General features: G+C 32.7%; 2 protein-coding genes and 1 non-coding gene across 8 annotated transcripts; 2 read left to right on the top strand and 1 right to left on the bottom strand.

Annotated features, from left to right (window-relative positions):
- The first annotated feature begins 4,954 nt into the window (after nucleotides 1-4,954).
- DEF8 (differentially expressed in FDCP 8 homolog) lies at nucleotides 4,955-31,099 on the top strand. 5 transcript variants are annotated; one of them, XM_067283290.1, is made up of 12 exons: nucleotides 4,955-5,097; nucleotides 14,996-15,191; nucleotides 23,209-23,288; nucleotides 23,382-23,531; nucleotides 26,604-26,748; nucleotides 27,729-27,793; nucleotides 27,872-27,971; nucleotides 28,069-28,196; nucleotides 29,768-29,881; nucleotides 29,951-30,172; nucleotides 30,242-30,351; nucleotides 30,433-31,099. In XM_067283290.1, exons 2-12 carry the CDS (start codon nucleotides 15,068-15,070, stop codon nucleotides 30,509-30,511), a joined length of 1,317 nt encoding a protein of 438 aa, XP_067139391.1. In that variant the 5' UTR covers nucleotides 4,955-5,097; nucleotides 14,996-15,067; the 3' UTR covers nucleotides 30,512-31,099. The 5 variants fall into 5 exon arrangements, with proteins under 5 accessions (XP_067139391.1, XP_067139373.1, XP_067139409.1 ...); XM_067283272.1 differs by having other exon boundaries at nucleotides 23,206-23,288; XM_067283280.1 differs by having other exon boundaries at nucleotides 4,963-5,091; nucleotides 23,206-23,288.
- A 4,403-nt stretch (nucleotides 31,100-35,502) lies between these two features.
- LOC136985849 (enhancer of mRNA-decapping protein 4-like) lies at nucleotides 35,503-82,686 on the bottom strand. Of its 2 annotated transcripts, XM_067283222.1 has the most exons (24): nucleotides 82,445-82,686; nucleotides 61,435-61,540; nucleotides 61,025-61,124; nucleotides 56,505-56,610; nucleotides 51,631-51,823; nucleotides 51,271-51,541; nucleotides 50,723-50,835; nucleotides 50,559-50,642; nucleotides 50,388-50,483; nucleotides 50,213-50,309; nucleotides 49,645-49,816; nucleotides 49,463-49,553; nucleotides 47,182-47,276; nucleotides 45,229-45,708; nucleotides 44,891-45,104; nucleotides 44,700-44,810; nucleotides 43,700-43,917; nucleotides 43,478-43,633; nucleotides 43,290-43,405; nucleotides 43,052-43,217; nucleotides 41,853-42,036; nucleotides 41,553-41,754; nucleotides 36,271-36,434; nucleotides 35,503-36,197 (listed from the first exon to the last, which is right to left on the bottom strand). In XM_067283222.1, exons 1-24 carry the CDS (start codon nucleotides 82,533-82,535, stop codon nucleotides 36,017-36,019), a joined length of 3,807 nt encoding a protein of 1,268 aa, XP_067139323.1. In that variant the 5' UTR covers nucleotides 82,536-82,686; the 3' UTR covers nucleotides 35,503-36,016. The 2 variants fall into 2 exon arrangements, with proteins under 2 accessions (XP_067139323.1, XP_067139329.1); XM_067283228.1 differs by lacking the exon at nucleotides 45,229-45,708.
- A 20,909-nt stretch (nucleotides 82,687-103,595) lies between these two features.
- Nucleotides 103,596-103,667, top strand: TRNAH-GUG (transfer RNA histidin (anticodon GUG)). Its single transcript has one exon. It is a non-coding gene; the product is annotated as a tRNA-His (tRNA).
- The last annotated feature ends 18,072 nt before the right edge of the window (nucleotides 103,668-121,739 follow it).

The raw sequence follows: 121,739 nt of genomic DNA, 5'->3' as shown, positions 1-121,739 counted from the left end.
GGGACCGACATATCCGGACGGACCACCCCCCGAAAAATTCCTGGGGATTATTCGACCCGTCCGGATTCGATCCCGGGTCCCCAGGGCGGCAGACTGCTAACCTTTACCGCTCGGCATTTCGCGCATATCGTATAATTGCTGGAAACGTGTTGTGACTTATACAAATTCTAAAACGATAATTTCGACTCGTTTCAAAAATATTTTCGTTTAGGAAATATTAATATATTCGATGATGCGGTTTTTAATTAATTATAACAGTAACGTTCATTAAATACATTCAATTTTAGACGGCCGGATGGCTGGCTTTTGCTCTGAGAGATCCGGAATCGAATCCAGGCGGGTCGAAAAATTCCCAGGAATTTTTCGGAGGTAGTCCGTCTGGATATGTCGGCCCCATCCCTCATCACTCGGCCGCCCCATTGTGGGCCTGGCCTAACCCATAATGGGCTTGCTAAAACAGGCCCTCTTAGTGCCCGCAGGGCGGAAAGAGTTAATAAAATACATTCAATTCACAGATTAAGTTTTTCGTAAATTAGCAAGTAGAATGGCCATATTCAAAGGAGGAACGTTTAAAAAAATTATACAGTATATATATAATATTCCTCCTTTATGAGGTTTAACTATTCGGAATTCAGGAGTAAATCGTCACACTCATGACTTTCCATTACTGTTTTAGAAAGGAAAGCTTGCTTTGTCACTAAACATAACATTTCATCAGTAATTGGGTGCATTCTTCTATTCTTCTGCACAACTCAGCGCGACCTGCATTCCTCTAAAAATTCCTGCGGAACGCGCATTTGTGTGACATTTAATACCTCGCTACAACGCAATGACAGTAAATAATCGCCAGCGAAAGTCCCCGAAACGCTAGCATTGCTAGCGGGATATTCAGAAGGCAAGCGCGTGTCACGGACACATCTGAACATCGATGTTTGGCTGGGTATATTCGGCGCTTTCTCCTCAGGTGACTGCGCTAAACACCAAACATCCCGCTAGCAAACGCACCGAAATCTCACCTCGATTAGCTTTCGACTTCTGAATCGTATGATTTCAACAATGGAATTCGAACAATAAAATTCAACAATACCATTCATTGTCGCGTTGTATTAAAATCTGAAAAATTTCTAAAAGTTTTCGTAATTTTTTTCAAATAAAAATATTTGTTGACTAATTACACTAAAGTGTGTTTAAGAAACAAAAATTAGTATTAATATTTTATATTTTATTATTCTTTTATATATATTATATTATGTTTTTATATATATATATTTATTATTTACTTGTTATTTACTATTATTTTTATGTGCGATATTTTATTTGTACGATTTTTTTAATGCGAATTTTTAATTTGTGCGGTATAGTTGGCGACTAGTCTCGTGCGATTCGTCATGTCTTACGTTGACTTATTATAGCTAAATAAACTTATTATAGCATAAATGCACTTAGTATAGTAATATTATTGCATGAATATGCGAAAAATGAAATTATTTACTTTTTAAGTCAACAAAACACCACCTGGACAAAAATATGTAAAACAGACGATAGACCAGACGATGCAGTCAAGTGCTGACATCTGTTGTCAATAAATTCTATTTCGTACGGTTTTGAGTTATTTTCTATGTGAGACTTTTTTTATGCGGTCCCTGTCGACCGCATAAAAAAATTATTTTTTTAATTGTGTTGCGAAAACTATTATTTACAGCCATTCGTGAAGTTTCGTGAAACAAAAATTAGTATTAATATTTTATATTTTATTATTCTTTTATATATATTATATTATGTTTTTATATATATATATTTATTATTTATTTTGTTATTTACTATTATTTTTATTATATTATATTTTATTCTTTTATATTCTTTTATATTCTATTGATTTGTGTCACCGCTCTCTTCGGGAGTGGTTGCTCGTGAATAAAATACCAAAAAGGGTTCAATCGTTTGGCATTTGCTAATTTTGCTTTACCAGTAATCGAAATGTTTCTTCCTCTCCAGATGTAAGAAGACTTTCTCACCTTGTCGATGTTTTTGTTCCATTGCTCCTTGCTATTCTTACCTATCTGGATTCCCGAGCTTTTGATATTAGTCTTGGACCAGTTAAATCCTAGTAGTGTGATGGGAGATTTTCCTAGGTTCCAACCCAAAGTCCTTTGCATTTTTGTGGATTCATTTCCGTACCGGAGATATTTTTAAATTTTTCAAAAACTAAGCTCACCATTTTAATACTGCTTATGTCAGTGAGGAACAGCGTTATGTCATCCGCATAAGCAATATATTTGATCTCGCTGTCAGGATTGTTTGGGAGGCGGTATCCTTTGATGTTACCGTCGGCTGTAATGTGGCAAAAAAGAGGTTTCATGCAAATAATAAAAAGAAGCATGAATAATAGACAGCCCTGGCGTACAGAGCTGTACAGGTTATATTTCTCTGTAAGTTTTCTGTTTACCACTATTTGGCTGGTGGCGTTTTCGTAACATAAGTTTATCCATTTGGGACAGTTTTCTCTAATGTTGATGTGGTTTAAATCCGACCATAGGTAGTCGTGCCCAATGCTATCAAAGGCTTTATGGATAGACCAGGTGGAAGTAATTCATACCACCTCCACCACCTCCGTTATAATTACACGTTATCCATCGAGCAGGAATCGTCTCGACTCGTTCCGATCTAACTCCTGCTCTATTTCATTTCTCTCTTCACTTTGCGCTAGTTCGATCTGCTTCTATCCGTCGAAAAATATTCGTAACCTCCGTTTCGAGTTTGCAACGAAACTCTCCGAGCTGCGTCGTTGTCGGCTTCCGTTATAAATAAAGGACTCGTTGACGTGCGAACGGCTACGACGAAACAAAACTCTGGTTTACTGCGAAAGTCGTACGCACTGACCGAAACACCTGTTCTGAAGACTGCACTGCGTTGGTGCGTGTGTAAAAGAATAGCTTCCAGTTCAACTGATGAGGGATTTATCGTTAACGTTGAAATGCAAACAAAAATAAAAACAGTGTAGTGAACTCTGTTTACGACGTTCGGAATCTGCAAAATAAAACGACTGGCTCGTGTGGGGTCGAACCCACGGCCTTCGCGCGATCAGTACAACACACTAACCGACTGAGCTAATGACGCATATGCCAAGCGATTTTTCAATAATATTCTGGAGACAAGATCGACATTCCGCTATGATCACGCGACCACGAAAACAGATAACCGAACAATCTACTTTAATTATTTAGTATTTCCACGAAACTTTTATGCTACTCAATTGCCGAAATGAGCTGATTTCAAGAAGCACGTATTGCAGAAAATTCAAATACTTGTCGCTCGAATCGGCAAACTGCAAATGCACCCTGCGATATCTCGCTTCCATTACTCTCCACTTGAGTGACATTTAATACTTCGCTTCAACGCAATGACTGTAAATAATCGCCAGCGAAAGTCTCCGAAACGCTAGCATTGATAGCGGGATATTCAGAAGGCAAGCGCGTGTCACGGACACATCTGAACATCGATGTTTGGCTGGATATATTCGGCGCTTTCTCCTCAGGTGACTGCGCTAAACACCAAACATCCCGCTAGCAAACGCACCGAAATCTCACCTCGATTAGCTTTCGACTTCTGAATCGTATGATTTCAACAATGGAATTCGAACAATAAAATTCAACAATACCATTCATTGTCGCGTTATATGAAAATCTGAAAAATTTCTAAAAGTTTTCGTAATTTTTTTCAAATAAAAATATTTGTTGACTAATTACACTAAATTGTGTTTAAGAAACAAAGAAAATATTAATATTTAATAATCATACTATAATATAAAATTAAATTATATTTTAAGATAAGTAAAACCAAATGAAAATTGTATCTTACTTGTAGTGATAAATTGTTATTAATATGAACCGCAAATTAAGATAAGATTTATGAGACTGGTATTTATATCATAAAACATATATTTATAGTTTAAACATAAAGCTACACTCACTAAATTAAAGATCCCCACTCGAAAGATCGCTCAAGGATTGTGTTGCATTTTTTTATTTTTCAAATCCAAGTCAGTTTCATGTGTGATCTTTTATTCAATAGATTTCCATTTATTGAATATTTTAATTCCTATTTTCTAATTTGTTTCGAGGCTTTTTAATTTTTTCTCTATGCGCAAAGTATTAATCTTTTATGAACTCAAAGTAGTGTCTACTAATTAAAGTTTTGGAATAGTTTTTCCTGTTTTTTGTTTTGTTGGAAAGTTAATTTTCATACAATATTGTTTACCTGGCCGAACTCATAATGGGATTACTTAAAACGCATTTTTAGTGCCCAAGCCTTGTGGGCGCAGACTTTTAAAAAATATTTAATTTACAGTTATCACGAGTTAACAATGTAACAGCGATTGTACGCTGTATGAACGTATTTAAACAGCATTGTAATTGATACTAGCGAAAGACGGATACAATATTGTAAACCTAATTAAGATCTTAGGGTGCGACTATGCAGACGTGAATTTAGTACCGAGCGAGAGGTTGCGAGCGATATAATTTTCGCAAAAGCTCATGCGAGAAGCGAAAAATCTCGCTGGCGAGAGCGAATTTCTGGTTCTCTCACATATCTGACAAGGTTTGATATTTATCACGTCTCGCCTGTTCTCGCCACATATTATCGCTCGCTCGGAAAATTTGCTCGCTCGCGTCATCAAAGTCGCATCTTGATATCGAATTCGAACCCGGATTCTCTCTCTTGTCGATCGACATCTGAACGCTCAATCATTTCGCAAACTCTTTTCAATATTTTATCTATATAAGAATTTTACGTTTATTTACGCAATTATTATATTATTAATATTAGAAAATAATAATTTAAAATCGCAATTTAAATTAAATCTTCAATCAAATTAAAAAAAAAAAAATTTACAAGAAGTTTTGAACTAAAATTAAAAAGCGCCACGCATCGACGATTTTAAAAAACTGTAAGCCTTTTTAATTTTCTGATGTAAACACAGGAGTTGAAACGAGTGAATAATGCTGATTAAAGTAACATTTAAAATTCGAATTATTACATATTAGACGAATATAAAATATTTAGAAATCAAAAATTATTCATTATTAAAAGGTAAATGTTTTATATAAATTATAATAATTTAAATATATATATAAAACTCTCACGTGCTGTAATAAATACGCAGTTTAAATGACTAAAATTAAAATTATACAGTTGATTTCTTCGAAAATTAAAATGTATTTGTTTACTTCAAATATTACATTTTGAATGAGAATAGATACAGTAAAATTGTTCGTCAGAAAATATAATTTTAATGTATTTATTAGTTAAATAGAGCAGAACAAATTATATAACATATTTTACTGATTAATCTTCATATTAAATGTGAATTGAATGTATAAAATATCAATACTATCTCTTAGGTGGATGTTGCCTTTAAGTCAATATTTGTATATTGATATATATACAATTTGGTAAGATGTGAACTGTTAATGATGGATTTGCCTGCTCCCTGTATGTAGAGTATGGCTCCTTTGACTTGTTTGCTCTTTGGTATGGTCTACGGTTGCGGTAAGGTCTCGATAATCTCGTTTGGAGATGTAATTGTACCGATATACACGATTAATTAATGTAATATCTTTCTTACTTATTCTGGCAACGTTTATTCTGAATTACGAGTGTTTTTGGCTGTATTTAGAGACCTCCTTCGTGTAAAAAGCCGTTCTGTTTATCGGACGTTCAAAAAATGAAGGAAACAAAAAGTTTCGATTTTTTAATTAACTTAATGTAATTGTACCTATACGGTTTCTAAAAGTAACTCGCACTTTCGTTTTAAACAATAGATCTACGTACTGCTCTTCAGAACAGGATCCCCTTCTTTTTATTATTTAAGAATTACAACTAAAAACTTTGTTATATTATTTCATTTGAAAGTTAGAGGTTAATTCAAATATTTTGATTGACTTTTCCAAATATTGCCTGTATCCATTTTTGGATCAAGTGTAGAACAAAGAATTTTTCATTCTATGTTTGATCTGAAGATAGATACGGGCAATATCTAAAAATGTTTATGAAAATATTTGAACCAACCTCTATAAAGGTAATATAACGAAGTTGTTTAGTTGTAATTTTTTCAATAAAATGTAAAAGAAATATTCAATAAAGATAACATTATAGAACATTAAGATGATTTTTTTTTTCCTCTTCTAATCAAGAACTTTAAAGTACTCACTGTGCATTATAATATTTTGATAAATAAACTTATAATGTACAGGATATAATATATGTTATTTTTCTAGTTGTTATAGAATATAACATAGAGAAAGTATGGTAATTAGTCAATTAACATCTCAGGCATTTCTTGACATTTTGACATTCGAGGCATCCAAAAATGTAAAGAAGAAAAACCTTAAGCCGTGGTTACACCTTACAACTTCCAGCCGTTCAGGCAACTGCAACTGATGGCTGTTCTTGTTAAAGGTTAAGGGTGGATGAAGATTGTGGGATTGCGAATATCTGTGGGGTTGAAGTTTGCAGGTGTGGGTGTTTGATTACCACAAAAATGAGGAGGCGAGCAAAAAGAATCACAATTAAAACTAACTTTATGTACAAAAATTATATACAATGTCAATATCTACACAAAGTTGGCACATACATGGCACATAGCGGTTCACATAGAGTCCTTCAGTGAGAACACAAAGCGTTGAACAAATTCAACTGGCTGGAAAAAAAAACTATTAGCTTTGTGATGTTATAAACAGGCAACTGATCCACTCATCAGAATATTATAACTTACTTCACAATTCTTCACTCGGATGGGAACGGATTCTAAAATTAGGAATTTCCTAACACAAAGGTAAGGAAAGCCGGTTCACTCCAATACACACAGTACTCGTGACAGACACCTTTTCCCCAACAACACCAGGAACCAGAATGAGACGTTGCCGGTCCCTCACACCCGATATATCCCCCGCTGCCAACACAGTGCTGCCATACAAATAATGCCCAAAAATAGCAAATAAAAATATATATATATATATATATATATATATAAAAGGAATATTTTACAATTTTAAATACATTGTGCATACAGGAATAAGAAAGATGACAACTTACAATATTGATATTGTACAATGCGAACGGAACATAGATGAGAGAATAAAAAAAATAACATAAGGCAAACCGACAATATACAAGGACGATGACACAAGATAAAGGTGATCACGTGCCGTATCTCTATTGGGTCCACAATTAATGAAAATTTTACTTGTTATTGGCATTTACAATTGTTTTTAAAAACTCATCTCTACTCTCAAAATTAAGCCATTTGCTATTTTATAATAATTACCAATATAAAAATTATTTTTTATTAATAAAATTTCACAACAGATAGTGCCACACACAATTTTCATAATTCAAGGAAATTATTCTTAACCTTCTGTTGTTTAAATTTTATATTGTAGTATAATTGAGAATTATTAGGTTTCCTTTCTGGTTTCTGTAACTTCTTGTTTGAGTACCAGAAAAGTTTAGCAAGACCCTTTATCAGCTTTTTTTTTTAATTGTATTTAATGGACTTACAACAGTATCATACACTCCCTTCCGATAATTTGTCTGTTAAAACAGGTTTACTATTTCTATATATTTTTATATAGAAATAGTTTGTGGTTTTTTTTAATATAGTCAAACTTCAGTTTACGGATAGAATTTTGAACTCATATTTGCTCCAGTTGCCAAACAAGCTACTTAGCAAGTGCCGACCACAGATTAGAGACATACAGACCGGTCAATGGCTCAATCAATTGGCGGCAGGACTACCGATTCAGAGCCAGTAGTGCCCAGATTGTCTGCATTATTAGACGTCACGAGGTGAATCATCGATGACATTGCTGGTTAAAATAGATTTCAATGCACATGTTGGAAAGATACTACTCCCATTTTTCAGTATGCATCCAAGAATTTGTCTTTAAAGGTGCTTCAGTCAAATTTAATGACAAAAATTTATTATACAAACAGTAATACAGTATTACATTATATCAGGGCTTTGGAGCAGAGCTGGAGCATGGAGCAGGTGGAGCAAAGGATTTTTATTTGGAGCAGGAGTGGAACCGGAGCACAGAAATTTGTAGCGCTCCGCTGCTCCGATATGCATATTTTTTAATATTTGAGCCTGTGAAAATGGAAGTGGCATAAGTCATAAAATTTAAAAATTGAGTTAAGTCCATGTTTGAAATCCTCTGACATAGTTCTGTTTTGTTTAGAATGAAAGTGGCTTTAGTCATTAGTACAGAAATTCACCACTAGGAGCAGCACTAATATTCATTTCTCACATTTGATTTTTCAGTAACAATTTTAACAAACCATTAAATATTAAATTAAATTAAAGTTATTTTGCATTGTTAAGTTTACAACACTGATATTATTTAACATATGGCAAACTTGTCAAACAAGTACTAAGTATTTGTGTACATAATGCAGCAAACATGATATGTGCTATAAATAAACTTGGCAATCATGAGAATATTTCCCAGGACAAAGATGATGAAAAAACTGAAGACATCGAAGAAATGAATGTATACATTTCACAACAGTGGGTTAAGGATCCTTCCCTAATGGTGTAATGATAATATGAAAATTCAGCTAATGAGGTGTGGGATTCACACTCTTCAACTGACCATTTGGAATGGATTAAAGAATGAACAAATAATAAAAATATTAGGGAAAATTTGACAGGTTGTGGTAAAATTACGAATGCCAACAATTCGTAATGTTTTGCTGAAAATGTATGGTAAAACTCAATTCCTAGATACAGTAACAAGATAAGGTTCTACATATGCCATGCTTGATCATCATTTTTTTTCCAAAGACTACTGCGACCAAGTAGCTGCTGCCAGGACAAAAGACCTGGAACTTAACAAAGCAGAATGGGATGAAGTAAAAGATATCAGAGCTGTTTTAGAAAAAGCAAATATTTTGACAATTGCCCTTCAAACTGCCAATCTTACTCCAGGGATGTTGACTCAGGAATTCTGTCTTCCATGAGAAAGTGGAAAGAAAAGCTTATTCAAAACACACATTTTCTTGCTGGAGTGTATGTTGATTCTGGGTATAGAAACTTATTAAGTGAAGCAGAAAAACTAAAAGTGAGGGAAGGTCTTTCAGACATCCACCGGCGAATCAAAAGGCTAATACTAATTGATTTGGCTGAAAAGCCAGCAATTGTTGAGTCATCACACTCAACCTGTAATATAATATAGATTTGGAAGACAATGATTTTGAAAAAGAATTGGATAGATGAGAAAACAGTCATTGAATTTCCACTATACATAGTAAAGATGACAACGAAATAGACAAACATATTGAGAAAGTCTATAATGCAATAGAGGATGTGGGGAAATTAAAGGTAAATGTATTCGAAGCCATTGACCATTATCAAAAGCACATCAGAAAAGCATGCAAGCATGCCAACTTCTTAAGCAAGTGTTGAGCATCTATTTTCAGGATTAAGATTAATTTTAACTGATAATAGGCAGTCAATGAAGGACGATTTGCTGTCCGCCATTTTATTTATTAAAATCAACGAATAAATTTTAGGTTGTGTTAATTTTTTTAGTAATAAATAAATTAGTTGTAAATAAACAAGTTTTTTTTTATATGTACTTATATATCAAAGAAAATATTAATGTAATTTCTGTAAGAATATTTTAACCGGAGTATGGAGCAGAGCTGGAGCAAATACTTTGATGCCGGAGTGGAGCTGGAGCGGAGCAACTCAAAAAAATGGTTGCTCCAAAGCCCTGTATTATATACAATATTAGATTGCATTTATAAGCATTTTTAGCATGAAATGTAGCTAAAAAGTAAAAACAAAAAGGCTTTGTTTTGAGTGTAGGGAACAGATTTATCCATTTTATATTGTTTGTTATGAGAAAATTTGTTTCGGTTATAGAACAACTTTTAGGAACAAATTATGTTCAAAAATCAAGGTTTGACTGTACAGTTTTCTTCTCCGTATGTTGAACTAAACAGAAACAAATATTGGGTTTATGTAGATATTGCATAGCCTATTCAATCTTAGTTTTACATAGTCTTGTCTTTGAATTAAATATTATAATTGGTTTTCCTTCACTAATTTTTAAAAGCTATTCATTAGCTTTGACGGTTTTAAAATTACTTAGGTTTGGTAATAAACAAATTATTTTTCTTCATATAGATTATGAAAGCTTTAATGTCAAATTGTTATATATTAATAACTACCTATTTTATGACACACAAGATACAACTTTCGTGCTAAAAATTGCCCTTTATCATATACGAAGTTGCAGCCTCCCGTAGGCTAACAAATTCCGCAAGTGGCCTTCAGTAGGCTACAGGTAACTTCTACCTAGTCAATTTTTGAATAAAAATGCTATTGTTTAATTAAAGATTATTATTATTTGATAGCCAAGCAGCAATTGTGCATATTTGTTGAATATGTTAATGGTAAATTTTAATTATACAGATAAACTTTGATTAACACAATTAATTAATCCCTCGATGTTACGAAACCATGTTAATCAAATACGGTATCTATGTTAAGTAAAGATGGCTGTTAAAGCCACGTTAATTAAAACTTCTGCCACATATATAAAGGAAATGTCGCAATTAATTTCATGCATTAATCAAATCCCACGTTAAGAAAGGGATACCTCTTTTAGCTCTCTCTTTATCCCTGCTAAATAAAAGTGTGCATTCTAATTTAATTTTTAGAAATGAAAATACAGTAAAAAAAATTTGGGGTTGATTCCAAAGGGATGGCTTAAATACAGTAAGTATTTTTCCCTAAATATTATATGCTGAATTGGAGGTGTGCCGACGCGCCGTAAAATATGGTAAATAACAACTTAATAACAAATTGAGTAGTAAGATAATCTGTATATTTATCACAGAAAAGCAGTTGAAAAGAATATAATAATGTCAAGTAGATAAGTCATTTCTGTATATAGATGTATGAGCTGGACTTGAATGGTTGCTTACTATATTGAACCTCAATCAATTTAGAGAAATTTAAAGAAAACTTTAAAATAGATAATAAATTCAATGATAAAAATAATAGTAGATCAAAGGGTAAATATACAACTTGTTAATTTATTCAATTTAGACAATAGTTTGAGAAAATTATCTTTTTCATTTTTACTTTTCCAGCTCTGTTATATATAATGGGAAAGTATGGCAGTCAATCAAAAAATGACTCTCCAAGATTTTTACCCAGAACTTTTGGACTTGGGAGACCTTAAAACATCGAGAAATGCAAAAAAATTCGGGTTTTTTCTTTGGGGGCACAATTTTGTTCACCCTGTCTGAAGCTTAATAACTCTAGTGCTTTTTGTTGAAAATTTCTGAAATTTTGCAGGGAGGTTTGTTAATTGGGGGATTGATGCTATTAAATTTTTAAATGTCGAGGGGTTGGCAAGATGGTGTGTCGTGTGTCGTATCTCCAGTAGAGTCGGACTTAATGAAGATTTTACTCGTTATTAGCATTTACAATTTTTTGTAAAGCCCTCGTCCCTACCCTCAAAATTAAGCTTTTTGTTATTTTATAATAATTAAGAATATATAAAAAGATTTTACTAATAAAATATCATAACAGATAGTGCCCCACACACACACACAGTTTTAAACATTGTTGTGAAAGTTAAGCAACTCATTGCTTGATTTTTAATAATAATGTTTGTTATTTTCATAGAGTAAAATTTATTATTAAGTTATGCTCTAATAATAAAAACATAGAAAAAAATTATTATAAAGTAATTAAAATGTAGTGTTTTTTTCAATTAAAAACACATTACATTTTAATTACTTTAATTACTATGAGCACTAAGTTTCGACTCTATGGAGGACTTATCACACACTACTTTCATTGTCAAAGTAAATATAAAGTAGAAATAAAACTATTTTTGTTTTTATAATTTAGTTATTTCTACAGTTTTACTTATTTTACCCAAGGATTTAATAATTTAGTCATTCCAGCAGTCTCTAATATTTTAGGACTGGAGAGGGACATTAAGCCCAAAATGCATACCTTTTTAAACCATAGAAAATAAGCCTTTTTTTCCACTCAAAGAGTTCCTGTGTGATTTGTTCTCAACAGCAACCTTGTGCTAATTCTGAAGGAAATACAACTAATTGAGAGAACAGTAGGCAGTCAAGTACTAGTAAATAAATATTTAATTAAAATATTTTATAATTTATTGATTATATTTATGAGTAAAATTGAAAAAGGTTAATGGAAACAAGTAAAAAAAATTGAGCCGGTGTGGGAAAATTCAAATCTCCTCTATTCAAATCCTTTCTGCTTGACGCTTGGTTATTGTAAACATCGAAAACATGTTACACTTTTTAGTATATATTATATGTTGTAATGTTTAAATCCATTTTACAAAGAAATGAAAGCTCATCTACATTTAGTAATCTAGGATTTTATTATACTTGCCAAACTTATTATCTATTGTGTAGTTTTGGAAAAACACTTGGGTTTCTTCTACATATACAAAGGCTATTAGAATCATTTGCTAGTCTTACATTATATATTAGTCTTTTAGGGTCAAAACTGAAAAGAAGAAATTCTGTAAATTGTTTTGAAAGAAATAAATGTATGATGCTCTAAATCAGTGGTTTTCAACCTTTTTGTACCTGCACCCCCTTTAAAAAAAAAATTGTTGTGCCCCTTTAATTTTTCTAACAATCTAATTTCATAAATACTCAACTGATATTATAATTTATTTAATGGGCTACAAAATAATATACAATATTATGTAAAAATATACATAAAAAAATAATTATTTATTATAAGAAATAATAATTTTAAATGTAATAAAAACAAATTTACGAGAAAGTAAAAAATGCGCTAGTAGTGAAAAAAATCGTATATTAACCTCGCCCAGGATGTTATTTTATAGTTTCGGACGTTTATAACCCTGGCACTACGCGCTCGTGCCGATAAACTTCCTCAACAATAAAATAACATTTCCTGGTTAATAATGTACTATTATAACAGTTATGAAATTTACCTCAATATTAATTTAGAAGTTACCAAAGCGAAGTGTTTCATTTTATATATCAACGTGGTTATCGCAAGCACTACTAACGAACTAATTCTGTTCATAGACAACAGAAAAAAAAACAGATACTTCTGTTTACTGAAGTTTGGCGCGAGTAAGCACGAGAATACCCGGGATGTTCCGAGTGCTTGTCTTTTGTTTCCTCGCCCCGCCGGCGCTCGGCTCTAAACGCGAAAGCGAGATGTTTTCGTTCCAGCAAGAGTATGGATGGATGTTTTAGCATTTGTACCCGAAAAATTTGTGGCGAGGATTGTGGATTACGTATACCTATTTTGCTGATTCATTTTTTTGACACCTATTCGACTTTTTTGGTTTGTATTCAAAAATGATATTTTGGAAACAGCTGTATGCCCCCCTTGCAACAGTCTTGCGCCTCCCTAGGGGGGCACGCCCCACATGTTGGAAACCACTGCTCTAAATTGTGTTTTATTCTTGAAGTCAAAATATTTAAAAATTTAAACATTTTAAGCTTTCTAGAGGTCAACACGAGAAAATAACCTAAATTAACAAAGGGTACAAAGCTTTTGGAATGGTTTATTCTCTTATTCTCTTGTACCTGTAGCACAAATTATGAATAAATGAAATACAGGTATCCTTTGCTTAATGGGAGATTTGATTAACGTGTGAAATTAATTGCGGCAATCCCTTTATACACATGACTGAAGTTTTAATTAACGTGGCTTTACCAGCTGTCTTTACTTAATTTGATTGACGCGATTTTGATATACACAGTATACATAGCATCGAGGGATTAATTAACTGTTTTAACGAAGGAATACCTGTATTTGTTGTTCTAAATGACTTTTTATAAAGCTGAAATTGGCTGAGTATGGTTAATATTTGAGTAATAGATTTTTACAAAAAACAAAAACTGTTTATAGGTCAAAAATAAATAAACATAGGAATAAAATTACAAAGATACAAATAAAAATGTAATGTAATAGTGAATATAAATTCTTGTAATATCTTGTCATTTTTATTTGATGAAAATTAAATAACTTAATTTGCAAATGAACAATGGATAACTAACGGTTATTGGCCCAGGTTCAAATATAGGTTAAATCTTCAGAAATTTCATGGGCGATTTGGTTTATCTTAGCCCATCCGATCTGATAGAATGCACTGGACAGAGTTAAGAAAGAAAAACTGGTGATAATGATATCAGAAACGTATGCTGTACATAGAAGCATGATAGTTATTACAGCTGTTTTAATGCAATTTCTAATGAATCCACAAGTTAAATAATTTTGTTTTATAATACTAATTTTAAAATTTCAACTATTTTCTTAAATTTGAAAAAGAAATAATATATGTATTAATTTTTTAATTTAGTTTTTCTTGATTTTATTAATAATACCATATTACAATGATACACACTAAGGGCCAGAATATATAGACAGATATCTTTCACGTGGAATTATTTCAGCACAGAATATGACAATACATGGTTCAAAACGAGAGAAAACACACAGCCTTTGCATGGAGAAATTTTCATGCTGAATCCATCTCCAGGGGAAGCATGTAAACTGGTCTAGTCCTTTAACTTCTGCAAAATAAATATCCATCTGTATGCACTGGTGCAGAATTCTGTGCTTAATTTTACGTATGAAAATATCTGGCCATGTGTTCTGGCTCAAATATGTACTTAAAAGAACAAAAAATGTTTTAATGACATCTAAATAAACATAACTATAACAGTGTTATTCAAATTATCTTTTTATTTAAGATACGCTATGAATTTTGTTTCTCCGAAGAATGTTTGTGTATGTGAATGTCGAGTGACTTGCCCGAAACTATTTATACACTAATTTTATGTTTATTTAGATCCATTAAAGCATTTTTTGATTATTTATAATATTTTTATATAAAAAACATTATTCTATTTCAACGTAACCAGTCAATTTTCTTATTAATAGACAGAATTTTTCCGAGAATGATTTAACGATTGAGATAATTCCTGTTGTTGTTCCAATTATGATCATGATACAATGTACAAAGAAACATTAGAGAAAAAACCAATAAATCTTCAAATTAATGAAATTCCGTCAGATATAACAAATCTAAAATCAGATGCTTGCCTGATTACTCCATCAGAAAATAATTTAAATTTTGGTAAGATATTTTATATTTTCTAATTTTATTTTATAACATTTATGAATGATCTAAATATTAATGCATACAGGAAATCTTTACCCATCGCAGGCTTGTGTGGTGCAGTGTATGTGTTCGAATTATTCGTGTTCAAATATTTGTGTATTGCATTTTAACAATATACAAAAGCAGAGAATGTACTGAGTGCTGAGCGCTGAGTGTAAGAACTTTATTTTGGTGTTAAAATCATACAAATACCAAGGACTGAAGAGAGAGTATTCTTTTGCAGTCACAATCTTTGTAAATTAATGGGTTAATGGCTAAGGTGGTTAAGGTAATCATTACTGGAGGACATGGATCAACTTTGAATGAGAAATTTTTAGTTTTTCCTGCATATGTTAGACTTGGTCACTTGCCATCCAGCCAACCTAATTGTGGACTTGGCCAAATGCATGATTGGCATGGAAGAAAGTGCCTGTAGGGCAGAAAGAGTCAAAAATAAAAAAAAAAAACAAAATCTTTGTTACTCGTACTGATATTTAAAACATGCAATGGTTTACTGTTATAAATTATTTTCTTATTTTTATTGTATATAACTACTTTTACGAAAGAATCTGTACAAAATTGAAATGTTTAATACTGAAAGAAATATATTTTCTAATGTTACTAGGATGATTTTTTTCCCTATATATAATCTTATTGTACCATAAAACATTAAATTGTACTCAACTTACTTGTTAACTTTTCAAATTTGGTATAATCAAAGAATACAAACTTGCAGCAGCTAAAGATTTTCTGTATTTGGCTTAGCTGAGATATATTTTTACTTTAATATTACACATATCAACAATAACAGAAAATAAAAAATATATATAGTAGAATCTGCTTATTGTAATCACAGATATTATCATAAATCATTTAATGTCATTAATTGGTTGTCGTCGTTAGCATAGGCGAGTTCCAAATTGATTACAATATACAAATTCTACTGAATATGTAAGTATACAGTACTCAGTTAACACAGTAGATACATTCCTTAAAAGTAAAACATTAAATTAAAATCTTTATCCCATAAGAATACATGCTTTAATGGTTGGATATACATCTAGACCTCAATTTACAAGTATACATTTCAGATTCCTTTGACTATTGTTATTTGTTCAAGTCACAAGCCTGTATCATTGTGCAAACGATATTGGGTAGAAATATAAACTTTATCATCTATGGGGTGAATCATTAACTCTGTCATATGTTTACCCGTAGTGATGATGATAGAGGCTCAAATCAGTTAACAGTGATTATTCCAAAAGGTCAAAGTGAATTTAAGTAAACACTACAGCAAACAGTTCAAGACCGGTCCGGACAGGTTAGAAACTAAAGTATGGGAGTTGATTTCAAGTCATACATACTAATGACCTTTCCTGGAAGTGCATTATACTAAATAAATGGTAGGTACTACAAAATCTATGCGTAATTAAAATGAAAATGTATTGACTAAGTCTCGTAACTGAGGACAACCTATATTTTCTGACGAATACGCTTATTTTTGTTTTTCTGATATTGTTGATTTATATTATAGATAAGTAATATTTTTCTGATGAATTTAATTTTTCAGTTTTATTAAAAAATAAAACAAAAATATTTTATTTTCAGTTTTAGATTTAGATATCTCATTAAGGGGTTTGATTTTTAGATACTTGAAACATCTGAATATATTAATAACATATTTTTAACTGATTTTTTTGTTTATCGTTACGTTAGTAAAGTTGTGTGTTATTGTAAATCTGAAATTGGCAAATTATTTTGCCAAAAAAGTTCGGTGTTTAGTGCCGAATTTTTAAAAGATTAAATTAAAAAGGTACTGAGATAGTGTTTTACTTTCTCTCTTCTAAAAATTCATATTTCGATTGGAAGAATGAGCAGTTAAAAGTAATAAATCATTAAATGTAAACTAGATAAACTGAAGGTAAGTTTAATGTCATAATAATAATCTACATATAAAATTAATATACAATTAAGTAATTTTATATAAAATTAAATTTAATTCTGATTCCGAGAGAACATTCTAGCCCAAGTGTAACATTGCAAATGTTAAATCTGTAACAATTTTACCTTCTCTGTTCCTAGAATGAGTAAATAAAAAAATGTTTCCTTTATATCTCTGGAAATTAATCACCGAGGAAATATAATATCCTTGATGATACATTTCCTCATCCTTATTGTAATATCCTTTATTTTAACTTTTTTATAAATATACTTGAATATACAATAAAAAATTCATCTGGAGTTTATTGTACGCAGACAGCTTACATATTGTTGATAATTCCAGATCGTGTAAGACTATTTTTTGCTTTTGGAAGAAATAAAACTGCTTAATAGGTTTGTGAAGGTTATATGGAGATAAGAAATGTGCTTTACATAATAAATATAATAAACATCCCGAAGCCCAATGCATCGATACTAAACCAAACGATCACCGTAATTAGTCGGACTATTATTTTGCTATTACTAATAATTAGATATTAAGTATTTGGTATTAGAGGTAGATGTTATGCACCCTCTCTTATCTAATTTAATCATGAATGGTTATATCTAGATTTAAATATGCTCGGAAACGAAGAATTGACAAAGGTCTGGGTGGAGTTACTGGCAGCACACCGCGTGATAAGTGGTGGTTATGGGTTCAAATCCCACTCCAGGCTAGTTCTTAATTATTTAATAAATTATTAATTTAGGTAAGAGATGGTGCTGAATGTCTACCTCTAGTACCAAATTACTTAATATCTAATTATTAGTAATGGCAAAATAATAGCCCAATTAATTAAGGCGATCGTTTGGTTTAGCACAATAATATATTTAATTTATAATTTATTACTTTTTAGGGTTTGTCAGTTTTGCAAAACCGGTTTTTTGAAGAAATTTATGTAACTGGGGTTTCCCAACTAAAACGGTTTTTGAGCCTAGACTTAAACATATAAATTAATTAATTATTTGAATTAAAACATCAACATTTTACCATAAAATGGGAATATTGTTAAATACTAAGTTTCATGAAACTAACTACAAAAACAAAAAATCCCCCTATGCGTAAAAAGTGTCCAATTCTCCCTACAATAGGGAGAAATCTTTCAACTAAGGAAAAACGATAGAAAGATTTGTACACTTAAAATAATGTCATGTTTTAGCTTTGAATGACATCGGTGCTTCTCGCATGTGGAACAAAGCAGAGTATTGTAAAATTGTAGAGCTCCTTAAAGTTTAAGGACCGATATGTTTAGTAGTTGATGTTAGCAGTAGTTGACAAGATGCAAAATTGGTCGTCTTATTTATTAAGGCATATTTGAATTTCTGTTAGGTGAATTGAAAAATTTGAAAACTGAAATTAGTTCCAAGTTGTTACATGCTGTAGAGCAGGGGTGGCCAACTTTTGTGCACATAAGATCTACTTTTTATCGTAAAAATGTGTTGCGATCGACTTGTTGTCATAGGCATAGTCTAAGTGGGGAGGGGGAGTGTGAAATACATACTATGTTTATACACTGTGTTTCAGTACGAAGTGCACTCACTGCTTATGAGTCGAGTCATAACTGCATGCATACAGTTGCGTTTGGTTACAAATATAATACATTAAGTCAAGACATCGCTAGCGATCGACCAAAATTGGTTTGGCGATCGACTTGTTGGCCACCCCTGCTGTAGAGGTACGAATTCAAGAGAGAAGACGAATGGGATTAGTAACACTTCTTTATTTACAAAATCCACAAAACGTCTGGACAAAGTCGTCTAGCGTATTTCTTCCACTAGCTGCAAAATCTGATATTGTTAAGTTATCTGGACAAATATTATCGAGATTATATCCAAATTATTCTATAGAAGATGACTGCGATGACAATTTCTGCCAGTTTAGCGTGCAAATAAGGACACAGTTGAACAATAGATCTATAGACGTTCTTTGCATTCTAAAATCATATTTTCTTAGGAAAAATAAGAAATAAAATAATATTTTGTAGGCATTCATTGTTATTCATTTTTCTCTATGGTCTTCTATGGAGTAAATTTTATAGTTTAATGTGACATACGAGCCAACTACTCGATCCAATAATGGTGTAAGAACTTTACCTATACCTACTGCCGCTATCTTTATTCTCTGTGTCACTCTTTATGTTCTCGTCATTTTTATTTTTTCGACTTTAGGTGTCTAACAAGAAGATACCTAAAGTCGAAAGGAATGTGCAACAATCTCTGTAGTTCCGGTTTTTCTTGCGGATGCGGATGCTGCAATAAATGCACTAGACTCTGTGACTGTCAGATGATGTCGTGCGACAACTGTTTGGATGTCTGCTGCCCGAGAAAGAAACTTCGCATGATCGACATCTGTTTCTGTTTAAATCCCGAAGGAATTTGTGATAATCTAGCGTTTCCTTTGTTTTCTTTTTTGTTTTCTGTAGATGTTGGTCAATTTTTTTTTTTTGTTATACAGTATTTTTGAAATTTTATAAATATTAAATAAATTAAAAAGTTTTAAAATAAGTTGTAAACATTCCTTATTTTCATTTTTTGGGGGGGGGTTAATGCATGTCATTGGGGTATTTTGTACTTTTATTTTTAACATTTTATTTTTAATTTTAATTATTTGGCAATTATAAAAATTATGTAAGTGTTAATTAGAAAAAATAAGTAATTAAAAAGTTGAAGAAGCAATAGCATATTTGCATAGTAAATCATATGCTGTTTCATTTTGTTAATGTGCTGTACTGTAAGGGACACGAGGGCCATACAAAGTTGGTCAGGGAAAGTCAGAATTTGAAACAAAAATTTGAATAGGAACCCTGTATATTCCCCTGATTGGAGTCGGGGAGACAGATAAATTGGGTGTTGTAGAATTTAATTGTCACATTCCAGTCATAGATTGTGGGAAGAGAGAGGGAGTGACACTGATTGAAGTTTTCAGTCACCCAACATCAATCGGGTGAGGGGAAAAAGCTTCCTCGGAGGGGAGGTGCCAGGACTATATGAATGCAGCTGTATCCTCACCGAAAGGGAAGAAAAACATATTTTCTGTGATTTATGGAACAATCATTCAAGAAGTGTAACCCTACCCTCAGAGAGAGAAGTCTATATTGGGCAGATAGAAGGTGGTCAACACCCCCAAGGCCTGAATTGTGTCCCTAGCAACAGTTTGGGGGCCAATGGGATGCAGGAGACTAACAGTTTGGACAACCAGAAGTCAAAATTTCGGGATAAAATTGTATAAAAGCTAGGTTTTTCAAGGACATGGAGTGGTTGACATTGAAAGATTGTTTTCCCAAGATTGTAATCATCATTGTGGTTTTCATTGTGGAAGTATTCTCTCCCTTTCTTCTGTATCTTGTGATCAGCATGTGATCCAACTTTACCAATGTTAAAGTTCAGTCCAAGAATGCTACCTGTGGCTGAGAGACAAGATCTCACTGACAGAGATTACTGGACATCTCTTCATGTGCATTGTTCACCCGTTCCAATGCTTTCTCATCATCTTTCTCAGACTTCTGTTTGACACCATCTTCTCAGACATCTACATTATATATCCCTATTATAAGCATGACTGTATTGTTCATTAAACATGAATATTACTGTCAATTCATGTCAGTATGAATCTCTATGTCCAGTACTACTAGTCCCCCCATGCAATTTAACTTCTTGTATCATCCTGACAGAACTTGAGAAGGGAAATGTTCCTGTCTTTCACTGAAAGATAGACAGACCATCATCAAGGACATATCCTTGATGATTGTCTACCCTCACCACTGTAAGGATATGTCCTTACAGTGGTGAGGGTAGGGAACGTTACAGAGGAATGCCAGATTAGTGAGAGTGCCAGATTACCAAGAGCATAGAGGCCTAAAACCTGCTTAAGGCAGTGAATAACGTGTCCTGTCGCTCTTTATTACTAATTATTTTTTGAACCAGGTGGGAAAAGAATACTTTATGCAGAAATGAAAACTGAGTAAACAGGGTGTAACTAAAATTTTACAATATAATACAATTATAAATCACAAATTTTCATTACATATTTTGCTAGCAAATTTTATTCAATTGCTTGACTAAATTGGCTCACCACTGACTGAATGTAAAAAACCACTGAACACCGGTAGTTGGTCATAGGTTCGCACTTCACCAGTGGGCTGGCTATGTGAAGTTTTCTTCACATCAGTAACACCTAAATAGTATCCATTTTCCCATAAAAGCCTCCTGGGAGGCATTCCCCTTCAGCATATCGTCCACATATTGCATTAACATATACAAACAAACTCAGAACTAATCAGCAGAACTGAAGGCTATTGTAGACTTTTCATCTTGTGGATATTTTTGAAGACCAAAAAAGAGACCAAGTTATTTTCTTTGCAGATAAAATACTGAAATTTTAAAAATTGCACATATAATGACGTTTTATATCTTCATTTTATGAGATCAGAGATTATTGTTCACAGACCTACAAAAACAAATGATTAAATGGCATAAAACAGCCTTGTTGCTGGATACATTTCTCTGCCATGCTCAGTCAACCCGTTATTAGAACTTAACTGAATTTATTTTTATTTTTAATACTCTGAATATCAATAATTATATTAATTGTTTCCATTGACAAAAGTGATAGCTCAACCCTCCCCTGTTGTATCTGGAATGCAGTCTTTGCACATTTATAAGATAAATGAATGCCAATTATCATACTTCAGTAAGACTTAAAACAGGATGCAGATTAGTGGATTCTGTTGTTAATATTAGAGATAAAAAGCATTCGTATCTATTTATAAAACGAATCTTGGCTTTTCTGTAAAAATAGAAGTGCAAGTTGGATTATGATAAGCCGAATTCCTTAAGTGAATGTCATATTTTCTTGCAAGAAATGATATCAAAGATTTTAGAAAAAGGAACTTGAGGAATTGGTAGTTTTTCCAAATGTGTTACTACATCCTGTTTCTATTTGTACGAAGTGTTTCGAAGTGATGCTTGAAGTTTTCATTGATTGAATTCAACTGAGACCAGATATTTGGATCTTTGGATCCTTACACATTCTCTGAGGAAAAGGGGTGAGTGCATGAAGTGTTACAATTTTGTACTCTGTGATAAATCTACGTGTGCTCGTTGATTGTGGCGAACGATGAGAAGACTTTCTGTCTTACTGACAACTGCTCACCCATTGCCAGAGAAATATGTTTTTCTGTTGCCTGGTCACGTGTCTCCTGCAAAAATTACCTGGTGTGCCATGGCCTTTAGACAAACGTACATGATATAGTCTACAACTCATAAGTTATATGTAACAATTGTAATGCAATGATTAATTAGTGTTTATGTATCTAAACAGAGAAAGTACAGGTGGCTATGACCAGTTTTTCAGTTCCATTATAATCTTGTGGGACCTTTGTCATATATGCAGTCCGTTGTTAATTGGAATATCATTAAGCAGCTCATATCTGTGTATAAAATTTAAAATGGCCAAGTGTAGTTATTTGTAAATCTTTGACTTTTTCTACTTGATATATTTATTTACAGAGTAGATACATCCTTCAATTTAATGTCTATATTCTGATTCAATGTACTTGTCTTTGCCAGTTTCAGAGGATTATCAATGCGAGATAATTTTTCCTTCTTTCATTACTAGGAAAAATAACTATCCTGATTTATATTTGGCAGAATGGAAGTGCAAACTTTTGCATTCCACTTGAATGAGTAGCATCACTAGCATTTCCCTAAATAACAAAAGAAGGAAGGGCAATAATGATTATCCTATATTGTAGGGAAATCCTCCAGAATTGATGATGAGACACGGTTCAGAATATAGATATTAATTCAAAGGATTGTAGTTCTATTTATATACATTACAAAGATTAATTTTTTGTGAGTTAATACACATTTTTTATGAGAATTTATAGTCTGTATAATGTTTTTTATTAAAGCAATGCACGTAGAATTTTTATTACTTTAATAAATACTTATTTTGCACAGTTTTACTATGTTGTTATTAAAAAAATTTAAATTTTTTTCCTCTTTTAAGCAGATTCTTCCTGTCCTGATGAATTAAACAAGCGTATTGATGAAGAACTTGGTTTATCTGAGGACCATTTCTCTCGACCTGAAGTAATCCGTTTAAGATTACCTATGAAAAATTTAACGACAAAATTCTAAAATATTCTTGTATTTTTTTAACTTTTTGAATATTTCTACAAATAGGGATATTTTGGTTTTTCCAATGTTGAAGAATTGGAAATAATAATAGAAACATGTGAGAAAATGATAAAAGAATCTACGGAGAATTCAGAGTGGCGTAAAAATTTAGTAATGAAATTAGTGCAATTGAGATTAAAATTAGAGGATTATAAGGTTGGTTCTCTTAAAATTTATTAGTTTCTTGATTCTTAATTGTGTTTTGTTATAAGGAGGTGGTCCATAATTTGGTTAATCAAGAATATTTTATAATTAATTTATGATACTAATTAGCGTAATGGCTTAAATCAGTTCGGAACTCCATATTACTTTCTACAATTTAATCACTCCAGTTCCATGCAAATTAATATACTTGTTTCATTATGTTTTGTGAAGTACGGTAAAGCTTCGATTTAACGGAGTAATCTGGCCAAAAGGGCATCCGTTAAAGTCGAAAGTCTGTTATATAATAAAGTAGGTTTTCCAAATGTACATATTAATTTTAAAAAATTGACAAATTAGTTAGTTTGTCTGTTTTTATTTGCATAGATGTATTTGTGTAATTAAAATAAAATATGCATGAAAAGTTTTCTATACGTACTGTTGCTTATGTACTCATAATAGTTAAGAGACTGTACAAAAGAAATATATGATCTAAATCAAAATACACTTCAGTTGTTTTAATGTTTAGTTAAATACAACTGAAGTGTTACAATGTTCTTCTCTTTCTGCGTGCCACATCAGAAATCCTGATATCGGCAAGCACCTGGCACAGGTTAATAAGTGGCTAGTAAGGTGCCAAGGTGTATCCCGGGGGAAGTTACAAACAGAGTGGTTCTCGTTGCCTTCTCTGGTGCGTGATGTTACGCGAGGGAAAATGCCTTCTGGGAGGTCTTGTAAGGGAAACTGGCCCCTGTTCAGGTGTTATAAATGTGGAGAAAACCCGGAAAACTCAACGTGGCCAGCCCGTCCGAGTGCAGCGCGAACCTGCAACCAAACTTCCAGTGTTTAGTGACAGAACCACTCGGCCACTGGTCGAGCACAATGTTCTTAAAAAGAAACAAAATTCAAATTTGATAAAAATGCAAAAAAAAAATTTCCACTTTTTCATCTTTGGAAAATGATATATCAAGACACTCTTGCTGTGGCACGAAGTTAAGAGTGATGACTCTTGGATTTGGAAAAAATAATCTGTTAATTTAGTTACATATAAAAAGCATTTTAAAATTAACAGGATGTTAATTTTCACGAATGACATTCGGACTGGAAATTGCATCAGCTAAATTGAGGGCCATTAAATCGAGATTTTACCGTAATTGTGACTTGTGCAAGGCAGTGCACGAGTTTTGCGGTGTAATATGGGTTGGACTTACGAAACATAAACTTAGTTTAGATCAATAGCAACTAGTAAAATTTAAAACTGAAATAAACTATTGAAAGCTAAGTAAAGAGATTAAAGAATTAAATAAAATGAAAGAAATTCATTATTAACGGAATTAATCTCGTACTATTCCTATGTTATCCATCTAAAAATTTTTAAAATACTTTGTTTGTGTGTGTGGCTTCATCATAATTACATTTCAAAATTGATTACCATTGTTATTTTTTATTTTGAGAACGGCGAGATCAATCTGAAAAGATGAAATTAAAAGTGTAGGAAATTATGTCGAATATATCTTCTTTGAATTTCCTTGTTATTCAATGAGGAAATTCAAAACATTGCAATTTCTGTATATACTGAAAGGAAAAGACCTGTAATCACTGACTTTAAATGAAACTAAGATAGACAGGCGTAAGTGGTAAGGCGGCAACCTACTGCTCTTGGGACCCAGAATTGAATCTGGATGGGTTGAAAAATCCGGGAATTTTTCAGCAGTGTGTCTGGATATGTTGGATCCTGTCCCTTGCCACCCGGTTGCTCCGTTCTGGCCTCAGACAAACCCATAATGGTCTTGCTAAAAAACCCTCTTAGTGTCCACACGGCAGAAAAAGCTTTAAAAAAAAAACCGATAATCCTTAAAGTGGATCAGCTTTTGTTTTCACAAAATAATTTTTAATATTTACCAGAGTTATTGTTTGACAAAGAAACAGCTGCATTATCTTTAGAGTAAGATGATGATAATACTGTCATTGTCTTGTAAATGATTTTCAGATGTTATTGGTTTGAGACATTGTTATTCCTCTAGATTTTAATGAAATAATAATATAACAGAAATGAACTGAACCTTAGCATGGGTAATATATGCTTTTTAACACAAACATCTTATTTTTTTTACTTTTCCGGCTCTCTTATATATAACAGAGGGAAAGTATTTCGGTGATTGGTCCAAAACTGACCCCCCCCAAGTTCTTTACATTTTTGGACTCGGGTCCTTGAAATGTTGAGAAATGCAAAAGTATCGGTGCTTTTTTTGTATGTGGAGGGCCACAGATTTGTTCGCCCTTTGTGCAGCTTAATAACTCTTGTGCTTTTTGTCAAAAATTTCTGAAATTTTTCGGGAAGGTTTGTGTATTAGGGGAATTGATGCTATTAAATTTTGGTTGTTAAAGGTTGATGGATTTTAGTGCCTGGATATCCTGACTAATAAGCAATGGGACTATTTTTAACGATTAATTTTTAGAATCCTCACTCGTTTCGTAATAATTGAGTTATAAATTTTCTATTCGTCATTTATTTCTCTATATGCACTTTAAAAATATCTTTTGTAACTTAATTTGCCAGCCAGATGGCCGAGGCACTTACGACATTGGCCGACCTTTATGGAGGAACTCGGAATTAAATTCGAGTGGTCGAAAAACCTCTGGAATTTTCTGGGATGTGGTCCAGATATAAAGGGGTCTATTGTGGGCCAGGTTGAACCCACAATGGACATTTAATAATTTAAGTTACAAAACCCTGCCTTTGTAAATAAATAAGGAAATCGCTGCTTGTTTCAAGAAGCACCTAAGCTATATGATGCGATAAAGCTGCATATTCTAAGCTGGTAAATGCAAGATTTTAAGCCAAAGACGGTCGGATCTTGATCGAATGTGTTTTTCTTTAGCTGAATAAATGTCGGCTTTCTTTATTTTTATTTGCTGTTTAAAAGCTAATCATTTCCAGAAGTCAAGTGATTTAAAATTTTAATTCAGAAATCGTCATTAGATTTTAATCTATATAACTTTAATTACATTACAAATCTATAAATATAATTTTTTTAAATACTACTGAATACATATTATCACAGAAGGAATTTTTTATTACTACAGGATAAACCTAATGAAGAAATTTCCAATGATAAAGTTGTGCTAGGTCATCAGTTTGAAGTAAAACAATTAGAGAGACCTCAACAATATTGTGAAAAGTGCTGTCAGCCTATACTTTGTCCATTGTACAGTTGGTATTGTTGTAAAGGTAAGGTCATTTTTTAAAATTGGAAATAAAAATAGTTTGATACCAAATTTACGAAGGTCGGACGGCCAAAGCAGGTAAGGAAATCACTGGAAATCTCTGATCAAATCTGAACAGTGGACTCTGGGAATTTTTCACAAGTGATCTGTCACAGGTATGTTGGATCCTGTCATTTGGCCAGTCCAATTGCGGGCCTGGAAACAAAGCCCTCTTAGAACCCACAGTGCAGAAAGAGTTAAACAAAAAAAATAAAAAAGATACAATCTACAAAAAGTAAATTGTATGGATTACATTGAAACAAACAGATAAGCTTTATTTTATGACAATGTAAAATTTTAAATGAAAGAAATAAGAGATGATGATTTTTTAAACAGAATAAACAATAGTAATTATAATAATTCTATTAAATTTTTGAATGCATTGGACTAGTTAACGAGATTAAGCAGTTCCTTTCAAACACTGCTTGGATATGATTTAGAGGTATGGTAAGAGGTATTAATGCTGTTAATTAATCTCTCGATCTACCACGTATATCAAAATCATGTTGATCAAATACAGAGGTACCTTGGTACTTGACCGAACAACTGCCACCCGCTAAATAAACGAAAATAACAAATTCGCTAATACCTTATTTCCGAGAAAAACAATATCTACGGTATGTAAAGACAACTGTTAAAGACACGTTAATTAAAACTTTTGCCATGTATAAAAAGAGATTGTCACAATTAATTTTGCAAGTTAATCAGATCCTGCATCAAGCAATGGATACTTGTACAGTAATTTAAATAAACAGTAACGAAGATAGCAATCTTCAACAACAACAGTTAGTTTATAAATGAAGTAATAAATGCCAGGTTGATACCTTAACTGCCTTGGCAATTTTGTATCAAATTCTTTTAATATATAAATCAAAAAACTAAAATTATCTCATAAAAATAATAATAATAAATACTTTATGTAGTAATATATTTTTTAAATTTCAGAATGCGGATTCAAATGCCATACCAAGTGCCTTAATACTATAATTAGAGTTTGTGCCAAAACAAAAGTAAGAATTTACTTTTAACGTAATATTAAATGTTTGTTGTTGTTTTTTCATAAATGTTTATTCCACGAACCAACATAGGTTTTGGAGAAACCCGTTTATATATTAGACATATGCCCAGAAGTAGGATTGTCGGCACAAAACTATCGATGTGCGGAATGTAGGCGTAAAATAATTACAAGTATGTCCCGTGCCGATTATCGAATCGTTCTTTTCAATTGCTTAAGGAAAAATTATTTTATTGTTGCTATAATGAATGTCACTAATTTAAATTCTAGAAGAAGGTTCTATGCTACCCAGGAAATGCGACTACAATGGTTTATTTTACTGCAGTTATTGTCATTGGAATAGTAGAATAGTCATACCGGCAAGGGTTATTCATAACTGGGATTTTGAACCTAGAAAGGTAAGATTTTACCTCCTTTTCTGCAGAAGTCATTTTTCAAAATATCTTTTAAAAAACAAGTAAAACAGCAAAGCCGTATTTGGGACAAGACTGTCTCGGAGACTCACTACTAAGCGGAATCACTTTGATGCTCAAGCGGGTCTTGTTCTCATTCTCATTCTCCAATCTTCTTTGGTATCGCTGGTTTTGAATGTGATCATTCAAACTTCGCCGGTCACGTCCATGATGCATTTTTGGTGAAATTAACCTATCCAATGTCGAAATTTCTCTCCATTGCGTCAGCTCGGGTTGAATTTTTGTTGATGCATAACGAAAATTTCCTATTTTTGAAAAAACTAATCGTGGCTATTGTATCGTCCAAAATTATTTTTTTTTTATTTTGCACAAATAATATACAGTTTAACCCGATTATAACATCATCAGATGTAACGACAACCCTAATATAACGTCTTTAGCGGCATGGCTAAAATCTGTACGCGGCACATTTCGCTGCTTGTCAGAATTGGTCTGGATTGCATCCTACCTTGTCCACATTGACCTCGACCACATGTTCCGCCGGTAAAAATTAACTGAGAAACTGATCCAGGTGAATAATTTACTTCATTTGGATCAGCTATGCGATATTTACAATAGTGTCGAGATATAATACAAATCCAAGATTGGCACGGCTGTCGACTCAAAAGGTTAACTAACGTGAAGTGAAAAGCTATCTCTCCTCGTTGGAGTTCAGGAGCAAAGTGAAGTCAGAGGGTGAAGGTCACACGGTGGTGCCCTCTACCCTACACATCAAATTTTTATCAGTTCCATGATTTTACTATACTAGATAATGTTACAAAAACCCACTTGTAACAAGATAAAACCATTGTAACGTCATATTTGAAGCACTCCCAAATTTACAAAATTAGATTACAAATTTTATTTAACATAGAAGATACTATGTGTTCAGTCCTAAGGTCAGAGTTCACTTCTTAGAATGACTGTGCGTGGTACTATCCCCACCTGACTTTGGTGGGGTGAGGTGCCTGTTTTGCCTGTTTATAGAAGAGGGTCGCCATTTTGTATTTTATTTTGACTCGGTTCTCGGTCCCCTGACTACCTACAAGTTTGGATTTTTTATGCGCAAATGATTTGGGCACCTAATACTCTTGACATGTACTCCTTCATACCTCTAAGCTGGTGACAAAAACTGAAGTACGATTTTATAAACAAGACATAGTCTTGTCAATAAACCAAACTTTAAATTTACCTCAGCCACATTTGTATTTTTTTGCACAAAATATTGTGGCCAAAGCTCACACAAAGCACCATTTATGATAGAAATAGGCTTCGTGTTTGTTCTGTATATACAAATTCTTTGTGGCCCACATCACATATCTATGACATAAGTGCAATTTGGGATGCCAGTCAAAAAGTTTGAACACCGCTGTTCTACTAAAGAACAGCAGCAGTGAAGTTTGTAGTCGTGTGAAACTTTGCCTACAGTAATATGTCTTGTCTTTGTTTTGATATGCAGGCTGCTCTATTATAATACTTAAAATAGTAACTATATAATTTCCAAATCATATTTACAGGTTTGCAGGGCTTCGTTACAGTTTCTAAAACTAATGGTAACAAAACCAGTCTTAAATGTCGAAGCACTTAATTCTATGCTTTTTCCATTTGTAACAGAACTATGTATGGTAAAGGTGAGTAGAGAATTTTTATTTTTGACTTTAGGCCAGGCAAGATTTTAGAAAATTTTATTATATATTCAGAAATTACGTGAAGAAATCTTAATGATGAAACAGTACTTCCTAACGTGTCACGCCGCTCAGGAAAGTAGGTTACTTCTAATCCTGCAGGATCGACAGCACTTCGTAGAGAGTCCCGACATGTATTCTATGCAAGATTTAATTGATATCAAATCTGGGTATCTTCTTAAATACCTACATAAAATCCAAGACAGATTTATTCAGCACATAACAAAAGAATGTCAGGTAAATAAATTCCTCGCATTGTTAATTTACGTCGCAAATAAACATTTAAAATAACGACCTCGTATTTAGGGCTGTCGAGGAAAGGGATTCATCTGCGAGCTCTGTAAATCCGACAATATCGTATTCCCGTTCGAATCGCATTCGACGTCGTGTCCAAAATGTTCTGCAGTCTTTCACAAGTTAGTTAGAACTTAGCAATTTAATTTAAAAGTTTAATTGTTTTATATACTAATGTAAAATTAACTTATTTTTTTTAATAGAGAATGTTTCTATAAAAGAATGGGGCATTGTCCAAGGTGTGCCAGACGCACAAAGGCTGCAGAAAAATCATTAACGTGATATAAATCATGGTTTAGATTTGTGTAAACAGTATACATATATACATAATCTAGCTGATTATTTTTAAGCTTATTTTATTCTCTTGATAATCTACTTTAAGAAAAATTAAATGCAATTTTATATTTTACAACGTTTTAACATATTTATGTATTGTAGGTGCTCATAACATATTAAAACATAATTCTTTTTCTACAAGTTAATATATTAAAATAGAAATTTCTATTTACTTTAGACTAATTTATGAAAGCTCGTTTTAAGTTGTCTGCATTCGTAGGCAGAAAAAATATTGTAAATTCAAATACTTTAAAGCAGTGGTATTCAATCTATGGGTCGCACTGTTAAAATGTTTGAATACCATTGCTTTAAAGAAAATTGAAACTATTATAATAGGCTGTAAAAATGGGCAGCCAAAACGAAAATCGAATCGAGGAACAAATCTATGTTTATATTTTTATCACCGTCAAACTCATGATTTCAAATGCTCGTCCTAACCAGAAACTTGTAAATATAAAATGGTTTGAGTTTTGAAAACTTATTTAGAATGTTAATTACAAATTTATGAAAATAAACATCCCGATCAAACTAAAATGTTTCTTGGAATTATTATTCACGGAGAGAGATTTCTTTTTGAAGTATGTCGGTCGGTAACTTCGCACATTAGTAATGAAAGTTTTTAACCGGCAACTACTATCTTTCTTTTGGCCCCGTGGGTACCAAGAGATCTTTTTTTAGCAAGCCTTAATATTGTACAAGATCTGGAAGATTTTGCAACGTTAATTTCCTTTCCGTCGTCACGTCAAATTTTCCTCCGAAGTCAAAAAGCTTTGTTGTATCACTTATTTCAATCTAAGAACGAGAAGTTGTACCCAACAGTGGACATATTAATTAAGAACCAAATTTTGTTTTGGCAGCTTTCTATTAGCAAATCTTATCAATGCAGCTAGCTTCTCTCGCAGGTTTAGAACATCAATGGACGAAGCCGGGTATACCCAAATGTCTGGACAAAAGAAAAAAACTGACGATTCTGTCATCCGTATGTTCAGGTTTTCCAATACTCGGCTTAACACTCACTATACAAAGAAATTGCTCTCGCCGACAAGAATTGTCTTTCCTTTTTTTTGTTCCACGATAGACTAGAGGAACTATCGGTGATATAAAATCCACCATTATCGCCAATCAAGTGCAACGTTTTTGAAGCTAAAATTAAAAAACTTATGTAAAAAGTGAATGGAGATACTTTGCGATAGTGCTTACTTTACCGAATAATCTACCTTTTCTCAATACCATTCTAAAAAGTGATGTTTAGAAATGAATAAATCTTGTGCCGAAGGAAAACAATGCATTTGTGATTAACAAGTGCAGGCTGTTTTTGGAGCAGTGCATCTTGACATCTACAGTGATCACTTGCTGGGGAAAGCTCATAATAAACAATTCCAGCCATAGTCCACCAGGCACGCAAGACAATTTTCTGTCGACGGATGTTGGGCTTTGGCACGTGGTAGAGATTTGTTAGACAATAACCAATGATGTGTAACAAGCAAACCAGGAGCTCTTGGAACTTGTTATTGGCACTCAGTTCGCATGGAATCCATTTACTCGGTTTCTGGGCTTTTCCTAGGCGATACAATGGTTTTGCCCTCAAACTGAGCCTTTTTGCAAGCTCCTGGAAGATTTGTCTTCAATCTAATTTGATGGCTGTCCATTGACTGATGCTCTGTCTTCCCTCTCAAGGTGCATCTTCAAGAGCCTTGTCAAGCAGCACAAATTTTTTGAACCACTTTTGGGCCATGTGTTTGCTTACTGTGCTTTTTCTAAATGCTCTATGTATCTTGTGGACTGCTCGCACTGCATTAGTGCCCAGTTTAAACTCAGAGTAGCTAACTTCTTGGCCATCTATCTGCAGGTAACGTTGAAAAACCACACACTTTTTTGGTCACCCGATATGATCATTAATTAATGGTAGGATTCAACGTTGTTTTATATAAAACCGATTGCATGGCGCAACAAATCGAACGTTCACTATTCCAATAAGGAAACAATTCAATAATTTTAGTATCCAAAAACAGGAACGGTATATCAATAAATTATCTAATTATTATATTTTTTTAGGTTTCAAAGAAGAATGACATCTCCAAAAAGTGCTTATAGTTTTCAGAATGTAAGCCCAAAGTTTATTTGTTGCAGAAGCATTTATTAATTGCAAGTTTGCTTTTCCACAAATAATAACGACCAATAAAATTTGTATTTAGAGAACACCTAATCACTTTACACGAAGATCTAACAAAAGTGTCTCAGAAAATATATTACATTGTTACCAAAATTCAAATGACACATGCTTTGTTTAGACACAACTGGTGTACATCCTCATATACAGTATATATTTGTTTGTTTGTTCACTATACACTTCTAGGCTGTTCAACCAATTGCTATGAAACTCGGCAGTTACGTTTTTCAAATACTTCTAACTTACAGATCTGTAGATCAGGTTGTACTGTACATTCCACTCCAAATTATCGATTGGATTTCTATCTACATCCGATTGTTGGTTTTACTCATAGCACCATCTATTGGGAAATATTTAACAAAATCTTACATTTATCGAAATAGATGTGCCATTACTGTGAGAAGTAGCACATAGCACTTGCCTGCATGGAGCATAGTAGTGTTTTGCCCACGTACATACTACATCATACTCTTCGTGTTAGATATATGATTGACTCGACTCTATTGCTAACTCCATTTGGAGGAAATTTTGAATTGAAGTAACATTACTTTGAATCTAAAGTGGAAGTTCATGTATAGTTAATTGGCCCTAAGCTTTCCACATCTGGTCTCAACTTTCATCTATCTAATTCCTTTCTCAAGATTGAATGGACAACAGTCAGAATTCATAGGTCTAGTTTTTCAAATTGCAATCCAATAATCTATATATATAATTGAGACGAGTTGATGATGATGATAATCAGCGCAGAGCCCAAACGGTTAAGAGTTGAAAGTTGAAATTTGGTACATAGTTAGGGTAAGTCACGAGAATGCACACTAAGAAGGGATTTTTCAAAATTCCTCCCCACGGGGGAGAGGGACAGGAATAAGGCTTAACACTTCCATTGTTGATGGAAGTGTTACGTAACAATGGAATTGTTAAGAGAAAGCGACGTGCAAGACGCAGATGCAATTTTTTGTTTTTGCAGGAAATCGAACATATTTTTAGACCATCTAAAAATTCTCTAATTAGTCTGGAAACAGGGGATCCCAATTCTTGCATTCTGTGAAAACGGGTAAGGTTGACTATAATGTAATAATCTTAATCTTCACTATTGTTAATTTTGCCCGAGCAACGCCGGGCCCACCCGCTAGTTTTTCTATAAATGTGATATTTACAAGAGGATACTTCCCACATTTTTTAAATTTTGGAAACAGATTATACAATCTCTATCATACAAAAAAAAAAAAATCTTATTTAAATAAAAGAATTATTCTAGCATTTTTACAAGTTTAACATCTGAAAGACTCTATATAAAAGTTAGCGCATGTGGGGCCATCACAACCTGTCCAATACGGATCACTTTTTTAAAATATTAATACTAGACCGGTATTAATTAGTAGTCGTGGACCATTCTCTCTTCTGGGAGGAAGCAGTCGTTGCTGCAACAGACCAGCGGTACGGTGGCATTCGAATAGGAAAATTATATGATAAGACATATTTTATGCTTGCTGGTTACCTTTAAGTGGTTATGTGGGTGCCATGTTTCAATGTTTGGTCCATTTTTTGCCAAATTTGATTTGTTGGCAGATTTCCATTCACAGCCAAATATCGAACGGTACAGTTTGTTAGAGCTAACATAGGATTTAAAAATATACCATATTAAATTTTTGTCTACCTTGACCATTGAATTTGTGCCATTTCGTACCACCCGAGTATTGCGATAAACTGACAATGGTAGGCTGAAATATTAAAACAAAAACCACATAAACCATTTGATATAACTAGGAAGGTTATCTTACGTAAAGGTTTATCACACCGATTGACCAATCTAACAAATTTTAAATTAAAAATTCTTTATTCCTCTACTGTACACAATTTAAAGAATTTTAAAACATGTTAGACTGTTTACTTGGTACAATAAACCATTACGTAAGTTAACCTTTGTAGTTATATTGCAGTATTTTATTTATATAATATAACAAGGATTATAAGTACGAAATAATCTAATGTTTGCAGTTATTTTTTGCCAGGGCAACGTCGGGCTCGTCTGCTAGTTTATAATAAATGTGGCAAACAAATTTAATAATTTTGCATTTGAACAAAGTATTTTATTCCGTGTAGCATGTCCCGCGGTAAATTGCGGTACGTCGCGACGTGATCCAAAATATCAACCGGAGTGTGTGAAGACTCTCGTGGCAGGTTACGATACTATTTGCTCGTCTGCAAGGGGACAAAAATGTTGTACTATTGAACTTTATTGTGCAGCCTGTGGGAAAGGGCAATTAGTCAACTGTTTATTTTTGAAAAAAAAAATTCTACCACACACTTATTTATGTCAGGGGATCAAAAATTAATTTAATAGAGATCTAGAGCCACACACTATATTTTGTTGTGTGGCAATCCAGCCAGATTCAAAAGGTTCAAGTTTGAATTGGAAAACTTGAATTTTTGCACAGCTTATCCCAATTGTGGGCCCGGTTAAACTAGAAAAAAAAAGTGTCTTCAGAGCCCACAAAAGATGGAATTTTTTCTTGTCTTAGAATATAAAATGAAATCAAGTAAAGTAACAAAGATGGCCCCATTATAAATATATAGTCAAACCTGCAATGGTGGGAGAAAACGACCGTTAATAATGCCCCGGGATTGGGAAGACTTGGAAGCGGAAACCGTTAAAAACAAATTTGTTGCTCTTTTAAAATAATAAGTTTATTGAGATTGCTTCAGATCGAAGTAATACCATAAAATAATCCAATTTTATCGAATAAAATATATTCAAATACAAACATTTCGTATTATGTAAAATTGTTTTTTTTTCTTTTTTATTATTATTTATGATTTAAGATTTTTAAACAACACACTTGTATAAAATGTATCTCCCCCAATTAATTTTCTACAATACAAAGAACGTACATCACTTTCAAAATATCTCTGGGAAGTCTGGGATCCTATTGTTGACCGTTACAAATCTCGAGACAAAGAAATATACTTGTACATACTTGCCTGATTTAAATTCGTAATAAATGAATATATATACATATATTTAAATATATATTTTAATATATATATACATATATTCGGATAGTTTAAGATGAAGTTTGATTTAATTCTTTCTTAAAATTTTCCACTGATGAAAAAAACTGATACATTTCTTCGAGGTTTTAAATAAGTCAAAAAAATTATCTTCCGCTGAAGACGACAGACGTCAACTTCTTTGGCATTTCCTATAATTTAAAGTGACGCTGATATGCAGTTGGCTTTTCTGCCTCATAAATATTGTAAATTTGGCTAAAATAATCGCGTTAACGATTTAAGAGCGATTGAGTGGCTAGTAAGAGTATTTTGTGTCTACTGAATCGATTCGAAGGATTGTTTTGGATGAAAGTCGTTAGTTTTTGATGAAGGCTTCCTAGTATCGAAGGAAGATGTTGTTGCGTTCTCGTGTCTTTCGTGTCCAGATTCATCACAGCTTCTTCTAAATATCTGAAATTTTGCATACTTCATTGTAAAAAAAAATACATCCTCAATACGTGACGTAACTGCAAAGTATACTTACTTCAATTTCAGTTCGGTGTGTGTGGAGATGTCGCCGGATAACTGTTGAATGAGCGATAGCAGAACTGGCTGTTGGAGTGGGCACGGAATCTGGCTAAATATTTGATTAGGATTTGCCGTCTCGCACGTAAATATCACAAGATTTAAGTCGGCCGCTGTCAGAGCCTGATTTTAAAAATAAACTATCAATTAATTTTAATATGTAATTTTGTCAAGAAAAATACATTCATATCACTAGTTATCAGAATGGCTAAACTTTAATGAGATTCTATGAATAAAAATGCAAAAATTATTATATTCTAATATAGATAAAAGTTTACATCTTACACCTTTTTGAAACTTTTAATCTAAGTTTCTGTTTACTGAAATGAAACTTAAAATAAGAAAGAATGGTACGTCATCTTGTTATGTGAGTAGAAACACAAATGCACCGAGAATATCACGTGGAATGACATGACATTTATAACTTGAAACTAGGCACCCCGGATGCAACTTAGTAGAGATGCTGCAAGAAGGATGTTCATCTTGCACAACTCATTGTCGTAATGAAGTTGCATCCTCCACAATTTGTAATTTTGAAAATAAGAGAAAATGCTTGTTTGGGACAAAGTATTACATTTACTCATAGCAATCAGAAACTAGATTTTATTGATCCAAACAAATTAAAAACATGGTTGAACCTGTTAATCTCAAATTTCACGGAAACGAGAAAAAACAATACCAGATAGACGAGTTGAGATATACAGGTTCTTACCGCCAATCAAACCTATTACTGTACTGTGAATGGTATTTCCTTAATACAATAGTAAGTACACTACATACTTGTATTAGATATAAATAAAACATTTGACATAACAGAAATAGTCTGTAAATAGTGTCTGATGCCCGACTCCCTTCAACCGACGAGATGCAAGCCAAAAGTGTAGCAAATTGGAGAAAAGCAGTATTAACTGCAACTAGGTACTGTATTGCAAAAGATGTTCCTCGACCGAAATTTGTTATCAAAATGTAGTTGCCGAGCTTTGAATTTGTAACTGAAGCCTTCAGTCCATAATTTAAGATAAACATGGAAAATATATTAAATCTAGGCTGAAAATGCAGAGGAAAAATAAAATTTCAATATAAAGAGGTTTTTGAAATTAACATGTTTGAGATTATCAGGGTAGCATTGAATCTATCTTTTTCTATCCTTATAGTTTGAACAGACAATTTAATTATTTGTATTTGAATTGCTATTTGTTTAAAATCTTTTAACTTAACAAGTTAATTAAATTTTGCTCTATTTTTCTGTAGAAGACTGCAGCTATAAGTGTATATTTCCTCATTACATCCTTGGCAACTGTCAAAAATACTTCCAGTTAGGTACTTCCAATTCATTAAAACCAAGAAAATATTAAAGAATCTATACAAAAGTTAATTTATAAATTTAAAGTAATTAACACATCCAGCTAATATACAATGACTTTCCACGAGAGCAGTCAATTCTTATATCATAATTTAAAAGATTAATATAGACGAGTGTGTGTGTATGTTTTTTCATTAAGGGTCGATTTACACACAACAGTGGTGTGCTGGCACAGTGCAGTAAGCATCGTTAAATATCACACAAAGCCAATCAGAATTTCACGCATGACACTTGTATGATTGACAGAATACAGATCTCATGTCGTAGATGAAATTCGGATTTGCTATGTGTGATATTTATCGATGTTTATGCATCAAACAGTCACTGTTGTGTGTAAATCGACCCTAAGCATTCTATTTTTAATTACCAACAGGGATAATTACAAGTTCTACAATGTCAAAGAAATGATCCTTGTACTGGACTTTGTAACTTTTGTTTCGTAATCAGAATTTCAACAATAGCTTGTATAAAACTTGTGTATTACAAACTTCAAATTCGGTAATTACAACAATGAAATTGATTACTAGTACAATTTATAAAAATCTCAAACAATTAACCTGATTAGGAAAAAGAAACAAGAAGAAAAACCTTTAATCATAGACTTATGGTAGCTTTCGGTATGAATTTTTGATAACTGCCTCCGTAACAAAATTCCTGTTACCAACAATAAAACACAAAGTAATACAAAAGCTAAAAGGTAGGAAAATCTTGGAATAAATGATGTTTGGCAGACTGAAGGTCTCAGTTCAAACTTTAAAAAACAATTGATATATAATACTTAATCTAGTAACAAGCAATTAATCATATTTTAAATTTATTTAGCTTAAAATACTGTATATGCTCTCCACCTCAAATTAGTAGTGGCTTGTCCCTGTACATCATACTTTTCCTTTGACAATAGAGTCGTGGAGGTCATCTAACACCTTTTGGGGGAAAATTTTTGAATTGAAATAACGTGATAATAGCAGTGGAAATTTGTACATAGTTAATCGGGGTCTCCTGCCCAAGGTTTCCATATCTGTTCTCGAGATTAAAGAAAGATGGATGGATGACAGTGGGAATTTATAGGTCTACATTTTTTCAAATTGCAGCCCAACAAAGGGATGTATATGATATTCCAATTTTACAAATTAAATGATTGTATAAGAAAAAAATATGTAGTCAATAATTTAAACTCAAATTATATATAATGTAAATACTTGGTATAATAGAGAACCTTGACTAAATAACAGATACATTAATTCTAAAAAAGGGAAACAATGCTAAAACGTATGACCTGAGTTTCCCCTATTGCTTTCCCTGCGACCTTTTATTCTCCTGTTCTAATATACTAACGAATGGCCAAATCGGGCAGTCATCGCCAGTTCTTCCATTGAGATAATTGTATCTGTGCATCTCCTTTTTATTTATGGATTGATCACACCTTCATCATCCTTAGAACCTCCACGACAAGTCATTTATCAACTCGCAAACCTTTGTAAACTCTCTCTTGCACTCAAGGTTAGTAAAATTCCAAACTGACCCGCTAGAGTTATCAGATAAATCCTACAAACAAATTATTTAACTTGAATCCGAGTGCTTTTCTTCCACCACACTGTATCTTGGACCTATTCCATCCCAAATGTGACCACCTACGTGTGCAAACCAATGATAAGCCATCATGGCTTGTGTGTTAATAAGAGAAAGCACAGTGTGTCATCCTGACCCTGGGATACTGACAAGAATCAAGGAAGTGTTTTTGGGTGAATCAGTAAACATTCCATGGGGATTGTCTAATCTTTTCCACCTGTTCCATTAATGATGCATTAAGTTTGAGAAGGAAAGTGTCAATTTCTGATGAGAGGTGTCTACGTCTTTATATTTAAGGAGTGAATGAATACAATTTTTAAAATATAAATAAATGGTATCAAATTTTTGTTGTAAAGTATATTTAGACCAAATAAGAAAAGACCAATGTATGGAATATAATTGTTTTGAAGCATCTTTCCATTGGAAATCCTCCGTTGTGGAATTAAAAGAAAGTTATTGGATATTTTAACTGGGTTGAGAAATGAGCGGAATGGTTGGATTTAAAACCATTAATTGGGTAAACGGAGGTGTAAATGTTAAGGCAAAAAACTAGATTGAGGAAAGATTTTCCACATGCTGGAAAAGTCAAAAATTCTTTGAAATGAAAAAAAGTAATAAATTTCATTTAGAAAAAAAATTGTTCAAAATACTCTGATTGAGAATAAGCTGGCTATTGATTTGTGAGGTTAAAATCGCCTAAAGGTATAATTTTGTGAACAAAGTTTCTAAAATAATCTTTGTAAATGTAAGAATACTGTATTGTGGGAGTGATGGAAGGTATATAGTTAAGAAACTGAATGAATAACTAGGAATAATGTCACGAAAAAGAAAGGTTTTAATCCAAAGAGATCTTACATTTTGCATAAATATCTTTAAACTAGCATGACAGCAATATTTAAGTGAAATAATAATTTTGTTTAAAAATTATAACAATAAAAATAATATAAAATTTCAATCAAAATCAATCAATCACTTAAAATTCCATGGCTTGGTTGCCACAGCAAGTCAGCTGACCAGCAGAAGTGGAAGTCCGACTTGCTGAATTGGTTTGACCATGGTTATATTTTACAATGTTAACTTGCATATTAAACATACAAAAAAAATTAAATATTTCATAACCAGTGATTCAATTAATATCTGGTTGCAAAATACAGTACAATATTACTTAATATTTTAATCATATTTAAACCCTCAATTAGTGGGATTCAATTTCATTTGTTATGCATATTCTGGAGGTGTTTAGATAGCAGCCAAGGTTTAAAATAACTCAACTCTCAAAATTCAAAATAATTGGAAAATAAACAAACTCAATTTAAATATCTAAATATAACTATATATAAAATTCTCCCCTGCTACCTCACAATACTGTAAGGCAGAGACTCCACTAGCGTAAAAATGGGAGTAAAACCCCTTGCCATAAAAACTTTTAATCACGTGACTTATGTGTTTGCGCTTGGATTGTGGTGGAGGTCCTGCTAGCGAAGTTTTTACGGCGACGGCACTGTCGAAGTTACACCTGTACGGTTGTATATGTGATAGAATATAATCATTGTCTTTATATCGATATATAAGAGTTTTTTCTGTGCTATAATTACAAATGTAGTAATAATAATATCTTTACTTTCATATATTAACTTTTATTATTGTATGATTAAGATAATACAGTAATTATGAACTTAGCATTTTTATTATATACTCCTCTAAATTGAAGGATTTTCCTTTGGCCATCCATTATTATAATTGGGATACCTCTTGTCGTAGATACATGAATACTTTCGGATGTTTTCGATAACTCTTTCCAGATCTATTCTAGAGTAGCCACGAGAGAACATACACAAAAGCTCATTTTCCGCCATTTTCGCACTGTGTCACAATGACCTAGATTTCACTGACTTGCGATTGGGGGATGGTACTGTTTTACGGCCATATTTGCGTCAAAAGTTGAACACTGCTCAACTTGCTTTTACGCTGATTTTACAACCTGCTCAGGCATAAAATAGCATGGTCACATGATTAAAAGCTTTTATGGCGAGGGATTTTATGCCCATTTTTACGTTAGTGGAGTCTCGGCCTATTTCTAATGAATTTGACCGGAAATCAAAAGCCAAATAATAAAAATTTAATATATAATTTCATTGTCTAATACCCGTGTTATGACTATTATACATGGTTTAATTTGTTGGTTATGCTCAAAATAGTTTAGCTACATCATATATGATTAATGCGAAAAAATTATTAATTTATAAATAAAATTTTGTAGTAAGAATCAAATGATTGTTTTAATTTTCTATTATATAGAGAATACTTACCTGCTGGAATGCTGCATTTATCTGTCCTTGTTGCAATAACTGCCGAATTTGCTGTTGTTGGATTTGCGGATCGATCATCTGTGGTATGGGAGAAACCATATTGGACTGTAATGCTCTAACAGAGAGCTGATGTTCGGCTATTGCCGCTTTCACTTCTTCTTGAATCACAGTTTTTAACTTGCTTAGCATCTCTTCTTGCTGCCTATGTTAAATAACAAGTAATCGGAAAGCTATGAATAACAAGTTTTAAATTTTCAGAAATGTATGAATCGTATATAAAAATTAAATGATATGGTTTACTTTTCGTTTCTTTCGAGATGTTGTAACATTTGCTTGTGCACCATTGTTAAAGAATTTCTAACCATCTGTTCTACAGAAGACTGAAAATGGGACAACTGCTCATGTACTTGTCCCAGTGTCTTTTCTGTATTACTCTGAGCTTGTTGTCTATGCCTTTCCAGATTTTTTTCCACATGTTGTAAATCTGTCACAAAGAAATTATAACACAAAACAATGCTAATTAATAACTTATACAATGTGCCTTATTACTATTTTATTGTTACAGGATTACAAGCCTTACAAGATTTAATATAAATCTATATTATCAGAAAACTAGCAGATAGGCCCGGTGTTGCTTGGGCAAAAGTAACATTAGCGAAGATTAAGATTATTACGTTGTAGTCAACCTTACCCGTTTTCACAGAATGCAAGAGTTGAGTCTGGAAACAGATTGGCCCCGTTTTCAGACTAATTAGAGAATTTTTAGATGGTTTAAAAATATGTTCGATTTCCCGCATAAACAAAAAAAAACTGCATCTGCGTCTTGCACGTCGCTTTCTCTTAACAATTCCATTGTTGATGGAAGTGTTAAGCCTTAATCCTGTCCCTCTCCCCTGTGGAAAGGTATTTTGAAAAATCCCTTCTTAGTGTGCGTTCTCGTGACGTAACCTAACTGTGTAACAAATTTCAACTTTCAACTCCTAACTGTTTGGGCTCTACGCTGATTATTATTGTTATTGTTATTATCAACTCATCTCCTGAGACTCGAGTATTGAGGTTAGAACTAGACTAAAGTGGTTGATACTGACCCCCAGGGATCAAAAATTAATTAGAAGTCGATTAAAATGGTTCATAAATTATTGGTCCAATTGGTTATGTATGCAATAGTTCAGGATGTTGCAAATTTACAACATCCTAAACTGTCATTTACATAACCAATTGAGTTAATAATTTTTAATGAATCATTTTTGATAGACATCTAATTTATTCATTTATGATTTATTTATTTATTTTAAATTGATTATACAGTAGCATTCATTTGGAACATATGACTACTGCCTCATTACAACAAACTCCTTTAAAAACTAACAAATAATATAAACCACAACAAGAAAGAATACAATAAAAACGTTGCCTGCTTCCATAAAGAGAATAAAATAAAAGCCTTGTTTGTGCTCACAGAAAAGTTTAAAAAGATATTTATTATTAATTGAACTTACATTCTTCTGTTCCGCGTTGAAAGCTTTCATTTAGCTGGTAGAAAAGGTTTTGACAAGCTTTCTCAAAAGCGGGTACGGTCGTTGTTTGAAAAACATCCCGACACGTCATCTGTATGTGCGGTTGTACCAACGAAACAACACTCTGTCCTAAACTTTCACTAAATATCTGAAAATGCATTTTTTGTGTTACTTTCAAAAATTATTATTTGTAATTTTATTAATTTTTCTTGATATGTACCTTATTTTTTGCTAATTTTCCTATACTTTCTCTTATAATGTTATCACTAGATACTAATTTTTGAGAAACCTCTTGTTGTAACTGATCCTTTAATATATCTAGGAACTTCGATACATCTAAAAAGATAATTCATTAAAAAATTAATGAAATGAAAGAATGCAAACAAACAAACAAACTGACTAACTTACGAGGCAAAACTGAATTTTTTATCTCATTTTTGATTGTTTTATCTAGTTTATTTGTAATGGCAACTGTTACAGTCTGCGATAAGGCAGCCGCCTGTTTCTCCAGAAGCAAATGATCCATTTTCCCCTTTCTAGCAAACAAGGGCTCTAATTTTCTAACTATTGTATAGATTAAGGTAAATAACTCAATATAGAATTAAAGCAGAAAAAGTAAAGAAAGGATACAGCCTTCTTCGCTTTGCACAGCTACAATATGTTCTATGTTGGCACTGAGTTTATCTTCTAATTTATCAACTTGTTGTAGTAAGCATTGTAATGTTTTATCCTGTTGATGAAATTCTTTAATTTCCTGCTTTACTTCTTGAAGCTGATGCCTCTGACTATGGATCAACTCTAATAGAATATTCATGTTTTCTTGTAAATTCTTAACCGATCCTTCTAATCTAACAATAAAGAAAGAAAAATAATAATAATCAAAAGATATATTAATAATTTTCATAATTCACTGTTAATAATCTTTAATTAATACATTTTTATCATTATTAAACAGTTCAAATTATGTTAAGAGCTTGTTCTCAAGCCCATAAAGTATGTAAAAATTAGTATAGCCAAAAAATGTTGATATTCATATTCTCTATTTTTACAATGGCAAAACTTATTGTTATGTGACTTTTTCAGAATCACATCATGGAAAATAAATACTTTGCAGTCATTTTTCATATTTTCAAATTTAAAATAAGCCTTAAAGTTTATGTACTTTCTCTATATTCACTATCACTGTATATAAGATACATTCTATGCAAATTTAAAAACTACAGTGGACCCCCGATATAACGCGCATGTCGGGCGGGAAACAACACCCGTGTTATAAGGTGAACTGTGTTATACTGAGCGGCGTGGTTTAACGCGGTTCACCTCTTTACAATAATGTCAAGCTTTTCTTTCACACTGTAAACTTTTCTTTTACTCATCATGCATACAATAATTAAACACTATTCAAAATACATGCAGGAACTCAATACATACACAATTACTCAATACGCAGTAACAATAAAATGCGCTACTCACTAACGCCGCACGGACCTGTATAAACGTGTTTGAGCTTATCGCGTTGCAAACATTGCCTGCGGTATAGTGAGCAGCGCTATAATGAAGGTCCACTGTACTTGATAAGCTGATTAATATCACATTACTGACAGAATTATTTAATGAATTATAAACTTACTTGTGTAAAACATAATCCATTTTGTTGCTAAGCTGATTGGATGGAAAGGATTCTTTTATAGATTCAAGGGCACAAGAATGTTGATTATTTGTATTCTCATGTATATCACCTCTAAAACATTATAAGAATTAAATTTAGAAAATCATCGTAAATAAAAAAAAAATTAAAAATCGGAAGATTATAAGTTATACCTTTCGTCAGTGCCTATAACACGATATTCTTTAGTTGGGTCGGGAGCCTGTGGCCATCCATTTGCTCTGTATTCATTATGTCTGTGTGACAAATCATTGGTAGAAGCTATATCTAAAGAGGAGCCATGATTGCAAATATCTTTTCCATCTTCTGATACTATATTATTTTCCATATCATGCTGCTGTTCTTCCAATCCCGGTTCTTCTTGCTCCCCTAACAAAACACATTTATATAAATTAATAAATCATTTTCAAATTTCTCTATTTGAAGCCTATAGATTTTATAGAATTTTTAGCAAATAATCAACTGGTAGTAATATTTTGATTATTTTCCTCACCACTGTTTAATAATTTCGATGGTGCCATTATTTCTGCCACCTCTCGGCTTGGGGAACTGGTAGAACTATGCTGGGAAGATTTTCTGCGGGGAAGGATGGACGAATCGGGCAAAGGTTCGGAAGTCTCGGTTTCTGCCACTTCGTTATCGTCGCGTTTATCTATGGGAGATTTTGGTGGAGAGGACACATGATTAACATCTTCCATTTGTTTTAAGGGAAGGGAAAGTGGGGAATGGGAATATGTGGACACCGGTGGAATAGTTCCGGCTGCTGGGGGAGAAGTAAAATCATCGGGAGTCAATAATACTTCTCCACATCCTTTATAAGACTGTAAATGAGAAGTCAAAGGAGATCTTATAGAGGGACTGATAACGGTGGATGAAGATGCTGCAGAATCTAAAAGCATAGTTACACTTTCTTCATTTTGTTTTGGCACTTCACGAACTTCTAAACTCAAATCGCATAATTTATCATGATAACCTGTAATGAAAGTTGTGTGTGAAAGACTTCTGACCAAAAATTAAAAAATAAAATATAAAATACTTTAATTCTTTCTATAATAAATTAATGAACATTCACTACAATCAAAATAGCTATTTTGGAAGAATTCATCAAGATAATGATATTTAGAATGCTTTCAAATTCTATATCTTTATTACTTTCTGGTTATCAGTAATACCATTCATAACATTGTATGAATGCAATGTATAATATTTAAAATTTTGATCTTATCAATTGTATTTGAAGATAAATTATACTTCATTTAACTTACAGGATTATTTATAGTCATACTGAAAGTTAAACTATCCAAATAATTTACTAAAAATAGCATTTTTATTATATTTAAAAATCATTCAAAAGCCTTCTTAGTTTTTGCAATCTTGTATTTTTTTCATATTTATTTACATAAATGATTTTTAATATATAAATTTACTATTATTTTCAAATTTTCTCACAAATATTAAATGTTGTAATAATACAGCATGATCCATTGTAATCAATCTACTAAAATAACTTAAAAAAATTGTTGAACCGGAGAGGACTTCGAGAGGGCCACAAGATAGGGCCACTGATTTCACCATAGTTGATGTAACAATTGGTGAAACTGGGTTCAATTTATTAAATGATAACCCCACTTTTTATTGCATGTTATAATTCTACTTTAAAAACCAAACTAACTTTTAACTGAAACACTTTTGTTTTTTTTTTTTTTTGAGAAGGTACAGTTAACAAGTTATGAGCATTTGAAATTTTGTGTAGCCACCACAGGGTGCACACTTGAATCTGTGGATATTTGTGAAGTTCTTTGGAAAAAGGAAGAAAAACGCTAAAAAAATCATTAGGAAGCTATTATTATTTGGTGAAAGGGGTTCTCGTTTATGAAGATGAAGCTAATTCCATTTTCACTGAGTGTCGCATCACCGAGTTATGGTGAAACCAACGACCCATCTTGTGGGCCCCTTGAGGTCTACCAGTTTTGTTTTTGTAGAATGCATATTTTGAGTTATTTTAGTGGATTGGTTAAAGTGGACCATCCTGTATAATTTGATAAACTCAAAAATATAATTCCTAAAAGAATATCAACAATATAGTACCTACTTAATGAAAGAAACTTCATATTACAAACTGTATAAATCCGAACAATCATAGTAATAATAATAATAATAGAAACAACAATAAGTAAAATTACTTATAGAAAAATCACAAGTCTAATGCAAGTTATAAACAATTAACTGGACAAGACTCGATAGAATATTCATTTAGATTACTGTAACTAGTGGACATTTCGATAGGTATGTTCACAAGTAAGTAAACAGTGTTTGTATTCTAACAACATGGTATTGCAAAATAATCAAAACTCTTAAAAATGCTATAAAGTTATGTTTTAAAAAACTGTATTTAACTTATTTCTTGTACGATCAGTTATCGTCGTCACAGTTCAGTATTACTTACCAAAAGATTCTTGCGAAAGAGAAGATACAGAACCGGAAGTCTGAATAGGAATGGATAACATAGGCTCGTAAACAATTCGACATGCTTGTAAAGATCTATAAAAAACAAACAGCATTTGAAAAGATTGTCAACTTTTATAAGCTTAAGATTTATAAAATTTATTCAAATTTAATTTCAAAATCTTTAAACCTTAAAAAACATTAGTATTATATGACACCCGCTAAATTTAATAAATAATTTATGAGGGCTGATTGATAAATAAGGGTTGATACTGTAACCTGTTTTAAAAAGTAGTAAAAATCAATTTTTTTTATCAGTCATATTCATTTTCAGCATAATCATTATTTAGAATGACACTTTTTTTTTGAAATCATCAATCCATTTTTTGCATTTGCTTCGTCCATTCATTTATGGTGGCTTGTACTTCAAATTCTATAAAAAATAGCAATTTTTCAACACCTTTAATTTTGGGAACAACCAGAAATGTGGGTTGTAAGGAGGTGTAACTAAGTAAGGAGGGTACAAACTAATATGTAACCTCAGATTCTTAAGCATCTTCACTGTTTCTCTGCTTTGGCACAGTCTTGTGTTATCGAGGTACAGGAAAACACTTCTTTCGAGCCTTATTCCATAAATGCATTTCTTAAGTGCTCAAAGTTTTAAAAACACTTTACTGAATTGGTTCTTCTCTCTTTGTACAGAATTTTCCAATACTAAAATTTCAATTACTGATTACGTTATATAGAATGAAGACAGGTTTGTGTTTAAACTTGACTTAGGCAATGATACAACCTAAAAAATTGAGACTGCACTTACAGACCACAAAGTCATGGCTAATAAATGCTTGTCGTCACATATTTCTTTGTAATAAGAGACCTTCACAATAAAAGCTTCTCAAATGTGTAACTCAAACTGCTTTTTGAACAAAAATTGATTAAAAGCTGCTTTAAAAACTAGCACTTTTGAGTTACACGAAACCAAATAGAGAAATGGAAATCAGAAAGAAGACAATTTCAGTAAACTAACACATACAAGCAATGAGATATGTTTGTATATTTGTTTGGCCCACAATATAACAAAAGATTATCTTTGTTGCTATTTCTCTTGCAATACTTAGGGAAAGGTTATTACAAATTACAAATATTACAATACAATACCCAAATATAAAATATTCTAATATGATACACTCCAAGATAGAGAGAGAAAACAGTAAAGCAAATAATAACTGAAATTGTTTCGGTTTGTGTCATTATTTACCTTAGTATCTACTGTTTTCTGCCCTGTTTTGGCTTGAGTTTCACGAAAAATAAATTTGTTTTAGAATAATTACATCAAAACATCATTACTGGTCAATTCTATTGAATGTTATCATCTCATAATGGGCTAAATTATGGCCAGCTATATGATATTTAATGTGTCTGTGCTGCAGTTTCACAGATTGATTAAGCATGTAACATTGATGATGCAAATTAATTCTTCTATATATGTTGCAAGAGAAACAGTCAAAGATGCTTCTTTATTTTCTTTATTTTTTCACTAAACAAACTTTTATGAACTAATGGTGTTCCTGATGTGGACATGATCAGTTTATGAAAATCTGTCATTTCCCCAATATACTTCATGTCAAAGGATCTGTGATCTCATTTGAATTTTTAAAATCCACAGGTTCATATTGAATATTTCTAAGAAATGTTATACACTATAAATTTTTAATACTGTGTTGAATAATACAGTATTAAAATACAAATTACAAACATGCAAAAATTAATAGTTTAAATTCATCATGTAGTAGTTTCCCTTTCCATAGCTCTGATAATTTAATAATGTAATTTGTTTTATAGATATATCTCTATTATTAGAACCAAAGTATCTATAGCAATATGCCATCTGCCTTTGCAAAAAATCACACAGGCATCATGGTAGGATATCGATTATTCTTTGGTGTATCCATCATACTTTATTTACTTACTTAGTGATACAAGGCAATACCCATTGAGAAAAGTAAGCCCCCATCCCACCCTCTTCAACAATAGAAATCTGATTAAAATTAGAACATAACATACGTAAACAACGAGTAAATTACATAATATATAAGGCTTTTCTTACATCATTGTTCAAATGTACAAAAATCCACTTTAATAGGCACCAAAGGAAAATTTGGATTTATATAATACAATAACACAATTATATTTCGATATAAATCTCTATTTCATCATAAAAGTTTCAACTTATCGCATAAAATAATTGTAGAGTGTCAGGAAACAAAATTTAAATATCTCACTTTGTATGAATCCAAAATAACTTCACAACGTTTCCTTCGATGTATTTCTCATTTCCACTAACTTCATCTCCTTCAAAATCATTCTTATCATCTAGTAAATTAAGAATTACATTATTAACATTTACTTTCAATAATATTCGCAAATACAAGATCCATATAAATATATTTAACGTGTACGGTACCATTAGCAGCATTTACATGTTCCACGTCCACGGTAGACGGTTTATATTTGCAACGTGAAACGTCGGTAATTGCAAAACTGAGTATTGGATATGTCAGTAGAAATTCTGATATAGAACAGAAACTAGCTTGACTACTGACAGGGTCTTGATGGATTTGCAGTATGTATAAAACCTTAATTTGTATAATTGCAATTAATTAATTTATAAGTAATTACTAGACATAGGACACCTAGGCATTAAAAATCATATAAATACAATTTTGATTCTCTCCACCCTATAGGCACTAAAGGAGCCGTTTTAGCAACCCCATTATGGGATCAACCGGGCCCACAATGGGCAGCCAAATGGTGGGGAATGGGGTCCAATGTATCCAGACGGACATCCCACGAAAAATTCTGAGTTTATTTGATTCATCCAGATTCAACCCCAGATCTCCCAAAGCAGTAGGCTGCCACCTTAGCTGCTCCACATAGCTATAAAAGGCATAATTTATATGATTTTTAATGTCTAGATGTCATATCTTTAGTTACTACATAGTTTAAAATCAACAATAACCTCTTTCACTTACTTTTCTGTTGATATCAGTTAATAATAAATATGACGACGATAGATCTAATTCTGCATTCAAGCACATCTGCATGTTATCGCCATCATTAAGTACAAATCTGTTTAAAAATACAGGGAGGAAAAAAATGTTTTTTCAGTTACAAATTAAAAATTTTAATTTTCATTATTAAACTAACTTTATAGTCTGCAAGCATATCCAAGTTTCGCAGCTCCAAAGTTTCAATTCCTGGTTCTTATCTGCTCCGGTAATGGCAAATTTCCAAAACTGAACACTAAAAATTGTGCATTAGAAACTTTCAATTAAAAGTAACAGGTAATAACAATAAAATAACTATCATTCTGCTTACTCGGGGTTTGGATTTTTATGATTATCGAGAAAAAACAAACTCGAGAGTGGCTTTCCTTTGTGTGGCTCCCACTGATGAAGACATCTGTTGAAATGCATAAAACTTTAAGAACTGGCACAAAATTTTGATCCAATTTAAGTTTTAAATATTGATAACGATCCTACCTGGGAGTAGTGCTTTTATCTGTGTAGAGAACTTGAAAAAATTTAACATTTCCATCTATACTAGCAGTTGCTAATGCAGTCCCGTCGGGAGACAGAGCAGCATCAGTAATGGGCTGTAAAATCATAAATTTATAACAAATGTTGCATCACTTCTTATAAATTATACTACAACTTAATATAAATTTTTAGTATTTATTACCGATTTCATTTAAAATTCAGTATACAATACAATTCTAATTACTTTTAATATTTCATTTTAGAATGAAAAGTACTATGAAAAATTTCTGGAGAATTAAACTGGGTACACACATACCAGAATACCTGCCAGGAATACTGGTACACATCTACCTAGCTTTAATCACCCCAGATTTGATCCCAGATCCCCAAAGTGATAGGAGCTTCCTTAACCATCTTGGCCATAAGCCTTCAAAGATAGTCAGATACTATCTTGCATTTCAAATTTATAATTTCGCATCTTATATATGCAATTACAAATATGTAAATGCATATACAGTATGCATACAAATATAAATTTTTTGTAAACTTACTCTGTTGTGCTTGCATATTTTATGAATTCCTTTCTCTACTTCATTCGAATTTAATTGCTTGGCGTTTCCATACTGTTTTGTAATTATATCAATATTTACAATTTCTACTTTTTCATTGTGAGTCACTACGAGAAGTTTGGACACATCATCCAAGGAGTTTTCTTCGTCTATACTACAAGGTTCTTCCGGAATATACGGACACCAGATTATCCTATGAAAATCACTAGCAACCGTATCTCTGGGTTGAATAATCTGAACAACTGATTTTCCCCTACAAATATGTTAAGAAATACAAAGAAATATTCCTAAATATTTAGTAAGATAAAATTCTATTATTACAGTTATAAAAGTAAAGGATACATAAGTTTTCCATCTTGTTCTACAATTTCGTAAACATATAATGAGCCTATTTCGTCTACGCAAGCCAGTAACACGTCTGTATTAGAGTAAGAAAATGCTAAATCTTTTATATCTCCAGTCATTCCTTTAACGAGAGTGCGTTCTCCTGTTTGAGGCTTCAAAATCCTCACCATTCCAGACGGGCTGTTGTACACTGAAATCAATTAAATTTTAAATGTGTGTGTTAATATTGTTATTTTTTAAGCAAGCGATTGTAACTTAACAAAATCACAGCTGTGTTATTTCATTAATTGTGTAACGTTACCTTTATCTGTTATTTAAATTATTATATTTTAAGATGCATTCCTGTAACTGGCATAAACTTATCTTAGATTTCAACCAAAAGAAAAAATCTTTACATCTTGGAAAAGAAATCTTTATATAAAGCCAATCCCATGATGGGTCTTTAAAAATAAAAATGATGCCTATGACAGTTCTTAACAGTGATTGGCAAAGAATAATTTTTACACTTATCCTACCACATATATCAAAATCACATTAATCAAAATACGGTATCTACATTAAGTAAAGCCACATAAATTAAAACTTCTGTTGCATATATAAAGGGATTGCCGCAATTAATCTTGCACGTTAATCAAATCCTGCATTAAGCAAAACCGAGTTAAGCAAGGGATACCTGGATTATTATTATTATACCATTAAATTATTGTAATTATATTAATTATTATCCGAGAACATTGTAATGTTCATTAAAACATAGAAAACCATTCAAATTTCACATTTTCCAATTACAATTTCTCAATGTGTGCACCTCATGTCACAAGACACACATCAACTGACACTCTAATTATTCCTACACTTGCTACAGCACATCTGTTGTCACTCCTCCCAAAGCAGCCACATTTCTACTGTTCCTGCAGATTTCTCATGTTGTAAAATGATGAGTGATGAGATGCAGAACACAAAATACCTTCTCTACTGCACAGTCACCATTTTTGTTTATGGTGCTTCCTAGAGATAGTAGACAACAAAAACGTTTGAATGTGGATGGGAGATGAAACTCTGACAATTACTCTATCAAATTTAGTTTCAAGGATCAGATGATATTATGTGATGAATACTTTTAAAGCTTGTTTTGTTTCTCCATCAGATAACTGATTTAATTTTCAGCTATTCTGTTTGATTTGAATAATAAAGCAAACAATTATTTACTGTGACATTGCCGCAATGCTGGGCTGAAATTTTTAATCGTATTTTTAATAATTTTTTAATTTAATATATATGCTCTCCACCTCAAATTAGTAGTGTCTTGCCCTTGTAGATAATACTTTTCCATTAGCAATAAAGTCGTACAGGTCATCTATTGATATCTAACTCCTTTTGGGGGAATATTTTTTAATTGAAATAATGTGACTTCCAGTTTTTTAACTGGAAGTTTGTATATAGTTAATCAGGGTCTCCTGCCCCTAATCTTTCCATACTTGGCCTCGTCCTTCATCCGTCTAACTCCGTTCTTGAGATAAGGAAAAACGGACAAACGGACAACAGTAAGAATTTATAGGTCTACAATTTTTTCAAATTGCATCCCAATTATCCATTTGAAACAAAACAACTAAAATTCAAGTGAACAATCTGATAAGATAGCAAAGTTTAAAAACATTAATGATTAAATATATTTATGATTTCTTAAAAATGTTGGATGATTTTCTCATTATATTTTCCTTACATAATTTTAGATAATTATCATTTCTTCTTACCATAGAAATTATATTCTTATATTTTTATGGATAAACCTGGATTCTTTATTTTGCTATTAGTGCTTATAGGAACTTATAATCTAAATTAATCAATTATCTAATCAATAAATACAAATTTTATAACATCTTTCATTCCTCTAAACTATTCATCAAATGCAAGATGTAATCATAAACATGCTATTTACAGTCAAAAATGTTCGAGATTAACTCATAATTCATAAATATTTAATAGATTTCTGATGAGATTGCGTATGATTACATAAATATTAATAAAATTTTCAATTTTGTTGATATTTCAATCAACTGGTAATTAGTAGTATTAGAATTTTTTCACTTATGTCTTTTGATTTATTAATGGTATTATTCTTTTTTTTTAATTTAATCTAATCTAATCTAGTTATGAATTAAAAAAATAAAGAATATAATTTAGTATAGTAGTTTAAAAATATAAATATAAGCTAAATTATTGTATAGAAGCTATATCTCATGCTAAAGACACATCAGGAATTATGTAGTTAGGAAAGCAAAATAAAACTTTTCCACTTTCATTTTGTTTTAATGCAGAACAGATTCGTAACTTATTGAACTTTTTAATTAAAAAATCAAATTACTTTATTTTAGTTTCTATCTTTTTTATTACAGAGTTAGAAATTAAGAATACCTGATAGTTGTCCAGCAGGACACCAGCTCTAACTTCTGGTTGTTCTGTAATGCTGTCCAAACTGTAGAGCACATATTTTTTTAAAAATAAACTACCAGGTAATACAGGAAAATTATCACACACACAAAAAATAAAGCTTTTTTATTTGCTTGCACACTATACAGTCATTTATTAAGTCTAAAAATAAGAAGAATTCTTGAAAATCTTGTGGAACCCACGATACTGAATTACCAATATTTGCCATTGTTGATAAAAGTTAGTATTTTATTCGGAATTTTTTAAATATTGATATCGACATTCAAAATTTTTTGATTATTGATATATCAAACAAATCTTGATGTCAAGCCTGATAACAATATCAAAATTTTGGTATAGTGTAGCACTAATGACTAATTGAATATTGAATAAAATTTATTATTTGATACTATATATAAGTAAAATGAAAATCTAAATTGCTGATTAATGAATTAAAGAATTCAACTTGTTCAATTTAGAATGTGAATAAAATGATAACTCATTTAGTTCAAAAATTACTGGTTCTGGCAAAAGAGCCTTTTGTTATATACTTTATTTTGTATAAAAACAAAATTAATTTAATATCAGAAAATATTAATCTAGTACAGTGATTCTCAAAGTGGGGGTCGTGAAAAATATTTGGGGGGGGTCGCTGAAAAATTGATGCCAGATCAATTTTTTCAAATATTTTATAAATTTACTATGGATTCATGTTTAGAAATACTGTAATAGAAATAAAAAATATATAAAATAATTTTTACTTAAATAAATTGCACATATAAATAATAAAAATAATATAAATATTTAAATATGAGCCTAACCCCCTCCCTCCCCGGGATGTTTTTTGACACATACTTATTCTTCGGGGGTCCTTTGAAATTTTTAAGTGCAGAAGGGGGATCGCGGTCCAAAAAGTTTGAGAAACACTGATCTAGTAGATGCATTCTTAATTTAGTAATATGTTTTAGAAATTATTTTATTTTCATTTGAATCAAATTTGTGACCAAACTGAACTTTTGTACGTTTCCAAGAATGTCGTCAATATAAACGAAAAGCTTTTTGTTTATATTGACGCAGTGGAGTAGCGAGGGGGGTGCAAGGGGGTGTATCATGCTCCGAGCACCACTTGCAGAGGGGCGCCCAAATGGTCTCCAAGACAAACTATATGTGTTTCTGGAAGGAGGAGGGGGTGTCAATAAAGTGTCGTATCCCGGGCGCAAATTATGTTAGCTACGCCACTGTATTGACGGCACTGCTGGAAACGTACGAAATGCAGTTCGGTCATCAATTTTACATTAGTTACAGCTTTAAAGAATAATTTTTTAAATCAAATTTTTTAGTTTTTTTTATGTCAGCTCATGTGCTTTCTATTCTCATATTTCATGGTGACCACATTGGATGTTGTCATAATGTAGTGATGTCTAAAACAAACTTTCTATTGCTTTGTTTTTATTATTATTACCAAAAAAGTAGTTACTATTTAATGGGATAAGATATGCATAAAATACAAAAAAAAAAAACAAGAAAATAAATAAGGTTGCCTACTGGACAACTTCAAAAGTACATTTGATAGTCCAAATAAAATTTTGATTACCTGGGACTATACAAATGCAAATTTCAAACCCTGTATTATAGTACACTTTATAATTTAGCAAAATATTCATTGACTGTAGTTATATTTCTCTTCCATCATTTTTTTAAATTAAATGCCACAAAGTGAACCAATTGAGCCACTCAAATGTACACGCCATTTGTCATTGTACTCATAACCTTCACAAAGAATCTGTTCTGCAACAAATAATTTTTTTGACAGTGAAAGAAGTATTTTGTATAAAAATTTTGATTATTTACTTAAAATAATTCACCAAATCAGAAATTGATTTCTGTTATATAACAATGCAGGGCCTCATTCTGCAGTGATATTTAGAAATTTTTTGAAAAAAATCTAATCTGTTTTGTTACTCTTCCTATTTATTTTCTGTAAATTTCTACTTATTCTCTTTTGTATTGGTTTGATTTAAGAAAGGACAATTCAAAGATAGGAAGAACATTTAACAGAAAACAAAAAGTTGGTGACAGTATATTTAAGAGTTTAATTAAATATATCTAAACTGTACACTTTTCTACTCTGTGAGCACAAGCAATTAATGTAGTTTCCTTAAAGTTCAATTAATCATAGAATAGAATTTAACATTTAAAATTTACACATTTTGTATTATGATCAAATGATTATTTTTACTTTCAAACAGTTTAATTTTTTTAAAATACCTTAATATCCTGCATATAACCAGTGAATTATCTGTGTTTTAAAGTTGATTTGAAAGCAGACAATCTGTGTTCTAGCAATTTTTACAATTAAACACCACTGTATATTATACACAAGAAATTAAGGTAATTTTCTATCAGTAATTTTTAAACTTTCTAAAAATTCAATCCATTACCTCTAAGAGAGTAGGCTAAGTAACTTCCTGAGAGGTGAACACTGACTAATCGGCCAACATATGACTTCTGTTCCCAACTATAGTCCACCACATTATGTATAGTTATCTGAAAATTAAATAGAAATCTATTTTAAAAGAACTTTAATTACAAATCTGATTATAAAAACTCCTATTGAATGCAAGAAAATTTCTGTATTTACAGTTTTAAAAACATAACTGTATGTTACTACAAGATAATTATATTTCCATTAATCATTTACTTGAACTATATCAGTATCTAAATATATGAATAAATTTAAAGTTATTCATCATATCAACAGATAAGCTTTTGCAAATTCTCATCAAAGAAGTCTTCTGCCAACTTGAACCCAACCTTGTACAGTTGTCTGCAGCTGATAGAGCTGCAGACAACTGTACAACTATCACTTAGGAACCATTGTCCTCCCAAAAGCTTGTTCAAATGCAAACATGAGTGTGTCAGTAAAGTGCTAGATTGGAGTTATATGGTGTGTAAATTTTTCAGCAATTTGAATGCTGTGGATAGCATTCAAATTGCTGAATTATCATAAAGCAAAATCACTCTATAGCTCAGTACGTCAAATCTTTTTTTAATAGCTTGCTGTAATTTTTTTCAGGTTATCACAATAATTTTAGACATTTATTTTTGTTCCACAAAGAAAGGACTCAATGAACAAAACACCCTTCAGCCTTTTCTGCACAATCTGGTTCAAAACCATGCCATTGGTCAATTTCTATATATATATATATTCCCATGGGATCTTTCACACAATACAATTACAGCAAGTTTCATATTGCCGGAGCCCACATGGTTTCTTGCTGCATATAATTGAAATTACAATGTTTATACTCTCTTTCACATGCCACAATTTTTTGCCGTGTCTACCTCCAGTGAGATATATGAAACTTAAATTTTCTCGATTAAAATGCTGGATCATAAAGTGAATATAGAATTATTAATAAATTCAGTTCAAGAAATATCTGTTTTGTGGGATATAAGTTGGAATATAAATCTCAAAATTTAACAGCAAATCAATAACATTAAATTTCTCATTTTATAATTTAATGAAGTAAAGGAGTAATGAGCAATATTTTCTGGATACATTCTAAAAGAGAATTTCATAGGCTTCTGATGCACTGTATGCATTTTTATTTAGAGCTGCAGGCTTTAACATACTTATAACCCCAGTATACTAGGTACTAATAAATATCTGCTAATAATACAAAGGCCAGTAATTCATATTTTATTCTCATTTTTTCATTGGTTTAGGTTAGTTGGAATGTTTTTGTCATCAATATCAGCTTAATTAGGGCTGCACATTAAGGATATAAACAACAAATAAAATTACATTGCCAAAATCCCAGGGGCCGTATAGAACCTCATAGGAATACCATCACCTGTGAGGTTCTATGTGGCTCATGGTTTCTCATGACTGAAGTATTGTTTGTTCAAAGCTTTACTTCAATTATCTCAACAATTTGTCAGTCCTGTCTTATCATATTAATAAAACAGAAAATGCTTCCACCAAACTTCTTTCTGCATTTACTGAATATATCCAGTGAACTATTTTTTTCATTTATGTAATATATATGTTACTGGCAAAACCCGATTTTACGCCAAACTAGTTTAGAATTATTATTCAAGTATATTAATGGTTAAAATAAAATTAAAAGGCAATCAATTAGATGAACAATATTTATTCAAACATAGTCTACTTAATTATAAAAAATGGAGTTAATGTTACCCTACGTATTGAAGGTGGCGGCTAGTCTCAGAGTCTAGCAATCAGAAGACAAGGAACATTGGGAACGTGCGTTCTAACCTAACCTATTCTAATAAATTACCATAATTATTAAGTAGACTATTCATCTAATGTTCATCTAATTAATTGCCTTTTAATTTTATTTTAACCATTAATATACTTGAATAGTAATTCTAAACTAGTTTGGCCTGACACGCTTACGCCAAACTAGTTTGGCGTAAAATTGGGTTTTGCCGGTAACACACACAACACACACATATATATATAGACAGATGGCATGTTTACTCTGTTCCACCCTGAACCACTTCTCCAATCAAGTATAACAAACAAATTGAAAATATAGAACTGACAGTACATATGATATTTTCTATATTTTCACTGAGCAGAAACAGTTGGTTACCATGCTTAGCTTAGATACAGTGCCATGGCTAGCCATGATCAGTTTCAAACTGGATTCATGTCCCAAAAAGATGGTTCACAAGTTTCTTGGCAGAAAGTATCTGTTTCATTTTTTTCATCTTTGGCAAGTAAATATGCCTACACTCCACTAATTACTGCTTATTTTCTGGTTTTGAGTTTGTAATCCAAGTTTCACGATCTATTACAATGTTGTCTAACAGCAAACTACCAATTTTGGTATACTGATCAAAGATTGTGAGTGCTGCTGCAATCCATTGTTTTGCATGTTTTGTCTGAGATGTTTAAACATCATTTGTAATATTGCATTTCACTAACAATTTCATATAAGCATTAATAAGAGAAATTTGGGAGAATTCTGTACTCGACTGACATTCAATTTTTTCATTCACCAACTGCATTAGAGCATCAAACACAAATGATTGGAAAAATCTTCCATTTTCAAATTACACATTCTGCCTACTTCCCATGAAAAGTCTGTACGATCACTTCTCTGTTCCATCCCTCATTGTACCACCTCAAAACATGTAAATCTGCCTATGAATTTTGACTGCTGGAACATACTTTGGCATTTATAAATTTAATTGCAGAACATATCTCACACTGAGTGGAAAGTTCTACTTTAGCAGATATTTCAATGCACAACTGCAAACCTCAAACCAAAGTCCTAGTTTAACTTGAATGATTCACAGTACTCGATTGCTTACTGTTTTCTCATTATGTTGTATGTTCCTTGGAACCAAGCATAAAATTGCTATCGAGAACTTATCACACAGGAACACTCCTCTTGATAGTGGATTTTTATTTTCTATTTTATACAAATGATATGCATTTCAGGCCATATGCCCCTCTTGGATGATCGAGTTACTATATAATACATGGGTCAGATTGAAAGTTTCCAGACAAAAGAAAATTATATAATGTGTAGCCCTGCAGTCTATTATATTTAATAGAGTAAATCTTGTTTGGTAGACAAACCAGATATCTTGTTTTCAAAAACTCCTGATATTCCAGAATGGTAGTAAATGCTCACTCTGGTCTGTCAATCATTTGTAATGAAGCTGGCCAAACATTTTCAGATGATGTTTGAAGATTTTAAACTGGATTTAACTGAGCTCAATAATTCCAGCATTTATAAGATAGATTTTCACTCTGCGCTGAATTGTATGCAAGTAATTGGATTGTTTGGAGATTTTCTGATGTGGCAGGATAACTTTTAAACAAGGTAGAAGCAGCTGACTTTCAATAGTATTCACAGAACAACATATGAATCATAATGATTGCAGTAAGATTAGATCCATGTGTAACACAAGAACAGAGTTCAGTCTAGCCCAGGGATGACAAATCTACAGTAGATGTGCCAAAAGTGGCATGTTGAAAGAATCTGCTTACAGACAATAAACTGTATTAACAAATTGGCAGTCTTGATGTTTATAAATGAGCCATCACATGCAAAGGTGAAGCATTTCATGTGTTGGTTGCCGAACAGTGGTAATATTCATTGGATAAACACGACTACTTTATCCAATGAATATTACCACTGTTCGACAACCACTGTGCAATCATATGCCTAGAGCAGAGATAGCAAGCCTTTTTGAGTCCACGTGCCATAAAGCATAGTTATCTTTAAAAATGCTTATGCCTGACAAAGTTCTAGACTTGGAATAACTATGTTTAAATAAATAAAATGAATGTGCTTTAATTAGAGTAAATGTAAAGAAGCTGATTGGAAAAAAGATCACCATGTGATAAACAGAAATCTTATGGTACGTGCCAGATGATTTCTCCGACGTGCCAATTTGGGCACACACGCAATAGGTTTGCTACCCCTGGCCTAGAAGATCAAAAGACTGTTACTGACAATTAATATGTAACTATTTCTCTACAACATATCTTTCAGGAGATTTGTTGGAGATTGCCAAACACTGGACTTTGGCATCTTCTGCTTCTTAATGGCAATACTTTGGCATATGACAATGAGGACAATGGATTTCCTAACTGAATTAAATATTACTAGTAAACCATCCTATATTCCAGATATAACACCTTGTGACTTCTGAGACTTTCCAAAGTGCAGTAAAGATAGTTTTTAGGTACAGAAAGCATGTTAAAAGCATCAGAAATCTTGGCATAATTGCTTCCACAGCTGGTTTGAAAGGATAAAATACTGTATAGAATGAGATGGGGAGTATCTCAAAAAGATATAACCAATATAATTTATGCATGATAAATAGTTTGTGTATATCTGGAAACATTCAGTTTCTCATATACATACATGGAAAAATTTACAAATAGAAACTTCAGAAATACTTCTATTCTTACCTTACTGCTACCTGAACTATGAAGAGGTGAACTTGGATAGATAATTACATCTTGAGCATGAATGCCAAAACTGAAATCTTCATCATTACCTGTGAGAATACTGTAAAAGGAAATTTCAGTTTGTTTTATAAAAAAGTATTCTATTGGGTTGTTCGGAAAGTTCGTAGCGATTTTTGATAGCCGACAGTTGAGACACCGATAACAACAAATTAAGTTTGAAATTATTATTTTCATTTGATTTTTTTCAGACTTCTTTAGGCATTACATACAAGAAGAAACAAACCTCACTAAATATAAATATTTTTGACAAATCTTATGAACTTAATACAGAACATAGTTTAGTTTTCAATACATTTAATGCATAGCATTTTTTTTGGATAAGTTGTTAAAACAGTGTTCATAATACATACATTTTTTGATTCTGCACAGATGTCTTGAGATTCTCATTCTGCGGATTATCTGTTAATGTTTCTGAAGTTGACTCCATCTGACCATTTGATACATTATTCGATCTACCTGTAAAACAAGATTAATGTACCTGATTAGATTCTGTCCAAAAAGTTGACAAAATTCTACACTTTGTTCAATTTGTATGTGATCTAGAGAAGTGTTTTTTGGTCTTTTCACAACAGCAGACAACTTTTGCCTTCTCCTCAGTTATGCAAAGCACCAATACAAAGGGTGAGGGACTGCCTTGCGATTGTTGCAAGCATTGAGATTTGTGCTCCGCTTATCGATCGTATTTTCTCTGGATATTCTGTGCTTTAATAGGAGTTTTATACATTGTTGGAAAGAGCGCGGAACGAGGAAACTGTGAGTGTTAAATGTTTTTAAATCGGCCGAGCGGTTTAGAAGTTACGTGTGTCCGAAGTTTTCGACTTTGGTCGGGCCTCACGTGTGCCTCCGGACTGTTATTTTGTCGGTTTCATATAGCCTTAACGATTATATTTAATGCCTGAAAATTCGATCTATTTCCGTCAATCCGTTACCGAGATATTAAGGTACAAAAATAGTACCGTTAACAAAGGACTGTAAGTCACCACGTGGTCGCCGTAGCTGGTTGACGCGTCGTAGCCGTTCGGCGACTAGGTTTACGAGGCTTCAGTTTTCGCTCTTTTTGCGTATTTTTTACGCTGAAGCCCAACGGTTGTCTTCCTGTTTGATGTTATTGTCGCGGTTTTGTCCGGGTCGGTTTACTTTAACGGCCTACTGCTTAGCCTATCGGCGTCTACCGAGCCGTTTGGCGCAACTGTGTTATTTCGGATACCTACAAGTGCGGTGTCATCTCTCGCAAACTATCGTCTTGGACTTTTTCCTCCCTTCGGCTGGGCACAAAATTCTGTGATTGACAGGATTCAGCGGGTTTTATTTCGTTCTAGCTGACGGTTGTGTCAGCTGAACGGCTACTGTGGACTGAGGACTCACTGCTGCCGATTTTTGTTTTGCTTTATTTTTTATTTTATTTTATTTTTTCTTTTTTTTTTTTTTTCTCGTCACCGGACGTCATTCGCCGTTTGGCTTTTCTTGTAGCCGTTCGGCGTAGATAATCTTGTCGGCGGGGCTCAGCTTATCAGCGTAGTTTTAGCCGATCTGGCGTTTCCTCTGTTTTATTGTTTTTTTCGGGGTCTATTCTTATTCGCATCTTCAATGGAGGACCCGAAGGTTATCCTCGAGTCGCTGGGGGACTGTTCTTCTCAACCACCCACCAGTACATCGGCAGATAGTGAAAATGAAGAAGACACACCCTGTACCTGGGATTCTGATGAAGATATTCTCAAGGAAGCTAATGTTAGTCTAGGGAGGATCATGGAGCTTGTCCCAGAGTCCACCAACTCCGCTGTGCGAAAACACGAAAGGGCTGAAGTCAGGAAACGAGCTGCACGAATGTTCGCAGCTATTCATCAGATGTATGGAATGCTCAAAGAACTGATATCCAAAACTTCTCAAATTTTAACACCAGCTACTGTCTCCAAAACCTACGCAGATATCGTCAGCTCAGGAGCTAAGCAAAGTAACACCACTAAAACAATTACTAGATCTCTATCTTCTAAGATACAGCAGGAAGGCAGTGGGGGGACACACGCTGTTTTGGTGTACCCCAAAGCAGAAGACCAAGATACAAACGAAAACCCGGATAAATTAATCAACACTCTGAAAGAAGCCATCCAACCACACGAGTTGGGGCTTAGCATCAAACGAGTTTACAAAGTTAAAAACCAAGGGATCTGTATAAGGGTTCAAAATAATAAAGATGGAGAAACACTTAGGGAAGCTATAGAAGGCATCCCTTCAATTAAAGAAAAAGTTAAATGCCATGTTACAGAGGGCCGTAGACCCCGAATCATTCTCTTAAACGTCCCAAATTCGGTCGAAGAGCAATATCTAATACAGACTCTATATAAACAAAACAACATATGGATGGGCCACACCTTAGAAAGTTTCACTCAACAATGCCGCATTAGTACGGTGTTCAATAAGGGACGTACAAAAGAAAACTGCAGACACATGGTGTTATCGGTTACTCCAGCAATACGTAGCCTTATCATAAATAACCGTCACCTCTCGTTGTCTTGGGCCACGGTGCGGGCCGATGACTTTATCCCGGTCACCAGATGCTACCGCTGCTGCGGCTTTAATCACCTAGCAAAGGACTGCCAAGAACTAACTCGATGTAGCCACTGTGCCAAGTCGCACAAATTCAACGAGTGCACAAAGAGACACAGCACCCCTTGCTGCACTAACTGCAACAATTACAACAAAGAAGTAACTGCAAACAAAAGGGTTCCAGCAAATCATAACGCTTTTAGTCAGGATTGCACTATTCTACAAAAAATAAAAACGCAACGAATTCAACAAACTGATTATGGGGTGTAATCAAACCAACATTAAAACTCAGCCTTCTATCAACACCCTGACTCATACCGGTAGCCCAAGCATGCATTCAACTGCTATGTGCAACTTCCGTCTCACACTCCTCACCATCAACACTCAGAGGTCCAAGGCCGCTTCTTCGTTCGTTAAAAAAATGGTGGACGATCATAAAGCCGACATCGTTCTCATACAGGAACCCTACCTTGTCAACAACTCAATTGTCCGGTTTGGGAAATGGAGAGTTCACCCCCCCTCAGAACTTCTGTAGCACTATCAAAGCGGGAATACTCATTTGCAGCAAAAACATCATAGCCAACTTCTGCCCAGACCTCAGCACCGATCACATCACTACCGTTCTGCTTACTCACGGCAATAACCGCCTTTATCTCTCATCAGTCTACTGTTCACCAAACGATGACATACACCATCTGATTGATGAAATGCAGTACATACACCCCAAAATTAGTGCTTTCCCCTGGGTTACTTCTGGGGATTTCAATGCAAAATCCCCAGTCTGGCACAGCCCAGAAGAAGACCCCCGCGGTTTTTCTATTTGCGAGTATATGTCAAGGAACCAAATTGTTTCCTGCAATACCAGCCCACTCCCGACCTTCTTCTGCACTCGTGGGAAAAGTTGGGTCGATCTGTGCCTAGCTAATGACAAGGCCCACAAGCTCGTCACCTATTGTAGCACTCTGGAAGAAAATAGCTTGAGTGACCATAGGTACATTAAGACTTACATTAAAACCAGCAACCCTATAAATATCAATAACAACATCACAATCAGGAAGACTAACTGGACCACTTTTCAAGATCTCTTCAAGCAGTTCTGGGCAACCCCAATTCAGGGGATCCTCTCGGACATTACCAACGTTGAGGAGCTAGCCGACCATATTAACCACTTCTATATTGAACTCTTACCACTACTCTACCACCATAAAAGAGATAAATCATAGTAATGCACCATGGTGGAACAACACGCTTAATAGACGAAGACGCAATGTCAGGCACCTTTATAGGCTTTTTAAAAGAGAAAACAACCCAACGCTCAAAGAGATCAAAAAGACAAATTACCTTGAAGAGTTTCGCATCTATAAAATCGAAATTAACACAGCGAGGACGCAGGCATGGAAAAAGTACTGCAGCGAGATTGGCAATAAGAGCGCATGGAGTGATCCCTATCACACGGTGCTTAAGCCAAGAAAAGCTACAAGTATCCCTGTTAATATCAAAAGGGAGGATGGTACATTTACATCAGAGCTTTCAGAAGCCTATAAACACCTTCTCGACACACATTTTCCTTTGGATGATTCCAGCAAAGACAACTACACTCAAACTAGCATCAGGAATAGTGTCTTAACTCATCCAAACTCTAACAACGATGTCCCTTTCACTTTTGCCGAAGTCCGTGCAGCAATTTTCACCATGCGCAACAAGAAGGCCTCAGGTGTTGATGGGATTACACCCCTCATGGCTAAAAAGGCATACGAAGCAGTTCCTATCGCCTTTGTTTACACTTACAACAAATGCCTTGAAAACCAACAATTCCCCACCTCCTGGAAAAACGCTGCAATCAAGTTCATCCCTAAAGTCGGCAAAGCAACACCAGATAAGGCGACCGACTTTAGGCCGATTAGTCTTTTACCAGTCTTGGGCAAAGCCCTAGACGGGCTCATAATCAACCGTATTAACCACTACCTCTACTGCAATAACCTCCTCCATAATAACCAGTTCGGCTTCGTCCCAAAAAAGTCCACCTACCACGCCCTACATCATGCCATGCAATTCATCGCTAAGGCCTGGGACATCAATCACCATGTGCTCATGGTTTCTATTGATTACAGTAATGCTTTTAATTCACTCTGGTGGCCATCACTTCTAAGCTCTCTCAAGCGGCACAAATGCCCTAGCAACCTTTATAACATCCTGAAAGACTATCTCAACAACAGGTCTGTAGGAAGTTATGACCTAGACCCACCGATTATACAAAATATGACGCGCGGCTGCCCGCAGGGCTCTAGGTCGGGCCCAGGGCTATGGAACATTATGTATGACGAGCTTCTTCGAATCAATCCAAGCAACATCAGCGTGCCCTGGGTCCTTCAGGGCTATGCGGATGACACCCTTCTGATGCTCTCGGGCAGAAATAGTGAAAAGCTTCAGGAGGAAGCTAACAAACTTTTAAACGTCATTCACACTTGGAGCGACAACAACAAGCTTACAATCAATACAGACAAGTCAATCTGTATGCTAATGTCACGGGGGCGCCAGCTACAGAAACCCCCCTCCTTAAAGATAAACGGCATAAAAATCAAGCACACGAACGAACTAAAGTATCTCGGCTTAATTCTAGATCAAGGCCTCAAATGGAACTATCACATTGACCATGTCTGCAGTAAAGCGGCCAAATTAGCGAACCTTTTGTGCTATCTAGCTGGTAAAAACTGGGGGCTTAATGTTAACAACCTAATCCACATTTACAAGCAGGCCATAGAGCCTATTATCCTGTATGGAGCGCCGATCTGGGGAACAGCTGCTTCCCGGGCTCATATCAAACGCGCCCTTGACAAAGTCCAACGAATCTGCTTACTTCGCATATCCGGTGCTTATAGGACATCACCAACGGCATCGCTGCAAGTTATTACTGGTCTCCCTCCGCTCTTCCTCAGGGCCCAAGCCATCATGGCTTTGTGGAGGTTAACCCACCTCAACATGACCACTCAAAAAAAGAAAGATTTCATCAACTACCTCCGCATTGGCCTCTTGCCAAACCTTGATATGGACTCGCTCTTTAACCTAAATTGTAAAACCCGAACTAAAACTTTTTATCCATCACCTCTTCACCCGGCCAAGCAGCCCATCATCTACATCAACAACGACCTCGGCACGTCCTTCTCCACTCAAATCGTCTATACTGACGGTTCTAGGTCCAAGGACGGTGTGGGAGCCGGCCTGGCCCACTACTCTACCCACAACAATACATTTATCCACCGTGAAAGCTTCCACCTTGCCGGCCACTGCACTATAATGCAAGCCGAGCTTTATGCAATCTACAGAGCCCTTCAGTACGTCAACACCTCCCGCAACCTCAGGAACAGCCGCATTGTCATCTGCTCTGATAGTCGTGCTGCTCTCCTTAGCCTCAACACCAACAAAAGTGGCGGCAATCTCCAGAGGCTCATCATCCAAGAATTGATCAAATGCAACAACAGGGTCATTTTCCTATGGACCCGATCCCACGCCGGCGTCATAGGAAATGAAGAAGCAGACCGCCTTGCAAAAGAGGGGGCCTCCAACTCATCTATACTCGCCTACGATGACATTCCTTTAATAGCAACAAAACACCTAATTCAAGACACGGCCTTTGGCATCTGGCAACGCCTGTGGGATGAAGGTAATACAGGCAGAACCACCTACAGCTTTTTTCCGAACATCCATAACAGACTAAAACTAAACTACGTCACAGTTAACTTTATCACCAGCCAGCTGTTCACCAATCATGGCAACTTCCAAGGATATCTACACCGGTTCGGCCACAGTGACACCCCCCACTGCCAGTGCGACAACACTGTCTGTTCAAGACAACGAACATCTAATATTCAAGTGCAGCAAGTTCGACCATCTGAGGTATAACCTATTCAGGACGGTCATACAGGAAGGCCATAACTGGCCATGTGAACTCAGTGAACTAGTACACAATAAGAACACTTATAAGGAACTCATGGCTTTTATCGAAGCCACAAAAGCTCTGGACTTACGTTTAAACTCCTAGCACTTCTCGCGTTTATTCTGTTTACACTTTATTTCTGTTAGTACTCATCTACTGTTACGAGCTCTCTAATGTCACGTGTCCTTATATTTACTGTAAATTTTGCATGCATTTTATTTTATGTTACTGGTATTAATCTTATTTTTCTTTTTCTTTTTTTTTTTTTTCTTTTTTTTCTCTTTGTATTACTCGACCCGCGATTTAATTTCTTCGCAGACTCACACTCTGTGTCTTTATGTATACTTTTTTATTATATTATTCATTAATATTATCATAATTTTCTCAACTCGGCAAATGTTAGCCGCAGTTCCTGTACGCATGGAAAATGTCCATGTTTTGTAAATATGTACATAATTGCTTTTTAAATAAACACTCGGTGCGGCTCATGACCTCCCCTTCCTCTTATCACTTCTTTTCAAACTCTTCACCCCCTTTCGGCCTCTGCCAAAGCAACTTTTTCTTAAACTAACTCCTTCTCATTTCTTTTCATCCCCTTCGAGGATATACCTATGAGTAATGCCTCCTATCACCTTTATTAAAAAAAAAAAAAAAAAAAAGCACCAATACAGTCGACTCTGCATAAGTTGACACCCAAATAACTCGTCACCGTAGGTTAATTAGTCAGCTTTCTGTGGTCCTGGCCGACTTACATAGGCATTAATGTTATTAACCTTAAAAAACTTGGTTTATTCAACATCGTTTAACTCGTCACCACTGGATAAACCAACATACTTTTTCTGTTTCACACTTTTTAGATGTCTGATAAGTTGACTCCCCTCCTGAAAAAATGAGTTCACATAGTACAATAAGCCGTGTGGTGTGAACTCATTTTTCAGGGGGGGAGTCGACTTATCAGAATTCTAAAAAGTGTGAAACAGAAAAAGTATGTTGAATAAACCAAGTTTTTTAAGGTTAATAACATTAATGCCTATGTAAGTCGACCAGTGACGCGTTATCCTGGTTTCGACTTATGCAGAGTCAACTATGTATATAAAAGTGTATGTAAATGTACATATATACATAGGTCTATTTTAATGAAAATCATATAAATTTAAAAAATTCAAACAAATTTTAGAATTACTTTTTTCATTAAGCAATGGTCATGGAGCATAGCTCATGTCCACATGAAGCACCAGTGCTCTGCCAAATACCAACTGAGAAACATATCTAATATATATAAATACATATATGATATAGATATGTTTCTTATAAGCTACAGACACATTTTCCTCATTTATACTGGCTGAATGAAATTACTCATAAATTAATATTTCATTGCATTTAAAAATATCAATTAAAATTTCATATGAAGATTTAGGGTTGAGTGGGATAACCGTAAATGCTAGTATTGATTTTCCACTATTTACAACTTTTCGCAACAGGTTATTTCTTTTTTTAATGACTTTGTTACCATACTAATACCAATTATATATATCTGCAATTACATATTCCGAGAGCTATATTATAGTAGAGATAATAAAACTAATGTTCAAATGTTTAAGCAAATCCACATTTATATTTATCTCCTCTATGTGAGGTAAGTACTGTGTGGAGTAATTGTAAATCCCTATTATTGTGCTTAGAACTTTGCATGTATGTGGCAAGAGAAACTGTAACTAAACAAGAATCTTTGAGATGCGAAATAAACAAAACTGTCAATTTTATTTGACTAAACAGATAAAAAGCAGACAAGGTATCTCCATCGATATACAACAGAGTATGCTCAAATAAAATAATCTGGTATGAAACATTTGTTTTCAATATATAAAAATTAGATTAATAAGGAAAGGCCGCAAGTTACTATGTGCACTTTTTATTAAAATGCTAATCATCATCTAATTTTTAGATCTAAAATCTAATTTAGATCTTGATGTCCTTTATAGGCAGGTAAAGCTATTCACTTGAAGCAATACATAAGAAGATACATAAATAGTCTGTCTAAAAAGTTTGAGGCCATTGGATATTTGACTGTATATAAAACCTACTTATTACATTTAAAATTAAGTAAAATACAGTTTGTTTTCTTTTATTTCACAGCAGTTACAAATTTAATATTTTGTCTTTAGTTAAAATCAAACTTGCTAATTTTTTAAATCTTTTTTCCCCTCTCTATTTCTATATTACAAACACTTGCCAACCAAACTCTGACTTCTGAAATATCGAAAGTATAGTTAATGTAGAAATATAGAACAAGTAAAGATAAAAAAAAGCACATTGGATTTTAGAGACAAAAAAATTAAATTTATAACAGATTCCTTCTTTATATATGTTCAAGCTATTCTTAAATAAACAAAAACCTATATCAAGACTCAGTTAAATAGATCTGTTCTTGGTTATCACTATATAATACTATCAGATTTGTATTTGTACAATTTACAATTACTCTTCCCTCAGCTTTTGGTGTAGGTTAATGCCAAATTTTGCAGTTTGTAGAGTATATACCGAAATAGGAAAATAAAAACCATACCTCAGTTTATTCCTTTACTAATTAATACAAGTGTATGGCATAAAATTACACTAATAATACTTTTTTATTGCTCACACGCTACACTATAGTCTGTTTGCTGTAACTTCGTGCATAAAACGAAGAAGTAAAGTGGCCACCTCACCACCATATCCTACAAAACATAGTCCTCTGCATTACCCTTTCTCATTGTAGAAGCAACAGCAGTGTCCTGATAAAACTGAATACCTGTTAATTTTTATAAATTTACTTCCAGAGACAATTGTTAAGAAAATATACTACAAACTATTTCAGGCAGAAGCATGCACAAAGTTACAGTGAATGAACTATAGTCAGACACGACATACAAGATGTTTGTTTACAGTAGGTGCCAACTTACACAGAGTAATAAATTATACAATTATTATATTATTAGATGTGTTCACAACCTTTGTAAAAAAATTATTTTTAATAAAGTAAAACTATATTTAAAAACTCAAACAAAAATGAATTTTGTAATATACAACTATAATTGGTTTCAGTATTAAAAATCACATTCTAAAATTCTTTTTAATAGGTGTACGAAACTAATGACTAATTAGAGATTGAATAAAATTGATTATTCACTAATACTTATAAGTAAAACAAAAATATAAATAGTAATTAAGGAATTCCTTAATGCATTATTACTATTATTGGGCTGCAATTTGAAAAAATTGTAGACCTATAAATTCCCACTGTCGTCTGTCCATCCGTCCATCCATCTTTCCTTCATCTCGAGAATGGAGTTAGACAGATGAAAGACGAGACCAGATATGGAAACCGAGGGGCAGGAGGCCCTGATTAACTGCATAAGAAACTTCTGATGCAAACCAAAATTCACGTTATTTCAATTCAAAAATTTTTCCCCAAAAGGCGTTAGATGAATGACCGGTACGACTATTGTTACTGGTTGCAATATCTCTTACCGTACCAATCTTTATGGGACACTAAAAAATTAAAAAATTTACTATATGAGTTATTTATTAAATTTTAAATAATAAATATTTGTTGGAATGTAATTGTTATGTAATAAGTATGTTAACAATTAATTATATCTTCATTAATTTTACTAGATTGACCAATGCACCTTAACACGAGTGTTAGTACCCATTAGTCATTAAAGTGAAGCCATTATTTACAATGCCTATGGTTTTTCTAAACCATAGGCATTTTGAAAAGACAGTAAAACTTATTTAATTCTAAAATGTGAATAAAATGAAGACCTGTCTTATTTTGAAAAAATTATTAGTCCTGGAAAAAACGAGCCTTTTCTTATATATTTCTTTATTTTCTCATCTCACATGCTCTCTTTTGTATCCTATAGTGGCCATATTGGATTTGTCGTCATAATTATTTGATATCTTTCACAGATTTTTGGTTGTTTTACTTTCGGGGCTATTTTTCAGCCAAAACACACTGGTACACTGTACCAGCATTAGAATAAAAAGTATCAAAGTCAATATATAGTACTAACAGTTGCTCAGTAAGAAAAATTCTATATGTTTGGGTGAGAAGACTGGTGACTGGCACAACAAAAATGAATGAAACAAACTGGATCAATCTATCCCACATTTACCTGTGTTTAAGAATTTTCTATGACTGGTATGGTTAGTATGACAGCCTTCTGTACTGTGATGTATGTGCTGTTGTGAAGTCCTGATATTTCAAGACTTGTATAATGCTATAAATGTATGTTTTGCATTCAGCTGTGTTAAGTATAGCATTTAAACTACTTTTATATTCTTTTGTTAGTCTCTGTTTTATTTGTATGTATTCTGTGAGTTTAGGCTGTTGAATTCCTAAATCTTTCTTGACTTTACACTCATCCATAGATTCAATGACATCTCCATTTCTGAACACAAAATCTTCATTCAGGATTCCTTTATCTATGTGAAAAGTTCTGCATTTGTCTGTCAAATTCCATTTGAGCATCAGTGGTGTGTGTGACTTCTAATAGATGATTTATCTGTGATAGTATGAATGAAGAGTGTTTTATGTCATCCACATACACAAGATGAGATAATACATATTATGTTGTTTTGTTGTCATATCTATAGTTAGTGTTGTTCAACCTACTGAAGAGTAGGTTCAAGGCTATAAAAAGGTAGACTCAATATCAGTCTACCTATTCTCTAATTTTCTAAAATTGCTTTGTCTTATGTATATTTGGTTTGTTTTGATGTATGTATCAAAGTCTAAAGTGTAGTGTTGTTCTCTAGTGTTGCTTTCTAGAAATATAATGCATGTTAGATGTATTTTGTACACAGTGCATACAATAGCTACAAGTAAGTGTTTCTTGAAATAAATTTGTGAGTATTAATTCTGTATCACACTCTATTCTAATTCTGTAATTCTCTGTAGTATCACTGTAATTATTATGTTAATATTTTCGTTACGACATACACTGTGTACATTTTTGTGAGTAACTGCCAATGAGTGTCTGATATTCTGTCTGATGCATTTGGTATGCAACTTGTTGTTTCATATGTTCAAGCATTGTTTGGGGAATAAAGTTGTGTATAACAGTTCCTTTCTGATCAACAACCTTCTCTGTAACATTAAGATGTGGGTATTTTTGTGTGGATTTGTCATTCACATTGTCTATATGCCGTCATGTATGTTTCAAGTTTTGTAATGATGTTTAGTAGGTAAGGATGATAAATTTACCCACTTCTTGAGTCCACTTCATCTGTTGGTGTAGTTTGCCTGCCTTGACGGTCAGTGCCTGGATTGCCATTGAAGCACATTGGCGGAGTTGGTATATGTTGTCCATTATGTGTGGGTGAGCAGAGAATGTGTTTGTGACACAGTAACAATACTTGAACCAGAGTTACATTTGCCACTGGTAGCCAAGAGAGACTGTGGCAGATTTTTTTAACTTAAGCCTCTGCCTAACACACACATGCAGATCTTGTTAATTCTAGGCAATGTCCAAGCAAATATCTAGCTGAGAACATGTAACAATTTTGTTTCTCCATATAAATGGATGTGCTTATATACCTAAAACCAAGTGTTTATAAATCAGCTACCCAACATGAAGAACAGATGGTATTTAGCAGCTGTCCAATCTGGATCAGATGTTACTTGTGGTCCCTTTTTGTTTCATTTCTTCCCACTAAACTTTACTATTATGGGTAGTCCTACTGGAAGTTTATGCTTCTGGCAGCATCACTCTATGGTTCATCAGAACTACTGCATTCTCTCACTTAGCAACAGTTGTTGTTTTCATTATTGTTTAATTAATTACAGGATGTACAAATTATTCATTAAATTTTAAAATAAATTTAATGCTTATTATAAATCATTATCTTATCATGTTTCATAAATACAGAATTATAGATGCTTCCCAGATATATATTTTTGTATAAAAGTGTAAGAATCTGGAGTAAGAGATGATGTTTTCATGAAAATATTAAAATAATATTTTGAAAGTAATTTAAAATTTAACTCGATAGAAGGATTATCTATCTTTGAAAAAGAAAGCACTTCCTCTGACTCAGGGAGAATGACGATTTAGTTCCTCCTAAATTGATAGTTTGAGTGCAGTATTTCGCTTGACTATCCGCAAGTCTGCATGATTTCCTCCTCATGTTGGAAGCGTGGCATGATATTCCAATAATGCTATTGGATGGAAGATTAGTATAAAAGGTGAAAGGTCACTTTTTATCTTGCTCTTGTCTGATGTTTTTACTGAATGTCAAATGTTTAGCCAACACTCATTTTGTCATCTTTGCCAAATGCCCAAGACTTTAGCCATCCTTTCTCCAGTTCTCAACTGCCAGTTCTTCCCAAGGACTCTCTACTAACTAATATGACTATTTTTATGTAAACTCTCACTCATGGGATAGATTTATAGGTTTAGAAACTAGATATCCTTGTATATTTTGAATTGTTGAACTTTATCATAGTTGTCACTTATTTGTGTTTATATTTCGTTATAATTTTGTATAATAAATATATAGTTATATTCTAAACTGTCATTTAGATTGATTTATGCCAAATTCCATTGTCAGTCCACATTACCATGAAACATTCAAATTAGATATACCCTCCTATAATTCCGGTCAAGTTTAAACTATATCTTTATCCACTCAGACAATAGAATCATCACAAGTTGAGATGCGATAGAAATTATCTCAACTGGTGTCAGGAATCTTGACAATACAGTCGGAGGAAGTTAGAGTATTTATATACTAACTTCAAAGACTAATTAACATCAAATCCATCTAATGAACAAAACGATAATACAAATACGTCTCACTAACCTTGTATAGCAGATAGAACAGAAGATTCACATGCTCCTGGCTGAACACCTAGAAGGCTATCAGTTTGAGATTTCCAATTCCAAACAAGTAATTGAAGCCATACAGAACTGCAAACCACCAGAAAAATCTTAGATCACTATTTTAGGCTTTAAGGCACTAAATCCGTCAGTTAAACTAGAGTCCTGTTTCTGTGGTCTATGAGATTGGCTCATGACTGAGATGGCAAACAATGCAGACCAAAGACAAATACTAGAACTATCACATATACTATGTTATACATCATGCTTACAATTAGATGGGAAGATGTTCCTTCAAAAAAGAGAGGTACCTATGAGTAGCCCACTGTCAGGGGGACTTAGCTGAAATTGTAGTATGCCTTCTAGAAGCCAAGGTCATCCCCATGTTCCTTCCCAATATTAAAGTATATAAGCAATACATCGATGACATATGCATCATAGGGAAGACAAAGCCAATCATAAAAGAATTTATACAGTGCATAAATTGCAACCTGTATGGCCTTACAATTGAATTTGAACAAATAAGCAATAAAGAGACTCATTTTTTGGATGTTAGTATGACATTCAATGGTAGCAGATGACACCAAGATATACCAAAAACCAAGAGCCATCCCAATATACATCCCTGCCAACTCTAATGACCCATATAACTACAAAATGGCAGCTTTTAGAGCACTTACAGAAGGATCTACACATACTGTAGCAAAGAACAGGAATAATGGAGAGAAATAAGAAAAGTAGCAGAAATTGCTGAAAATCATGGCTACAATAAAAGCCTAATATATAAAATGATGGATAAACAAAACAACCAACTCAAAGTCCAATTAAATAAGATTCCAGAAAAAAATCCACAAGATACATCTCTCTACCATATAGCTATAACATATGAGCACCCTACGCAGTCCTATTTCAAGAAATTGGAACTTACTCTAATGGAAAAATAGCTTACAGACGTAAGCCAGATACATTCAGCATGTTAAGAAATGAGAAGGATCGGGCAGAAATCAAAAAAATGCCCAGCCCTATCATAGGCGATGCAATTTACTTGGTTACTACTGTATAGTTAAATATAACTGTCTCTTAAATTTTGTAATTTTTCTTATCCTAAAAATGCACACAAATTTATGGACTTATCTGATAAAATACTAGTTAATGTTATAGTATTGTATTAAATAATAAAATATCAAACTATGTTTAAGTTCTACACCAAACTGGTTATGTTTAAATGATAACTATTCAATAGTTTATTTGATGATTATTCATTTGGCATATACTCTAATAATGTTATTCAAGTGTACACCATTTCTCTTAGACTTTAAATGATAATTTTTAAATTGTAAGTGTATCGTAATAATTTTATACATATTTACATTTCAAATTTTTTGTTCTCCTCATTGTTCTTTATTACATTCTAAAATTGGAACATTAAAAAAACATTGATGATGAACTTAGTAGAACAAAAACATTTGTCTAAAAATTAAGTACAGTAGACCCACCTATAACATGGGTTCATATAACATGGCAAAAAAATTGAAATCGTGTTCATATAAAACACTAAAAGAGACTCGTATAACACGGTAAAATGTCATCACCGACTCATGTCGCGACAGGATTGGTCAAATCTGGACCAATAGGGGACACTGCACAAACCGTTGAGTTTAAATGAGCAGGAGATCTACTAAAAACCATTTATTATTCAACGGCCATAAAAATTATATTTATATTGATGATGTCTCCAAAGTTTGGCAAATTTTTCATTGAAAAATAACTTATTAGGAAACGTGCCTGCCGTTCGACAAGCTGCTCCGCGACGAAAACAAGCTTAAGCAATGGCGTCGTCGAACGGTGCAGACTCAGTAAGTAATCTTACAATTTTTGTTTAGCATAGTTTATATGGATTATTCCCAAAAAATTATACGTGATTTGGAAATTTTGAGTCAAATTAGCCTAGAATCAATTAATTTTATGGAGAAAACCTTTCAAACAGCTGTAGCCCATAAGCTGCACATGTACCAGTCTGTGATTGGTTCATGTATTTAAGTGACTCATACAACACAGAACGTATCTACCGTGTTATAGGGGGGTCTACTGTATTACATTAAAGTACTGTTCATTATTTTTCTATTTAAATCCCAATTTAGTATAGATATTAGATATTAATTTTGTTGTAAGTTATGATGTTTGGAAATTGCATTGTAGTCACAATAATTTGTGATGCTGCTCTAAAAAAATATTAATAATAAGAAAATTTGACAAAGTTATATCTTTAATTAGCCAACATCATTTCATAACTCAAGTAAAAATGTTTCAGTGATTTTTATTTTACATCTACATTAGCATGCTGATATACTGTATACATTTCATAAGTGCATTAGAAAATGGCAAGTCATATTTGCATATAAATTTGTAATTTGACCTTAATTTTTGTTAGTATTAGTCTTTTATTTACAACATAGTCTTTTATTTGCAACTAATAAAAAGAAAATATTTGTTAGAATACAGGTCATTTAAGGACAAACTCCAGAACTTGTTTTCAATTTCATTTATCAACTCAAAATCAAAAATTAAACAACAGCAACTCTAGTAGTGACAACAAAACATTTTATCCTCCACTATACGTTGAGTCAAATGATCCTTTTTTATTAAGATAATTCTATTGCTTTCCTTAAAATTAGTTGTATTTCACATAATTATTAGTTGGTATTTTAATATAATCAATCTTTTATTATTTCAGCTAATGTAAAAATTTTTAAAGAATAAGCAATTCTGCAGATTTTCAAGTTTAGTCAGTCCTGTAGCCAGAAATAATTATTATTGAAAGAGCTAAGTTTAAAAATGATGGACAAGCTAAAAACTTGTAACTAGCATTTTTCTCTTTTCAAGCCAGTACTAGGCCTAGTAGCTACAGTCCACATGTAAAAAACTAACAGTAGTCTAAGTTTACCTGAGAAAGCAAAAATATTACATTTATTGCTTTTGGACACTGCTCACTAAGTCGAGGAAGTTTAGCCACCTTATATATAAGCTCCTGTATTACCTGACCAACTTAACTGAGACCATTGAGACGAGTACACACATGCAAACTAGACTGATCTAACCTGGAAAATAGGAATGGCACTTTTTCAAATACAGAAGGGAATGTTTCTGGAAGAAGAGAAATACTTCATGCATCCTGTCTTTTTCTTCCAAGAAAACTAATCTTTTAAGACAGGTTGTAGTTTAGGAAATGAGTTATTAATTATGTAGCTACATTTAAGCAATTTACAAATTTGACTTATGTAAAATTTGAGTTACGTAAAGGTCTATGGTCTGCATTACTTATGTAACTGGGTATTACTGCATAAATTTCTCGAAATAGTGCCTTCCATACATAGTGCAAGAGAACTTAAACTAATAGCAGTCAATTAAAGAGAATTGGAAAAAAGTTACTTATATAATCCAATTTCAATAAATAAAACATTAAAATCTATTATTATATCACAGAGTATTTGAAGAAAAGATACTAGCTTAGAAAATTTAGAAAATAATTGAACAATTTATTAATGAACGTAATCTTGACAATTTCAATAATTATATATAATTTTCAATATAAATTGCAGCAAAAGTACAGATGTAGCCAAATCTTGCTATAAATTAACGGTTAAGAAGAAGTTACCTGCAACATTATTTTCATTGAAATTTACACTGCTTAATATTGTGAATAATATTTTTTATTAACTGATCTATCCTAACCATTGTGCTGATTCATAATTATATCCTATCCAAATTAAAATATTCATGTATATTAGGAACATAATAATATTGACATAACCAAGAATATGCTTATATTCTGAAAGTTGCATACTTAAAAGTCTATTCTAGATCCTTTTTTTTCAACTTTCTAAATTATAAAATTATATTAATTTCAATAATTATTAAAATTATTCTGAGATAATGATATGCCTACCTTTAGTAATAAATATGATCAATAATTAACAACTTTACTAGTAAAATATCTAGTTGTATGTCAGAATTTACTTAAAATAATCCAGATGATTCAACATTTATTTGTTTAAACTTAGTTAAAATCAACAAATGATTTTACAAGTGCCAGAGGAACCTTAACTTGACTGTTCTGTTGCTCACTTATCCTTTCCAAGTAAAAATACTGAAAGAATAATTATCTAAGATGTAGGGGATGATATCACAAGTGAAAAATAAACCAAAACTTTCATGATGGAAGACTATATGCTCCCACATTACATTATGAAATATTTATATATTATATGCTCTCACATTACCAACAGTTTACATTATGAAGTATTTAAATAGACCCATATCTAAAGTATAACTAAGTTTTAAATAAAATCTCCATTATTCAGCTATCTTTTAAAAAGTAAATAATCAAAATTATTTGGCTGAATGCTAATATTTCACTAAATCACTATTCATTTTATCACTAGCATTTACAACATTCAATTATTATCAGGACTTTTCACATAAAACTAACCTTGTGAAACAATTAAAATATTTCCCAGAATTAGAATGGAGCCAAGGTGCTAAGGTGTAGATCTTGAAATCCCTATCACTCCACTGTTGTAACTAATAAATTTGAAAATTCAAATATCACACTATATGACATGTGTGAGTTTTTTGTCCATTTTCTTTTTATATTATTATTAATTTAAGCATAACTTTCTAATATATGTTCTATATAGTGTATATATATTGTGATCTACTTCGTAATGAACACAATTATTTTCCTTTGTGTATTTAGTCTGACAAACATCAACAAACATCGGCTCCATTCTTATCCTGGGAAAGAATATAGAGTTGAATTACAATTCATTATTTAGATACTTGGAAATAAACCAAGACTTTTATTACTTAAAACTCCATTGTGACTTTTTCAATTGTTGAAACATGATACGATTGGTGATTGCCTATTGTGTGGGAGATCTCCAATTCTGATCTTGTATGTAATGTACAGTACATTATATAACAATTATAATCATCTATAATTAGTATTATGTGCCTCATTAATAGAAATTAATACATTAAATTCCCTAAAATATCAATTGAATAAGTTTTTCAAAACAATACTAGAGCTTGTTGAAATCACTCTGTGACTTGTGTATATTGATGATAACAATTGACTGATATCATCAAGTGGGATAAGTAAATAAAGACCAGAATTTCAGAATAGAGATATTCTAGTTTTATTCACTATAACATAAAATAAAGTAATTTTTCTAGTATCACTTGCTTGCTGTTTTTTTGCAGTAGTCTTTAACAAAGCTAGTATATATTAGAAGTAAGAAATGCCATCAATTTAAACTGCTATACTGCAGACAAATAATTAAAACATGTAATGTTTAAAGCACTGCTTGAAACTGATAATAACTGATAACCATTAATGAAAGAAAACTTATTTACCAAAGATAATGATAACTGTAACTAAAACTATTACAATAAAGGAAGTTCTAAATGTATTTTCTTTGTTATGAGACCTGCTAATTCTGATAGCATTAGACAACTGATAACCATGTGAAGATTCTACCATACTCTGAAAATATATCATTTATTCACATGAAATGATGAATATAATAAATTTCCGCTTAAAGTTCAATTTAAATTTTTCCAATTATAGTTTCAAATAAGATAAATGTTGAAATATTTATTCTAACATTTATCAGATGTTAGATCTAATAAATTTGACAATTATATAAATCATAAATCCAGAAATTAATGTGAATACAAACTCTTGTAACTAAGTAATGAAGGAATCTGACAGACTATATTTTCATATCAAACACAAATTGCTTTTAGCAGAGCAAAAGTTTAAATTTTTTGAAAACTTTAATCCAGAGAAGACAATTCAGATTAGATTTTATATTTGACATTCTTTAATAAATATAATTTGATGAATTATAATTTAGTTATAAATTTTAATATGGAGTTTGCTCTAATATCAAACAAATAATGTAGTAATCAATGTTAATTATATAAATTTCTTAAAGGAGGATCATTAGAAACGAGTAGTCTGAAACATCTTTTAAAGACCTATTAATAATTATAATCGCAATATTTTAAACAGTTAACAATGCTAGTGAGTAACTGTTATTGATCAATATTAAATTTTATTAGTTCCGTAAATACTTATAAATAAGGCATATTTCTTTTACAAAAAAATAAAATAAGTATTAAATATAAAATTTATATGAAATATGCTGTAATAAATAACTGAAAGAATATGTCATAAATAGAATAGATAATGTATATGTATCTTCTTAAGTCTTTATTGTTTAAAATATATATGAGATGTTAGTAATAAATCTCTATTAAAAAATCAATAATTTATAGATATATAATACATGTATTATGCACAAACATGAGCACTGCAATATAAACATGTTTTATTCTGAATAAATTAATAAAATAACGATGTACCGTACACTGTATAACACAGTCACCTAAATCCAGTGAAGAACACAAATTTGTTTTAATACCAGAACCCGAGAATGACCTTTAAACAAGGTTAACATTAGTTCATTTAATATATTTGTGTTCTTCACTGGATTTAAGTGACTGAGTTATTATATTTTATTCTAATGTAGTTATTTTAATTTTTATACATGTATTGTTAAATGATCATCCTAACAAATCAGTATTCAAATTAAACATTTTCATTTGTAATACCTGTACTGTACATCTACAGTAATATTTAAATATAAAAGAATAGTCATTAATGATAAACAAAAATTCATATTAAACAGTGGAAAGAAACATACTAATTCATTGTTCATACTTATAATTAAATCATGTGATATTAACAAGCTAAAATATTTGTTAATAAGTAACCACTATTTTAAAATCTTTATATATGACAATTAGATAGATCTTGCAGTCAAACGTCAAGCTAGATGATTACTTAAACTTCAAATCAAAATGGATCATGTTTTGTTTTTTCCTGCCCTGCAAACATGTAAGAAGGCCTTTAAACTAAATACAAATTTTGGTCAGCCTATAATGGAGGGCAGGTAGTAAGATAGGCCCAAAATACCCAGAAAAGGGAATCTAGTTTCAACTATTTTCAATAGAAATGAAGTTTTGATATCAAAAAGTGATGAAAGTGGTGTGTGGCATACTTGAAACTACACCATGCATAAATATATTGAATGTTACCAAACAGTCTGATGTTCAATTATGCAAAAGTGAGCTCCCTGTTGCTAATGGATGCCAAAACTTTAGGATTATCAATGACAGTTAAGATTAGGCCCCCAGCCTAGGGCCATCGAGAAGGGAGAGCTAAGAAAGACTAAGAAAGAAGTCCAAAATCCGAAGAAAGCTTCGAGGTCCACGGTGCCTATCTCCGTAAATTAATGTTATCTTTACTAAGAAAAAATAAAATGTTTAAAATTACTTTTTAACAACTCGGCAAAGAAACATTAAAGAGACCCATTAAAGAGCAAAGGACCGTTCTATTCCCGAACTGCAAGCAATACCACAACAAATCTTCCCAAAAAGTTACCGAGGATCAGAACCAGATCGCGACCCGAATCCTTCCAGTCGACGGGCACCGTCGGGGACCGACTCGGTCGAAACAGATCCGACAAAAGCAATACCGGCTTTACCATCGATATTACACTTCCAACACGCGTTACACACGGACAAGACGAGAATTTATTTAATTTCTGCTTAAAATCCTTCGAAATTATCAAAAATTTTGTAAAATTCTTAACCGAAGATCACGGTCTTCCAACCAGCAAAATGATCGAAATCCTATTAAAAAAATATTTAATAATATATTTAACCAAAAAGTCATATTGTATTTTAATTATAGTTTTAAAGATTATGAAACAGTTTATAAACAGAATGTGACAAGAAGAAAAAAATAATATATATGTAAATATATTTTATGGATTAACCTAAACCTTAATCTAAATCAAACTGAAAATGGATGACTTAATTTGATTTGACTTGATTGTAATTAAGAGTTTAATTGAGATTTAATTTCGTAATTCGAATACATACCAGAGACATTCGATTCGCCCTTTCCAACATTTAATATATCCTTTAATAGTTGAGTAGCATGACTAGTATCTATGCTCGAATGTCCATTCATATCTCTGTTCAGTAAACCAGGCTCCCTGCTTCAAATTTTTTATTAATTTCCAACGAAATCCAAAATCTTAAAAACCATGGAGAAACCGAAATCACGAATTAGAACAATACAATTGCAATTTCTGATTCGTTGCCCTCTGGTGGTTACAAATTACAAATCTAGTTGAGAAAACGTAATTGATTTAGTTACGTTTTTTTTTTTAAAAATTACGTTAATTTTGTTTTCGGTTTTGGTTTGTTTTTAATTTCCGATTATAATAATTTGTTTTTTTTTATATTAAAGTTATAAATTGTATTATAAAATTATGTAAGAAGTTCCCCCACGCGCCCTTTTTGGCAAGCTTGTTATATGTTCGGCTATTTTTTTTGTAAGTCTTTTGCCTTGTATAGCAAGCCCATTATTGGTTCGGCGATGCCAACCATGGGGCGGCCTGGTGGTAAGGGACGGGGATCGACATAACCGGATGGATCATCCTCAAAAAATTTCTGGGGATTTTTCGACCCGTCCGTTTCAATCCCTGATCCCGAAAACGAGTAACTGCCTCCAAAGCCGCTCGTAAATTCGGCCGTCCGACAAATTCTCATCTGTGTACTGTCAAACGCCATGAGTAATGTTTATCTTCGATTTATTATTCAGTTTCCAAGATAATATGCATTTGAAATGTAAGACCAAGATTCATTTCATAAATCCAATTATTTATATAAAAACCGAATGCATTACCAATGCCATCTTACAAAAGAGATTAAGGATGTTATTTGTTCTGTAAGGGTCGCAAAAACGCGTAGAAGTGGTGAATAATTATAAAGTTCCAAAGTCGTATATTTCGGGAGTCAACTCGGGTCAGGAACGCGTGTTGGTGATGCAGATCAGACACGAAAGAAACTTTCTTAAAACTTATCCTAAAACAAACGCGACTCGATGACGAACGACCAAGGGGATGTCAACCAAGAGAGGAGCTTTGTCCAGGTGCTCGCAAACAAATGTCGGGAGTGAGACACAAAGGGGGGAAATTAGCCGCCAGAACATATGGCAGATTGCTTGGAGCCATAACGGCGTGAAATACGAGCGCGAACTTCAAAGGCTCCGTCAACCCCTTTCGACCCGGATCGGTCAAGGGTTTCGGGAAAATCTTATAAAACCCTCGGATCTCAGGGTCGAAGGGCGGTTCTCCTCCAGACAGAGTTCGATCCTCCTTCGGTCATCCTTGGAGGAAGTGTGGCGGTTCTCCTCCAGACAGGTGGTTCCTCTCCAGTCGAGTCTGCACCAGTCAAGACCGTCCGAAGATCCCGGAAAAGGGGTTGCCGTCTACAGAGGCCGACAGAACTCCTCCTCCTCTACAACGGGACCACAGCCCTTCATTCATCAGCGCCACAAGAAGACTGTCTCTCCGAAAACGACCTAGGAAGCCCGGAACGTTCCCAACGTCACCATACCTACATTGCCCTAACGATCTAGATCGTGTTGTACCTCAATAATATGTAAGTTAACTCAGTAGTTAGACGTACGGTTTTGTGTAAGACACTTGTCATCTTTGTCGCCTACCGCCACCACCCACATACGATTTCGACCCTAGGTTTTCCTGACGCGTGATTAACTGTTTTCCCCTGGAAGTCGGCGACCTTACAGTTCTATATGATTTCTAAGAACGAAATATTGAAGCCATCTTTTAATTCTTTAGCGAACGAAGATGCAATTATAGATGCATTTAGGTTAAACAATGACTTTTTTGCCGGAGTAAGTACAATACATATTGTAGACGAATATAGGCTATAGAAAATGGTTTGTTTTTAAATATTGTTAGGTAGCGTTTCTTAATCGGTTTTAACATTGAATTCTTACTCGAAACAGATCGATGTTATTACCCTGTTTATTGTACAATAAATTTGTACAACTTGTGACTTTTTTTTACCTGACAATGTAATAAATTAAAAAATACCACGAATAAAGTAAAAATTTGTTTTATAAAAAAGAAACCCCCAACCTCACGAGTATGAATCTTATGCACCCAACGGAGCCACCTGGCACTTTGTACGACATAATAGAAATTATTTTCAACTTTGAGAATGCACTATAACCTCACTGATTTTGATCAAACTCGGTGACCCCAACGTCATGCCATCCGCTCGTAAGCACATAACGGTACTCATCTAAGAAATTAACATACAACTATAGGTACATTTGGGACCACAATAAATACATGTAAGCTATGCGCATGGATATGCACATAGCTTACATGCAGTACAGTGTATATGAGTGATACAATTAAGTGCTTCTGCAGGAAAGAGAGCGAGAGGCAATGATGTCTAAGTTACTTGTCAACCAACCACCGTGATGATTCATTGTCATGTTATTTCGCTTGTCTAACACGTAAGTATGGGCTGTTTTCCATAAAAAGTCCTTTGTGTTTGTAAGGACTTCTATCCCCTCATTCAAGTTACCTCCCGGTAATCTAAAATCGATTTCATATTGCCCTTGCACCGTTCGCATAATCTTCTCTGATTTATCTAAAATGATATACAGTATTTGTATGTTTATAACTCACAAAACGTACAATATTAAAATCACTCGTATACTAATTCGGTTTAGTTTTATTCGTATATGGCAATGCGACACATAGGCGATTGGCCGAGGGATACTGGCTCCTATTTAGGCATTATTAATGTGAATAAAACTCGGAAAATTCCACTTAGAACAGGAAAACTCTTTGGAAAACAGCCTGTTGGTGAGGCAGGAACCCACCACCAGTGTTTAGTGGATTTATCTACTTGGCCATTGGTGGACTCAGATTAAGAGTGCATGACAATAATTTTCTTTCAAAATGTACAAATTGGGTGGTTCCGTTTTTAAAATTTTCGAATTTGCTTCCATCCCACCCAGAAGGGAGAGGTTTGTCATTGAAAAACCCTTCGGAAATATTAAACATATTCTTATCAATTTCTTTTAAAAATTGGTATCATTTATCGAGTTCTTGACTTGAACACCTTACGTGAAATACCCTATATATATTTAGAGTGTTTCACCTAAGGTATATAGGTATATATATATATCCAACAATTATAGAACAGTGATAAAAACAAGGTAAGCTGTAAACATGCCACTGAATTCGAGTGGTCAGTTGTTATACTTGTAATTATAACTGTTTTGATGGGGTAAGATGAAACCATAGGAGGTAAAGCTTAAAATCGCCTTTAAACTATTCCCAGGGGTAATTTAAAATTGGTTTTGCCCTATCTCCCTATAATCTGAACGCCATTTTAAATTACTGGGGTAATCTGAAATTGCTACATCCAGTTGTCCTGCCCACTTGTTAAATCTCCAAAGTGTTGAGTGGCCTTAATCCACGATCCTAGATCTATGTGGATTATACAAAATTTAATATACATACAGTAGATATAAAATTGATTGCAAGTACAGTAGGGCATTATTGCACTATACTGCACAGGCTTTACCTTCCATACAATTGAAAGAAGCTACATTAAAATGTGTCAATTTTAATTTTTTTACTTCCAAAATGACATATTTAAATACTTTATTACTTTATAAAAAGTATTAATTTCCAATCTGATATCTACAATACAAATAATTTCAATTAATCAGCATTTAATTAGACATACACCATGATTATCCTTTATACGAATCAAATTAAAACTTCATTTAGCAGATAAAAATCAACATTAAATCTTACAAAACTACTACTTCCCTATCAAAGCTGACAAATTTTGAAATAAGGAACAAGAAATTATCATTCAACTTTTTATATTTACCATGCAGATCTATATATATATGTAGTTTAACACACTAATACTAGATACATTTGTCCAAGTTTAACATAATAATATAAATTTATTTGATTAAGTTTGTTAATATGAATAGATCTTTGTTAAAAATTCCATATTTTTGCAAAAAATTACACTTTTATTGAATAATAAATGGAATAATTAGAATTTTCCATGCATTTACAGTCTCTGCTGAGAGTGAATTTACATAATGTAACAATTGATGGGATAAGCCAATACAATACCAGAACAATCTGCAAAGGAGTGTACCTCCCAGAAGACTAAAAAACTGACCCTTATTTAGGTGCAAGACATGCCAGCCACTGTTTAAGTGCAAAGCCATGATCAGCTACCAGAGTTAAGTCGTTTTATTTACTTATCTAATGGGGAACCAAAATTCAAAATTGAATATAAAACTACAGATGTATTAAGTAAATTATGGCAAAACAGGAAGAAACTTACATGTAAAAGTGAATAAGAGTAAGTAGATATGATAAAATATAATTTATGCAACACACAGTGAATAGTTAAAGAATTTATAAACTTGTTATATAGAACAAATTAATTTCTAAGCCCAAGTAGCATCTATAGTGAAACCATTCTGTAGATTAATAATGTGATGCTTATTTTTAATTTGCTGTATATCTGTTTCGGCAATCGACATTAAATAATTGCATAACTACAGGAATAAAACTAGTTTAATAAACCAGTTTCAATTATGGAAATAAAATTCTTTTCACCCAATTTAAGTTTCCTGTAGTATTTTTTATTATATTATTATTTTTGGTTATTTCTTCTACCATATTATTGTATTCTATAGTTTAATATCCAGACATATTCGTGTTTGGATTTTCATAACAAACACTATTATTATTTTAAAGTGTTCCACATACACTGAAGATGATCTGAAGTAATAAAAATGTTTCAGGATAAAGTTCTGTACAATTTTATTTTTGACAATTAATGAATGACTATACTGATTAAAACATAAAATAATGGAATTTATAACAGTTTTAATAGTAGAAATATTAATCACTAAACAATGTTAAGTTACATGTTATGATAAACAGAATCCAAGTACAGTCATACCTCGGTACTCGAACGTTTTGAAGCCCGAACAAATTGGTACCCGACCAAAAATTTTGAAAAAAAAATGCCCCTGTTCCCGAACAAAATTTTGGTACTTGAATGGGAAAGCCCACCAAGTCGACGCCGACGCCACAGCGGCAGCGTCAGTTACGAGACAGTCCAGTTAGGCCTAAATTTATTTAAATTATTTAATTAAAATTCTAATTATTAAATTTAGCAAGAAATGGCGCCTAACACCTAACTCTAGTACCAAATTATCTTAAATTATTAATATTACTATAGCCATTGGCTAGCTCGATAATATGGCAGTTGTTGGTCTTTACGAGACAGTCATTGTTTTGCATGCACATTAACTTACGCTGTGCTATATTTTTTGGATTAGCATCTTTTTCTTTTGATTTATTAGCCCTTAAACATGAGTCCCGAGAAGAATAAAAGTGAAAGTGGTCAAGTGTAAAGGAAAACAGTGAGAACAATCGAACTGAAAAAAGAAATCATTGCTAAACACAAAAATGGAGTGCGTGTTTCGGATCTCGCTGTCCAATATTCTATGGCTAAGTCGACGATATCGACTATTTTAAAGAATAAAGAAACAATAAAAAAATACTAGTGAATCAACTGGGGATTGGAACGCATTAATCCATTTTACATTATTTGTAATGGGAAAAAATGATTTGGAGTCCGAACATATTGGTACTCGAACCTCTTTCTGGAACGGATTATGTTCGAGTACCAAGTACTGTACCACTGTATTAAGATATTCACTTGTTATTGGGTTGCAATTTTAAAATTGCAGACCTATAGCTTCTTATGGCCATCCCTTAATCTCGAGAACAGAATTAGATAAAATTCAAGACCAGATATGAAAAGTCTAGGGCAGGAGACTCAATTAATTATACATGAACTTCCAATAGTTTAAATTTGATTTCCATATTTAAAAAGTCCAAATTTTCCCAAAAATAGTTAGAAATTGCAGCCTAATGTTGTGACAATGTCACAATAAGTAATTGTTCATATTTTGACATTACAGTATTATTTCATATATGTCAAGATGATTTTTGTCAGAAAGTAATTATTGTTAAAATTGAATCAAACTGATGCAATTTTCATTATACAGTAGACCCTGCTTATTGTCAAACCAGATATCATCACAATCAGCAAGTCCCAAAAATAACAGATTAAAAGTTAAACTATGTATAAAAAACTTTGCTTATTGGAATTGACATTTTGGTCATATCAGGGATGCTTGGAGGACAAAGCAGCAAACTGCCATGGCATCATGTTTTTTCCATTTACTTCCTTTAATAATTTAATTTTCTATAGGTCCTAACATACTTTGTTTTAGGACCTTGTTACCATCTCTGGCAGTCATGGTAAACAGACTTATGCTCTTCACACTATCTTTCTCGGCATGTGGGTATTAAAGTACAATTGTAATCAGTCTTAAACAGTGCTTTAAACACTAAACATTAATGCTTTTTGTCTCTTTGTCCTTACTGTTTTACATTTCTGTATATATATTGTCTACTTGGCCTTGTTTATTAATAGGACTTACTATACTTGTGAAGTTTCTGATTAGCAAAGAGAAGAGATCTTAGTCAAAAATCAAAACAAAATATCTTCATTTTCACCAAAATATTTTGATTTTTGTCTAAGATCTCTTCTCTTTGCTAATCAGGACTTACTATACTTGTGAAGTTTCTATCAATTAATAAACAAGGTCCAAGTAGACAATATATACACAAATACTAAAACATTAATTGTTTTAATTGTTATTTTCTTGCGGTATAGTAGAGTTTGAACTGTAGAAATTTCTAACTTCAATTCTACATTAGCTGTTGTTAAAGATGATATTGTAAAAAACAGCAAGCAAATAACACTGAATCAGAATTTCCACTAATTGCAGTCTTATTTACCCTGCTTAATATTATCAGTTGACTATTGTTATTTGTATACGCAAGTCCCAAAGTAATTATAATAAATGGATTCTACTGTATCGATATCATATGCTAAAATTTTGTAACATATACACGAAAGGCTATATTTTATTGTAGATTCCTTTGTAATAATAGTGTAATTATTTGTATGTTAAATATGGAAATATTTTTATGTAAATAATAAATGTTTAGTTTATTGTTATAAAAAGTGCCATTGTTTTTATTAAAATTATACTTTTATATGCAAAATTTATTTTATGAATTTATTTCAAGCATTTATCTACATAAATTACCACATCTAAAACACAATCTCATTTCAATTGATTCTACATCTTTTCATCAGAAATTCTTTACATCACAAACAATTAGATTTAAGTTTCTTTTCCTGTAAAAATACAAAAAGAATTTTTAATTTTAAATACCTGAAACTGAGCAATTCCACTGATTTAAAAAAAATTGTTATACTCACGAACTGGTTTACCATCCTTCCATAAAACTTGTTTTAATGTCGATTCTTCTCGTAAATCTCTTCGAAATTCAGATTTTATTGCTCTTCTCACGAGTCGAGCAGCAATGGAAGAAAACTGTAAATACCTGTTTTAAAAATTTCAGTTTTTAATAATTAATAAACAAAGATGCAAACAAAAACATTATAAATGTGTACTGCAAAAAATAACATAGCATTCAACGAATAAGCTCGGAGACCTTTTGTAATATCATACTGCATGATATTAATAACTAGGGTAGTCATATCAATTTCATTTTATATTGCCACCTATTATGAAAACTAAATATAACACACATTTTCATGCATGTCTCTATGTTTGCTCAATTACATTTCAATGTACAGTAGGCTCTAAGTATATTGTGCATATAGGGAGACAATGCAGCAGATGGCATAATATAGTTGATACAGTTATCCACTATTGGCTAAAGTGCTTTTATATTTGTAAGAAAAAAAAAACCATGACATACACAAACAAGCAAAATAATGAGGTCTACTGTATAAAAGACAGCCTTGGAAATTAGAAAATAGAACACAAAAATTTTCTCGACTAAAAACAGATTATTCAAATATAACATCAAATAGAAATATAAAAACTAAATACAGGTATTCCTTGTATAACATGGTAGTTACATTCCAAAAAAGTGCCATGTTATGCAAATCCATTCTATATGAAAGAAAGGACTAATGCAAAACGTAGGGTTACACATTCCAGAAGTTAGTAAGGAAAAAGAATAGTATACTTTTGCTAAGAGAAATAATTAATTGATTGCTTTAATAAACATATTTAACAATGACAATTAAAAGTACTGTATTAGACATTAATATTAATTTTAGTTAAAATCAGGACATTTTCTTTTTAGAAACTCTTGTCGTCATCTCAGCTGTTTTGTTGATCTTGATCAGTAGTATCGGCAACATTTTCATATTTTTTATTTTTATCATAAATTTTTTATGGGTGACAAAATATAAATATGTTATGAACTGAAAATTTGTTCTAGTGGGTAACGTTTGTTCAGTCGAGTACCAAGTAACTTCTTCCCAGGATTGTGTGTTTGAATACCGAATTGTTCAAGTACCGAGATACCACTGTATTTCGTTTGTCATTTTACAAATCACTTCTTACCTACAGTTAAAAAAGTTTAATAGCACTTATCTAAAAATGTTTAAAGAAACTTTACTAAATATGAAGATTAATCTATAAAAACAAACACACAGTGGGTCTTAAAGGCTAAAATCTGAAAGCAATGACGACGACAACTGGTTGATAGTAGTTTTTTTCTTCCTTGTCCTAGCTTTCCTATCAGTTTTCATTAAAGTAAACCTAATGAAACACACAAAACAAATTGAAAATTTCAATATTCTAAAATTCGTGAGCAAATTTAAGATGACAGGCATGCTTGCTTGAATAAAAAGAAATCAAACACCAGAGTTTACACTTAAAAATTAGGAAATCCTCCGTACAATATTTCATAAACTGTGTTAGAGCAAAACAGTGTTGTAGGAGTACCCTGTTATATGAGGGATACCCGTATTTAGTTTCTATATTTTCAGCTGTAGGTATTAAATGTCCAGTAAAACATCAAAAATATAGGAATAAAATAACTTTTGAATCCTTATTACGTGATGTCTTATATAAAACAATTATAATAATCTGAATTTTAAATAAGTTAGAAACTGAGAACTATTTGGTTGCATTTGGCTGTTTGATATCTTATGAAGCTAGAGATTGAGTATTTCAGCTTGCATTTCATACCTTGGTATCCCTTTATGAGAGTCTATGAACCAATTAAAAATCATTTAGCCTAAAACTTCTATATGAAAAATTATCAAATCAACAAGTTGTAATAAAGTATTTAATGAAATTATAGATAAAACAACCTCCTTAGTATTAATTGATTTATAAATATTTATAAAGCCTATATCTATGATATATAGGCTTTATAAATATAACTTTACTGATTATTCATGCTAAGTTTCATTTTTTCCCATATAATAACTTCTTTCAGAATTCTTTTCATCATTTTAACATTATTGAAATACAGTCAAACCTGTTTTTATGCGGGGGATAGGGACCGCATTAAACCAAAAATCTCACGAAACTTCACGAATGGCTGTAAATAATAGTTTTCGCAACACAATTAAAAAATATATTTTTTTTATGCGGTCAACAGGGACCGCATAAAAAAAGTCTCACATAGAAAATAACTCAAAACCGTACGAAATAGAATTTATTGACAACAGATGTCAGCACTTGACTGCATCGTCTGGTCTATCGTCTGTTTTACATATTTTTGTCCAGGTGGTGTTTTGTTGACTTAAAAAGTAAATTATTTCATTTCTCGCATATTCATGCAATAATATTACTATAATAAGTGCATTTATGCTATAATAAGTTTATTTAGCTATAATAAGTCAACGTGAGACATGACGAATCGCACGAGACTAGTCGCCAACTATACCGCACAAATTAAAAATTCGCATTAAAAAAATCGCACAAATAAAAACGAGCACCATAAAAACAGGTTTGACTGTATTGTAAAAAACTTGATTAATTACTGTATTGTAGAGAAAACATTTAAGATAATGTACTATAAGCACAGTATAATATCTTTAATTGCAAACGTTTTCTACATTATGTTGAAAGATAATATACACAACTTAATTTATACATTTATAGCATTTTGAAGATATGCAAGCATTTTCAAAAAGTATTCTTAAAATTCAAGATTCAATTTAAATTTTCTGTTTGAATTTTTAGTTGGTGATATTAAATTATTATTTACAAAGGTCTTTTTTAAAGTAAAAATCAATTTAAAAAATATATTTAACAAATTTTTATTTTTACTTAGTCGGCGGAAAAATACATAACTCTCGACTCAGTATGTTTTAAAATCGACTCAGACTCCCATAGAAAGATCCAGATCTTCAACTCTGACTCTCCATCCCTGATTTTTACAAAATACAGTCCCTACAAGATATAATTGCATGGATAGGTCAGGCAAATGAAGAGACCAATAGCAAGGTTGTGGCTGAAGTTTTCAATGCGAAAACGTGTACGTTGGATGTTCGGCACTGCCATCCTGTAACCTAGAAGTCTGACAATGGCATTTGGAATGTCGAGCATGATTCCACTAATGTTCCAAACACCATTGTCAAACTTCTAGGTTTACAGGAAGACTGCACTGAACATCTGATGTACACATTTTTACATTGAAAACTTTGGCTGCAACCTCGCTAATGAATGTCACCAAACTTGGAAATGAGAGGACCAGAGAAGAGACAACTAATAGTGTCAATTGATGTTCTAGCTGTGTGGGTTATTGCCCCATCCTGTTGAAACCACAAACGTCTGATGGGAGTATGTTTCCATTGTATGCAAGGATGCAGAAACGTATTCCCATCAGATGTGTATGACTGAACAATCCCCTTTGCATACGACTGTTTCCTTGGTTGTATGCAAACACACGGTGTTCTATCATCCATAGCTCCATGCCTTCAATTGAAAAGACAATGCTAAGACCTCACTACCTTTACACTACCTGCCACAAATCTGCAACTCTAACTTGTGGTGAGTTCTAGCCAGTTCAAAAATGTCCATCCTTTCTGCTTCACCCTGTACAAATCTCTTACTTTTCTACACAACCAATATTGGCATCAGTAATCTTGTGGGATCAAGGATTCTGAGTTAACCCCTTTTCCACATACAGGATGGTAAAATTAATTAAGAATATTTGTCAAAATCTTCTCATCAATCCTAAAACCAGTTGAGAAAAAGTAAGGAAATGCGTCTCAACTCGCAATGAAATTATCTTATCTTCTGAGTGGCTAAAGATATAACAACAACTTGACTGGAATTTTAGGATGGTTTATGAGATATGTGATTTACATGAGTTATGTGGGCTGAAGATGGAATTATTCATTGTTTAGTTAATTTAATGCCTAAGCATATAACTATATTTTTTATTATGCAATATTATAACTATTTTATATATAAATAAATGAATGGAGACTATGATAAAACAGAATGGTTAAGTTCAACAATCAAATATGCAAGCATATTTAGTTCTAACTCACTAAGTCTATCCTGATGAGAGTGAGTTTACATGACAATTATATTACCTGAGTTTCCATAATAGTCGTGGAGAGTAAAGTATCCTTGGAAACAACTGGAGATTGAGAACTGGGAGAATAACAGATAAAGTCTTAAGCGTTCAGCAAGGGTGTAGAAATGTGAGCATTGGTTAAAGATTTGACGTCCAGGAAAAACATCAGATGAGCAGTGGCTAAAGCTTTGATCACTGCCAAGAGTTAAAATAAGAGAGTTTTTGAAAGGTGAGCTTTCATCTTTTACACTAACTTTTATCCAATTGCATAATTTTAATATCCCGCCAGGCTTGCAACATTAGGAGGAAGCCGGGTGGTTGTACCGCCCTTGAACTATCATTTCAGGAGGAACTAAACTGTTTTTCTCCGTGAGTCAGAGGAAGTGCTTCCTTTTACAAAGATGGATAATTTTTCTATCAAGTTTAATTTGATATAACTTTAAAACATTATTTTAACAAATTTGTTAAAATATTTCCCTTAAAACTCCAGATTCTCACATAGTTTTTTGAATGAGAAACAAGATTGAGGACCATCATTTGGTTTCAGGTGTGTGATGAGAGACTCGTATCTCATCCCATTGCAAACTGATCCAAAAACTCATCCACTTCTGAATGGTAGTAATCTAAAAATACCTAAGATAACCATTCATTTCTGCTTGCAGTCTAGCATAAGTATTCATAAAATCCATCTTGTACAGATCTTTTCAGTAGTAAAGATCAACAGTGCCAATTTTGAAATGCCTTATTAAGCTCTCCATAGTAACCTGTTTTTCCAAATGTGCTCTGAACATAATTCATTGTGGACACTTGCTTTTCCTTCACCTTCATCACCACTTATGCACATTTCTTGCATTCATAATACCTTCCACATACACTGATAAACCTCAGTAAGACAACAATAGGTTTTAATGGGATGTTTTTTGCATTCAAAAAACTTATCACTGACAGACCTCACAACTGACAAGATTGGAAATTGTCTCTATAAATAGCTGAGAAATATTGTGGTTAGCATACAAAAATTGAGAACTTTCTAGAAATATGGTAAAGTCTAAAGAATGTTCTTGACCTTGACACAGCTCCAATCAATGACTTGCACAGATGTCATATGCATATGATTCTTACTTTAAAAATAAACCTTGTATAAATTTCTGAATTGTTTATTATCTAATATCAATGTTCTCTCAAATCAAGATTATTTTACATCAAATTTTTTCAAATAATTTGTGCAAAATACATTAAGAATTGTGTAATATAAAATACAAACAGAACATTCTTGCATTTATGTAATTATGTTATACTCTGCAGAGATGAGAAAAAAATATAACAGAATCCCAATTATCCAGCTAAATTATTACTTTTAAGCTGGATATTTTGAAAAATGCTTTTACTAAAAACCAATCCTGTTAGAAGTGTGCAAATACTAATTAGTGATGTGCACAGTTCTCTGAGCATTTCCAATACTTCAAAATACATTGGCTTAACATACAGCAGACTAGACATATGACTTGGTCATATGTATGCTAGAAGTCTCAATTTGTCTCTATCTAGGCAAATATTCAATTAGTGCAACCCTGTTTGAACCTAACCATTCTTTTTATCTGATGAAACATTGCAAGCATCTGTGCTTAAAATATGTAATCAGCCTTCCTTCTTACTTTCACAACATTTCATCTCTACATAAATGTCTAAAATTTTATTCTTTCTCAATGGGGATTGGCATATTTTAATTTTTATAATTCTCAAACTTTTCAGTTTACTGCAGATATTTGAACATAATTTGGATGTTGTATAATGCTGCTTATACAACATCCAAGTTCAAGTATGTCGATAATCTTATCCGCAGCTCTCTTTCCCCACTTACTGAAGGTATATTTATTGTATATTTTTAATTCAAAACTGTTACATAATGTTTTACTCTATCAATTTAAAAAATTTTGTTGCTGCTCTGTTCAATTGTTTGTAGAAGATAAACTTAATTTATCAAAATTATTTGCATTCAACTAGAGTTGGTGTCTAGTTGTTTTTTGGTCTTTTTTGTAAATATTAAATAAAACTAGTTTTATTCCAATATTTACAATAAGACTATCATTTAGGTTATAATTTATTAAATAATATATTAAACATAAACGTACTCAGCAAAAATATGAAAACCAGCAATTAGGATTAAAACAGGAGTATATAGGGGTCACAACGAGAAACCTAGGTGTAAGGGTCAAAGAATACAAATATGATGCGAGGAAAAGTTCGAACGCAACGGTACTGGCCCAGATGGCCCAGGCCGAAGGATCCGTCGTTGGATGGGAAGAGGCGGAAATCGTCAGCCAAATACATTCCCCAACTTTAGCAAAGACGGCAGAAAAAATGGAAATATACAAGAGTAGACTCGATAATAGATGCGTTAACGCCAGGGATGCAGAGGGATTACCATCAGCTTGGAAGTTTGCAATTAAGAGACTTACAAATGGCTCATGGTTTATGACGTGTTTCGTATTTGGAGAACTTTAATATTTCATTATCTGTTAAATGGTGTTAGCTTGTACTAATAACTTTGGAATTGTTGTGTGTCTGTTATTTTACATTTGTGTATTTTTTACGTTTTAATTCTCATTTTAATTAGTTGCTCCATTGTCGGTATTTTTGAATTTAAATATGTTGTGTTCTATTCTATGGAATTATTTTTTGTTCGTCAGTTTAAACCTGAAGATGATCTATGGAATAGATCGAAAACGTTAGTTTTCTTAATTAAAAATTCCCTCGGCAACTTATAAGGTGGTGGTTATTGGAGTAATATATTAAAGTTAACATTATTCAGCCGTGAAGAAATTCATTTTTAAATCTGACATCTTTGATATTGTAAATTTAAATGATATGTATTTATATAATATTCAAAATTATATAACTATTTATGTAAAATAAATTATAATATATAGCATTTATTTGAATTGAAAAATCATATCATTAAAAAAGTTTTTAAAAAATTACAAAATTTCATCAAAATAGATAAAAAAAAGTTTAAAATTAAAACAATGTGTCATTTAAAAATATAACACAGATAAAATTAGCAATCAAAACTTGATAAACTTACTGATATAATTGAGTTACAAGGACATGCACTTCAAATCAAATTTCAAGCTAATTAATTAGAATAAACTGTTTTTTATCAGTATCCTGTTGATATTCAGAAAATATAAGTTATTACATTTATTAGAAAATTTGTGATTTGTAAATCTTATCATATCTCAGACTCAAAGATCAGAAAAAATGACCAGAACATATGGGGCTTTATACAAACAACCACAAGAATTTTCATGTCCCGGCCACTTGTAAAGAGCCAGAATGCATTTTAGGATTTAAAAAAGTGCCAAAATGTAGAATTTATGTTAGGACTGTTATGAAAATGACTGCAATGCATTCCAGAATATAGATTTAATGTAATTTCAGATTCAATTAAAACATTTATGTTCCAAAATAAAATCAAGGAAAGAAGTATTATCAGAAGTTATTTAACAAAAACAATAATTTCGTTGAATTAAACAATGGATGAAGTTTAAAAAACACTTCATTCCATTGAGTAATCAAAGTGGCTAGTTCATCCTTAAGTTTTGTTTCTAACTAAATCATTGTTGTGGTATCAAAGTTTAATTAAAACATACAATATCAAAATAATTATAAATATATTATATATATAAATAGCATAAAGTAAGACACCAACCAATGCCGAATTATCGGGCTAGAAACGGCTATAGCAATAGCTAAAGCAACTAACTAATTGTTTTAAAAATAGCATATATTGAATATGAGATTTGTTAATTTCTTACAAAATACTACTCTTTAAACTTTATTAAACAAGTAATTATGAGATTAATAGAAAACACTAGATGCAAAATAATTAAAATGTAACAGGTTATACAAGTATTAACAAAGCTAAATAATATATACAGTAAATTAAATGTATCGCATTTAAAAAGTCAATAGAAATGTTCATTTGTATTTCCTGTAACATAAAACTGAGTATGTCTCATATTCTCAAGGCTATGCTTACATTTCATTATCAACCAAAGCAACACTTTTATTTATATCATGTGAATGGTATAAATAAATGTTACCAATTAAAAAACGTATAAATGTTGCTGAGATACTCCTATATATAAGCATCCACAAATAATTTTCCAAGAAGGAACTTTGAGATAAATAATTACTGTACATCAATAAATTTTTATTTAAGTATTTAATTTTTTGAGTTTTTCACAAGTAGATTATAAAATACATATTGAATCAATACAAAAAAGACAGACGAAGTGTCCTATGATCAAAAGTGTAAAGTTAAATATCTCAGTAATCTCAATCACTTTTATGATGATAATTTGTGGAAGTTTTTACTTGATCATAGATGTCCCGAGAAGAAGCAAACGGAACTGGTCCCCTGCAGACACTTACGTATACATAAATAAACGATAAAATTGCAGTTCCAAATGACGTAGGCAGCAAGTAAATGTAGGAGTGGCAGGGTCTCAGCCGAGCGGCAATCATAGACAAGAATCGCGATCGCCAGTAACCTTTCCCTTTCCTCCATAAAAACGGGTAAGAAGAAATGTTGCAGTTAATAGTTTCCAGACAGGGAAAACAACGTACAGTAAGGGAGTTTTATAGAAAGGTTTTTCTAACAATATTTCCAAGCCTTTTTCACACAAGGGAAAACTGGTTGAGGGCATTGAGTACCAACCAAGGGAATCCGTGATGTAGACCAGGTTCCTTTGACTTTGTGTTCTCATAGGCATGTCTACTCCTGTGATAAGGCCCCAACCACTCCATTCAGAGCTTCATTTGTACCTAAATAAATGGCCTGAGAGTAATTTCTACCAAACTTTTTATCATAAGGCAGTAACATAGCAATGAATGAGAATATATTGCTAATGCAAAACTAGACAAAATGTTTATTGTGATTTCATTAACATAATTCATTTCTATAAGCTCATTTTAATGCTTTAAATATCTCAAGGACAGGTTAATGTTACCTTGGGTTGCCAAGATGGCAGCTCGTCTCTGAATTACAGCAAGGAAACAGTGGGACGCACGTTACTAACCTAATTCTAATAATTTGGCTGCTAATAATTATGGTAATTTATTAGAACAGGTTAGGTTAGGTTAGAACGTGCGTCCACTGTTTCCTTGCTGGAATCAGAGACGAGCCGCATCTTGGCACCTAGAGTAACATTAACCAAAGGACAATATTTTGAATGGTATACTTATCGTTTAAGTAGCAATCTGAATTAAAATCAAATCAGATTAAGTTTATATACGTAATAACGATAATTTAAACACTAAATCGTAAGTTATTTTAATATTAAATACTCACGTAAAACCAGCTCTTCTCCAGTAAGTCATTCTAGCAATTGGTAAAACCACAAGCAATCTCCTACCAGAGTCGGCTCCTACCAAGTTCACCCTTCCCTGACAAATTACTTTGCACGACTGTGAAGTAATAGCCAATTTATCGCCAAAAATACGTTAAAAAATTAATAAATAAAATTTTAAAAATTTTTAATGGCGATTACGTTAATAAAAATATTAAAATTTAATTAAATAAATATATTTCCATAATTAATTTTAATTAATTTAAAATGTTTGATTTATATTATCTAGCGACTCTCCATATTCACGAAATATGGTAAAACCAATTTTGCTCATTCGGTGGGACTAGATTTTTACCTAAAAATAAAAATAAAAATTAATTAAATTGAAATTGGATTTTTTTAAAAATGCTATTCCTATTTTGCTTTTTGATCTGTGGGTATTATGAGGACCTTTTTTAAATTAAACATATAAATCGTGGTTTTGACTGCATCAGTCTGCCGCTCTGGAGGTCCCGGGATCGAATTCAAAAGCAAATCCTCGAGAACTTTTCATGGATGATGTCCGGGATACGTCAGGCCTCGTCACACAACACCCGCTACTCCAGTAAAAGTCGTATTATGAGTCTGGCCAAACCCATTTTGGGTATGAAAGTAATGAAAATTTCTATGGCGTGTTTCGTTTAAGTCTGTATTGAATTGACCAGATAGTGAGACTTGCCGCTCATGAAAAATTCCTGGAGTGGCTTATGCAGAGCTAATTTCGGGTCTCCCAGAGTTGATGCATTAAACATCTGGGCTATAAAGCAGTCTTTTTGAGAATGACTAAAAGATTTGACGGCGAACTAGCATAATAAAATATGATTATTTTCTCTCTCTAAACTAAATTAAATTAGCACTTTTCTGCGCTTTGATATCTCGTTTGAGAGATTTGTATATTTTAACAAGAAACTCCATCCTCGTCAAAAGCAATTGATTTGCTATTACATAGAACAAAATGCACGGCTCTTATTAAGAGAGTCATAGCTCCTGCTATATTTGCAGACCAAGTTGGAGAAATAATTAATAGCAAATTTTCTCTTATTATAGATGAATCTACAGATATTGCTTGTGCAAAACATTTATGTCTTTGTATTAGATACTATAGTGAAAGAAAAAATAAAGTTGTTTCCGATTTTCTTGGATTAATTCCTGTAACAATAACAACAGATGAAGCATTTCATAATATTGTAAAAAGATTTTTTAGTGATATAGGTATTGATATTAAAATAAGATAATAAGATAAATATAATAGGTAAGATAAATAAGTTTAAAAAACCAACCAGGTGGCGACGGGGATTAACCTTGAACGGAACAATCAAATACGGCGGTTAAAAACATGATCGTTTTGTGCATTTTCCTTTTTAAATATAAATATAGTATATAGCCTACGCAGGGCCGGATTTACCAATCCAGGGGCACTGGGCACAAATTCGGTGGGGGTCCCCCTTTAAGAGTAGGCAAATTTGATGATTTAGAAAATTTACACAAAATACTGTACTTTCAATTAGATTTGAACTAGGAAGTTGTAAATTTCATTTAAAAATAAGGTTATTGTAAACATACATATATTTTATTGTGTAAAACTGATTATTTTAATTTAACTGAAAAATACCTATGTGAAATTTTTTCCCGAAATTTTCCAATGTTTCATAGGTTTTTTTCCGGGTTTGGTTTTCTCTGCCTGTTGCCCTCATGATTAGGCCACACTAGGCTGTCACGGTAATAGAAAAAAAATTATGTTTAAACATAATTTTTTTTAGTTTTGTGGGGGCCCTGGGCACAGGCCCCAAATGCCCTTATGTAAATCCGGCCCTGAGCCTACGTCCATCTGAAAGAAATAAGCTTTCAAATATCGAAAAAAATTTAAAAATCAGTTCGGTAGATTCCGAGATTACCGCTAGCAAACAAACAAACAAAACACACTCGCTTTATATATGTTACAGTCAAAACCCGTTTTTACTTAAAACGCATTTTAACTAGTTGAAACTAGTTTATACTGGATGTCATTGTTAAAACTAGTTTTAACTCAAATTCATTTTTGACTAGCAGTAAATTCTAGTTTTAACAAAGACATCCAGTATCAACTAGTTTCAACTAGTTAAAACGCGTTCTAACTAAAAACTGGTTTTGACTGCAACATATAGAGTGATTCGAGGTAAGATGGAAACCGGGGAAGATGCCTACTTTTTGATATTTTCAAACGGTGACGTCAGATATTGTCACGTGTTTGTATGATGAATCGTTGGGCCAATATTAAGTGCGGAAAGCTGTAGTTGGCTACCATTACCTCATTTTCTACATCTGAGAAGAATAAAAGCGAGATAACAACGAAGTTTTTGTTGCGAAATGTTTCTAGAATCGTTTTAAAACTAAAAGTTTAAATAGAATTTATTAAAAATTGCAAAAAAAAAAAACAATTAATGTGTGATGAGTTAAGGTTTTAAAGTTTCCATTGTGAGCTACCTATCCCGATCAAACACGCTGGAACACGTGACTTCACTAGGCATCTTACCCCGTCTAATGGGAAAGATGTCACATTTTTCTTGGATTAACATGCCTATTTTTTGTTAATTGAATTCCAATATGCCTATTTTTAATAAATTTTTGTTTTCTCGTTTTATTGCAGGATATGCATAGAAATTATATAAGGACTTTCCAAAAGGGTTTTTGGACTGAAAAAAGCTTTCAGATAGCTATAGAGCGCGTTAGAACGGGCGGAAACTTAACAATACTTATGCTGCGCTGTTATACTTACTACGAAGTACTTTGTACTACATATGCAATAAATTAAATTTGGTTAAGATATTCAAAAATTAATTTCATGCAATTATATTTGTTATCTTACCCTAATGGCATTTGGCATCTCACCCGGACACTTAGGGTGAGATGCCTAAAATGCCAGACAGTAAAAAAGTCGTCATTGCAAACACAATATACAATTATTTTTCATATACTCCAAACTTTTATATGAAAAACATGCTCAAGAATATGATATTTTCGTTAGAGGCCTCCAAATTATCGCTATAGTTTCCTTCATAAGCGAAATGTTAGGCATGTTCCTCCGAATCACTATACATAACTCTATTTATTTCCCCCAAACATATTTATGTAGCTAAAATTAGTTTTAACTAATGTTAAAAGTTAAAACTAGTTTTATCTAAAATCAAAACATGTACAGCAGTAAATTAACTAAACTAGAATTTACTGCTAGTCAAAAATGAATTTGAGTTAAAACTAGTTTTAACTAGACAAAACGGGTTTTAACAAAGACATCCAGTATAAACTAGTTTCAACTAGTTAAAACGCGTTTTAACTAAAAACGGGTTTTGACTGTAACATATATGAGTATAGATAGAGATAATTAGAATTAGTCTGGTTTATTCGGTTACGGCAACCCGAAAAGTGAGCGATGCCTCCCGGAAGGATTTTTATGGAAAACTGGTCCCTATTTAGGTGTTACTAACGTGAAAAAATCCGAAAAACTGCGCGTGGCCAGCCCGTTGGCCAGGTGTGAACCCAACGACCAACTACCATTGCTACCAGTGGTTTTATCCATTCTTTTAACATTTTGGATTATAGTGGTTGTGAGAGCGCTCATGACAAAGCCACATTAGTGGAGAAATAGCATCATGCAGCAGCTAAAACCACGGAAGAGCTGTGCCTGGTGAAAATTCACTTGCAGACCATTCGTAAAGAAAACGAACAATTATTTATTGTGACATCATCACAATGCTGGGTTGCAATTTTTAAGCATATTTTAAATTTATTTCATTTGAAATATATGCTCTCAACCTCAAATCAGTAGTGACTTGTCCCTGTATATCATACTTTCCCTTTAATAGTGTCGTGTCGGTCATCTGTCTAACACTTTTTTGGGAGGGGAATATTTGAATTGAAATAACGTGACTTTCGATTTGCTTCGGAACTTCCTATGTAGTTAGTTAATCGGGGATTCCTGCCTCAGATTTCCATATCTGGTTTGATCTTTCGTCTACCTAACTCCGTTCTCGAGATTAAGAAAAGACAGTGGGAATTTATAAGTGTACAATTTTCTGAAATTGCAGCCCAAAATAAATTATTTGATATATTAATACCACTAGGAGATGCTAAAATGTTAAAATGTGATTAATTCTATATCTGTAGTATTCTGCGAACGTCACGTTAAACTACTTTTCGTATTTTTTCATTCTGTTACACTCGAGTGACTTCAGATATTTATAGGGAATAAGAAGAATCTAGAGACGTGTGGGAGTTGCCGTGATCGTCTAGTGGTTAGGACATTGCGTTGTGGCCGCAATAACCCAGGTTCGAATCCTGGTCACGGCACTTTTTTTTTAGCAGTTAATAACGGCGAATTCTTTAAAGTCCTTTTTAAATGCGGTTTGTATACGTAATTTTACATTTGAGTTTTTATTTATATCGTTTAATAATAGTTTTTAAACGTTTTTAAGCTACATTTTTGTTTCTATTTCCAAATAAAAAAGTATTTTAGTCGAGTATTTTTTTCAACGACAATAAAAATGCTAATGAAAACATTGATGTTTCAAAAATTCTCATTATAGAAAATCCTCATTAATTCGAAATTCGAAGGATTGAAATAATTGCGACTTCGAATTATCCAAAATTTATATATTTCTATGCAATATTCCAATTGCCACCTAACCCATTCATTTTTTTAAGCGAATGGTATACAGGACACTACTTTCATAAATTAATAATAATAAATTAACTGCCGGTAAACAGCGCGTGTCGCACGAGAACCTCACAAGTTGCTAAATAGGTTTTATAAAAAGTCAAGCAGAATTCTTCGAAATGTGGCCCAAATTATTTTTAAAGGGCATAAAAAGTAGTAGGTTGTCCAAAGATAGTAAGTAGCCTACAAATATCTCAATCCGCTACTTGTCGAGATTGTAGCCCAATCTTGTAATCCCGAAACTCAACTACATTTTATGAGATAAGAAAAAAAAGGGGGTAGTCCACGTGTAAGGTGTATGAAGGCAAAGCCATATTAACCAGATTAGAGTTATTCTCGGTCTATTGTTCTCTTACAGCGTGGAGGCGCTTCGATCTAAACGAACAAGATGACGTACGCCTATCACAATTTAAACAGAATTTTCGCTTTGAATTTCAAAATAGCCCTATTGGAGCTAAACTAATTCCTTAATATGTAAATTTTTATATCTCCGGCCGGGACAAAAGTACAGTTATGAATTAATGAGATTTCGAACTATCTGAGTTCGAATTAACGAGGATTTCCTGTATTACAAAACTGCTTCCTCTTCTCCGTGGATCCGATTAGGTCAGAATGATTGAGTGATTTTAGAAACGGAAAATTTTATCTTCGAATTCATTTCCACGTTTTCAACGTTGCAAAAACCGATATTCGGATAATTTATAAACAGAATCATTTTAAGAAGCCCGCCTTTTAAGAATTCAAAGCTTTTATTACAAGTTCTAATCATTCTTAATTTCAAATCATTAGTAATACATTCCGCAGATTAATAGCGGAATAATGTACCAAAATGATCAATCTCCCTACATAACAAAATATAGGCTGTGTGCGATAACAATTATATTAGATTCGTTTAAATTTTACGAATAATTTACAAAATGACAGAATTTGATTTTAACGAGTGTCACCAGCAATAAAAAGCACGCGTGCCATATTTATTATTAAACATTCGTTTGATACAATTAAAATTAAATTAAATCGGCAATGAAGGAAGAATGTTTGAGAACACAGAGAACATTAAATGCATTGTTATAGAATTATTGGCGGTAAATTTAAACGTGCTTAAATGATATTTCCAGTTTGACTACTGTTTACATTGAACTAATACTTTTATAGTTTTTTGGCTCTAGCAGTTACACTCGAGTGACTTCAGATATTTATAGGGAATAAGAAGGGTCTCGAGACGTGTCGGAGTTGCCGTGATCGTCTAGTTGTTAGGACATTGCGTTGTGGCCGCACCGCAATAACCCAGGTTCGAATTTTGGTCACGGCACTTTTTTATACTTTTCTAATTAATAATAGTGATTTATTAATAAAAATAATGTTATATATATATATACACATTGTATATGAAATTTTTTGTACACGGACACAAACTATACATTCTTAAAAAGTCTTTTTAATAAAATACTGTCGGTATGGATAATGGAATATTGACCTTAAAAACCAGTAGAAATAATAAGATGAAAAGTTAATCTAAGGGAAGTGATAAAATGAATAGAGTTGTACTTTGTTTAATCATAAAAATAGTATATTTATAGTATAATAGCTTGTTACACCGGGTTTCTAAAAATACCAGTCGCCGTTGTTGTTACAACCGTCGTTATTAATCGTAAATTTCAAAACTGTCTAAAAATTAATTTTAAGAACATTTTCACAATGCCTTTAGACTACGCGGGAAGTATCTCCTCGTAAATAGCGACGTTTATAGAAAAACTCGCAAACAATGCCAAGTGTTGTTGCCCAGAAACTCGGGGAGGAGGTTGAGTCGACTTCGTTATACGAGTGTTTCCCGCAGGGTGACGGAGAGTAACTATGCAAAATTTGTTCTGATCGCTCAAAAGGTTTGAGAGTTTGAGGATAGGGGAAGAAATCAGAGAAGGAGAGAAGATTCCTAGTTTTACGGTAGTCCATCCTTCACGTAGGTACCCTATAAGAAGGATAAAAAGAGAATAAATCTGCGGGAATTTGATTCAGATCGGTCAATGAGGTTTGGAAGTTTGTAGGGAAGATGAAATCAGCAGGAAGAAGCGAGAGTCCGGGTTATAAGGTAGCTTACGTATATCAGAAATTAATACGCTTTTCAATGAACCTTTGGCGTGTATTTCGCGACAATTGCGACTTCTGTTTTAGTCATTTTATCGTCCACAAGGCTCATTCGGATAAGATTTAAGATGCGAAAGACACTATTGAGACCTTAACAGAACTGAGAGCATGCCCATAGGAGCAAAAAGTTCAAAAGAACCATATATTTATATTTACCCTTCGCTAGATCTTGTTTCCCGAAATTAGCCTACTTCCAGGCTCTATAGGTAGTCACGCTGTGCACTCCGCTATAGCATGTTTAATACGTATCTCAGTACGATGGTCAGACATTCTAACGATATTTATCAGTAAAAAGAAAAGTCCGACACGCGACCCTTCGCGAGATATTCGCCTCCAAATATGGAACTCCAACGGAGACAGTTCCGGTCGCCATCTTGCCTGCGGACGTCGCGTTTGCAAGCAAGTTATGTTTGAGGCAGGACGACCAGTGCGTTAAACATAAATAATAAATGCATTAACTTGTACTGACAAAAGTTTTACGTTAAACCAGTACGACTACCTATTCTCTATGCTCGGCGCCGGTCAAGGCAGCGATTGCGATATTCGCTTTCGCTCGCATTTCAGCGGCCGCGTGGAGGAGTGCCCCACCCTAAAATTCTATAATATCAAGTTTAAAAATTGTTTTGCTCTTGCAACAGATGGAGCTTCTAATCTTAGTGGAGTTAATAAATCATTATATACTTTGATGAAACAAGATAATTTAGTCCTTATTCTTGTTAAATGTATTTGTTATTCACTGCATTTAGCTTGTTCACATGCATCTGAAGATTTGTCTTCTAATATTGACTACTTAATGAGAGAGACCTATACCTGGTTTAGTAGATCAGCCGTAGCGAACATAACTGGCGCCCCTCTCCCCTCCAGAAACACATATAGTTTGTCTTTAGGACCATTTGGGCGCCCCTCTGAGAGTGGTGTCCGGTGCATGATACTCTTGCACCCCCCTTGCTACGCCACTGAGATCAGCTCTTCGAAATGAGAAATACATGGAAATATATAAACTTATACATGATGGCGAGGATCCCCTGAAAATAATACCATTATCAGGGACACGTTGGCTAGCTAGAAGTAGATGTGTAGGAAGCATTCTCGATCAGTGGGATGCTTTAAAATTACATCTTCAGATGGTTTCATCTGGTTCTGATAGGTATTATACCAGGGAATTATATAAAATGTACACTGATGAAACCAATAGACTTTATTTCACCTTTTTGAGGCCTGTCTTAAGTGAATTTGAAAAAATTAATTTGATCTTTCAAAAAAAAATGGCAGATCATTCTAGAATACTTGATGAATTATGCAGCTTTACATTATCAATGCTAAGAAGAGTTTTGCTTCCTGAATTTGTAAAACTTGACATAGATTCAAATGACGATTCTCATTATCTGTCTAATGAGAAGGTATATTTTGGCTATGAATTTTCAAACCTTTTGGTATATAAAGTAACATCAAATGAAATCTCTTATTAACAAGCATGTATAGTTAAAGAAAGATGTTCGAAGTTTTTAAAAAAAGCCCGTAAAAAAATTCTTACTCGCATACCTAAAAACATTGAATTACTTAAAAACATTAGAGTTTTATCTCCTAGTATTTGCTTAAGTCCTACTCGTCCTCCATTTTCAACTCTTCCCCTAGCTTTGGCCGATCAATCCAAAATTGGAAAAATAGAGAGTCAATGGCGGCATCTATTGACGGTAGCTGGACAAGTATTTTTCCAGATAATGTTCCAACTGATACATCAGAGTTTTGGTGCAAAGTCTCTACTATTAAATATGCTGTAAAAGATCCTACATTTTTCGAAATATCGAAGTTTGCATTGTGTTTATGTTCCTTGCCAATTAGCAATGCCACAGTGGAAAGAGTGACCTCAGTCAAAACCAAATTGAGAAACAGAATGAGCGTGAATCTTCTAGCATCAATTTTGAGAATAAAATGTTTCTTCAAAAATGAAAACATACGTTGCTTTAACTTTAATCCAATTAATACCAAGGTTCAAAAATTTATGACAAAAAAGCGAGTGAAATAAGAGATGACGATATTTTAAATTCGTTAAACTTTTAATTTTTAAAGGTAAGTGCACTTTTCTTATACAATTTGAGTAATTTAGTTTTATTTTATGTTATTTCTGCATTAGGCTACTGTAAGGATAAAATCAATTAGACACGATTCCCGCCCTTTTTTTTGGACTAGTAACGATCACCGTTACAAGAAGACGGTTGAGAGAGAGACGGTTGGAATGTGGACGGATAAACACTAGTTGGTCTTCAGACCCGTCGCCGACGAGTGGAGAGGGTAAAAGTCGAGGCGAAAGAAGGGAAGTGGACCCTCGGAATGTGAGAAAAAAACAGACGAGGGTGGAAGAGTAGTTCACCCAAAGACGTTACGCGATCCGAACGATTGGTGAGCGGCAGAAGAGAAGGATTCAACGATCGGCTTTGGACCCGAGTGAACCCATCCAGTACCTAAATCGTCGCAAGGTGTTTTTCCGACGAACCTGATCAACGGTGATTTCTAATCGAACTTACGGAACTTCATCTGATGTTATTGGTGCACCAGGTCGGTCGCCAATAGTGTACGCATCATATGTTTTAGACTTTACTGCTACTTTTCACTTTAACAGGTTACTTTTTAAGATTGACTGGGCTAGAAAACATCTTTTCTTTGTAAACATCTAGCAACACTGCACTAGCGGAGATTTGAATTTGCCGACTAGGACGCGTCGGTTAACCTATGTGACGGTTGATCGGGGTCGGATAATCGATGCTCTACTGTATTTAAATCTAGGGAAATTTCCTTAATTACGTTAATTACGGTACCTATCGCCGAGGGGTTTCCTTCCTGTTAGGAATTTATTATTGGAAAGGATTTCGAACACGTGTGAAAACGAAACCGAAAGTAACGAAGACAACAGTGTAGTGGCCAAGTAAGTAAAAGCGATTTCCTTATTTTTTACATTCCATACTTTTAGTTTTTAGGTCTAACGGTTAGACGAAGTTATGAAAGGAAAGTTTACTTAAACATTTCTAATATAGAAATAAACATTTCATTTCAATAGTCGATATTCTATTGTGAGATCTGACTTTTATCAGATCCACTTTTTTTTTTAATAATTCGTCTTAGGAATTTTCCCCTAGTATAAACATCCTGTCAAAAAACGGCCCTGGACGAGAAACTATGCGTCCCGGCCAAATAACCATCAACAATTATTTGTCTTTAGCTTGTAACCTGGATAGTCTTGCAACATTAGTTTATAGTTACCGTTAGAACTCGTCGCATATTTTTAGTCCCGGGAACACCTCTGACACAAATCGTCATTCGCTTACGATCACGTGACCGATTTTTTAGGCAAAAACTTATAAAAGCCACTCCTTCCACTCCCTCAGGGGAGTCTCTTATCATCTGCCGGAAAAACGCCGTCGCTCGTCGTCACCGACTCGGACCTTTTCCGACGTCTCCGCGCTCAGTCGCGAACATATATAAAACTGTGCAAATGGGATACTAATCTTTCCATCGAGGAAATCAAGTGTTAACTCTCTAAGGAGCTAAATTGAGGTATGAACCGCAAATGTAAGCTCTCTCTCGACCCCTACGCGCATTAGGGAAATTAGTTAGATATTCGTAGTTGTGTCCATTGTTATATCTTAATAAATCTTGTTTTTGCTGTTAAATGGTCTCCTCTGTGTCTCGAATATCGCTTCGCCTTATCGTCGACCCGATCCGTCTTCTCTCCTATCCGCTCGCGTAACGCGTAACGCGTAACGATCAGAAACGAACAGCCATCCTTGACAAGTAAACCGGAAACGGGAGATACGACTTTCTCCTGACCTCTCCCCGTTTCACATAAAAGTGACAAATCGAGAGGGGTTGCGACTCTTTCGGGACCCCCCCCCCGACGTCACACTATAGATTTTATATTCACTTAATGAACAATAAGAATATCGGCCCGTAATTCTGTTAGATATTTATATTTCATTTAAATATAATCGAATTCATTTATTTTTAGCGTGATTAATCAATTTATATTTAACTTTTTAAAAGCTTTGACAATAAGAAAAGAATCAGATATCGTGTTACTCAACGTAATTCCTGCATAAACGGAGTTTGTTGTCATTTATATTTTAGGGCTTATCACATACAGCAATCGAGTAAACAATTATTTACGATTGTGATAAATTTTATAATTAGCAAAGTGTAATAGGCTTAAATTGTTTCGAAATACTCGATTTCTGTGTTTGGTAAGCCCTAAAATAGAAACCGAAAATACGTCGAATAATGATGTAAGGGCAAGAAACAGAGTTATTAATATTAAATGTCATTATGTTTATTTAAAATTATCGACAACGTTCGAATTAAATAAATGTACTCGAATAAAAATAAGCTTAAATTAGATAAAGATTATATTATCCAATAGGAAGCTATTGTCGTGACGTTGTATTATCCAATAGGAAGCTATTGGATAATACAACATCACGTGGTGAGGAAGGAAACATTTTTCAAAAGCTTGTACTAGAACTGAAACAATGCGGCTAGTATTTTTTTAGCTTTTAGTAAAGTTTAAATTTTAATTTAATACAGTAACTTTTAAATACGCCATTTGTAAATATATTTAAAACTGCAATAAAAAAAAGTCGATCGTCAAAGATGAACCTCGCGTGGTAACTGACGTCACTGAAACACTGCAGCGTAACTATGACGCCGAATCGAAGTCCATAAAACGTTTAATACTTGCGCAAAAACAGTAGCAGCCTTTACTTTGTCAGAACATAAAAGGATTATAATCAAAATTTTATTGGAGAAAAATGACGGGAGTTGTAAGGAATTAACACGCACAAACGACGGCTTTGGTATTAGTAATATCAGCTTTTAATCAACTCGTGCTTATGAATATTAAAAATATTAAATTCGTTTAGAAAATAATTTAAATTTCAATGTAAAAACCGTCTCTGTAATTCAAAAACAATATGGTAAACGTGTCACACAGCATATACAATATACCCACTCACGGTTTTTAAAATCATTGTACCAGTATAATGTGAGGGAGAAAAAATTGTGTGTTCTCCCAACCCTTTTTTGTTTGTAATTTTGTAATTTATAGAGTGCAGAATTCACTGAGGAGAGGTCGGAGTATATTATACCAACCCAAAATGCTTATGTAGTTCAATTCGTAAATAAAAATATATTGTTAACCAAAAATTGCTGTGAGACACGTCTGCCATATTGTTTTTGGATTACAGAGACGGTTATTACATTGAAATCTAACATACAGCGAGTCCGATTATATAATAATTTAAATATTAATTTATAGATTTTATTTGTAGACCTTACCTTTAGCTCAGATTATTTAGGCGTATACTGTAGTTTTATATACAATGTATAAAAGTTATTATCTGAAAGTCATCTGTTATTAGTGACGCTTTCCTCTTCAATTTCAACTCACGTAGTTCTGACCTTGTTAACAGTTCGGGGTCATCTTTAAATGTAGACTTCATAACGTCGTAGCAAGAAGTGTGTGTTAGGCTGTGAGCAATACCGAATATGTTAAAATAGTGTTTTATTGTTTTGAAAATCATTCAAATTGATACCTTTTTTTAGTTCAAAAAAGGCATTTTACTCGTATTTCTAGTAATTACTTTTCCGGCAGATATATATAAAAGAGAAATACTAATGGCGATCGGTGAAAAAATGACCCAAGAGTTTTACATTTTGAACTCGGGGCTTTAAAACTTCGAGAAATACAAATAAATACAGAGATACAAATTTTTTTCACCCTGTTTGAAGCTTAATAACTCTCGTGCTTATTGTCGAAAATTTCTGAAATTTGCAGGGAGGTTTGTGTATTACGGGGATTAAGGCTACTAAATTTTGATGGTTACAGCAAGTGAAGAGATAAACGGATATCGTGACTAGGGATTGCAATTGCTAGATCCCTCATCCGGCAATCCAGCTGGATCCAGCGCTGCGAATCCGCAAATACTCAATTAACTTTCTAAATAATGGCGCAAAAGACTACGTTGTCGGCGTTGCCGCTATGCTACGTGCGCTATCGCTCAGCGGTGAAGATGACGTTGACGTTCAGCGCGGCACATGCTACATCCCCTCTCTACACCGCACCGCCCGCCCTTTTGCCTCTGCTAATCTAATTGCCAGTTGACTTTCCGCTTTCGTTAAATAAAGTGTCTTCGCGCTAAATAAAATAAGAAACTCCTTTTTTAGCCTTGGTGCATAATTCTAATTAACGGTCAATCGTTCCGTCAATGAATCACGTGACAAAACGATTTATGATTATTTGATCACCCCGAAACCAACTAGCGTAGAGGCAGAAGGGCTTTCTCCGCAGCGGGAGAAGGCCCTTTCTGCAGTTCATTAAAAAGTAGGTTGGGAAACAACATCATTAATACCATTTGTTTCTTGAGATCCTACTTCTAGAAAAGTAAAAAAAACAAAAATAACAGAAGTGATAGATTTAATTTTATTTAATCCTTTAAAATATTTTATTCAACGTAGTAAGTATGGTTGCTGTGTATACTAATTCTGTGTGTACCGTCGTCGTAATCCAAATAATGATTCTGGTAGACGATCATACAGCAATGGTTAGAAAAATTTTCGTTTATTTAATCAAATGTATTTCGAGTGACTGGTAATTATCGGTCCCAATCGCCGCGGGGTTTCCTTCCGTGTTAGGAATTTATTATTGGAAAGGGGATTTCGAACACGTGTGAAAACGAAACCGAAAGTAACGAAGACAACAGTGTAGTGGCCAAGTAAGTAAAAGCGATTTCCTTATTTTTTACATTCCATACTTTTAGTTTTTAGGTCTAACGGTTAGACGAAGTTATGAAAGGAAAGTTTACTTAAACATTTCTAATATAGAAATAAACATTTCATTTCAATAGTCGATATTCTATTGTGAGATCTGACTTTTATCAGATCCACTTTTTTTTTTAATAATTCGTCTTAGGAATTTTCCCCTAGTATAAACATCCTGTCAAAAAACGGCCCTGGACGAGAAACTATGCGTCCCGGCCAAATAACCATCAACAATTATTTGTCTTTAGCTTGTAACCTGGATAGTCTTGCAACATTAGTTTATAGTTACCGTTAGAACTCGTCGCATATTTTTAGTCCCGGGAACACCTCTGACACAAATCGTCATTCGCTTACGATCACGTGACCGATTTTTTAGGCAAAAACTTATAAAAGCCACTCCTTCCACTCCCTCAGAGGAGTCTCTTATCATCTGCCGGAAAAACGCCGTCGCTCGTCGTCACCGACTCGGACCTTCTCCGACGTCTCCGCGCTCAGTCGCGAACATATATAAAACTGTGCAAATTGGATACTAATCTCCCCATCGAGGAAATCAAGTGTTAACTCTCTAAGGAACTAAATTGAGGTATGAACCGCAAATGTAAGCTCTCTCTCGACCCCTACGCGCATTAGGGAAATTAGTTAGATATTTGTAGTTGTGTCCATTGTTATATCTTAATAAATCTTGTTTTTGCTGTTAAATGGTCTCCTCTGTGTCTCGAATATCGCTTCGCCTTATCGTCGACTCCATCCGTCTTCTCTCCTATCCGCTCGCGTAACGCTAACGCGTAATGATCAGAAACGAACAATTTGCTGTGGACTGTTCTCAAGTCTCGCATCTAGAATCATTAGCGTCAAGGGAAAGATTGATTCCGTGCCGTCAAAAATGTATTTAGTATACTGCATTCAAATACTGAGATTCGCTACACTGATTATGTCCCTTGGTTATTGAGCCTCTAATAACAATTTTAGGCCAATTGTACGTAACAACGACAATAAAGAGATCATATTCATTTCAATTTAAAATTTAGTCACACCAAAAGTTTAAATATTTTTAATATCTTGTTGGACTGTCTTTTCTTTCCAGCACTGCGTCAATCTGTTTGGAAGTGATCGTTCATTAATAGTTTTTCTGTTGTGTTCACCAATTCTCTGATCATGGTTGTTCCAACGTGCTTTTCACTTCATTTCTGTTACTAATTTTAAGTCTCCGAATTTTTCTATGTAATTTATTCTGAAAATATTCGATTAGATTTAGGATTAAAGTCTGTCTGTGACTCAATCATTTTTTGAAAAGTGTACGGCAGCGACTTAATAAGATTCTGTTGTAGATAATTATCATGATTAAAATGGAAGATAATCGAGATCCGTAGGTTTGCAGCGGAAGTATTTACATTCTCTTTTGAAATATATCCACATTCTACATACATATTTTCTCATTAAACACACGTTTTCCAATTCGATAGACTACCATTTATACCCAAACCATAAGACTTTTTTTTCATTTTAAGGAAAAGTTTGTGTCAATAGTTACTGTATAAGTGGCTGGGAAGTTCTCCAGATATGAACGATTACAAATAAATAAAGAAAGAAATAATAGTTACTGTATTCACAGTTCGACCAACAGAGCCAAAATGTCAAATTTGCAGTCGACTGAAAATATTACAAGATTGAACTAGTTATAATCTTTTATTCTGTGTTTTCATATTATACGTAGTAAGTCAATGTAAACGTCTACAATAACAATTCCTATTTAGACTTAATTTTACATCCCATTTGTGTGAGAATCGGGGGTTAAGCGACGAGGTTTACCCGGTTTCCGACGACGGGAAGGTGAGTCCCGCTCACGGGGCCAGTGGATGGCAATTTAGGAGGGCAAAAAAAAGGAACGTCTCGAGTGAGAGGTCGCGAGTAAGTCGATAAGGTGTCGGCTGTGTTCGAGTAGCCACACATATTTAAAGTACTAAACATATTTAATAAAGATACTATATAAAGGATACATATACGAATAATAATAATCGTAACGACAATAATCCTTAACGGAATTTCTAATAAGGCGGTTAGCGGGGTTTACGCCGTACGTATTCGCGAGCAGAAAAAGGCTTTTAATCCCCTTTCTCTATCTATTCTAAACTAGACCTGGTTCGACTGAGGGAAGAGAGAGAGAATTCTACTTAATAAGTCAAGAATTACTTCGCTATTTGTTGTCGTCGGCGTCAATTAGTGTCGAAGGGACAAAGGATGAAAGTTGGTCAGTCCTGGTCCGGGGTCTTTGACGTCATTCTCGCTAATAGGGGTGCGAGCCCTTTCTATACCAAATTCGAGGGGGTGAGAACTGTCATACTGTCAGGATTTATACGCACACCTGTTGGTGCGTTCGTGTCTGGATCTGGCTAGTACGGACGCCGGCAATTGAGAAGTTTGTTTAAATTATAGACTTAAGTACTGTGCAGAGGTGAATTTAAAATATAAATTTCTATAGATTTGACAGCTCTTACCTATCAATTAGCGTCTAGCTGACAATAATTTCTACAATTTGGTCAACAATTTCGATATTGTTTATGTCAAACGTTGCGCTCCACGACGAAGTAGGTGATTTATTGCTGTAGTCACGTGTCACGTGCAACAAACAAAGGATGAAAAACATCGCTTATTCCCGTCTTGCCGACTTTATCGTCTATCGAGTTACCGTAATACAAACGATTGTTTCTTTCTTGTTGATATATAAATTTTAACAATTATTTCGAAGATATCGTTTCGGTCGTTGACCTTGGAAGGCTTCCTTAACATTCTTACTTGAAATTCTTACATAAAATTAAAAGGTTTATAAAAAAAGCGATAATACTAGATAAGAGAAAGGGGGGTTTAGCCCCTGCATTTGCATCCTGTATAGATAATTTTCGTGTAGACAACATTTTAAAAGAATTTTCATAAAATTTACAAAAGACACTTGATAAAAATTTATTGGTATTTTAGTAAATGTGTACACTGTTTATCTGTAAATATCCTGTAATTTAAAAATAAAATTTATATATATATATATATTTTAAATTAAAAAAGACAGTCGTTTTGGTGAAAAATTTTTCTAGACGATCACCACTTTTTATTCTTATTCTAGAACAAACTTCTTAGATGACCAGACCTTCCTTTTTAGGCTTCTTAGCCATCTAATGTTAAAAATTTAACATTAAGTATAAATTTGTCTAATAATTAAAATCGTTTTATTTTTTCATTTAGCTTATCTTGACCCTGCAAATACAAAAACAAACTAAAAACGAGAAGAACGAAATTCAATCTTGCAAAAATGAAATCCATGATTCACAGTTAAGAATTTGTATTTCACACCTTCCAACGTTATGAGTTCCTCTTATCGAGAAGTTATGAGGAAAGTATACTTTACATTAGCCTTTAAAAAATACAATACTTTTTAACGTCTGAAGCTAGCATATTATACAATTTTTTATTTAATAATAGAAATGAGTAAAAATATGAATAATACATTCTAATATTAAATTTATTATTAATATTAAAAGTCACGTAAAATTAAATTTTATGCAATTTATTTCATGTATGTTTTTATTACTTTCAGTTGTTCTTTGGACAAAACACAGTTTTGAAGAAAATATTTTCCAAGTTTATAGAGAAAATTGATTGATGGATAAACTGTTTTATTTATATCAGTTCCCTTGGTTTGAAAACGAGCAAAAGGTCTACTGCAAGGATACAGAAAGAATATTCATGGAGACATAAATGCACTTGAAGAATGTTTTACAGAAACTGTTTACTTTAAAATATCATCTCTGATTAGCTGTTGTTGATTATATTAGTAGCATAATATATTTATACGCGAACATTATTATCTTTAAAACTAACTTTTGTGTGTGTTGATACAGAAATGTTCTCTTAAATATAAAAATTATTATTGATTTACTTATTGGTTTTAATTAGGAAAGTTTTTATTATATCCATAAAATATTATTTACAAATATTTTTTTAATTGCAGAGGAAAGAAACCAAAAGAAATTTTCTTGTAAATACTGTAAGAAGAATTTTAAAACTAAACAAAATTTGAAAACTCATAAAAGAATCCATACTGGAGAAAAAGTTTACACTTGTGATGAGTGTAAACAGAAGTTTACAGAATAAATCAAGCTTAATAAGACATGTTCGAATACACACTGGAGAAAAGCCTTACAGTTGTGACGAGTGTAAACAGAAATTTCGTCGAAAGTCAAGCTTAATAACACACTTTCGAACACACACTGGAGAAAAGCCTTACAGTTGTGACCAGTGTGAACAGAGCTTTACAACTAAACATATTTTGCAAACTCATAAAAGAATCCATACAGGAGAAAAGCCTTACAGTTGTAACGTGTGTAAACAGAAGTTTACGCAAAAAGTAAGCGTAATTAAACACCTTTGGATCCACAATAGACCAAAGTAACATTGAATGTTAATTATGTCCAGCGAAATTCATTCAAAATTATGATCCAAAACTACATTAGAATATTAACACTTAAAAATTTTGAAGGAATATCAGTTTTAATTTCTATTGATGTAAGCAAAAGTGGTTTCAAATTAAAATTGTTTTATTAAGTTGAAAAAATTTCAATCAAGAGACATCGCAATGTTCATATTCAAATGTAATTATCTTCGAATATTATAATTATATTAGGAAAAAGTAAAACTTTTGTCGATCTCGATATTTTATAGCACGTAATTTCAAAACAAAATTAATATTTTCGAATTTGCTGAAATTTTGAAATTTTAATTATCTGTTTGAACATACAAAACAGAGTTTATTTAGAAATTTGTTCAAAAGATTTGGTTACTATTGAATCTCATAATCATAACTTCATATCAATATTCCAATAATTTATGTATAATTAAAATATTCTTATGTAAAAGTTTTTTGAATAAAAAGTGGTTTTATCGATACTTGCGTGTATTAATTATAGTTATAGTTAATTTACTCGATCAGTAATTAGGACAGTGCATATTCTGCTGTAATTCATAATACGGGAAATCCTCGTATATTCGAACTTCACGTGCACGTCTAAAATTTGCCTCATTGTTTGACAGATAAACACGGTCGTGTTTTACTAATTTTTTGTTTATAACACACTTTTTACATCTGATACGAAAACATTTTGTGCAAAAAGTCAATTTAAATTTTTTGAGTTGCAATTTAAAAACATTTTAGACCTATAAATTCCCACTGTTGTCTGGTCTTCCTTCTTCTCGAAAACAGTGGCAGATACTATAGATACGCGTCAAGACCAGATATGAAAAGCTTAGTGGCAATAACACTCGATAATCGAATTTCCAATTTGTACAGTAAGCCACGTGATTTCAATTTAAAAATATTCTCCAGAACGGAGTTAGATTGACGATCCACGTGACTCGATTGTTTTCTGGAAAAATATTATGCACAAGAGCAAGACGCTGCTAAAATCGACAGCATATATTTTAAATTGAATTGATTAAATATTACAGTCGATGTCAACAATTATTTTTGCTCGTGTTTATTAAATATATTGGCAGATGAGCCCGGCGTTGCTGGTGCACAAAAGTAACGTTAGCAAAAATTAAGATATATTAGATTATAGCCGATCTTATCCGTTTTCACCGGTTGCAAGAATTAGGTCCCTCTGTTCCAAGAGTGAGTGGAGAATGTTTAGATGGGTCTAAATTATGTTTGATTTCCTGCAAAAACGCAAAAAACCGCATCTAAATAGTACAGGAGTTACAAAAAGATTTTAACAATATGATTATTTCGTATACATTAGAAAGTGGCAAAAAAGATTTATTTTTAGGGTAAGTATAAGTTTTATAAAGAAAAGTGTAAATGCTAATGATGTGTAAAATCCTCATTAAGTTCGACCCTACCGGAGACAGGATAAATGACATCCCTTCTTATGCTGGTATAGGCCCTTAGGCATATGCCACGTGACTTGCCGTTAACCCTCTTGCTCCGGACATGAAGAATTTCTGCAGTTTAGAGTTAACGGTTTAGAAAAAATATTTATTGAGAACTATACATCTTAGACTTACGCATGTTTTACGATTGTTTTCTTCTGTGTTTAATATACATAGAAAAAAGTTGTTTTGGATTTTTTATATTAAATAAATTTGTCATTTTAGATTTTTAAATAAACACAACTGAAGGTCATCTATAGACTAGAGGTAAATGTTCCTTTTTCTGTCTTTTTCTTTAATGTTTTTTTGTCTGTAACACAAAAAATTAGCACATTTATTTAGTTTATTACATATGTCCATTATACTTTTCATGATTTCTGATGATTATATACTGCTTTTTAGGTAAAAATAAATATATATATAAAGTTACTTTTGTTGATTTTCTTATTATTTTAGTAGTTTTTGTACTAATTTAAGCTGTTATATGTTTGTTATTGACATCTTTCTGTTATTTTTCACATTTTTGTTTACCTTTGTTAATTACTTTATAACATATAATAGTGACAAATATTGTAAACAAAAGCACGTGTTTTAGTGGTGACGTGAGAGGTCATGTGACCGCAGAAACGCCTGGTGACGCCATTCTACTTGTTGTGACTTACCTATGACGTAATATCTAAAACAAAAATAATTTAATATATTAAGTGTTTTTCATTATTTATAACTATAATTTCGCTAAATAAATTCATTTATTGTTGAGTTATTAATGATAAATTTAACTTAAATATATTAAAAGAATAAGATGAATTTATTATGAAAATAATTATAATAATAAGTTATTAGAATAAAAACTACAGAAAATACATTCTAATAATTATTATTGTAATATATTAATAAGTTAAATTTATGTTATAATATATAAAATATATTATTTGACTATAAAAAAAATAATTTCTATTCTGATCTTCAGATGGCATTAATGTAAATAAATATAAAGTAAAAACGGAATATAATTTAAAAGTTCAAGTAATTCTACTTAATTGAAAATTTGTGAAAATATACAATTCTAAATGTTAATATTTATCAATTAACAGGACTTATTTTACTGGAAAATTATGGATGCAGATATTTAGTCTTATAGATCAGAACAAATATTTTTTATTTTAGTTCACCCGAACACATACACTTTATGTGTTCAGGAATAAGACGTATACCAAACCAACTTCTTCCCATTGAAAGTAATGTAAAAATGATTAATTTGTTCTCATGTAAAAAAACTTCTCTTGATATGGTATATTAATGGGGTTGTAAAATAATTTAAACATTAAGCACATTAATAAAAAAAATAAATTTTATTATAAATTTTTAAAGTTATTACAGTATATTGTATTATTTAAATCATTAAATCCAAAATCAAATCAAATCAAACTCTCCTTAATACTAATAATTTGCCATTTTTTGAAACCGTGTCGTATTTTTTATATTTGTCCTATAAGCGCAATAACGACAATAATAACAACAAAACATAATAATTAAATGGCAGAAGAATTTGAGAAAACAGAAACGGCACCTTTCACCCGAAATCAAGATTATGTACAGGCCGCAGTGGCGTGCCGTCATTGGAAGCGATGGAAGCGCCGATTCCACCTTCCAATGACTTTCCCTTGAATTTTATAAAATATAAATTTTCATATTTTAACGTACTTTGAATTAATTAAAATTAATATTTTATTATAACTGCATTATGTATCTTTTTACAAATTTCTATACTACATGTGAAAAAAAACGATAAGATTGCTATTGTATATTCGAATAATTCGGTGGCGGAAGAGAATGTCGAAACCGGGTCAGTCTCCAATCAGCCAGATTATATAGGCATTAGCACATGCGGTTTACAATGCACCAACCTCACCCGGTTTAGCTCACCCGGCTAAACCCGGTAAGCGACACACTCGTAAAGAGTACAGCTTTATATCCCGGAGCGGTTGTGGGCTGTTAGCCACCTGCCTGTCAACTTCCAAGCAGCCAGATTATAGGCATTGGCGCATGCGCTTTACAGAGCACCAACGTCACCCGGTTTAGCTGTGGATGCTTCACACATAAAGCTTCTAACTTTATATCCCGGACCGGTTGGGGCTGTTTAGCCGCCTGCTGCTAGATATTCGGCGCTTAAAATAAAAAATAAACAATATTTTATGTTATTTTTATATACGTTTCTTCGCAAAAGTATATTCATACAATTGAATATTTTGTACCAGGTATGTATAATTGTATATCCATCACAAATTTTATTTTACTAAGTACGTTTTAATAATTTTATTTTTAATTTTAGCCCTTATATCACGGCTAGAGATTTAAACTGTAATTGTGATATTGAAAATTTACTTTAAAAAAGTTTTGGCTCAAGACAATATAATGAAAAAGAAGCCATTATTAAAAGAGAAAGACCAACGCCTAAATTAAATATAAGTACTTCGACAAAAAAATTTGTTCGACATTTTCACGATAAAATTTATCAAGACGTAAAATGGCTTTGTGGATGCATAAAAATGCAAAAATTGTTTTGTTGGCCTTGCCTATTATTTTCAAATAAAATTAGTGTGTGGAATAAGAATGGCTTTGACGATTTAAATAATTTGAGTAAAGCTAGAAAAAGACACGAATATCGTAAATGTCACATCGATTCTTTCGTAAAATTGAAGCAATTTGGAAATCAAAATAGAATAGAATTTAACATTAGTAAACAATATAAAATTAATATTGAAAATTATAACAAGATAGTTACGGCTAATAGATATATTGTATCTAAATTAATAGATATTACATGCTTTTAGCAA

This window comes from Centruroides vittatus, unplaced genomic scaffold, assembly GCF_030686945.1.
Source record: "Centruroides vittatus isolate TY-2023 unplaced genomic scaffold, ASM3068694v2 contig_1213, whole genome shotgun sequence".
In the NCBI taxonomy this organism is placed as follows: Eukaryota; Metazoa; Arthropoda; class Arachnida; order Scorpiones; family Buthidae; genus Centruroides; species Centruroides vittatus.
The sequence above is the reverse complement of the archived record's forward strand: the minus strand, read 5'-3'. Positions and strand labels throughout refer to the sequence as shown.

Excerpts from the sequence above, each read along its gene's own strand:
- DEF8 (XM_067283272.1), top strand. The coding sequence starts at position 15,068 with ATGTACAAAGAAACATTAGAGAAAAAACCAATAAATCTTCAAATTAAT. Across the intron at positions 15,192-23,205 it reads AGAAAATAATTTAAATTTTG|CAGATTCTTCCTGTCCTGAT; the intron begins GTAAGATATTTT and ends TCCTCTTTTAAG. Across the intron at positions 23,532-26,603 it reads TAAAATTAGAGGATTATAAG|GATAAACCTAATGAAGAAAT; the intron begins GTTGGTTCTCTT and ends TTATTACTACAG.
- LOC136985849 (XM_067283222.1), bottom strand. The coding sequence starts at position 82,535 with ATGAATGGACATTCGAGCATAGATACTAGTCATGCTACTCAACTATTA. Across the intron at positions 50,643-50,722 it reads GATAAAAGCACTACTCCCAG|ATGTCTTCATCAGTGGGAGC; the intron begins GTAGGATCGTTA and ends GCATTTCAACAG. Across the intron at positions 49,554-49,644 it reads ACATGTAAATGCTGCTAATG|ATGATAAGAATGATTTTGAA; the intron begins GTACCGTACACG and ends TTAATTTACTAG.